The sequence below is a fragment of the Pipra filicauda genome, unplaced genomic scaffold (assembly GCF_003945595.2).
Source record: "Pipra filicauda isolate LSUMZ 115617 unplaced genomic scaffold, ASM394559v2 scaffold14_size4853619_pilon, whole genome shotgun sequence".
NCBI lineage: Eukaryota > Metazoa > Chordata > Aves > Passeriformes > Pipridae > Pipra > Pipra filicauda.
The window spans coordinates 2,668,377-2,777,629 of NW_024103985.1; the positions used below are offsets into that span (position 1 = coordinate 2,668,377).

Consider the following 109,253-nt stretch of genomic DNA (forward strand, 5'->3'; position numbering starts at 1 on the left):
GCAGAATCACGTTATCCACCATTTACCTAATTATTTCCAAGTTATTTGTAATGCTTTGACTAGGACAAAAATAACTTCCTACCAGTACTAGACAGGCACCATTTCCTCTGCATATATTGATGAAACAGTACTAGTAGAGACAGATAAAAAAGGACATAAAGTAAATTTCGTAGGCAGCTGTTGTAGATTGTTGTGCAGCGTTGAATTTACAGCAGCTATATTTTTCCCTCTTAAATGGAGTTAAAAGTCTCACCATGGTTAAATAATTGGCAGCTTGGATGCCAGTTGTTTGTCAAGCAATAGGAAAACAGCCCAGCTCTTTGATAAAATAGACTGGGCAGCTTGTTTCGCTGCTGCTTTGCAGATTTATTCTCTTTGGGAAGGTTGTTGCTTTAATGACTTCTTAAAATATTTTCTATCCCTTTGAGCAAGTCTTTTTCTCTCTTTTCCTTACTCTCTTTTGTGGTATGTAGTGAGATGGAGCATTTAGCTACAGGAAAATTTAGATTAAACTGCATTTTTATACAGTCTTCATTGTTTACCAAGGTTTGTTTGCATTCAGCACTCTCTCATGGGGAGTTGTATTCTCCGGAATTTAAAAAGTAACAGTGTTTTTCTTACGTTATTATTTCTCTTTCCAACCAGAATGGACACTTTTACCATACTAAGGGGGCATGAACTGCCTTACCAGAATAATTCCTTTGTATGATTTCACATTTAAAAAACTATGCAGCTTTTTTTGGTCAGTCTTCACAGGCACTGGCTGTGTTGTAACTGCTTGGAAATCCAGCACAGAGCTTGTGATACAGTGAGTACAATTCCTGGGATACCAGGAGGATGTGTGACCAGTATCAGGAAAGTGTCTTAAAAACTTCAAACTGGAAAATTTTCAAATTTCTATTTTCCAGGTATGGATTTGCAGCACAACTCCTGGAAGAGACATCTCTGTGTACCCGTTATAGGACCCTGCCAAGCATCTGGGACCACAGCTCTGGGATTTGCAGCCACCTCCATCCATGGAAACCGTAGGTACTCAATTCCTTGCAATGTTTCCTGTACCAAGGAGCCTAAAAAGGCCTTGTATCACTGGGCTGTATTGCCAGAATTTTGTTTTTGGTGGGAAACACATGAGATTGCCACAACAGGGAGTTAAAAACTGGGAGCACTTCAGCTGGAAGAAAGCAGGCTCCGAGTAGCCCTGAGGAAGGGAGGCACTGTGGTAGCTCTTGAGTTCTCAGCAACTAGTTTTAGTTTTTCAAATTTCTCAGTTGTGTGAAAACGATATAAAGTGAGATTGCTTTGCTTTAAATTCAGTCAAATAGAGAAATTCAGGCATCTCTCTATCTGTAGGTACTTGGACTTATTTCCTCCACATATGTGTAACAAACCCAGAAGACTTGGAATGTTAATGTTGGATTTCCAAAGCACTTTGGAATACACTTTGTAATGTGCTAGCCAGTCTTTCCTCCTTGTTTTGGGAGTTCCAGATTATAGTTTCGAAGATTAAAAAAAAAAATTACAAATTTACAGCAGAACTTTATTCTCTCTGTATTAATGCAGAGCAGCCTCTCAAAATTAAAAAATGCCAACAACACAAAGACAGTAGGGGCTGCCCAAAAGGTATCAGTTTTTTCCTCTGGAGATTCAGGTTCAACTGACATTCAAAAAGTACTTCCAACTTCAAGTTTTGAATGAGTAAATCATTTGCAGACACGAGTATTTGTAGGTGGTACAGACAGACATTCTCAGGGATGGATGGCTTTATGAAACAAAACTAATAGCACAAAGGCATTGCTGCAGCAAAGGTTGTGTGTAGCCTTAGGTTCTGCATTTTTCTTTGTTAAATGGAAGTGAAATAGGTGAGTGTTAGGTGCTCATATACATCTGTGCTGCAATCCCTGGTACCAGTTTCCTTCAGTGTTTCTCAGTGCAGAATTCCAATTCCTCAGCTTTGCTCAATGTGCCCATCCAGGTACAATCTTCATAGTTCAAGAGATGAATTCATAACAACTTTTATAAAGATGCTCTAATTTGAATTAATTAGATGTGTTTGACAGCTTCCTACTTGTCTGTTCAGTCAGCTGGTGGGTAACCCCTTGGGAATAAAAAAGTTAAAATCATTTGGCCATCTCAGTATATACTTCTTGGTTTTCTTCAGCTGAAGAGACTTGGTTTCCTATTAATGGTTTGGCTTTCAACAGTTTGGCTCTGTTGAGATGGATCTATGGTCTCTTGGCATTGATCATGATTTCACATCTATTGTCACTTGTAACTCTTTGTATCACAACATTTTTTTTGACCAATATTTTTGGAACATACACGTTCTCTCTTGTGAACTTCATGCATTAGAGACAAAGTTATATTCTTCGTTTTTCAATAGGACAAAAAAAGATAGCATTTGGAATTAATGTTTTTTTTGGATTTAAGGCAATGACTGTTATCTTTTGTGAAGACATTTGATTGGGAGATCCTATTTAATTAAATTTCTACTTAATTCAATTGCATTTATCATCTATTCCTCTTCTCTCATCGCTACCCAGCAAGTAATTATATGAAGCAAAGCAGTAAAAGACCTGTGGATTGAGGTTAGTAAACTGCTAAAGCATTTTCTTTACTGATTTTCCTTTTGCTTCATGATCTGAAAGCATAAAATACAGCATGGAACTGATCTAACATTGTTAATTTTAAGATGACAATAACTTGGCTATAATATTATGAAAATTTGTTTGAAATTCTGATAAATGCAGCTCTTAAAAGTTGAAAGCTCAGTGTTTTATTTTTTTTTTCCGGTTGTGATTAAATACAAACATGTTCTGAATATCTTGTTTTGCTTTCAGGCAGATCCTTCTAGCACCAAAAATGTAGTTCTCTGAAGTGTTACATAAAAAAGGAAAGGCTTTATTGGAGCATTTGGTTGGAAACTAAAACCTGCCTGCACGCTTAATGAGGTTTCAGTCTTTCTGGTGGCAGCTGGTGTGGTATTGCTGTTGTTACTCTGTTTGAACCATGGAAGGATTCTTGATAAATCTTGATGCAGAGCATGTCTTTGCTTTTTGCCTTAATTTTCCCTGCTCTGGATTACACAGGAGGTGAATATACCCCTAAGTGTAATCTTAAAGCAAGTCGTGACTGTTTATAACAAATCCACTTTTACCTTCCAGTGAACTTGAAACTTCCACGGTATTAATTTAATATCTTTAATTTGAATGAAGATGATAATCTCTTGGCAACAATTAATCCTGAGCATGTAGCATGACAAACCTTATAAAAAGCTCTGCCAGACCATTTTCAAAGTGCTGGTGATAATCTGCCATCTCTGGACAGCTGCCACGCTCTCCTCGGGAGACGTGCTAGGACTTGTTTTTTCTGATAAGGACAAAATGGCTCCACATGCAATGGATCCGAGCTGACAAACTCATTTTTCTCTTTAGGCTGAGTATTAAACTGATGATCTCAACATAGGGAGTGTGCTGACTTCTTGTTGATATTTGGCAGTGTTAGTACAGCTGCCTGCTCGGGGAAGAGAAATCCCAGTGTGCAAGACTGGAGGAGGGCAGGTTCTGACTTCCCCAGACAGCACAGAGTGGTAGATGTGGTACCTTACTGCACTTAAACTGGCATTATTTGAGCATCTCAGATTTTTCTTGTCCTGTTTGCTGTAAAGTAAATTCTAAGGATGTATTCTTCCAGGGAGAATTCCCATACATGCTCATATTTCCTCTGTTAAAAAGTAGGAGGATTTGGGGTTTCTCATTAAAATGCAATCCAAGGATGTGAATCAGCAACATTCTTTATTAGGATAGCTGTGGTGATTGTGGCACTCTGTTAAATCACTGCTCTGGCTTGTTATAACAGCTTTATTTCTCCAGAAATGCTAAAGCTTGAAAAAAAAATACCCTTAACTAATCAAGAAACAGGTCAGAGGGTTTGGTATAACAAGGAAGGAAACAAAATCCGTAATCTTAGCTCTTCCTTTCTGAAACTTTCATAGTCTAATTCATTCCAAAGAAAAATTCATCTCATAAGGACTGATGAAAAGATGAGTGTTCTTCCACCTTGAGTAGAGTAACCAAGAGATGATATTTAAACTTTAAATATTAGATATTAATTAGATATTTAAACTATTGAGACATTCAAAAGTACACTTCCACAGGACTTTGAGTGTCCTAGTTTATGCACAATGAAGGTTATAAATCACCAAGTGAAATGATTAAAAGATTTTTATCAAAATCATAAATTGCTTTAAAAAAGTGGTGGGATAGGTGGAGCCTGTGTCACAGTGGCATTACTGCAGTCCTTTCTCAGTAAGCTCTCAATGCTGCAAAAGAAATTGTGACCTTGACCTTACCTAGAAACCTGCTCCCAGTGGATACTCAACACACTGAAAAGACAGCTCTTCCAGAGGTATATTTGTTGCTGGAAACCTCTTATTGCCTTGGATTCTTATGGTAAACTATGTGGGATTTAAGTGTAATGCTGTAATAATGACGGACAGAGGAATAAAGGTTTTTTTAGATGCCCCAATCTATTGTTTTATATTCCCAGAACAAAACACTTAATGCATTTGCACAATAAGAAGGCACCAGTTTACTCAGTTGAATCAGGTATTGTGAAAGCCTTTGAGTTTTTAAGTTAATAGTTTTCTCAAAATTGCCATTGCAGAGAACAGATGATCATTATCCTTTTGTGTCCCTTATCTGTTTGGGCTCACACTGTCCCTGTGAGTTGTGCTGCAGTTTATCAGTGGGGAGATTTTTCCAGCTCGTCTGTGTTCTCTCTGTCAGGGCCCTCAGTGCAGTAATAGACCTTAATGGTCCTGAGCAGCCTCCTGTGGGACCTTCATCCACTGACCCCAGCTGCTGTTCCTGGGCCTGGGAGTAGCTACTCCTGTTTGCAAACACCCCAAGAACTGCCCATCCTAATCAGGGTGGAAATGATGGGTTTGCCTCTGCTTGCACGTTGCAGGGGAAGCCGTCCCCTGTGTCTCTGGACTAACTTTGCAGAGGTATCTTAAGTGCAAAGGAGAATGCTCTCTGTCTTACCACAACAGGCAATAGAAATTGCCTGGAAAAAAGACAGTAAACTAAAGTAGCTTTTATTGAACTCCTTCCCCTTCATAAAATATACATTTAAAATATGGTAATATCCTATGTAAGCTGGGAAATCTCTTAGCTGAACACTGGCAGCTCCGTGATCCAATTAAAACACTCCCTGAACACATCCCATTGCCAAAAACCTCTAATGCTTTAAACCTTTGTGCATCACGTAACAATTTGTCTTCAGTTGCATCCTCTGTTTGTACTTCTTGAATGGGTATAAGCTTGCCTGATGTTTTTTAATCAGGAAATGGTATAAATTGACAGCCTCAAGCTGTCATTGCACACACAAACAGTGAGACGTGGATCTATTAATTCTGCCGAAGGAGCGCGTTAAATTCCCGCTGTTCGTAATCTCCCCTTGGAACCAATACTGGCTAATGACTTTAATGGTATTGCACTTGGCAAAAATTAAACACATCTTTCATCCTCTCCTAACGCTATACCTGTTTCAAAGCACTGTAGGTAAGCAGGCAAAGTGGACAAAGAGTGATACTATCTGTTGAATTTCAGAGAATGCTGCAAAAATGAGTGAGCTGTGCTGGCAGATCTGATGGCGTTTGCCCGGAGTTTCTTCCCTGGCAAAGAGACTTTCACTCACTTCTGACAACCTAATGATTTTGATGACACCGTGATAGTTTTTCGAGCTTGGGTGCAATAAGTGGTGTTGAAAAGCTGTTGTTCACATACTGTGACAGGGAGAATTTGCTGGATTGTTAGGGCCAGTGCAACTTTGCCAACAAAATGAAGCCTTACATCTTCAGAGGCAGAAGCAATTCTGTGTTTCCTTCCCAGGATAATGACTACTTTACATGGAGCTGTGGATAACAGGCAGCGTGCAATCAGACTTGCTTTACAGAAGTGGTTGAACTGCTGGCCTTCAGAGTCATTGAACTTGCTTCCACTTTTGAAAACCTTCCCAGCCCGAGGCAGAGGTTATGATTTAGGAAAGCTGGGGGTATGCTTTCTGTAACATCTAAGCAGGTAGGTCCTTTTCTGTGGAGGGCAAATCGGTTGGATGCCGTTTTGTAAGCAGGGGTTTGGTTTAATTGCCTGTGTCTCTATTTGAAGCAAGGAGCAGTTCACTCTTGCTACGGATAAGTGGGTGACACCTCACAGAGAGACAGAAATAGAAGCAGCTATTGAGGACGTGCATGGGTGAGAGACCTCTGCTCTCTGCACTGGCTGCTTGCCATGAGGCAGGGGAGCGCTTAGATTCCCCAGATGCCCAGTTCCAATTTGCTCTCTTGCTGCTTCAGTGTGCTGAAATGTCCCTGAAAGTTAGGTTTTATGTCTTGCTAATCTCTCAATATTTTCCTGGGACAATGCAGAAGAACACTAATGTGGTGGTCTTATTCAAACCACAAGCAAACACAAGATATCAACTATTCAATAAAGAAAGACTATTCTTTGCCCTTATGCTTTAAGAATATGCACATGGTAAATATTATTATTTATCTTTAAAGAACAGTTATGTTCTGGAAAATCTCCTTCCATAAGTGTCCTGTCTACATGAGAAGAGAGAATAGAATATATTCTAAATATCAGTTGAAGTAGTATACAGTTAAACATGGCAAGAATAGATTCAAATGGGTGTTACATATTGCATGTGGAGACTTTTTCAGGTTCAGGCAAACACAGCTGCCATCATTTGGGAAGTCAGACCATAGGTAAAATTCAACCAAGTAGGGTGATGTCCAGTTTCAACTCAGTTCAACATTATTGCACTAATGGGCACTCTTTTTTTTTTTTTTTAAATTCTAAAAGCGAGGTCAGTATCTAGCAATAGAAGACAAAATTCTGTATTTCCTGGTGTTCGGCTCAGACTTACTGATGTGCTTTCTCCTTTGGGAATGAAGAAGGGGGACCAGGATTACGATTCAGAGTGTTCACAGGTTTGAGAACCAAGCTGTGAGAAATTACCAACTCGGCGCTTTCCCTCCTTTGCCAGTGGTCTGTAGCTGTGCCTGAAGGTGCTGCACTTGGCTGCTGTTCCTCATGCTTTGAAGTTACCTCTGCCCATTTCACCTGGCTGGAGAGCTCAAGAACATCTTGTGAAATCTGAAAAAAGCAACAAGTTTGGGCAGCCATCAATTGATTTGATCCTCTCAGGGAAATATGTTCTTGGCCCTTTAAAAGGCTGGTGGCCAAGTTTCTCCGTACAGTCTCTAATCTGCTGTTCTGTTTGAGTGAATCTCTGCTGGATGAAAGCAGATAGTTCCCACAGCCTTCTAAGTGCTTTTTTCCTTGTGGTATGTGCCTTCTGCTGGACTAGTGACTGACTCACTGATGACTGGTCCAGCTTGTTGCATTTGAAGTTGTACCCCGTGCTGAATTCTTGTGTTTCTAATGCTGAATACCTCAAAGCTCAGTCCTAACTCTGAACCTGACAGCCCATTCAAAATGCATTTTTTCAAGGTCTCTCATCATCTGAACACTGCAACTTTCAAGACCAAAGTTTTACAGCTTTTAGCCCTTTGCTAGTAATGAGTTTTACACCTTAATAAAAGCTTCAGCAAAGTAGGATCTATCTGCAATTTCTGTTAAGTCACTGAAGAGTCTCTGATTTCATTCAGGCATTGTCAGCAGTACAAAAGCAGCTTCTCAACAGTCTTCTATAAATTAACTGTTGCCTTAAGAAACAGCTTCCCATTACTTGTTCTTGTATAGTTACTTTTCTAGCCCTATCACATAGTTTGAGTTCAGCCTTGTTCACTCTGTCATAAAAAGCTGTCTATTGCCTCCACAGAAATTAGCAGTGGGGAGGTTTTGCAGAACCTCCCTGAAAATGCCTGATCTTTGCAGAATGGGCTGTTTCTAAAAAGCCTTCCAAATCCTCCTGTTGTTTATACCACAGAGGCCAGGACTGAGAATGATCTGGCAATAAAAAAAAAAAAATGACATGTCAATCACACTTCCTTTTCTCCACCTTCTTAGAGGGTTATTTCCGTGTTCAGCACGTAGCTGAACCCTCTGAAAAGCATTCCAGCTGATCACTGGCTGTGTCAAATGATGCTGCCTTCTGGGGAGAGGTGGCTGCTTGCAGGACACAGCTGGAATTTGAGTTGCGTGGGTGGGTTTGTTAGATGTGGCTTCAGGAGAAGAGGGAAATGTTCCATATCTACCAGTCAAAGCCATATGAAAATAAAGGTTAAGAAGCGCCCTTTGGGGACAGGGCCACTCACTGCCCTCCCACAGGGCTGGGAGGAGGGGATGGGCTGTGAAAAGATGCCCTGTGCAAGGTCTTACCTCTGTTTGCTGCACTGCTCGAGCACTTCTGCTGCTGCACACTGGCACTGAGCTCCTACATGACTGATGGGACAAATAACTTCAGGACTGCTTTGAGAAAGCAGTGCTGACAACCAAAAGATTCAGGGGACTTTAATTCTTTTAAGAGAGGAGGGAGAGGTGTGGGTTAAATCTTCAAGTACTTAGGCCTGGTTTGAACCTGTGACTGTAACCACAGCTACCTGGAACCCTGGTTTTATGAAGAGAATGAAACACTGACATTGCAATGTAAAAATGTTCCTTTCAAAAAAGTCAGCAGCCTGTAAATGCAGAGGAAGTGAGCCCCATGAACAGCAAATCAAATTGAGTGGGTTTTATTCTGCCAACTGTTGATGTCCTGAAATAATAAGAAAAAATGCTGTAAACAGTGCTGTATTGAATCACTGAATCACCAAATCTAACTCTCCTTTTAATTGGACTGTCTGGAGGATGAGCCTCTGCAGTGTCTAGAAGTGCCCATGAAAACTCAACAGGGAGAAAAGGAATATATTAAAGCAGCTAATTTGTAGCATGGTGCCAGTCTGCCCTTTCCATTCTCCCTGTCAACGGGAATCATAACAAGCTAATTCCTTGCTGTAAAACGTGCTTTGTTATTTTGACTTGTGAAGATATTGGCCCCCTGCACGGAGTGGGAAACAGGGAGAGGGGCTGGTGCTAAAAGAGAAAATAATCATCTCATTCCCTTGGAGCAGCACCGAAAGTTTTTCTGCAGAAATGCTCAGAGGGCAAAAGCTCTTTGCTGCCACAGGAAAAGCAAAGGGATTTTCCTTTTCTATTTAATATTTTAAATCACATTGCATAGAGTTTTAGTAAGAAAACTTGGTGAGAAAGAGGAGCTCCAAATTTCAGAATCTTCTGTTGTCTTTATCCACCCATATTCATAGCAAAAATGCAGGAACTGTATTGAAGAGGGACCCAGGCTCACACCAGCTACCCGAGGACTGGAGAGGTCTGTGAGTGCTTCCCACTCCTGCAGGCTGTCCTGCCTTGTTGGCTTGCAGTAAATTACCAGTAAAGGCACAAAGAAGGATTGTTTGGAGGTGTTCTGTTGCTCCTGTGTTTGGCTGCTACAAAATTTAGAATTATTTCCGGTTTTGAGTTCAAGCAAAAAGAAAAATAACAAAGCAATCCTTCCACAACCAAAATAGAACCCGAACCCCTGGCAGCACACAGCTCTGCTGTCCCCAAATGCTGCTGGTCAGAGAGATCTGCAAGTGCCTTTAAAAGTCTGTTATAGCTTAAGTTTTAATGTTTATTCATTACAGTTTTTATTTGGGCACAATTTAGCCTAGCATTGTAAATCTTATTAGCTGCTGGCTTTAATTGTCAGGAATTGTACAAAGATGTTGCTATTTTGCTAATTAAAGTCTCTCCAAGTGCACAGCATCAGGCCTTGGGCTCTTCTGCTAATTGCACTGAGCTTTCTACCTGTTAGTTTATTTGGATAAATATTATCAAAAGGCTTTGATAATTAACAACTATTCATGAAAAGTGCTTGTAATCTGTCACTACCCTCTCAGATTGCATGTTTCCGGACCAAGAGGCTGAAGTTTTATTCCCTAAAACAGCATATTAACATGCCAAGCAGGACAACTGAAAGAGAGAAGAATGAAGGTGAAGATTTTGGTGCTCTAGAAGTAAGTCAGAACCTTGGTTTTGTCAGAGCACTGGGCTGGCACTGGGTGGGAGCACGTTCAGATCTCAGCTCTCCAGCAGTCTCCTGATGTTGTACAGATCGCTTCGGTTCTGTGCAAGAAAAATTGAGGTAATTTTAGTTCTTTGCTTTGTTCAGTGGTGTGGAACCATGGGCTTAAGGGCAGTGTGTTGTTTCTGAGACCTTTGAGCATAGCTCAGAGGTGACAAGAAAGAAAAGCTTAAACTGAGCCCAAGGGGGAGAGCAGAGCGTGATGCTCAGGTGTAATGGATGGTTGCAGATTACTGCTCTTGACTCTGAGCCCATAGATTGGTTTTACTGTGCAATGAGGCTAAATATTCTGGAGGCCACACTGCAATGCAGGTAGCAATCCTGCACTGAGGGGTCTGTACCCCTGCTCTGTGAGCACAATGTTCTGTGTGCACAGTGTTTGATAAATGCACTTCCCATAGTGCTCAGATGGACTGAGCTTTCCTCGTGCCAGAGATGCTGTACGAGACTTCTCTAAGTTTTTAAACAGTATTTTTCCCCCCTTCTCTAGATATTAGAGCTTATGCAATTTTCAGCTGTATCCTACCATTAAAACTGGCTTTGGAGTTAATTTTAAATAGATTAAATTCTTGACTGTTGAAATCCGAATGGTAAATGCACATAATCTAGTATAGCAGTTTTCTTTGGCTCTGCACCTTAAACACCTTCGCACAGATAAGGAAATAGTTTGTACTTTTGTTTAAGAAAACAAACTCGGTGATGATGGATGAAGAAACTATTCCTGCCTGGTTCCTTCTGATGTGTTTGCCTTTTCTTCTTCCCAGCAGCAAGAGCGCTGAAGGCTTTCCTGACTGATGGGTTCATTCAGGACGTCTTGGAGGTAGGTAGGGAAGATAACTATTGACTTAACAGATGATGGTGGTTGATGTGAACCAAAAAGATGAATGCATAGCTAAAAATGACATCTCAGATCTTGAAACATGATGCTTTCTGGGGCTGTAAATAGTGTCTGTTTAATACCAAAAAAAAAAAGTGAAGCTGAACCTTAGTAATCATTCTTTCTTCAGCAGCAATAGGTCTGTGCCGGGATATTTTTATAATCCTACCTATTGATCTTCTGAAGAGCTGTTGTGTTTGAAATAATTATTTCAAAGAAAGATGGAAGAAAAAGCAAAATCATCTTTGCACAAGAGCTTTTTTCATCACCTAAATATATTCACTGTAGAAACATCTCCCTCAAAAGAGGTGAAGATCATTCCCAGCATCCCGGGCTGCTGTTTTTCTGCTCCATCTGCCAGAAGTTTTGCAGCTGGTACAATTCATTAATTCTGTTCAATCTGTGTTCTCTCAAACCAGCAATGAATTTGATAATCAGCGTGCTGGGTTTTAAACATACGGTTTTCTTTCTACTCTGAGCTACTCGCTGAGTATTAACGTGCAACACAGCAGCTTTTTCCAGGGCTTTCTCTGGAGAGACAGAGCAGCATATGGATGCTGTGATGGAATCTCCATCTCCTTGGTAGGAAACTGCTTAGTGCTGGTAGTGGAGCCTGTTAACATCCAGAGAGCTGATGCTGGGAGGGACTGGCCCAGCAGTAATAAAAGGAGATGGTGCTGTGCTTGAGACTTGTTGAGCAATGAATTTGAGTGGCCCAGCTCAGTTCTTGGCTACTTGGCTTGAATTTTGTTGATCAAACAGCACTAAGAGGGAGCCAGTTCTAAAATCATCTCAAAGGGAAAACCCCACACTTGGCCAAGATGGCCCAGGGCATCAGAGCAGACTGGGAAAGAGATTGAGAGGAGGGAAGAATTTGGAACAGGGAACAGGGACAGGGGTGCAGGGATGAGGAAAAGTTACAGGGGCAGTGGGAATGATCAGTGATAGGGAAACCTGAGAAGCCCAAAGAGAGAAAAGCACATGCCAGGGAAAAGCCTATATAAAGTTGCATAGATGCAAGTGTGGATAGGTATAAACAGGGAAATACAGGCATTTAGGACCATCTCCATAGCACTTTATACCATTGTTACAACCTCCAAAAGCATACTGCCTACCTGTTCTTCTAAAAATTACCATTTTCTGGCAAAAGCTCCTTATACATAATTCATGTAAGTACAGGATTCTGTGCTTATTTTACTCTTGCAAATCTTCCCGGAGTACTCCAGGGAGATCCGTTTATCAGGTCCAAAGCAAAGCTTTGTTTTTCCCCTCTCCTCCTTGGCAAAAAGCTCTCAGTGGGTGCTGCTGCTCAGAACCTGACGTGCTCAGGACCCCACAGTGCCACGTTCCCGTCAGCTTCCCGTGAGCGACAAACGGCTGCACCTTCATCTCTGCACGTGTGCGAGATCAGCAGCTGATTTGGTGACCCCCAGGGCTCCTTTCAATGTGTCTCTGTAGAACTGAGGCAATACACACAGTTTTTTCTGGGAGAGAGATAACAGATGGGCGACTGAATGGAGAAATCCACCCACTCCTTTGACTGCCCTGTGCTAATGTTGCTGTAGCTGCTGCTGAACTGAGAGCTGCTGAACTGAGAGCAGTTCCTGTCTTGGGACAGGAGCTGATCCCAAGATCTTCAGCAGACCAGGGCTTCCCTCAGGGTTAGGGTTGTCTGGGTGAGCAGTGGGGACAGCAGAGATGCCCCTGTCGGTGAACAGCCATGCTGCTGCCTCCGTGTCATCCTTCCACCCTCCTCTGCCCCATCCTCATTTGCCCACAGCACCATGCACTCCCCAGGGAAGCAGTCTGGAGTGTGGTCAAACTGGAGGGAAATCCTTGCCTCAGTTCACTGCAGGCACCTCAGGAATGCTTGCCTTACACAAAAAGCCAACAGGGCACCTCATCCACAGTGCTCCACACAGCCCTGATCCATGCTCCGTGTTCTGCCCTCCATTGCTGCAGAAGGAGCCTGCTATGCACAGAAAATTTTATTACATTTATTTTCCCTATGTCCTCTTCACATACTCACATTATTTGGTGTGAAAAATGGAAAAACAAAGATGTTCCTTTACATAATTTTATTCTTTCTTCTGCTAAACGTGGATTAGCTTTTTCCGATGGTTATTGTTAAAAGTCATGCTACTGATACTCATGCTACTCTTACTGTCAATATAGTTAAAAAATGACTGTGTGTTAGTTCAGAAGCCAGTCTTACTGAGTTCAATCTGCAGCCAGCAGGTGCCATTCTGTTGCTTTCATTAGCATTTCAGCAGCCAGTTAAACCCATGTGCTGTTGGTGATGGCCTTGTTCCTACAGAACTGAGGGAGGATTCAGGAAATCTGGATTCAGTCCTGAGGTTCCACTTCAATATATTTCCTAAGTACCTTGGGCAAAGTGACCTCTTTGACCTGTCCCTGTTTGCAAAAAGGTGAGTTGGGACTCCTGTCCCGTGGCCTCAGCTCAACGGACTGTGATGGGTTGACCCTGGCCAGCAGCAGAGTGAATTCTTTCTGTTGCTGGCTGTTGAGCTGTGTGTCATGTTTCCACTTTAAAATCCCAGATAATTAGTTAAATATACCCAAGGAAACCCTAATTCCTACAAGCTCACTGAATAATTGGTACATTCTCTCAAAATTAGCTAGATTGGAGCATTTTCTGTTCAGCCTTTGCCAATACCCTCTGGAAGTGGTGGAAATCTGTTTTGCTGAAGACAAGGACCTCTGAGACAGGTAAAACATTACCTTTATGCTCCTGGGGCATAAAGGTAATGCCTCAACACACTGGCAGTATCTGCTCAGGAGAGAAGGGAGCTGGGGATGGAATATGAGAAGTTTTTGATCACATAATTGACTTCTTTCTCCTCCCCTCCCCCCCATGCACTGAAACACCTGTAAAAGTGCCTTACCTTCTGCTAAAAATAAATACAGCAGCAGTCTCTAACACCCAATTATCTCAGACTGGCAGGAACAGTTATGATTAAGGTTTAAGGCAACCTTCAAACAGGCATCTGAGAATATGTCCAAACTGCAAACTTCGGCAGATGTAGGGCAGAAGGGAATGTGGATGACAGTCATTGACTGGAGAGGTGCACGGGATAATAAAAGAGGTGTTAGTAGGTGGGAGATAAAAACACAGGGATGTGGGAAGAGCACAGCCTGTGAAGTAGCTGTTGATGGAAGAAGAAAAGTGGGAAACTGTGCTTGAGTGGAGCTGTTTGGAGGAGTGGTCCAAGGCCACCAGCACTCGGGCAGGAGAGCTGGCACTGCTGGCTGTGAGAGTGGGTTTGCCTTCTCTTGCGAAGGGAGAGCAAGGAGCAGGGTGCTTTATGGAGAAAAATCAGTTTTCCAAATGTGTTTTTGTTCTTTTCTAGAGCAAAACCAAAACCTTTCTTGTAGTCCCTGTGCTGTGCTGCCCTGGCTGCACCAGGGCTGGGCTGGGCTCCATCCTGGGACAGAGCACTGTACTGTACCTGCCAGGGCTGGGTCCCACAGTGAAGCTTGAGCTGCTTGGTGTAATTAATATACATTTGATCAGGGAAGGGCTGGCAGGGTGGTAAAAGTTTTCTTCTGACAGGCAATAAACCTACCCTGAGCAGAGCTGGGGCTCCTAAACCTCCATGTCCCCCTTGCTGCCATCCCTACCCACAGCAGCCCCCATGGATAGTCTGCCAAGGCACAAATGGTTTGGTTTTGTCAAAAATGCCCCAGGCAGCCCTTGCAGTGCTGCAGCAGAAGTGTCTTTGATGCCTCCACACTGTGTGCTGGGCTCTGAACCGAAGCCTGGGCTTTCCCTCAGCTGCTCTGCGTGCCCACTTTCTAGTGGTCCCTTCCACAAAATGCCCTGAAACTCTGAGTTCTGTCTGAATCCAAGAGCTAAGAACTCTAGAAATTTAGTATTCCTCCAAACACTTCCCAGGTTCTGGCTGAGCAGGTGGAAAGACAAAACCAGTGCCCCTCTCAGTGCTTGCAGTGACCTGGCACATTCCTGGCTGCTGGAGGCAACCTGAGCAGCTCCAGGGCCTGTTCATGACACTTCCTTTTCTTGTGAAGGAAATGACATTTGACTCTTTCTCAGGAACAAAACACCCTCCAGAACTCGAAGGATTCACTGCAATTGCCAACAGGCTTTCCTGAGCACGGAAATGCTCGGAGAGGGGCAGCCAGGGAGCGGCGTGGCTGCGGTGCCTGCCAGGCTCAGAGCTGGTGCTCCCCCCTGACATCCATCACAACACACGTGTGGAGGCCCAGAGGGAGACACTGAGCCAGGGCAGGGAGGGAGCAAAGCTCCCAGCCCCTTTTCTGCAGGTATTTTGCAGCAGGAACAGTTGGGTTTCTTTGTGCATTGTGAGATTTCGGATGTCTAGGAGGGACTTGGGCGAGGGATGGTGATGCTTGTAGGGGATTCTGCTGCTTGTGTCAGCAGTCAGAGCTGAGTTAAGGGACTTGATGTGGCAAGGGGATGAGGACACAGAGTCACTGTGCAATCTAGCCCAGTCTGTGAGGGCAGAGAGGGGGACTTTGGTCGTGCCTAATGGACTGTCCTTCAGAAATGCAGTGTTTGCCTTTGGGAATGATGCACTCACCCGGCTGAGCCCGGAGTGCTTGAAGTGAATTAGGCTGTATAATTTCAGGTTGCCTTTGAGCCAAAAGAAAGTTTTTGGAGATTTATTCTTTATTTATTGATGTGTTTTCTTTTGCTTCAGAGAAAGAAAAGGAAATTTCCCGCAAGAGGAAAAAAAAAAAACAAACCGCTTTCCATCTTGTCTGTAAAAAGTGCCTCAGGATTTTTATAAATTCCTTGATGGAGATTGCCAACAAAGTTAATTGGAAGACTGGACAAAAACCCAGATTGTTTTTTTGCTTTATGTGAATTCTTGCCTGTGCTTTGCCTAAGAGCACTCAGTGCCTGCGATATTGAATCTGTCCATGTGCAGAATGAAAATGGATTGCAAAAAAAAAGCAAACAAAACCCAACCTAGAATTGCTCAAAATAATTCTTGCATTATACCTCGTTGGCTTAAGGCTGACAGTACCTCAGATGCACAAAGACACAGCCCTTCTTCCTCAATAAAGCAAATTGGAGCAGTAAGTGAAGCTTTTGTTGTGCCCTCTGAACGTGCCTAGTGTTTTATGCTTCCCTTTGGCTAATTGGGGTGGCCTTTCCTGGTGCTGGGGATCTGTTCTGCACCAGCAGAGGGAATCCCTGGGGCCTTTCAGAGCCTCCCGTGCCTGTTTGTGTCTGCATCTCCTCACAGCGGAGCGGTGAATTTATGGAACACCTCTGCTGGGAGACCACTGGCTTTTCTTCTGGTCCGGCTCTCGCAGCGGTGGAAGAAGCAATGATCCATGCTGAGAACAAACAGGAGGGAACAGGTTTCAACATGCTTTACTGCACGGGAATTACAGTGTCACGGCAGCTATTATCACTCACCGGGGGCACAGAGGCTGCTCCGCGCGGGAGCGCCACCAAGGTGAGACCCGCTCCGTTATTTTCAATAAGAGGTGTGCAGAGCATAAACAGGTCGGTATCTCCAACCTGAGCAGCAAAACGGTGCTGGATTAACTGCTGTGTAATGCCCTGCTTTATCTCCAGCAGCTCTGGGTGTGTGCCCCTGTAACAGCTCTCCCCACGTTTAACAAGTGTCCCGACCCGCTCCCGCTGCGGGTACGGCCCTAAATGAGCATCGCTCCTCGGGCTCCTCTCTTGGCTCTCAGCACAAGGCTTGGTGCAATTGATGTCCTCCTTTTGTCAAGCAGCTTCCACACCAATAAGCAAAAAAAACTCCTGTCTCCTGCCCGATTAAGGTTTTTAGGCTCAGGATTCTCTCTTAGTAGCTGTGTTCTGTATCCCCTACGGGATGGTCTGGTCTCAGTCAAGCCCTTTCACAGCTGTTTTTGTACCGGTGAATACAATCATATCCAGGTTGTTTTGGGGCTGGGTGCTACCGTTATATCCCAGTCACATACCTGAATGGCAGCCAAGGTTCTCTGCCTGGTAAAGAAAATATATAGCGGCAAGTTTTATGGCTTTACTGAGAGTACAGACAGAATGCAAGGTGGAAAGTCTTTCTTAAGGCACGTTCCTTTTCATCAGAATGCACTGCATTTTAAAATAAAAAGGTTATCCATTTTCCATACGTGCTGGAAAGCACAGAGAATCATAGAATCATAGTATATGCTGATTTGGAAAGGAACCACCAGGATCATTGAGTCCAGCTCCTGGACCTGCTCAGGACACCCCAAGAATCCCACCATGTGCCTAAGGATGTTGTCCAAATACTTCTTGAAATCAGACAAGCCTGGTGCTGTGACCACTTCCCTGGGGAGCCTGTTCCAGAGGCTTCACCTTCCAGAGAGGGTGTGTTTTCTAGCACAAGGGACTCTTTCTCACGTGCTGCTGTGAGTGTCACTGCCTGGGCTCACAGCTCACTGGCTCAGACACCAGTTCAGCAGCCAGACCCTGCTAATGCTCCCAGCACACCCCGAGGTGCTTCTGCTCCCCCCCGACAGCAGCAGTGCTGCTGGCAGGTCCTGGGTGGGAGCCTGGCACCCCTCTGATGCATTTAGAGTGAGAGGGAAAAGAGGAGCAGGACACTTGAGGGGGGAGAGCTCAGTGTCACAGTCCAGCAGCGACAGGATTAATGCTCAGCTGCTTTTTGTCTTGCATGAAATACCCAAGAGATGGGGAGTGAAGGGAGCCGAGTGGTGACTGAGTGAGTGCCTGGTACTGGGGTAGTGAAGTCAGTCGTGTCAGTGGTTTTTGAGCACGACTGGAGCCACCAGCCAGGGAAGAAATGTGGATCTGGTTCTGCCCCTAGAGATGCTGCCCTGAGCCCTGCACTGATGTGCAGGGGGAGAGGGAGCCAGGGGGACTGGCACAGCCTGCCAACACAGCACCTTTAGAGCGTGGGGACACTCCTGCCCAGGGGCTGGATGCCTCATGGTGAGTGAACCAACCTGGATCCTGCACGGTCTTGTTGAGAGCAGACAACAGTGTCCTCTGTTATGGATCTGCTCCTTTACCACTGGGCTCATGGATCTGAGACAGCTTGGCCTGGACTGGACACGCCACGTGAGCTGAAGTCCCTCATTTGACATTAGCACGGTTGGTTTTTGGAATAACTTCTGCCAGGCCTTTATCATCCACTGCTGATTGCTGGTATTCACCTCCCTTAGACCCAAGCGAGGTGCAAGAGCCTGGTAATCCTTTTCTCTCAGCACATTAGTGTAAAGCCTCATGAATCTCTATTAAATTTGAGAGAGAACATGAAGATAGTTTGCAGCTGCCTTGTTGACTTTATATTTCCTCTCATTGCAGCGCCTCGCCACGAAGCTGAGAATTAAATGGCTAATAAGGCATCTGCTCCAAGCAGGAGTCTCAAGATTGTGACAAAAACAGCTTACATCAGGGTTGGGGTTATTGGTTTTTCTTGCCATCATATAATCATGTTATTAAAATCTCTAGGGATACCTGATTAGAGGTAGTGACTGTCAAAGGCAGCTCAGCTGGCAGAGCAGATAAGTAGGAGGTATGTCCTGGTCTTAGCTGGGTGCTGCAGCTCTGCCTGGAGATGATGGGGTTCCTCTGAGCCCCAAGTGCCTGTGCATGGGGGCTTGGGTGGGATGGGTCTGTCTCAGGAGGAGAGCTGAACAGGCATCTTGGAGAGCAGAAGATGCACTGTGTTGGGTTGGGTGCATATAACTAATACAATTTTTTTTTATTTTCAAAAAATCTATTAAAAAATATATTGTCAGACCTGTCATTTGCATGTTAACTTGAACTCCAAGTTCACACTAATTCAGTTAATTAAAGCTATATCTTGATGGAATGTGTTTTATCCATTGTGACTCTGGTCTTCAGTGCTGTGATTAGCAATCCTTGAAGATAAATTATATTTTCAGTTGTGCGGGGCATTGCTTCTGTTGCTTCCAGTTAGAAAGTGTTGCTTATTGCAGAGTCTCTGAGACTGGTACAGTGATGGGCCTAGGAAAAATAAAATCTGGTTTTTAATGATGAAATACTGAATATTTGGTTAATGGAAATTTGTTGTAGGCCATTTTTAAAGATGAGATGCAGGTTCTGATGCATTGAACTGCCATTACAGGCTGAATGGAGCTCGACCCATGGCTTCCAGAAATAGAGACACTTTGGCTTTCCATGTTAAAAAAATAAACATTAGCAGTGGAATAGTGATCATCCCGTGTGTGAAGCAGAGCTGATTCTGCGTTGTGGGTGGCCTTGTACAAAAACCTGTCTGCTGGGGACTTCTGAACTTGGATGTTCCTTGTGGTGTTCAGTTCTTTCTTCCCAGTGTCTGGGCTGTGGTACCCAGAGCAGAGGTGTCCCTGCAGCTCCTGCTGCTGCAGAGGGCACGCAGACCAAAGTACTTCACGGTCATTCTGGTGATTAAACCTTCATTAAAGTTCACCTTTACCATCTTCAGCTCCTACGTGTTTCAGTACAGTTATAATTAACTTTTAAATGAAGACTTATCTCTAATAAGCAACTGTGTTTGCTGGGTCTTTGGCTGCGTTGAAATCAAACTGAAGCATATGGATGTTTTTATTCTTTGCTTTCCCACCTCCTCAGGCTTAACGGGCAGGCTCATCTCAAGTGTAATGTCACCAATTTCAGGGATTAATTAGCCCCACATTTTGTGGCATAGTTAAAATACCATAAAGAAAAAAAACTCTTGCAAGAGATTTTCTGCTCTGTTCTAAACCTCTAGAGCTGTGTGAATGAGGGAGGCACATTTGTACCAGCAAAGACAATTTTGACAGTTCCTGATGGATTGGTGTGATTTGGCACCTCTTTCCGTTGTGGTTTTTTTTTTCTTCCCTGCAGATGAAAATTTGCTGTTAAAATTGGAATTTGCTGTGTTAGAAATCATTCCAGTGCACCACCTTAGCCCCTGCTTTTGAACTTCTCACATGAACAGCAAGAGGAGGAGGCTCGTGGTGACTGATTTTGGGGAGGACTTGCCTGTATTCTGGGTCCTGCAGAAGGGGTCAATCCCTTCTGTTCTGTAGGTTCCTATTCCTCCCTCTCCCCTCCAGTAGTGACCACAGATGCCTTCAGGCTGATTTAAGTGCTGTCAGACCTTGTGTGGACTATACAGAAAAATTTTATCCCTATAAAACTCTGAGGATGCAAAGAGCAGTGTGCCTTCCTCATTCGGCTGCTCAAACTCTCCTGTCTCTGCTTGTTGCAGGCTGAAACTCTTCCTTTGGGTTTTCTTCCCTGTCTTCTTGAAAGGGGAGAGCTACTAAAGCTTATAGGATTGTTTCCAGGATGCAGGACATTGTAGGATCATTTCCAGGCCGCTTCAGAGCAGGGCCTTCAGGTGAGTTTGTTTGGCATCAGCACCAGGCTGGTGTGCAGGGCTGGTCCTCCCTCATCCTCACTTGAGACAGTCCTGCTGCAACCTGACCCTCAAATGCTGCTCATGCAAATCGTCCTTTGCATAACTAATGGCTGTTTATTGATGCTAATCTCACCCAAATAAATCATTGGTTATTAAAACCCCATTGTCTTCTCCTGACCTTGGACTTATTCTTGAAGTCTAACTTAAAAGAAAAGGACATTACATTGAAAGAGTCCTTGAGTGACTGTTGTCTTGGCTACAGAGAGTTTTCCCAGTGAGCTGCCAGTACAGTGCAAGCTGCTTTTGCTGGTTTTTTACTCTGGATCTCCCAGTTTTAACCATGTGAACATGTATCCATGTTTCTCACACTGCTGCTAACTGCACCACACCAGGGGTTGCCTCTCTCTTAGTCAAGAGTCTTTCTGCTGTGTTTGTGTCCCTGGTGATGGAGGCAGGCCCCGCATGTTCAAGACAGGTAGTCACTTCACTTCCATTTTAAACATCTAATTCTACCTTCAACAAGGTTGGTCTTCACCCTTTCCCCTTTGCTCCCATCAAGTTAGTGTTAAACACCTTCCACGTCTTGTCCCTTTTGGTTTTAACATGCTCAGATTAACAATGACCATGTTCAGTGGGTAGGAAAGAATATATATATTCCACTTGACTTTGCTAGTGCTGTTCAGGTCAATGGGAAGAAATTTCTCTGGTGATAAAGGGAAAGGCCATTTAAAAATAAAGCTGTGACAGCCTGTGCTGATAACACATGAACTGAAAGGATGAGTTCATTTGGGGAATGTTACCTCCCTTCCTGAAATACTTCACTGCCCGTTTCTAGTCACAGCAGGTTTGTGTTTGGCCCCAGCCACTCTCAAAGAACAGGATGGTGTTGGTGGCCCAGATGAGGAGCCATGGAGAGGCTGATGGCTGATCAGGCTTTAAAGCTCAAGAGAACCCAGTTTCCAGCTCTGCCACCCATCCCTGGCTGATACCTCAGTTTGGGGGAGTCTTTCTTGTGGTTTGCAGGCAATGGCCCCAGGCAGGGAGCCCCTGGCTTGGGGGAACATGAGGCTCCCACAGCTGATCCTGCTGTGTGGGCAACCAGGCCACGTCTGGGGCTGCAAAGGACACCTGTGATGGGGCACAGAGCTGAGCTGCTTTGCCCTGGTAAGGATAAGCTGAGCTGCTTTGCCCTGCTTGTTCTTCTATTGTCATAAAGACAGATGACAAATGATCTCCTCTCAGACTTTGGGATCTCCTCCTTGCTGCCCATTGTAGACATTTCTCCTTCTTCTTCCCCTCCCCACCCTTACATTTTTATGGGGGTAGGATGTTAAATTATGGAGTGGGAAATCATGAGGTGGATAGACCTGGGGCAACAATTCCAGGACCCATGAAGGGCTGGAAGTAGTGCAGTGCTGTCTGCTGGTCTGATGAGAACAGCATCGATCCTGACAGCATCAGGTGAGGGGAGAGAATGGAGTGGGGCATGAAATCCATGTCAGGGAAGGCCAAGGGCCAGGGATGGGGCTGGCTTGAACTGGGACAAAATGCTCTCTGACTGTCTGGGGGGGGTAAAATCAGGATCCCTCTGCTGTGCTGCATCCCTGTCATCTGCCCTCAGATGTGCTGGGGAAGGGAGGCACGATTCCACCCTCCTCCGTATCGCAGGAACAATGATAAAATGCACGTCAGGAGCACTTCCCGGCGGCGCCGGGCTCGGGAGAGCAGCGGGATGCTGCAGTCTGCTGTCGTGCCGGGGTACTGGCCGGGGTACTGACCGGCTCACTGCTCCCCCTGCACCGAGGTTGGTTTGCTCAGGCTCTGCAAGGTGGCGGCTGCTGGAGCTCAGGGGTTTTGCGGCAGCTTGTAAAGGTCAAGAGGAAACCTCTCAGCTCTGTGTCTGGTTTCCTTGTCAATACCTGGGCTGACAGGGCTGCCCTGCAGCACAGGGGCCACTGTGCCCCTCCCAGGGTGATGCCCTGGCTGTGTGTGGGATCAGCTTTGCTTTTCAACACGGCAGAGACCAAACCCCTTCGTTAAGAGCTACAAAACCCAGCTCTTAAAGCCCACACAGGCACCCAAAATCCCTACAAAGCCCATAGGGCAATGGACTAGAAGAACTTCCAACACAACTGACGATTAAGCTCCACTTTGACCTCACTACCAGTGCTCCAGTTTATCACAGTAATTTCCCACAGCTCCACACCTGTTGCTCTCGCTGGGAGCAGAGATGTCACAGTACCTGGAGAATGCTCAGGAAAACTGAGGATACAAGAAGATACTTCAGCCTAGGATCAGCCAAGGGTCCTGGAGTGGTCACACAATTAAATGAGACTTGTACCTTAAGCACCTGAAAGTCTTATCAAACAGAACCTGCTCATGAAGGATTTGCAATTTATGTTAAAGTCCCTGAATTTAGCCCTTAAACTTTTGGGTATTGGCCTGATGTGCCCACTCTGAGGATGTCTCAACAACATGTCACATACCAGCTTTACTTACTGCATTACAATAGCATTCAACGGGATTTAAATTAGCTCCAGCACTCTAATCGTGTTGCTTTTATAACAGCAGCGAGATAACTCCCAGGCATTGGTTATGTAGCCTCTGAGGGAAAGAGATTTCAGATGTGTTCAGCAGAAATGCACCGTGTGAGCCATGGTTATAATTTCATTAACAGGATGCTACTCAGCTCCTACTGGGAGTCGGAGGAGATTAGCATTATAATGGGGATCAGGCGCCTCTCCTTGTGTTCGCACCACTCTCCAGCCTGCAGGAGGATGAGCTGTCGGAAGATGTGAATCCTCAGACCTCCAGCCCAGTATTTGACCCCAACCTGAGGCTTCTCCGAACAGGCTGAGCTCTGCCTGGGGGAGGCAGTGCTGCCATCGGCTGGGGGTTGGGACATTTGCTGGTGTCCTTTGCGGCGGGACCTGCCGGGTCTGGCATCCCGTGCTCAGGGAAGGGCTGTTCCCATCCTCAGGAACCTCCTCTGACAGCAAGGCCTGACCCACAGTGATGCTGAGGCAGCCGGGGCTCGTTTCAGAGGGGTGGTGGGATGCTGCGTGGGAGGGGAGGAGCCCAGTACCAGTGGGATGTGCCTGCCACCCCTCACTTCCCTGGCACTGCCCCATGGCAGGATTTTGCTCTGCAATGCCCAAGGCACAGTCCTTGCAGGAGAAACCTTCACTAGGCACTCAGACATGCCCCAGCTGGATTGGGGCACCTTACAGAGGCAAGAAGCCTCGATTTACTGTCCAGGCACCTCCAGGACCCTGGAAACCTTCAGGTCATGTCCAGCCACCCCTTCCCCAAGCATGGGGACTGGCTGCAGTGTCCGGCTCTGGGGACGGGCAGGTGGGTATCCACCAGTGGAAGCCTTGGATGCTTGCCAAGGAGACACACAAATACTGACATTTAACTCCCTGCCTGCTCTGCAGACAGGGAAATGCAGCCCCAGCACGCCAAAGCTGTACAAGGCTGACATTTCCAAGAGCCCTGAACACCCTTTGCTCAGATTATTGTGCTGTCCCTGGCTGTGAACTCTGTGCCAAGCACTCACAGTGGGCATCCTGTGGGAAACCCAAACTTTGCATTAGTGTCCACAGTCCAGCCAGTGCCAGCAGCCAGGTCCCAACCCTGCCACCAGCCCGGGGATACTGGGAACAGCAGTGGGAAGAACAGGCATAGATATCTCCTCAAACAGAACTGCACCAGCACTGGCACAGCAATTTCTACGGGTGCATTTAACCTTTTGTGTCACAGCAGTGACAGGCATGGACCACACAACCACAGGCAGGAGGCAGGAGCTTTCCAGGAGCTTTCAAGCAGTTCCTGAGCATTTTTAGAGGAGATCCCCAGTCCTGGTGCAGACTGTGCCTGTCTGCACACACATAACCCCCGTGGGAGCAGCAGGACCCCAGGAGGGGACAGGGACACTCGAGAGTGGCAGCAGGCCCAAAACACGAAGCTCTCTGTGCCACTTTTCCTATTGCTTTTCTACAAGTTTAAACAAAGTTTCTCTGGGATTTCTTCTGGAACTTCACTGTATCTCCATTGCTATGGCACCATCTCAAGTCCTTTCATGTGCAGAAGGCCCCGAGGCAGTTGGTTTTGCTGAGCAGATTTCTCACCTTATCACTTACTCCCATGGTTCATTTTCCTCAGCTCCTCTTATGCATTTCAGCTCAAAACATAAGATTTAACTCAACCTGTCAGTGCCAGGATCAGACCCAGCAGGTTCACCCCAGCTGGGGACTCTCACTGAGGGATATTCCCCCAGGAAGGAGCTGGCCCAGCCCTGCACCAACTAGAACACCAGGGCTGAGATGTGCCTGGAGGCATTTTCTCTCTTCCAGCAGTGCTGGGCATGATGTGGTGGTTGAATTCTCCAATGCAGGGAGAATATGTCCCAGAGAGGATCAGGTTTTGGCCCTGTGAGCTGCTCAACCACACATATGAGCAGGAGCTTCATATTTTTGAATAATGAAACTGTACATTTGTGGTAGAAAACTCCAAGTAGTTCACAAACTTTTTTATTATTATTATTTTTAATTAACAGATCAAAGCATGTTAAAAATCAGAAGGGGAAAAAAATAGTGCCCTTTAACATCTACATAAAGGTGTCAGCAGTTTTGTTTGAGTGCAGTGTGGGTCTCCTAACACTCTGCAGGTGTAAGACTCTTCTCAAGCCACAGCTGCTCGTTTGAATAGGTGGGGGATATAGATTTGTAAGGTCTGGCATGTCTGATTGCTTAATAGGTAGAAGCTGGGGCTGGGAGGCAGCTTGAGAAGGGCAGTGGAGCCCAGCTGCTCGGGGGCAGAGGGAAAAGCCCCTAAGAATTCCCAAGAAATGGCTGAAAGCAGGCTGTGTGCCTGGTGCTCTTGCCTCTTGCTTGGGGATGTGGGAGAGCATGTCTGAAGAAGATGGTTCAGGTAAGACTAAACTTGTGTGTTGTGTAATTTCTACAGTTGTATTGAGCGTGAAGGTGAGATAGCAAAGAGAAAAAAATGATCTGGGAGTGCAGTTAGTCAGGGACCAAAAAATGAAGTGGCTCTGCTTTCTCAGTGTGGACTTTTTCTTTTCTAGTTATGTAGAGTCATCCTTTAGAGAAAACTCTAAAGACAATGGCTGATGTTCAAAAAAAGAAAAGATCTTTTTTGCAAAAGAAGTTCCTCAAGTATCTGATTCTCTCAGATAAGAGAAAACCTTTGAACTAGCTTAGTTCAGGCAGCTTGCTGGGTTTCAGTGCTGTTGTTTTTTGTTGTCACTGGGTTCTTTCTGGGGTTGGTCACTGGCTGCTGTGGTGGTGACACACCTGACTGCTGCTCCTTCACTGGAGCACTCCAGAGCAGTGAAACCTCTTCCCCTGCAGAGGTTTGTGGTGCTTGAAGGGAGGTGTATCTTGCTTGGGAACTAAGCAGAATTGTGCCTGGGCTGGGGTGACAGTGCCACAGCTCTGCTCAAGCAAAGGGACGCCCAGGTGCTGAGAAGTTGCAGAAACCTCAATATTTCACCACAACCTCCTCGTTCAGTTCTGATAAACAATAAAAAAATCCTATCAGGGCAGCTTTTCTGTGGCTGGGTACCCAGGGCACTGCTGCTGTGGGCTCTGCCTGGGTGTGTAACACGCTGCCTCCCTGACACCGCTCCGGAGCAGCCAGAGCCGTGTCCCATCCCCAGCCTGGTATTTGCTGGGGTGTTTTTGGCTGCCTTAGGGTTGCAGGCTGCTGGGAGGTGCTGAGGGGGGAAGCCTGGTGCTGGTCTTTGTGCTGCAGGCTCCGGGAGAGCCCTGCTGGGAGCTGCAGAACAGCGGGAAGCCTCTTCAGGCTATTCCCTGTGCAGAGCTGAACAAGGGCTGAGTGATGCTTTTGCTGTGTTTCTGTGCAATTTATGTACATAAATGTTCTATAAAGCAGTGGGATTGCTTCCCTTCTCTTGGTTACCGGTGCCAATAAAATGAGATTTCTCTGTGCTACCTTTGGAAGAAATTCCAGTGCTTATATGGCAGCAAAACTTTTCTGTCCCCTTGATTGTGGCTGTAAAGGTCCTGAGGGCTGTGAGGAAAAGGAAAAGTTTTATGGGAGGGGGAGAGGAAGCAGGAAAACACCCAACAAGAGCAGCAGTGGAAAAAGCACTGCAGTTATGGGTGGAGAGCAGGACCTTGGCAGGGACAAGCTGCCCTGGGAGGGGGGATGTTCCTGTGCCCCTGGCTGAGTAGCTCTGGCCGTGGGGATGTGGAGGCTGATGGGGTGCAGTGCCCTGACATCCCAATGTGGCTTTCTGGGTGAGCAATGGAAGGTGCTGTAAATCTGTGGCATTGTAAATCTGCGAGCAAGGAGCTGTTCTTTGGCTCCTGACTCTCATAAAGTGCACACAGCTGCCTTGGGGCCTCACTTGTGGAGTTTAAACACTGCCAGGCTCTCAAGAGGCACTGCAGTGAGCTGGTTTGGAGAGTCTCTCCTTTTTATGGCTTCCACAAGCATTGGAGCTGCATCTCCCTCTCCTTCTGGTCACTGTCTGAGGGGAGGCTCTGGTTTTCCTTTGGCTCCATCTCCCCACCAAGAACAGCCCCAACCTTGGGCGTGTCCACAGCCACGAGCTCAGTGCTGGGACTAACACCAAATAACCAGGATGCACCTGAGCAGATCAGAGGTGTGCAGGGCATCATTCCCTGTCCCCAAGCCACAGAAGCTGGGGGGGGCTGGGGGGGGTATCATCTGATGAAATTCATACTGCTAGCATTTGGGAAGGCACAAAACCTCTGCTCCAAGTGCCTGTGAGTGACTGGCTATAAGCCATCCCCACTCCTATCACTGGGACAGGAGTCCACAGTCCCTTTCCTCCACAACACTGCCCATCCTGCCTTCTGGTCATGGGCTGGCTAAAGGCACAACACTAATGCTGGGGTGCAACAATGCTCCTGATCCTAGTTACTTGTGTGAGCTTTTTCCAAGTGTTTCACTTGCTGTGCAGCTGGAACAGGCTGATGAGACTAAGCCAAGCCCCTGGGAGCTCCTTGGCTCAGGTGGGCACCAGGAAACCTGCAGATCAGCTGGTCTGGTGTATCCAGACAACCCATCTTTGCTGGGGAGTGATTTAAGAGGGACAAGGGGAATATGATGGTCCGTGGTTAGTATTTGGGTAGCCTGGGGTTTTTGGTGCTGGAGAGCTCAGTTTACCAGCCCAGCACTGCCTAAGGAGCCCAGCACTCGTGCTGGGGTGAGTTCCCAGTATGGGCTAATCACAGTGACTGGGGGGTGTGGTAACTGCTGCTGATGTATAAAACAGCACTTCAGCTGCTCCTCTAAAGCCTCCCCAGGGCTCCAGTGAGCCTCCTGCTTCTTATTTTGCTACACAATGGAAATATCCTTGCTTTTTAGTTGGCTGCAGTCAGTCGCTTGTGTTTATGGTCCATTTGGGAAGGTGAGTGCCTTCTCCCAGCTCTCCTCCTTAACTTCTCTTCAATCTCTCTGCTGATGGCACATTCAGCAGCTCTTCCCACTGCCCATCGGCAATTACTGATGAAATTATATATCTGTTACTACAACCTTTCGAAATAAATGGCTCTATTGTAACTGTTAAATCTTCATGGCTGTCCTTTAAAAATCAGAGTGAAGGAAAAGTGTTTTGTTTTGGCAAGACAATTTAAAAGGAGGTGGAAACGTAATTTATTATCTTAATTTTTCTACTTATTGTAGATGGTGGGTTGTTTGGGGTTTTTCTGCTAGTTTCTGCAAATAAAACACTATCTTATTCCCTGTAGATATACTGCTGTGCTTTTCTCCCTCTAAGGGACCACTTGCCTCTCTTGACACCAAAGGGGTCTTTTCTACCTTTAAAGTCTCTGCAGCAGCCCCTGTGATCCTCAGCTCTTGAAGCAAATATCAGAGCAAAACAGGCAGGACATGGCAAAGTTTGAGAATACTTTTATATGTTCTGAAGTATCTGTCCTTAGGCATGTCTCTGGAGCAGGAGATGTGATGCTGTGATGAATTTCAAATCAGCCCTCCCCAGGTCTCCTATTTTTCAAATAGGTTTTATTTTTTGAAGCCTAAGGAAATAGTCTAATTATTTTTTTTTCCATGGGAAAAGCTTGTCAGAGGGATACAATAGCTTTTGCACATTTAGCATCTGTGTGCAGAGCAAAGGATGTGAGAGGTATATGTTAGGAGACTTTATTTAGTCAAAAACTGGTGCCTAAGATGTTCCTGATCCTGTAAGAAACATATAAAGTTCAGTGAAACACCATGGCCACCAGCAAATACCGATTTGCACTAATTGTATTCTGATTTCTACTTCTTGGGTGTTTCCCCCTCCCCTTTCCCTCAGTTAAGCACAGCATCTGAGAGCACAGGGCTGGTGTTCTGGGTGAAGCACCAGCCCTGTGCTCCTTTTGGAGTCACCCAGGTCTCATGGGAAGGGGGCCCTGGGCTGGCTGTATATGTCAGGCTTCCTTTGGCAAATCTTCTTGGTTGCTTTTTTTATTATTATTATTTATTCCTTCTACTTTTCTCCCACCTCTGTTGCCCATCTCTACCTGTCCCTTAACTGTAGCTGCCCCTGATGCAGGAGCAACCAGAGGGCTCCTGGCTGGTGACCTCTGATGCCACGCAGGGTCATGGCAGAACGGGCTCATCCCAAATGTCCTGCCTTGCCCCAGCAGATCCCCCCAGGGGCATGTCCCTGCCCCAGTCCCACCAGCCCTGTGCCCACTGCCCTCTGAGCATCGTTCCAGGAGGGACAGGACAGAGCCCTGTCACTGCTATTGTCTGGTGACTACAAAGTGCCACTAATAGAAGGAGCTACAAACAGGTGAGCTCCTGTGCTGAGCCAGCATACTTGCACAAATTAAATTACATGTAGGACTAAGCCTAATTGTACCAGACAGCAATTAGTATGGCTTCATCATCTGGAGACAGCTCGTCCTGGGCAGGGAAAGTTGCTCCTGTCCCCTGGGAGAAGACTTGTGTTCACTGAGAGCTCCTGAGGGGTGGCTCTGGTGGGATGAGGGGCTGCATCTGGGACAATGTGCTTTGCTGTGGGGCAGGAGGTGGGTATTGAGGTGCTCTGCAGCAGCACACCCCTCACAGAGCCCCCACAGCCCCGTCCATGCACACACTGACTGCTCCCACACACAGGCACAGCTGAGCAGAGCGTGAGCATCCCCTGGTGTGGGTCAGGAGCAGGGGATTTCTTGGAAGCCACTGGATCTGGGATCCTGGACCTTTGCTGTAGCAGCCTCCTTCCTTCCTGCAGACACACGACCACAATAACTGAACATTTCATGCTCTGTCCTGTGTCTTCCTCAGGGAGCCTCTGAGAGACACACAGTTCTGCTGCCAGATTGGGGTGTCCTGGGGGCTGCTGGATGTACCCAATCTCACATGGCATCTCCGGGCCAAGGTGCCACCTGCTCACCCACCTCCACGTAGCTGCCCCTTCTCAGGACAAAGCAGGGACAATAATGAGCAGAGCAGGACAGTTTTGAGCCTCCTGCCCACTGGATTCTCTTCTGACTGCTCAGATGAGATGAGTTCAGGTCTGAATCACTCAGCAGAGAGGCTTTAGAACCCCCAAATTCAATTGACTGAGGATTTGCAGGCACTAGACCTTAGTCTCCTCGTTCAAGCTTTAATAACATTGGGAATTAGTGATAAAGTATTGGATGATTTAAAAATAATAAAACGTTTCTCTGGTGAAGCTTTAAAAAAAAAGGCTTTTGATTGTGCTTTGATTAATCACAGAGAGAGGCTGTGTATAAACCATCCCTTTGGACACCTCACTGCTATCAGCAACATAATGAAAGTTTGGTTTATGTAACAGCTTGTAATGTATATGATGCACTTTAGTCTGCACTGTGGACACAGAGATGAGCTGTGCTGTGATTGCCAGGAGCTGTGGTAATCTGTTATTCTGAGGGGGTAAATAAGAGCTTTTCTGTAAAACAGGGTGACTTTTCAGTAAGACCTTTAATAGAGCAGTGAGATTTTGTGCCATATATACCTGGGCATCATTGCAAACAGGGAGATTTACTGGTACCTTCAAGCCAGAAGGTTCATGAGCAATTTATTTCTAAAGCACTGTGCTAACACATATGTTTCTTCTTTGGAAAACCATTCAGGGTTTTGGTTTGTTGTTTTTTTTTTTTTTACTCTTGTCCAGGTCTGATGCTGTTCTGCCTGCTGCAGCTTCAGCTTCTAATGCAACATGACATCACTGGCTGCTTAGGATCCACAGAGTAGAGAGGAGTCATTAAAGTTGAATCCTGAGAAATAATTAAGTTCCCAGTGTTACTCCACAAATTATGCTACTGTTTGTTTCACATGACTCTGACATACAGAAGCATAATCCTCCCAGTCCAAATGGGGCTTTCATTCCTTGCATTCATCAATCCAGAGGAGGGCAAAGTAAGAGAAGGATGTTCCTCCTGGGACCAGGCCTTGACTTTCCAGTAGTGAAGCCTTCCCCTTCCAGCTTCCTCCTCCAACAGAAGCTCCTTACTTTCCACCTTGATGTAAACTGTCGTGGATGAGAACAGTTGCAAAGGCAAAATGAGTTTTGCCACCAAGAGCAGGTTTCCTAGTAAGGATCTGCCCTATTTAACTGATGTTCTTCCTTCAGGATTCAAGCAGGGAGGACTCATCAGGCAGAGGAAACTTTCCTTTGGTCGTTGCTTTGCTGAGAAGGTCCAGAGGAAGCTGTGGAGCACAAAGCCTTGCAGGTAATGGTTCATCTGGATTGAATGCACTGAAATAGCTGTGCTTGAGAGGTGCAGGGTTTTCCTGTTGGGGCATTAGCAGGGAGGCTGAGCAGCACTGACAGCTGTCCTTAGGTTGTGCTTAGCTCTGCTAAGGGCCACTTTAGTTCTGTAGGTGATGTATTTCAAATAGATGAATTGTTTATAGCAAGAGAAAGCCCTGAATTTGCAATGCTGGCTCCAAAATGTCCCTGGGTTTTGCTGATGTTTTTAAAACAGGTTCTGTGGTTGCCAGCTGGGCTTTGTAACCAGCTGGGCTGGGGAAAACTCCTGGACATGTAATTTGTTAAGTGTTCAGCTCTGAATCCAAAGCTGTGGCTCAAACATGTCTTAAAGGTTGTTTGCTTACTGAAGAAAAAGTTGAATTTGAAAATTTGGGCTCATAAATCCCATTATGTAGGGGAAGCAGCTTGGGCTGATCTCTGTGAGTGCAGCAATGGTTTCAGGCTAATGGCTGATTTTCCTCACCTTTTGAACTTGTTCATAAAGATCTTAAGGCAAGAAGATCAAGGTCAGATGAGGAGCACAAGAAATAAAATGTAAAACAAGATTAGGAAGACCATGAGGAGACTGTTCCTCCTGTACCCACCATGCCCCCAGCTGGTCCTGAGAGCCTCTTAGTCTGGTGGTGGGGGCCCTTCCAGGCAATGGGGTTAAATACTTCACTATTTTTACAGTTTTCCATACGTTTCTCACATTTTCTATTTTAATCTCCTTTCTGCTTGTCCCATCTTCATGAGTGATTTCTTTCCTGCCCCTTTTCTGATGATGTTTTCCCAAAAAGCTGGGTAGGGTCAATCTGAAGTCCTTTCCCATAAAACATCTGAATGCTTTCTGTTGCTGGGTTGTGGAACACCAAGTTCCAAGTGGAACACTTCTCTAGAAGAGAGATTCGTAGAACTGGACAGTGAAGGACACCAGGATTTATCCAGAGTTCAAACCCAGGGCTCTTAGCACCTTAAACAGCCATTGCCCTCCAAGAGTAGCAGTCAGGGATGAGAGGGGAAAACTGAACTCAGTGGGGAGCAGGGTATAGTCAAAACCCATTTATCAGGGATTTCACAGAACTGGAAGGATGTATATAAGAAGGGTTGGGCAGAGGAAGAATTTAGGGGTAAAGCAGGAAGAGCAGAGCAAGGACCAAAGTTCAGGGGTGTGCTGTTTGCAGGTGAGGGCTGTTATCCCATCACCCCTGGCTCTGGGATGGAAAGCATTGCAGTAGGAGCTTTACTGACCTTGCCAGCAAAATCCCCCAGTTGTCTGAGCCAGGTGTCTGGAAAGGTTGTCAATCAACATGTCAATGCTGAAAGAAGATATATGGCTACATTTAATTGAAGAGATGCTCTGCCATTACTACAGTGAGTATCTGTCTCTGCAGGGTACAGTGTACGTGTGCATATAACAGATTGCTGGCTTTTGATGTAGGCCACAGAATTTGCTGCCTTCCTGGTTGACAGAAAGCACAAACAGGTATTAAAGCCTTATAAAAGCAGGTCAGAGGGCTTGTGGTTTTCCCTGGCCAAAGGACAGTCTGTTGCGTCTAAGTAGTGTTAAAATTACTACTGTTTTCCACTGGAAAATTCCATCAAGTGCTACTTTATAGTTTTTAAAGTTGGTTGGTTTTGCTGGACTTTTTTTTTAATAAAGTGACTATGTTCTACTTCTCATGAATTAACCTCTGAACTTCTTGTCATTGCTTAAACAAGAAATCAACATCTTTTCATGTCCTGTTATTAAAAAGCAATGGGAACAAGGATGGGAATGCTGCTAGTGAAGAGAAAATTACACTTTAGTTTGCTTTAACATGGCAGTCTGGCCCGTCTTTCTGCCTGGCTTGTTATTACAAGATCTTGATGGAGGCTCTGCTATATTGGGGCCACTGCAGAAAAGCTAAGCCTGGAGAACACGAGCTCCTTTTGTATTGTTTTATAATTCATAGATATTAAAGCCTCAGACACTGCTCTGTGAGAAGCACGTGATGCAGCAGGGAGGCAGAAGTGGCCAGAGTTGTGCTAGATGGTGTGTGCATGTGTCTGCTCACTGGCAATGTGGCCTTGAGCTGAGCTTTTGGGTGTTGTAGCCATCACTGATGTCACTGCAGTGCCAGGGCAGTCCAGCAGCAGCCTGGGATGACCTCGTGTTAGGTGCCTTCCTCTTGGAACAAAGCTTACCCAGGAGAAGATGGAAAATGAGGCGTGTCTGCAAGCAAGGGAGAGGAAGGAAAGTACAAAATACTATCACCCAACTTCTTGGAGTGCAGTTGTAATGGAAAAAAATATACTGGGATGGAGGGGTGGTGTTCTGATCTTATAGGGTGTATATAAGAGCCAAAGGGGGGATGGCATGGCTGCCTTGGGTTTTCTTAGAAGGAAAAATTCCCAGGCAGAAGGAGCAGCATAGAAGGAAGTGTGAGGTTGTTGTTTAAGAGCCCAGCAAAGGAAGGGAGAGGTGGATTTCACGGCCAGGTGGAGGAAGGAGCTGATTTCTTGGTGCTAAATGACCAATAAAAGACAAAGCTGGGCTGCCTGTGAAAATCTTTGAAATAAAAAGAGCACTTTATGTTTGATCTGATAAAATTCCACAGAGAGAACTGCCCAAGAGGAGTGCTGAGAGATGGTCAGCATGTTAGGTTTGGAAAAACATCTCTGAAACAGAATTTGCTGCAGATACCTGCAGGAATGTGGTTGGCAGGGGGATAAAAGGTGTTTCCAGCAGAGAAGAGGGCTGGGGAGAACTGCAGCTGTGGGGGAAGCCAGGAGGGCTGTGTTTTTCAGGTGTTACCTGAGAGAAATCTGCAAGGTTTAGACCTGAGAGTGAGTTAGAGAGGACTAAGCTTTGTTGTTAGTGAACTCCAGTGGGATGACAGTCCTGTCTCAGCCTGTGGAGCTGGCAGATGGACATCCACGAGATGCTAGAGGTCCTTTGTGCCAGTGTGTGATTAAACAGAGAAGAAGAGCCCTGTGGCCAAGAGCACTGTGAGCATCTCTGCAGCATCTCTCTGCTCCAGAGCCCTGGCCTGCAGGAAAATACTGATTCCCCTGCTCCTTCCAAGTTTGGTTTCCATCCTTTATTTTTAAGCTATGAAAAAATGTCCATAGGTTGATATTTTTTTTTTCCAATCAGAGAACAAGGAAGCAAAAAAGTGGTATCCTCCCAGGCCATCTGCAAACGCCCTGATCCACTTTGGGTTTAATCCTGGAAAAGAAAAATTTCTAAACTTCCCATGAGTAATACTTAACATATGTGTAACTAGGTGTCTACTACTGATCTTGGAAAAATAATTGCCTTTTTTCATTATTATTGGTCACTCATCAGTCCTAAGAGTAGGCAAACAAATAAATAGTTTCTGGATGATCTTAATTACAAGTGAGCAAATTATATTCCAGCAACCAATTTTGTGGAGGGTTTGTGTTTTGTTTTTTTTTTTTTCCCCGTGGCTACCAAAGCTTCTAGAAAACAGGAGGATAATATCACAAATGTTCTCAATCTCAGACTTTGCAGCATAAACTGATTCACCACTTGGGCTCAGTGAGAAGTCCGTGGAGCACGGATCCCCCTGGGAATGTCGTGTGTGCTGTCGGAGCGGCTGCTCCTGGCCAGGGGCCACGGCAGCCCGAGCCCCCCTCCTCTGCAGCACTGCAATTTCTGTCTCCCTGCATGATAGGGAAGAAAAATTTCATTTCTAAACTCGCCAAAACACGAGCATCTGCAGCGATACAACAGGGCAGGAGAAGTTGTGGAGTGTCTACTGATAAGAACTGCTGCATGTTTAATGCAAGGGGTAGTCTCAGCAGAGCTGTGTAATTGGGAAATTAAATCTTCTGGATGTTGTCACACATGCTAATTGTGCTAAAGACACCGAGAAAAAAAAAAATCTTCATCTTGCACTTAGCATGTATAGTTAGAAGATAATGACATTTTAAATTCATGCTCACCATCCTGGTGCACAAAGGTGAAAATCATTTCAGGTCGTGCATTTGGCTGGAATGTATGCGGAACGAAAATAAATTGTGTATTTGTTTACAGGGTTTTTTTCCCCAAACGCTGACAATTACAGGCAGATCAGGGATATGTGAACTTGCAAATCAGCTTCACCAGCATTTCTTGTTTAGCATAGAAGTTTTGTGCTAAAACAGACCATAGGTATCACCATAAATAGCTATCTGCTCCTTCCGATTTGCTTGCTCTTACTTGGAGCTGCTCACAGTTATCTCTGTTCTGTTGTTGTGCAAAGCAAGTATTTTTGGCTAAAACGTGTTGAAATGCTGTTTTAACTGAGTCATTCATTTGCAATAAATGAAGCATAAAGAATGCATTTTGGAAGCTACACTTAATAGAATTAAAATCATCACTCTGCTCCTTCCTTACATAAATTCTATTCAGCAACTTGCCTGGGTAATGAATGGCAAGAAAACTCCATCTACCCTTGCTTGATTCTCGTGACATGAGCACAGAGTTAAACCTGTGCCACTGAAGTGGGTTTTTTATTGACTGAAAAGGGAAGAGAGAAAAAATATTCATAGTTCAGTTTGTTCTAACCAGGTTCTTCTTATTGCCCAGCTCTGCTCTCTGTAGCTGTAAGGAGCTGATGGCATCCATACAATCTGCCTTGTTATTTTGGGCACAGCTTCCACCTTCCCAGGCAGAGCTGCTCTTTTATTACATTCATTTGGTTAGAGTGAAGTCAGTGTGATTACTCATATGCTTAAATTTGAATATATATCCTATATATATATATACACACATAAACATAGAGTTTAGAGTTTCTCTGATATTTCTTTGGGTCTTAATGATCAAGTAGTGTTTTGTTGGAGGAGGAAGTCTCATGCTATAAAATTAAACTATGAAAGAATCTCTCCCAGCTGTTTGTACATGGCATGGTTGTAGATTCTTTTGGTTTTGTCATTTGTGACTGGTTTTGACTAATGGATAGAAATCTATCTTGTCTCTTGTAAGTGCTTATAAATACGTTGGAAATTACTTTGAACGTTGTAAGGGTATGAACAAAGCATCTACTCATCCAGTGTAAATAACCATTCACATTGCAGGTCCTTGTGGGGCAAGACTGGCTCTGAGGTGCCAGCACAGCACAGGTGCTAATAACTGATATCTGGGCAGATGGTGAAACAGGGCAGGTATTTACAACTGCAGAGGTCAGAGGATGGGAAATCCAGTGGGATTTGGCCACTTAAAACTGAGGTTTCTGTGGGATGAGTTGTTTGTTTTCTTTGAAAATCTCAGCCTGGTTTGCAACACTGTTCAGTTCCTACTGTGCACGTGGCTCTGCTCCAGTCCCAGTCAGAGGAAGGATCACAGCCCTGGAAGTGAGCCCACACCAAAGCAGTTGGGATGTGAGCAGGGATGCTCAGCTGAGGTGCTTCACTGAGCAGAACCAGGGAGGCTGCCCATCCAACCAGGGATGTTACCAGGAGAGAGGGTACTGGCCATGGCTTGGGGCCATCTCTCCATCTGTTCCACCAAAAGCCAGTCTACCCCCTCAGGGTGAAAGCCCTTCCTGCTCTGCTGGAGGCAGGAGGCTGTGTAAGGGACAGCTGATGGGAAGCCCCTCAGTGGGAGGGTGGGGTTGGCAGCTTGGGTCGAGTCTGCTGCAGTGAAATGTTTTACAAATACCCCAAACTCTGCAATTACAGCCTGTACCTGTGTGTAATACATGCATGTGAGAAACAGCTGTGGGGAAAGTATTCTCTTGCAATATGCAAATTTAGTATATTCCACATTTGGTGAAAATGGGTATTTAATGCCACAGGAAGGAATCTGAAAGGATAAAAGCACATTTGACATGGAGTAGCATCTTCCATTTGCCCTGCTGTCAATCTGCTTAAAACACCTGCTCTGACAGAAACTGTGGAGATTTTTGTCCCCGATGTGCTGCTGTGAGAGGATGACCTATGAGGGGAACATAAAATGGTACCATGTGCCCTAAAATCTTGACCCCTTGAAGTTAAGAGCAAAACTCTTTCAGCTGGAGTGGGCTCAAATCTTTATCTTTGCTCCAACAGCTCACAAGCTGCCCACGATGAACCTTTATCCTTCATTGACCACTTCTGAAAAATGGGATTAAAGGTCAGTGTGGAGCGTGCAGCATCTTCCAGAAATGCAAGGAAGGCAGCTGAGGTAACCTTGTTGCTACAGGATGATGTGGCCAGCATGGGAGAGGGGGCACTGTGGATGTGGGGTAGGACCAAGCCCTGGAGCTCCAGGCTGCCCAGCACAGGGACAAGGCTGGCATGCAAACTGTGCCATGCAGAGGGGAAACTGTGTGTGCTGAGCAGTTCTCAGAGAGCCCAGAATCCCTAGAAAGCATTTCCAGGTGCTGCTGAAGCATTTGCCATTAATAACCCCAAGCCCATGGCATGTCAGTGAACTTGGGCTGGCAGTTTTCACCCTGTCACCACAGAAGCTGCTCACCCTGAGGGCTGCAGAGTTGTCCCAAACTCTGTGATTTTGAGACACTGCTGCACACTCCTTCCAGCCCTCTGTGCCTGTGTCCCCTCTGCCTTCCTCAGAGAGTGGCTCTGATCTGCCCCCAGTCATGTCAACTGTCAGGAGAAATGATCCCTAATAAGAAGAGGTTCTGGAACTGCTTAGCAGGAAATTACTACGTGTGGTGTTGCTAAGCAATGTCAGGCTGGCCTGACTGCCCAGAATAACGCTTCTCTGTTGGAAAACCCGGAAAAGGTTGTGGGGTGGTGGGTGGCTGCTGCTTTCTGCTCAGAGCAGTGGAGTCTGGAATGCAGCAAATAACAGTCCCTGTCTCATAGGGGCTGGTGTGACACTTATTGAAAGTGAGAAGGAGCTCTCCCTCGAGGGCAGCGGCAGCTGCGGGATGGACGGGACAGGGCAGGAGCAGCAGGAGAGGCACAGAGGTGGAGTTGAGTCCTGCAGAGTGGAGAGGGGTGTACAGAGAGGGGGAACCACTCCCCAGAGAGAGGGGCTTACATCTGGGCACAGCAAGAGTGTGCCCTTTGGAAACCCCCTCTCTGCACCTGTGGAACCAGAGGCTGGGCTGTGCTGGTCTGTTTAAGAAGCTGAACTTCACTTTTGTATGGAGCAAAGCTCTCAGCATAACAGCTCTTGAGCTACAACAAGTACCTCTAGTTGGTGAGGCTCTGAGCCCTGTAATCCAGTGGTTTTCCCTCTAATTTCTCTGGTGTTGGAGCAGTAAATTCAGTCCAGCTCACAGGGACACAGGGTAGTGCAAAATTGCTTGCGGGAAGTGAGGTCTCTCTGTTAATTCCCTTTAACCAACTTCTTTTGGACAAAGATTTCTTCTTTCTTCCTCCACTGCTTTGCTCTAGTCCTGTCTGATATTAAATATCTCCAGAAGTAGCTATGGTTCATTGCCAAATTCATCTATTTGTGCAGAAGATGTCATATCAATGTCTATTACAATTTTGCCCCAGTATCACCTAGAAGCAACTTTTCATCTCTGCCAATTCATTATTTCCACTACTTATTTATCATAAAACAGAAACTGCAAATGTATTTTAAAAACCAAAACGAAAACAGAAAAAAAAAACAAACGAACAAAAAACCAAAACAAACCCACACTTCTTTAAAGATCGTTTGCAAAGCTGTTGAGTGTATTAACGTGCCAATAGGAACTGGAGAAGGCAGATGCTGAGTAGGAAGTACATGTTCCTCCTGAACTGGCAGGAGCTGGAGCTGTCAGGGTCTCCCCTACCATCTGGCCTGTCGGAGCATGTGGCAGATTCACAGCTCTCCGGGGAGGACGCGCTGCAGAGGCCATAGGATCCCATTATGCTGTTTATGGGGACAAGCCAGACATTTGTCTCGCTGAGACGGGATGTCAGTCGAGGATGCTGACACGTGAACCACACGTTCATTTCCACAGCTCCTCAAAAAACTCGGAGGTGCGGCTGGTACGCAAAGAAATGTTGATGCTTAAAAAGAACCGTGTCGGAACCTCGATGCATTTCAGCCAGACGCAGATACCAGAGCGGGAGGGCACCGAGCCCTCCCCACGGGGAGCAGGGCCGGGGTCGGTGCCGGTTCTCGGTGCGGGCGCTCAGCACAGCGCTGTGCCGAACCCCCCCGCACCGCCGGAGCCCTGACACCGCCTCCCTCATTAGCATCCCTTCCTCCTCCTCCTCCTCCGCTGCCCGGCCGCAGAGGGGTGCATGGCAGCAGCGACGGAGCCGCGGCCGCCCCCGGCAGCAGCAGCCGCCGAGCCGCGCTCCGCTCCGCGCCAGCGCCCGCAGCAACTTTGCCGCTCCGCGGGGTGCGGGAGCGGGGCGATGTGACCGCGCACCCGGCAGCGGAGCACCCCCGGCAGCGCGGAGCGGAGCAGCGAGGAGCGGAGTCCCCCCTGCTTCCCTCCCCGGCGGGGCGGAGCGGAGCCCCCGCCGCCCCCCCGCCTCCATCCTCGGCGGAGCAGCGCGGATCGGAGCGGAGCCACTCCGCCTCCCTCCTTCTCTCTCTCCCTCCCTCCCTCCCTCCCCGGCGGCGGCCGCAGCCCGGGGCGGGAGCGCGGATGCGGCGCGGAGCCCGGCGGAGCCCAGCGCGGGGCCGGGGCCGGGCGGCGCGGAGCGCGGGGGGATGCTGAGCCCCGCCGCCCGGCACCGCGCCCGCCGCCGGGAGATGCTCCTCGTGCTCGCCCTGTGGCTGGCGTGGCAAGAAGCGCCCGCGGCGCCGACCCCCGCGGCGGAGGACATCACCCGGGGAGTTGTGAGTAACCCGCGGAACCCCCCGCTCCTCTCCGCTGCCCCTTCCCCCGGTACTCCCTCACCTCCGGGCATCGCCGGTCCCCGCGGCGCTGGGCCAGCGTCGGCGGCTGGAAGCGCTCCCCGGCGCGCCCCGGTGCCCCCCTTTGCCGCCGGTGCCCTCCACCCTGCTCCCGCTGATCGGGCCCCTTTACACCGGTGCCCCCTCCAGCCTTATCCACGTTGTGCCTCTCGTTGCACCTGGTGCCCTGCCGTGCTCACGGAAGGGTTCGTTTATCCCCCCCGCACTCAGTGGCCCCCACCCCGTGGTCTGCACCGAGCCCTTTGGAAGCCGGAGTCCCCCTCCGTTAAATTCACTGTGTCCCCTTGCACGCCCCGCACCCCCAGCACGGTGACCCAACTTTCCCCCAGCCCAGCATCGCGGGGTGACGGCCCCACCAGCTTTCGCACATGGATGGTGATTTCCCAGGCGCTGGGAAAGGGCCGGCCTGTCTCGAGGGCTCCCTGCCTGCCATGGAGCCGCACAAACTCCAGCGGCGAGCCGGGTGAAATGGCACGTTTGGAGTCAGAGCGATCCCTGGGGACTGGGACGCGCTCGGGGATGCGTTAGGGGCTGCTCTGTGCCGGCAGCAGGTGGAGGGTTGGCTTCATTGCGGTGGTCTGCACATTGCGGGCATCCTTGTGGTCCTGCTGCTCCGCTCACAGGTGCCTGCTCGGTTTGCAGGGAGGTGACAGGTTTTAGCAGCTGTTGAGAGCTCAGGTCATGTCCCAGCCAGGTCACGGTGCCAGCAGGTCTGTACAGCTTCACGCCATCTCCTCTGAAAGGGGAGAGATGGAGGCTTTTCTGCTGGAGGAGGAAAAGTTTCTTATATCTCATACCAGCCGTAGCTCAGAGAAGCCCCGCGACTACGTCAAAGCTGGGTGTCAGAAAGCCATCTGTGGCTGGGTGTGGGCGGGCAGTCCTGGGGCTGGACCCGCCAATTTGGAGAAATTCCCTGAAATTCAGCGAATTTCAAAATGCTGCCTGTGCAGTGCTGGGAGGGAGGGAGGGAGGGAGGGTTTGCAGCACGGCAGGGTTATCTAATGAGCAGGGCTCGCACAGAGCAGTGCGCCAGGACGCTGCTTCCCCCGCCGAGGCTCGGCCACCAACGCGTGCTCCGGCTCGCAGGCTCCGGCTCAGGCACCTGCCGGGAAGGACGGAGCGTGTCGTTCCCCATCAGTTCCTAGCAGAAGAAAAAATGTGGTGAATATGAGGTACATCTGCATCATTATGGTGCAATTACTTCCCCCTGTAACCAAATGTTAAAGCTGGAATTAATATTTCATGCAAACAGCACGCGAATTGATGTCTTCTGCCCCAATCAATTTGACTCAAACTTTGTCTTTGACCTGCTTTTATCCTTGCTGCCGTATCCACTCTGCACTCAGCTTTTACAGGGTAAATGTTAATACTCAAGGGGCCGATTAGTTACTGCTGACAACTTTCAGGCACTAAGGAACCCTTTTTGTCCTGGACTGGATTTGAGCAGTAGCTCCAAACCCAGCTGAAGAGCTGGGGCCATCTCAGAAAGCAGAAGGTACCAGGGATGGTGGTCACACAGCAGGAGTGAACTGCAGGAGAAGGGAATTACATCAAAAGAAGTCTTATTTAGGCTGGGAAGCCTAAATTTTGGGGTGTCAGATGAGTGTCTCTGTGCTATCTCCCCTCCAGTGGGTGTGCTTGCTGGGGGCAAATAATCTTTCCAGCTTGAGACAGCACTGGTGGGATTCCGAAGGGGTTGAATGTAAATCATGATTGTGCTTATGCCCTCTAATGAGCAGCAGGGAGCACAAGATGCCAAGTATTTTCAGAGGTGTTTGTCAGGAAACTACCACTGTGTGTGGGAAGTGAGAGCCTCGAGAAGAATTATTTGACATCCGCTTTATGAAGCAACTAAGAAATTAAAGATCTGTGAGGCATTTAAATCAAATATTTGAAAACTAGGAAGCATGAAACCATGGCAATAGGAAGCTCTGCTAACCTTGGAAAATTATATCCAGCAGTTCTCTGCAGTAAACAGAGCACAATATCAACAAGAGCTTTTACATCCCCCCTTGCACCTGAGAGGCTTTCAGTGCTGAGCAGGACCATGCCTCTGAGCTGTGTCCTCTGCTCCACTCCTGCTCTAAGTTTGTTTTAAATGAAACAGTGGTGCTGGGCCAAATTAAAGTTCAGCGAAATGAAAGAGGGCTATAACTCAAAGGCAGTGCTTGTTAGAGTGCTGCCCAAAGCAATATAACATGGAATGATTCTCCAGATTTCATTACTAGTGGAATATCCTGCCCAGTTTATAAATCTAACTTGATTATTAATGTTTTTATTGTTCTCCATTAGCTGCCCTAACAAAGAGGGCATAAAATAGCAGATGGAACAGAGCTTGACTTGAGTGATTCCACTGAATTTTTAGTACGCCACTTTTGAGATTTACAACTTCGCATTTCGCACTGCTGCCTTTACAGTAAACCCCAACCCCTCCTTCCACAGCATTCACAAATTGCATCTTTTTATGGCTGTTGAGCTTGGGCATCTCAGGGGTGCAGGCAGCAAAACCTCTCTATACCTTGGTAGTAACTGAGTAATGAGAGCTCTCACCTCAGTGGGCTTTGAACCACGTCTGGGGGGAGGTCTCCCTTCAAGTTGTACTTTTCAGAGGAGCCGGCGTGTGGAGTTTGAACAGCGAAGGTGTTGACCTGGAGACTGGCTGGTTTGGAACGGAGCCAGCTGTTAAACAGGCAGCTCCTGCCCATTCCTGCCTGCTGCAGGTGCACAGCTGTACAGCTGTGGCAGGGCAAAAGCTCTGGCTTGGGGATGGACTGATGCTCGGGGCTGAGGAAGCGTGGCTTGAGGGAGGCACTTTGCTCTGGGGCCTTGCTTTGCCCTGGCGCTGGGGTTGCAGGACAGGAGGTGGTGGTGGTGGCCTCACTGAGATCATCCCGTGTGGACATGGGCTCTGGTGTCACCACCCAGGGATGCAGGAGTGCCAGGAAAGTTTTAGTTTGGTTGCAAGAGCATGGGTGGGATAAAAAAAAAGACTGTGAGTGGCTTTTTCTTGACTTTGTGGCCAGGGGTGAGAGGGGAGATCTGTTCGTGCCCCCAGGGCGTTTCTCCAGCTGGGGATTGCTGAGCATTCCTGGGGGCTTGCGTATGACCAATGCCTCTCTCAGCCTCCTGCTCACAAAGCCCTGTCTGTGTTGTTCCCAGAGAAGTTGCTCCCAGGGGATGGAGGCATTTGCATTCATCGGTGGAGACCAGGGACCCGCGTCCCCCTCTGCCGCCGTCCCAAGCGGCTCTTTGTTCAGGGCAGGGCCCTCGCCTTTGTGGCAGCTTCTCATTTGAATGACAAGGATGCACTTGTGGGGAGAGCGGGGTGGCACAGAGCCCTACCAGGCTGTGCCCCCCCGGCTGGCTGCGGTGGGCTGGGGGATAGACAGAGGTTCCTCTGTGTGCTCACGTCAGGGAGAGGAGGGGCAGGAGTAGCAGCAGTTTCCTATGAGTCTGTGCCCCGTGTCTCACAGGTGCCAGATTTCAGACTAGAGCCCAGCCCATGACTGGGATATGGGTTCATCCTTGCTGTTTCTGGGGTGCTGCCCCGGGAAGGGTAGGAGTATCCTGCTGCTGCCGCTGCCAGATGCCCAGTGCAGCTGCACATCCTGCTCCCACCTGCCAGGAGTCTGCCAGGAACTCCCCTAAAGTGCTGCATTTAAGCACCCGGCGTCAGGCATGTCCCTGAGACATGGCTTAGCTCCTGTTTCAAGGCTTGGGATAATCAGCTTCTTAAAGTACAATCCTTGTAAGAATATAGGCTGTTCCCTCTATCAGGAGAAAGTACCAGGCTTCTTCTGTTTCTGCTAATGGGGAAATTAAAAATTGATAATTCCAGTTGGAGCTTCATTCATCCTCCTAAAATGGTGAGTCTTTAAGGACAAAATGCTCAATAGATTCCCTAAACAATAATGCATTCAGGCCAACAGCACTGAGGAGAGGAGCTTTGCTTGGCCCCCCTGCCACTAAAACACTTCATGCCTTCCCATATGGAGCAGGAACCATCCCAGGTCCATGAATTCCCTCCAAGAAAGCTAAGCTACCATATTAAAAAAAATGACAAAATGAAGTGCTGTTGGTTACATTTTGAGGTACCTCTTGAAGCCAAAGTACAATGCAAACTAAATTGACAAAAGGCTGGCTGGAAGCTTTCAAACAGCCGGGCTGCTGTGAAAGCATTTAATCTGGTATTAAAGCCCTGGCTGGTGTGAACTGCTCCTTCCCTTTCAGATTTGAGACTTCCACATACAGTAATGCAATTTACTCCTGGGCTTGGCTGCTATTGTGGGCCCAGCCGTGGGAATTACCCGGGCCAGTCACTCCAAATTACCCACTTTAATGAGGCTCTGCCTTCGAGAAGGGTTCAGAGCCAGTGGGTGAAACCCTGCTGTCACCAGGGACTGCCCCACGGTTGGTGCTGGGGATGGAGTATTGAGCTCCCACCTTGGCCTTGCTCTTCATCCTTGACACTGTGTTGGGTATAGAAGGAGCTCCTGGCTGGCAGGACCCCCTGTCTGGACCCTGCCATCCCTGGGGGCAGCATGCAGTGGAGCTGTATGTCCATACCCTCCTTTTGCCCCTGAAAACTCCTCAGAAGGGAGATCTCTGCCTGCGTGACTCAGCTTGCAGTGTTTCGTTATTCTCCCTCATTAAATCAGACGTGCAAAGAGGCAACACAAAACTCAACGTGTGCCCATCCCTGCCCGGCACCGGACGGGGCTCTCCTGGTTCAGGGCCTGGGGGTGGCTCACCAGTGAGACCATGTGGGTCATGGGGTGACATGGGTGATGTCATCATGAAACTGGGGGGTTTGGGTGTGTGTGACACCCTGTTTGTCCTGGCAGGTTCGGTGGTGCCGGCGGCGGCTCGCTCTGACTCATCGCCGGGGCCGCACACTAATTTCTCATTATTTACTCATTGGCAAAAGTGCTGCAGGAATGGGCTGTGTGGCTCCGGGAAAGGTCATGCTGCGGCTCAGGGAACCTTTATTTCTGGATGCTGTGGGGGCAGGCGTGTCCCCTGTGTGGGTCTGGGGTCCTGGCTGGCCCCGTGGAGGTCACAGCATGGGAGGGGAAAAGCCCTCACATCTCGGGTGATGGTGAACCTGGGCCACCACTTTGTCACTCTTTAAAGTATCTTGCTCAGAGTAGAGCAGCACTTGAAAGCTAAGGATTTGATTTCTAAATAACCTGAGATCTGACAGCAACAGTTCTCAAAATGCTTTCTTTAATCAAAATCACTTTAAATGGGTAGATTTGGGAGTTTCGCAATCACTTGCTGCTGCGCACGTGCAAGCTGCATCTTCTTTGTCCCAGATTTTTATGAGGATTGTCTCTGTTTTCTGGGTCAGAGAATTAGGAGATTTGATGTTATATTAAAAAAAAACCCACACCAAACCACACATGCAAAGTTAAATCCAGTGCAAAACAAAGCAGACGTGCGGGGGCGAGGGGAAGGAGCTGCTGAAGGACCGGAGAGTTTTAGATCAGCGTAACGAGAAACTGCCTTTGACCACGGGTTTGTTCCGAGGGAAGTCCTGACGTGGAGTAAATGCCGATGCTCACCGAGGAGTGTGGTCTTCAGCTGGGACTCTGGCTGTTTGATTAGCCACGATGATTTAATAGAAAGGAACCCAATTAAATCTGAGGAATTTCCTGCGTCAGAATACACCATGTGCACAGGAAAGTTGTTCTTCCAAGAAATCTGGAGATGATCTACAGCTCCTGGCGAGAACAGCCCAAACACGGTGACTTGGGAAGTGGAAGTATATTCAGGAGGTTTTTTTCATATTATTTTTACAAGAGGGAGTTTCTGCCCATTGACTGTCAGTGGTCAGGCGGAGTTCTTCATGCTGGCTGACATATTATTTCATCCTGACAATATTGATCTTTTGAGTGAACAAAAGCAATTTTACCTGTGTCACAGAGCCCTTGCTTGAAGGTGATGGACACGTTTGGATTACATCGTCTTGTCATTTAACAAACTCCAACAGGCACCTGCTGTGGTTCAGCTCCCAGTGCTGCCGCTACCTCCCGGTTCTGCTCTGCAATTCAGGTGTGTCCTACAGAGCCCACTGCACATGTCCTTCCTTAAGGATGCAGGACAAAAAGTTCCCTCATCCAAAATACAAGTGGGAGATAAGAGATCTGGACTGCTTCACCCACAGGTTTGTCTTCATTTGTCGTGCACCGTGTGGGGGCATTTAACCCGGGGCTCACGTCCCAAACCACCTGGCTCTGGATTTTTCTAGTTCCCACCAAATGCCCCTTGCTGGAGATGGCAGGCTATGAAGAGATCAAAAGGAAACTTCACAGGCTGTTGCCAGACTTTGGGGATTTCACTGTCCAAGGCTTTTCTGAGGAAGCAGATCTGAGGGCGGTGCTGGGATCAAGGGAGCAGCTGAACCCTGGAGGGCACCCAAATGGGATAAAAAGATGGAAAAGACCAGGAAGGGGTTTCTATGGGATCTCTTTTGAGAAGCAAGCCTGGAAACGCTCATCTGAGAAAGCATCCACTTGATTGGCAGCTGTAGACTTCCCAAAATACTGCGAGTTCTAGGCTGTAGTGCTTGTTCTCAGGCTTTGACTGTCTGCATTATCAGTCAACCCTTCATTAAGATTCGCTTTTCTCCGTGAGGTGTTGTCACGTGCAGAAGTGCTACTGCTGATACTGTGGCTGGAGTACGTCTCAGGAGATGATTTTCCTGTTTCCCTCTGTGGAAGCTGTGACTTCTGGTGCCCTGAGCTGCTGGGTGACTCTGCTGGGCTCCTCCACGGCCATAATTACCAAAAACTTGGATGGCTGTTGGGCTGAAGGGTGTAACACAAGAAAATGCTCCTTTTGTTTTACTATTGCTCCTGGGGAGTTTGATTACAGGACCCGAAGGAAAGCACAAGGCGCAAAATGATACTACGACTGCTAGAGACAGTCCCACCACGACTCCAGATCTAATTACCTGTAAGCTCTGGAGCTGATGAATTCAGCCTTTGGGAAAGGGTGTCAGGTCTCATTTATCACTGAGCAAGAGAAAAACAAAGCAGTCTCTCCTGTTTTTCTTGAGCCCACCACGTGCAATCTCCTCCGGAGATATTGCATCCACTCCACATTAGTTATGTCCTGGCTGGTGCTTGGTCGAGGCTGCACCTTTAACAAGGCTCGTTTTGGGGAGCATGGGGAGCTCCCCCCAGCCCACAGTCTTGTTCCCACCCTGTTGCTTGTGTTTACTTCATGGTTGCTGTTCCTTTCTCACGCTCATAGTGTCCCTCTGGCACGTCCACCACAGAAGGGCAATCAGTGATGCTGCTCAAGAAGTGTTTTTCTCCTTTGATAAATTCTCTGCATTAAATTGGCTTTTATTTTTCTTGTTTGTTCTCCATTTTGATGCTGCTTGGCAAGTTCCCCGTTGCTCTGTACCGAGCCATGCTGTCTCTACCTTTGCATCCTTCACATCAGAGATGCATTTTTGTTCAAAAGTGAGAGGAAATTGGATTCACAAAAGGGAAATTCCTCACAGACGTGCCTGTGAAATGGCAACGTGTTTTATATAAAGGCACAGCTAAAGAGAGGTAGGTGGTTTGGGACTTTTGCCACATTTATTTTTATGTTGCAGAAATGTATCCTCCAGGTCTGATCAACAAGACTCTGAAATGAGGAATAATCTTGCCTGGCCTCAGCTGGCACTGAAGTGTACAGCAATCCAGTCCTTCCTCCCAGGCGGGATGCATGTCATGTTTCATGACAGAATGACAGCCCTGACAGACAATCTGTTGCTGTTTTGGCATTTCTGATACACCTTGTGCTTTGGTACACACTCACTCAGTGTCCAGCAGGATCAAGATAATCTAGAGGAAATGAGCTGACACACTCCAGGGTCCCAATATGGGCAGTGAACAGGGCAACACTGATTTGAGTAGTCTTCTACCTGCTCACCTGGGTTAAAAAACTCAGCCAAGATGATACAAAAATTTTCTTTCTCTGCCTAAAGCCCACAGCATCAAGTGCATGATCACATGCCAGGCTCTGAGACACCAGACAGATGTGCTTGTTGACCAAGCAGCCTCACTGAAAGGTGGCCTGAGCTCCAAGCACCAGATCTGAGAGTCAAAGGCTTCCCTTTGTGAAGGGCATCCAGTCCAGGCTGGAGTGGGTGGCTTTTCTTTGCTTCTCCTTCACGTTTCTGTTACTAGGGAGTTACTTTCGCTGGTTTATCTCTTCCCAGCAAGGTCTTTCCCTGCATCAGGGTTTACCAGGAGCCCAACGCGCCCTTCAGGCAAAGCCCTTTCCCCAGAGGGAACAGCTCCTGAGGGTTCATGTTCCCTGCCTGGGATGAGGAGGCTGGAGGAAATGGGTGACACTGGGAGCCCCTCCGTTCCCCTCCCTGCAGCCCCTCGGTGTTGGCAAGAGCTATTCCAGAAAATCGCCTTTTCCAGCAAAAGGAGTTTATTTCTGCAATAACAAACGTCGTGGTGAGGCAGGGCTCCAGAGCCGAGGTCTCCGAGGAGATGCGCATCAGCCGCTTTCCTTCTGCGGACAAAACCCCGGGCGAGCCCCGGCCCCGGCTCCTGCCGGCGAGGGACGGGACCGGGCGGCGCCGCTCGGGGACCCCGGAGCGTCCCGTCGGTGTCGTGCCGGTGCCCTCTTGTGGAAACTGGGAAAATATCCGAGAAAAATATGTTGGTGCTGGGCTGGGAGCGGAGGTTGGAAACCCGCCCGGGGGAGTGGAGTGGAGCAGGGTGCCGGGTGTCCCCCGGGGCTGTGCTGTGCCCCCTCCAGCCCGAGAGCCTTTGCCGTTGCTGGAAATGGTATTATTGTCATTGAGGGAGATTGTATTAACTGAGCCTGGGGGCAGGGGCTCGCAGCTCTCAAATCCTGCCCCTTGGTGCACACCTTTGGGCACTGAATCCCTGTGTGGTGACAAATGTGCATGCTTTAAGTGATAATGCTCCCAAAGCACCTCTGGACCTCCTTGCTCTTGTTCTGCAGTAACTCCCATTTCCCTTGTAGCAAACCTTTATCAACAGTGGCACACACAAACTCTGAATTTCTTCTTGAACCAGCGTGCCATGGCCCTGAGCCTGCTGGGTGTTCCCTGTAGCCACAGAGCAGGCACAGACCACCCTCCTTGGGAAGACGTCACACTGCTTTAGTCACCTCCCAAAAATGTCAGCGGGTCAGCATGCCCAGGGGACTGCAGGGCCATCGTGCTGGCTCTCCCCTTCGCAGCCCACCACCCCTCTGTCACACACTGCAGCTCTGGCTGCAGAGGGTGATGAATAGCTGCTCTGGAGCAGCACCTTCTGACCCCACCACCCGCCTTGCTCTCTGTAATAGCTGGCAGAAATAGCACTGTGCTGTGTAGGAAATGCCAGCCTGGCACCATCAGTCTGTTTTCCATCCTCTGTTCTGGTTTCCCAGCCCTGTGGGACCCTGGTGAGCTGCGGGTCCGTCTCCCACATCCACCATGGGAGCAGCCCAGGCAGTGGATCTCGCCCTGCTGCTCGGGAGCCCCATTCCTGCGGCTTCCCTGAGTTCAAGTTCTTGCCTTCTCCATGTTTCCCTCCCATCTAATTTATTAATATCCTGAAAAAGCAGCCCCTTTTAAATTTCTAAAGAATTTTAACTATTAAAACCAACTTGTCTCCTCCTGCATTTCCCAGACTTGGCAGCTCTTCTCCCTTTAATGCTTTCCTGGAAAGCAGTGTCTATAAAAGCCCAGCTGTGTCGGGGAGGTCACGAGGGCCAGCCCAGGCAGGGGCTGTGCATCGTTGGAGGTGAAAGGGAGCTGCAGTTGTGGGAGGTTTGTGCCCAATTCATCCCGAGTCCATGGGGTGACTCGCTGTCCCTCCTGCATCCTGCCTGTCTGTGTGATCAGAGATACTCATTTTTGCTTGTCTATTTAGAGGAATAGATTCTTTGAGCAAGGATATCTGCTTTTATTTTTTTTGTTTGTTTTGTAGCTCTGGGATCATCTCTCAGCCTCTAGGTTATCTAGACCCGTACAGTGTCTGAACCCTGCCACTCCTGCATTCGTTTCCTTTTGTCAAGGAACAATATTGTATTTCTGATGTTCTGTACAGGGAATTCAGTCTTGGGAGCCAGACTTGTTCAGAGCCAGGCTTGAGCAGGGACAAGGAGCTGAGCTCACATGCTCAGAGAGGCTCGGATCTTATTCAGAGCCAAGAGATACAACTGCAGAAATTTAATTAATGTTGCAAACCCCTTCAAAGCAGAGTTTCTGGCAAAATTGCCATCTCCACTGTGCAGCAGGTAGGATGCCTGAGAGGCCTCCACAGGGATCTGTCACAGAATAACAAATGTTTCTTTACCTGGATAGTTGCAAGGACAACAGAGAAAATCAATATGATACGCTCCCCTTCTCCAGGGTAGCCTTGAACCCTAACGAGAAAACTAATTGGCAGCCAGGCCCCCAGCACATCACCAGCTGGGAGTGGGGTGATGTGCAGGCTTGGACGACCTGGGGAAGGGCACAGGGTCTGACCATCACCTGTGGGTGATGAAGTAGGGCTGGTGGGGAGCCCTGAGCAGGGGCTGGTGCAGAGGAGGGCATCTTAGTTTACAAATTGGCCATGGATTGTTTATAGTAAAAAAAAAAAAAAAAAAGTGATCCCTGCAGCCAGGACTGAGCCTGGAGAAATCATAGTAATAAAGACAGTGGCAGCTGGAGTAAAATATCACCCAGCTGGTTCCCTACAAGGATGAGAGGGCAGGAGGAAATTGCTCTTTTAAGATAATCCAAATACCTGCATTTTTCAAGGGCTTCCAGGTCTCCATCCCCATTGTCCTGGAAGAAGGAACTCATCCCTGGGGGGGGTCTATTCTGGGAGCAACAGCCTTTCTGCTGTGATTGTATTATCACACTCCAGAAAGCACATGCTCAAACCATCCAAGAAGGTGGTGAGCAGAACTGGCCCATCTGTGGGGACTCTGCAGAAACAGAGGTGTTCAGCTGAGGAATCACTGCTGGTTCTCAGCTTACCCTATTTTTGTGGGGCACGAGGGCCTATTGGCCAGGAAAAAGGATGATTCTGCTCCTAATCAAGAAGCATAAAGGAAATTAGTTGTTTCCACGGCATCAGAACAGCTGAGGGAAGCTCGGGTCTCCCAGGCCTGTGGCATGTGGCAGGGCGGGCGGTAACCTCAGCACGAGCAGCAACCAAAGCAGCTGCAAACAAATCCTTTAAGGACTCTCCTGACATAAATAAACATGGAAAATAAATGATGTCCCCAGCACTCTGCCCTCAGCTGATGAGAAACAAGCTGCATTAACAAAGTAGTTCAATAACCTGGAAGAGCTTCAGAAGAGACCTGCTTGGCAGCCCGAGGAGAAGGGGGAGCGCTGCCTGTGAGTGTGCAAACAAGGTTATGAAATGTGGCAGAGCACGAAATGATACAGTGAGAAAGTACTCACACCTTGAATTATGAGTGATGATGGTTTTCCTGCGAGGAAGAGCAGAAAGGAAAAGAGTTGTCTGTAGCTGGTGGTGGATATGCAAAGCAAGGGCAAAGGGTGCCAGGTTTGTGTCCTGAATTTTGGAGCTGCAGCCTGTGTTTTCAGTCACACAAGCAGTGATCATGTCTTCTGCAGGGGAATATGCTGTGAGTTAAGAGGAGGGCACATAAAGCCTCCTGGGGGGCTTGGTGATGTAAATGCCATCCCCAAAGGTGCAGCAGCAGGTGCCTTGGCAGAGGGGGTGTTGAAGGGGCTGCTCCTGCCATCATGAGTGGCTGACCTGGCTCTTTGTGGCACAGAAAACCTTGAACTTTACCCCCAGCCCACTCTGCTCCTTCCTGCTTCCCACTGCTCCGGCCCATCTCCTGCTTCCTCCTTTAATGAGAGGGGACGGGGCATTACCCGCTATTCAGCGCTCCCTGAAAGCTTCTCCCTGACGGCCGCCCCTGGATGGATCGGAGCGGTTACCGCTTCTTTTATTCACTGTTGCATTTCTCCGGCTCCTCTAGAAAATTCCCTTTGTTCATTAAACGACCTGTCTGTTTAGGGGCCCAGATGGCTGCTTTTCTCTCGGCTTTAGAAATCGCCTGCTTAATTTCCCTGGTGCCCTGCCAGCCCCGCTCCGGGGCGGGGGAAGGAGAGGGGGAAGGAGGGTGAGCACGGCGAGGCTGAGAGGCTCTTGCAGGGCTTCCCCGGCACCGTCCCTGCCCTCAGGGACAGCTCGGAGCAGACGGGCAGGACCGAAAACTGCCACAGTCTGGTGGAGCGATGGCTGGAGGACACTTCCCACCCGCTCAGGGTCTCCTGGTGATCCCGTTTCTCCCCCCTGCCCTACTAAAACAGCACCCAGGGAGGGGCTCAGTCCCAGCACTCGCATCTCTGACAGCCTTGTCCTATTTCCAGCCTCCTGCTAGTGCGTTTCCTTGTGATTTGAATTTAACTCTTAACGTTAACTCTTGATTTTGGTGTGCAGTGCTGGTGATGCCAGTGAGCTGTGCCTGCAGCAGGCACTGGCTGCCCAAGGCATCCCTGACCACCACCCGTGTGTGTCAGCAAAGGGCTGGGCACCCCAAAAACCCCCACACCATCGGAGTTCAGGACAAGAAAACCAGACCATTTGAAAGCAGCGCAGGTGGTTTAGGCAGGGGGAGAGTGCTGTGACCCTGGCTGGGTTTGGGGTGATGGGGGAGGCTTTGCAGGAACGTGCCCAGCTCTACTGTGGATTCATCAGCAGGAAAGCCAGGCTGGCTGAGAATTGCCTTGGCACTCGAGGGAAGGCGTGTTACAACCAGGCAAGGCATAAATATATTTGATATACTGACTTTTAACATGCAGCTCCATTCCAGAGGAAATGTTGTCTAGGAGGAGGCTGCTGTGCGAGAGCAGCACCCCATCAGGGCAGCCAAGAGCAGTGCCCTGCCACAGGGGCAGCTGTGGAGCTTTGCTCACTCGTGTGTCCTGTAGCCCTTTCTACTCTCCTGGTAAAGCCCCTGTCACAGGAGAGGTCCCTCCAGGAAGGCCAGCCTGAAAAATGGGTTTGGTGACAACCACCGCTTACCAGGGTTAGTCTTAATGGCAGAAGAAGGCTTCAGACCTGCTAAAAGAAACCACATCTTAGCTTCATCCCAGTTGTGTGTTCCTTTGCTGCAGTGGCCTCTCTGCTGAGGGGCTCGGGGTGGCTTTTCTGGAATCAACTGTTGCTTGTTTTCACTGCTTCATTTCACAGACTCCCAGTACCATGGGTTTAGAGATTCCAGGTGCATTTAGAGATTCCGTGGCATTTATGTGGGAAGATGAGCTTGGGCCTGAGCTGGTTGAGGGCTGTGCCTATGGGGGTCCAATATGCCACTGAGGTGCTGGATGCCATTTCTTACTGGAGGACGAGGTTCAGCAGGGATCTGATGTTCCTGAACCCCTCCAGTTCACCTCTGCCATGGCTGCCCTTCCTGAGGGTACCACCTCTCCTTCTCATTTCAGAAATAATGCAGAAAATTATCTTGTCTTCATGCAATCCTGATAAATTTAAAGCTCACCTTGGCAGGGTGGCCCAAGGTGCGAGTTCACTAGTCCATTTTGTGTCTCAGCATCCTCTGGTCACACCCAAGTTTGGATTAGCCTCCTTCATCTCTCACTCCACCCTTTTTGACTGATTCAGCTATCTGTGCCATTTTTCCTAAGAGAGGAGAGGAGGTCTCACTGACTGCCCCAAAAGGACCCTTGACAGTGACATTTCATTGCCAGGTGATGAGAGAGCTTAATTGAATTCCTTTGCCCTTATTCTAAGGCAATTGCAGAGTAAAAGCCTCTCGTGAGAGCGCTTGGCCGCAGCATGGGCGGGCTCTGACACGCCACTGGGCCATCTCCCTGCTGCTGGAGCTGCTAATTCAGGAGCCTGGGGGGCTGATGGCCTCATGGCAGCACTGGAACGTAATTGCTGCCATGTCTGAAATATGGTGGGATGTTATTTGCAATGTATTAAATTATGTTAAGTGCCTGAGTAAATGCTTATATAAGTATTCGTGTAAATCCATGCACATGCCCTGGTGTTAGCTCTCATCCATCCCCATCCCACCTCTGTGCTCACCAAGGGAGAAGTGTGGTTTTCACCTTCTCAGTGTCCATTTTTGCTGAGGAGCACCTTGGCCTTCATAAAACCAAACCCCATGGGATGGCCCAGCAGTGTCACACTGCCGGCTCTCAGAAGCTGGCAGGCAAAATTCAACCACTGCACGAACTAAACCTGCTTGCTTTCCTTCCCTCCTTCCTCCAAACATAAGGCTGGAGACTGGTGGCTTCCTGCTGCTCTGCTGTGTGTGGGAGGCAAGCGGCTTCCCCCGGGGGATGCTTCTGCTCAGTTCCATTTAGCACAGTGCTCCCTAAAGGATGCACAATGATGGGGTTTGCATTGGCTTTTCGTGGATTTTAAGTTCTTTACCTGCTCGGGTCTTTGGCTTCCCACCCGTTGTGACAGGCTTGCAGTAGCCTTCCACCTTTAGCAAAAGGCTTTGAAATCTTCTGATTTTATAGAAAAATGAGTGCTGTGGGTTACTTAAAAGGGATGTCAGAAGCCAGGTGGGTTTTGTTGGCATGGCTCGATTTGCTGTGCCCATCTGCAAGGCAGGGGCAGAGCCAGGGGTGCCTGGACCAGTGGCTAAGCCTGTGCTGGGCAAACCTGGCTGTTGCCATCCGGATGAGGGAGCTGACCTCAGCCCCAGCAGCAGAAGCCCTGTCAGGTCTGCAGTAACCAGCCGTCACCAGCCGTGTGATGTTCCCGGGAGGTGAGCGGCGGAACAGCTCACGGCTTCTTCCACTTGACAAATGTTTCCTGACACCGCCGGGGAGGTCATCGTATTTCCCCCAGAGCCATTTGTCTTCTTGTCCCCAGCCTGTTTGCATTCCAACCACATCCAGCCCTCCCTGGCTCTGCACAGCCCCAGGCTGTGCCTGGGAGATGCCACCTGTCCCAGGGTGCCGGGAGCGAGGGAGGGCTCAGTTCAGCTCTGGGCGGGCTGTGTTTGGCAGGAGGAGGTGTCCATAGGACTGCTGCTGCTGCCTGCACCCTCAGAAACAACAGGCTGTGTTGGAGCAGAGCCTAGGGAATGGGGGGATGTGAGAGAAAATCCCTGTTGGTGCATATCCAGGTCCTCTTGCTGCCATCGCTGGAAACCTCTACCTTATTTTCCAAGTTGCTCCATGGGTCCAGCATCCTGGGTGATGGATCTGGCAGCTCTGTAGGTGATGCAGCCATTGTTCAAGAGCTCTCCCTGCTGCTGTGGAGCCATGCTCCTGCTCCTGCCAGTGTTTCCTCTGCTCCTGGCAACTGCTGCCACTCTGAATAATTTACCAAATAACTGACTGGCTTAGAGGAGCTGCTGCTGCCCAGTGCCCCGTGCAGGGCTGGCTGGCACAGGTCCTACAGGGCAGGGCATGTACTAGGAAGCTTTTGCCTGCTGCTGATGGTAGGGCAGGAGGACAGGCAGCAAGCCAGGAGCTGGGAAGGTCAGCACCAGGGAATCAAAGTCACCCTGTGCCTGGGGAAGAAGCCAGGTCTGGGACCTGCTGCTGTTCCCGGGAAAGGTGGAAGCGCCCAGGCGGGATCCAGCATTGCTGGGGTTTTACAGGCACGAGCTGAAGACTTGGATGCCTGGTGTGGGTCCCCCATCCTAAGAAAAATCTTGGCTTTGAGTAAAGCATCCAGAGCTCCTTCATGGTGGCATGTAGAAGGAGAATTAGCTTTTGGAGCTCTTCTGGTGACCATCGTCTGCCCGTTCACGGGGCCTGAGGGAGGGTGGCAGCTGAAGAAATTTTCACAGAAGCAAATATCCAGATCCAATGAGCAGCTTCCTCACTAACACCAGCACAACATGGTCTTGCTCTCCTGGTGCCCCCTGCTCCAAGCCAGTGACCCACACTGGAAGGAGCATTCAGTGTGTGATGCCATATCTTTAGCAAACGATGGAAGCCACAGCCAGCCCCAGACAGTTTTGCCTGTGAATAAATATTTTTTGCCTCATTCTCTGTTAAAACTATAACTTCAACCATTTAAAACAAAAGAAAAACAAGGCAATAAACAAAGTCTCCAAAGGACTGAATAGCAAGACCTTGCAAACGAGATCAAGTAAGTCAGAGGAGCCTGGAATTTTAATGCTGGAGGAAATGCCAATTCCTGGATTTATTTCCCCTGGAAAGGGTGAATTTGCTTCCAGCCAGCATAGGGGCTGCTTTCCTGGGGAGTGGAACCTGTGGTGCTGGTACCCATGCAGAGGGCAGCAGGGAAAGGCAGGAGGTAACCAAAGCATCTGGGAAGAGGGAAGAAAGGGCTGGATCCAGCCCCGCTGCAGCAGAGGCAGCACAGGGTGGGTGCAGAGCCCGAAAGCACCGCTCCCACTTTCCCTGGGCTTCACCACTGAAGGAGCAGGGTGTGGTGATGACAAAAAGGCCAGTGGAGGTGGAAGTCTCACAAGACAGAGAAGCTCTGCAAGGGAGAGCATCACTGCTTGGGAAGCCATTGTGTGTTGGAAACCATTCTCTTTCTCGTTATTTCCCTCTCTCCTCGCTGTGCCCTGAGATGGTTGGGCTTCTTCCAAATCACTCCCATGCGGGTGGAGAGCTGGGGGGGGGGGGATGTATTTCACATTTCATAATCTGTGTGACTTGATTAATTCAGCCGTATGTTCAAACCTCATGAAATTGGCCAATTTTGCCGAGGTTTAAAATAGATTATATCCATCTCCTACCGTCAGTTTTGCAAATAACCACTTGGCGGCTTCTTAAAATGTTAAAGATAGGGAATAGGCTGCACACTGCCAAGGAGAAGTCATATTTAAAAGAGATAATATGTCTTCTGTGTGAGCTCAAATGAGGAAATGGATGTTTGTGAAGCTCTTTAAAGCATGGTTATGTCAAGAGCAAGAAGATCACATTTGTTTTTCATTTGTATGCAAGGTGAAGAAAGGACAAGCCATTTTTCCCTCCTCCTCTGAACTCTTACAATCTTCCACCGTAGAAATTGGTGATAATTGCTGCAAAATGGCCCAACTGGGTCAAGGTGTAATTTTGAACCTTGAGTATCTTTCACCTGGTGAGCAATTCAAATGATTTGACTTTGACACCTTGGCAACCCATCACTGGAACAAATAGAAATCTGGAGAGTGGATGGCAGCCACAGAGCAGCATCGATCCAGGCTGTGAGCAGCCCTGGGAAAGGCCAGCTGCTGCCTTTCCCCACAGCCAAGAGCCTTTTCCATCAATTCACCTCTGTTTTGGGTAATTGGCTTCTGCACATCAGGCTGGAAAGTGCTCTAGAAGCTGCTCTTTTCTCCCTCCCCTTCCTTCTTCCTGGAAGATTTTCTTAGCTTTGAACAAAGAAAGGGTAAGTTTTGAGTTGTGGGGTGAAGATGAGCTTGGAACAGCGGGATGAGGGTCCTCAGGCTGAACCAGTGCATGGAAGTGAGACACAGCTCAGCAGCTTTGTGACACTGCTGCCAGCACCAGCCACAGCCCTGGGGCTGGCAGAGCTTGCTGTGGAGTGGGATGAGATTTTGCCTTGTGTGTGTGAGTTCCTTCATGTCCCTGCTCACAACTGCTCCTCTGCCAACCACCTCCCTGGGACAGCAGAAACGCCTGTTTAATTACAGCAGCTTTGATTTTGACAGCACTAATTTCCCTCGCCGCCTTCTGAACCTTCAAGGTTCTCTGCCAGCAAAGATAAAGCCCCTTTGCAGAGGCTGTTTGCTCCTGGGAGGGTGCTGGTGCTCCCACACCAGATGAAAGCACGGGGAGGAGCGGAGGGTGATGGGGCCACAGTCATGGGACCGTGGCCTGACGATCTTGAGGATGCCAATAACAGGAGTTAACCCAGCCTGCACAAACCCCTCCTGGTCATGTGTAAATGGGGCTGGAGAGATGGGGGCTGTGGTTTGGGAAATGCCTGGCAAACAGCTGCCCCTTTGGCTTTTGGGGTTGAGACGGAGCCAGCAGGTAGGGACAGAGCCTGCCCAGCCCTGCCCACAGGATGCAGGATTGGGCCATTGCAGAACGGGTGGGCACAGGCAGTGCCAGGGCAATCCAGGGCACCCCCCTTACCAACATTAGCAAGTGCTCTGAGTTTTTCTGTGGGAGGGATTTGGAGGAAACTCACTGTCCAGGCAGTCATTCAGATGAAGTGTTGCCTGCACTTCCTTTGACACCATCAGCTGCAAATGTTTTGCCACCCTGTTGTAGCACCAATTTAGACTGTTTTCAGCACCTAAAACCACTCTCAGTTTAATGCCAGATGCAGTTTCATTTTAGGGCTACTGGCAAAACCTGATGTCACCTTGGAATATGTCTTAGGGACAGCTGAAGGCTGGCCTGTGCTCCTTCCACATCACACATGGAAAAGCAGCAAATGCAGTGTGACCCCCCCAGCAGGTGGATGCAGTCACCCCACCTTTGCAGTGCCACACAGCTGCCTCAGCAGCCACTCCTACACCTGACCTGAGCCAAAGACAGAGCAAAGGTGCCCCATGGGAAGGGTTGGTGGGAGCAGGGACCCAGGGAAGCTCCCCACGTCTCTCCCCTTCCATTGAGTAATGCAAAAATAATCAGTTTAAGGAGGTCTTGCCTCAGTGGTGGGGGAGCAAAAAGGTTCTGTGTGATGGCAATCAGGCTGATCCAGTTTGATGGCTTAAAAGCACTGATTCAGCAATCAGTAAAATATGCACATGTGTACTCTCTTCGGTAATTTATTCACAGGCATAAAAGTTAAGCACCTGCTTATTCCCATTGACCTCACTGGGTCTCAGGCACAAATGCTCATTGTAGCAGGACCAAGAGAGAGGGGGAAAAAACCAACCCAACTTCCATCTGCAGGTATCTGTTGTTTTAACCTCTACATTTTTAATGCATCTTCACTGGAGGAATAAATGGCAGTGAAAAAATGTAAGGTAAAAGCCTGGCTGCGTGGATACCTGTGGTGAAAGTCTTACTTCCACTGGGAAGGAGGCTGCATGAGTGGATTTCTTTTTAATTTCATTTTATTGGAAGGAGAAAGGGAGGCAGATATATGAAAAATTAAGGTGTTATGCTGCATATCTCGTGTAATTAGAGAAGCTGACAAACATAATTAGAAAAATTTGTCTGCTAAGCAAACACTGACTGTAGATGAGGGTAACTAGCAGTGTTTCCTCCAAGTACAGCTGGGAGGTGAGGGTCTCTCTTCAGCTCTCCTGGGTTTATTTTGCAGGGATGCTGGTGTTCAGCAGCTGCTATCAGACCTTCATTGCTCTGTATGTTTTGATGTGCTGGAACAACTTCTCCACCCTAAGTGTGGTGGTGTGGTGCCAAAGGACTTTGACAGGGGAGTGTTCTCGCCCAGCCCAATCTGTGTAGCTGGTTATGGGTCTCCAGGGCAGAGAGGACCGTGCAGCTGAAGGTTTCTCTTCTTTCTCTCTGTGCAGCTTTGAAACTGGTGTCACAAACTCCCTGGCAGTCTCTCCTGCCTTGGTGCAAACCAAAGACCTCTCTTGTATATTGATGATCACCTAGAGATGCTTTTCTTGCACAAGTTTCTCAGCTACAGCTCCTAAATGAGCGTGTGTAGCTTGGAGGAGCTGTATATTGCTGCCTTCTGGGTGCAGTACAGCCAGTAGGACATTAAAGTGTCAGATGCTGAGAGAGTTTCTAGTGGCCTCATTCCAGGATTGCTGCTTTTGGAGGAATTGGTGCCTTGTTGTGCATTAAATTATTTATAAGTAGTTCGGTTGGTGGCTGGATTTGAGAATTAAAACGTACACGTGAAAAAAGGTTTTCAATAATGAAATAAGGTAGCAAAAAGATAAAGCCATTATATGCATAATTAAAATGATACATAACTATATGTTCTTTATGTAGCTGCTTCAGCATCTCAACTAACTTATTAGGCTGAGTAATCAGCCCCTGAAGCCTCTCCCTGGCTGGGTTTGGCTCCTGCTCTTGCTAAAGATGTTTCAGAGCTGCCTGGAGCAGGGCCCTGGCTGGTCTCTTGGGGATAGTGGTCCCATCTTCCCCCTTCTACCCCACCTCCTGGGCATGGAGAGTGGGATATCATATGACAAGTTAGAAAAACAAAGTCTTCAAATTGCTTAATAGTCTGTTTTTATTGTATCCCTTCATTAGTTTCTTCCTGTTTCCAGGTTTCAGGGTGCTCACAGCCTTTTGAGGGTGCACTGAGGGGTTCAGACACACCCTTATGAGAAGCAGTAAATATTTTCTCCCTATGAACTAATCTATTTATTGCCATGGTGTAGAGCTCAGACACTGAACTGCAAGAGGCCAGACAGGGAATAATTTCCACAGGATAGGAAGCTCTCCCTGCAGGCATGTGGCTGATGGGCAATGGCTGTTGAGAGAAGCTGGACCAAAACTTCCTTAAACACTACTCTGGAGCATCCTGCATCTGTGACAGAAAATGCCATGTCCTGCTCCCGTGGGGCAGGTCTGCTGTGAGGGTGCTGGATGAGGGAGGGATCACGGCCCCACAGGTGCCCCAGGGAGTGTTGGCCACACTGGACCTGCTCTGTCCCTCTAATTAACCAAGGGGATGGGGAAGGGCAGTGTCAGAGGATGCTGCTTTGGTTTACCCTGGGGTAAACCTGGAGACTCCCGGTCAAAAAAGCCACAAAATGAGTTTGAATGAGAACATACTGAGCCAGCTCTTTAATTAAAAAAATGTGGTTTCACCACTTCTCTCGCTAGTCCCAGCTGGAGCCCTCACTGTGGTGAGTGTGCAAATGAAATGTCATCTCCTGCAAACTCTCTATTTTCCCTCGAAGTCCCAAGTCCTGCTGCAGCCAGACCCCACGTGGGGCTGCACTTCCAGCTTCCAGGACCTCAAGGAACATGAAAGACTTCTGAGCCTCCAGATTCAGAGAGAATAATTTAAGCTTTAACCTTTCCTTACAAGATGCAGTTCCAAGGGAGCCTTGCTGTAAAGTCCACCCTTATGTAACATTAAAATGCACTTACACGTTGGGGCTCTGGGGAGGGCTCCCATCCCTGCCTGCTTCCCACTTACCCACTGTCTCCTACTCCCCACTCATCTGCACATGTAGGAGGGAATTTTGGCTTTACCTCTGCTGTCCTTGTGTGACTGGACAGCTGGCATCTGCCTGGTGTGTGCCCAGGTCCTGCCTGTGCTGGCCAGGAGGGTGCTCAACCCTGCTTGTGTGGGGAATCAGTGGAGCCTCCAGCAACAGGGGGAGGCCTGAGCCACACACTCATGTGATTTTTCTTGCTGTTCAGGTCAAATATGTCTTGAAATTACTCTGCTTGTAGTTGTTTGATGGAAGTTTTCTTGTCCAACGAGCTTGCTTGCCTTCTCCTAATAGTTTTGCTGTGGTGGTGGATTTATTGTTGGGAATGTTGTCATCAGGCTGCTCAAGGTGTCAGGGATCATCTCCAAGGCGTTGGGCACAGGCAGGAGGATGAGGCAGTGGGTGCAAAGGCAGGGGAGCAAGGGGCCACCTGCCTGTTTGTCAGTACCTAACCCCTGGGGGGAATTGTGATGGTTTTGTGGGCAACATTGCCCTGGAGTGCTTGGCAAGGCAGGCAGGATGCAGATGCTGCACATGGGGCATGCTGGGGGGGTGTGAATAACTGCATGAGTGATGCTCCTGGCTGGCACAGCGTGCTGTGGAAAGCCCCCTGCCTCTTGCAATGTGCCTGCCCCCCAGCCTGGGGGTTGGAGGGCAGCAGGAGGTGGAGGGATTGTGCAGACTTGGCAGCATCCATGGGGGTGAGGCTTATCCCGGCACCAGTTCCTTCTTGAACCTGCCTTTGCTCTGGTAATCCCTGGAATGCAGGTCACTGCTGCAATTTTCTGTTTAGCCAGATCTTCACCGGGGTCTGTCTGCTCTCGGCTGACACTTGCCTCCTCTTACCAAGCAGTCTGTGATGTCTTTATCAGAGTGTGCAGTGCTTGCCTCTTGCCTTCTCCTTGCACTTCCTAACCCCCTTCACGTGCTGCTTTTCCACGTGCCAGGCTTTGGGTGTGACCTGGTGGTGCCTGCCCACCCTGGCATCCCACTGTGTGGGCCCCCAGGCTGAGTTATCAGCCCCTGGTGCCCTGAGAGCCAGGAAGCTGCTTTAATGCTGCTTATAGTACAAGATGATGGCATTCAATGTGCTCACTTATACACAGAGCAAACAAAAAGTCCATTAAAGTGGGCCCTGCTGGGGTTACTGTGGGCACCCGCCTGCTGCTGCCTTTGTGGTGGCGGCTTTTAGTCAGATTAAATTGTGTCAGAGCAACCCAAATAGATTTCCTTCTGTTCCTCCCTCTCCATCCATCCATCGAAGGACGCCTTCTGCTGACATGTTTGTACTCCCACGTGGTGTGAGCTGTGGCTGATGCTGGGTCTGACTGAGGGGGTGGGTAATGGAGAAGGAAAGGGACTCCTCAGACCTGGGTGGGGGAGAAATCCTGGCTCCTTTTGAGCTGTGGGAGTTTTGCACTGGTCTTAGAGGAGCTGAGATTTCACCCTTTCTTTGTCAGCCCCAAAACCTGCTAGCCCATGAAGCAGAGACTTTGTGGCAGTGGAAGTGCCAGATTTTGTTCAGTGGTGGCCCTCCAGAGAAAGGCACTTTGTATTTTTCTCTCAGTTCCATGGCTATAATCTTCTAACTTCTGTACTCCTCACCATGACAAGGACTTGGTCTTCAGCTGTCCCTCTGCAGGGGTGGGTGGGAAGGAGCCCTCAGCTCCATCCCTGCCCAGTGCAGTGCTCCTCCTCCAATTAATCTGATATATTTGGGCTCCTGTTTGATTCTTTATCTTCTCCACCCAATTATCTTTCCTTTTTTCCTGAGTTGGTTGCAGAGAAACTGTCTCCTGTGTGTTTTGTCCCAGTTTTCCTCTGGAGCTCTGGTGTAAGCTCCATACTGGTGCCTTGCCCTCTTTATTTGGGCAGTTTGTGGGGAGAAATGTGTCTTTCCACCTACAGACTCTGCAGTTGCAGGATGGTGCTGATTACATTTCTGAACAGGGTTCAGCAGGAGATGAAATCGTTCTTGTGGTATTTAGGGCAGGAGACAGCAGGTCTGGATGGTTGGCTTCCATATAGTTAACAAATGGGGCTTGATATATATGGCCAGAGAGAGCAGTGGCCCGTTCAACATGCCAGGGCATGTCTCTGCTCCTGATGAAGAGGTGTCCTGGTGTCACAGGGAGAGCAAGTCTGCTCCTGACGTGATACAAATGGTCACTTTGACATTTTCGATCAGACGTGTTGACAGACCTCGTGTCGTGATGCTGAAGAAGTAAAAATATATGGGGCTTTAAAAAAAAAAAAAAGGGCAAAACAAACCTGGCGTGATTAAATGTATCCAATTTACCAGATGGATTTCTGCTCTGCTGTGCAGGATGCTCTGTTCCAGGAGTTTCTCTGCATTTCATATTCTGCTTATGTAGGAATGCGAGACCTCTCCATTTAATGAGTTTGATTTGTATCAAAAGATAGTCTGCATCGTTCCTGCTGGAATAGATCTCTGGAAGGGACCAGGGGATGAATTTCTGCATAAATCTCGTGAGCATGGAGCAGTGGCTGCCCATAACTGGAGCCATCTGCCTTGTCCTGCCTTGGCAGCCCTCACAGAGGGGAAGTGTACTTTTAGCAAAGAGTCAGCAAGATAGAAACATCCATCTTCCTTTATTGCTTATGCTGTATGGGTTATGATGCAAAAGGCAAACAAACCAGGGGTGCTGGGGCAGCTGGATGGGATCCTTTCACCTGGCTGTCAGCATAGGCTGCACTGCTGGGAAGCTGAAACCCCTTAATCTCAATATCTGTCTGCACTGCAAATAGCTCTAACAGGTATGTAAAGTCTGGCTGTTTACACTTAAAAAGGTGAGGGATGCCTCCAGCTGTGTCAGGCTGTATCAGCACCACGGAGAGGCCACAGAAGATTGGGGATATTTTCCCATTAGAGCTTTTTCAAATATATAAGTTTTATAATCTTTTTACTTCATCGTTTTCTACCCAGTGGGGGAGAGATGATCCTTGTGCATAACTGTGCCTGTTGCAGCTGTGCTGGGAGGGGACGTGCAGAGACACAGGCTGGGGTTTGGTGGGGACAGCCTGTGCCTTTATCACCACCCTGGAGTGGCTTTTGCTGTGTAAAATCACAGGCACTGCCTTTAGTTTCCACATCCCATGTTTGTGTGATCAGGACTGCAGTGACTGAGGAGACACTGTTGTAATTAAGGTCAGGGTTGGATCCAGGGTGCTGCACATGGTTGGGGTCAGACAGGTGCCCATCATGCTGAGAAAGGCTCCTCTCTGCACAATGGATTTGGGGCACTGCTGCCCCCCACCTGTCTAAGAGCATGTGAAAAATAACAGAGTTTGGAGGTCTGCAGGCTGGTGAGGAGAAGCCAGTGGCAGCAGGGTGACCCTGTGGCCATGGGCATGTGGCACTGAGGCAGCTGGCAGGAACTGCAGGGTTGGTGCCCCAGGGATGCTGGTGCCCGTGGGGGACCAACCTCCCAGAGGGGTTGTTTGAAGGACTGTGGGTGCACATCAGGACAGTCTGTCCTTCAGTGCCTGCCTACCCAGCCCCCTGTCCTCTCAGATAGACATGAGTCACAACAACACTCTGTACCAGTGTTCTTCAAGGGAACATTCAAAGCCATGGAAATATTATTTATTGTCTGCAGCCTGTGCATAATGTGTCACCTCTGACCGAGTGGCTGCTGTGGCCAGTGCCATCAGTCACAACAGGCATCTCTGAGGCTTCTTGCTGCTAGCAATCAGAGCTGGGAAGGAGGACTCCTAATTAGGGATGTTGCTCACAGATGATGCTCAGCTCAGCCTGCTCCCCCCCACCAAGCCTCAGTTTGGGGGGACACTGTGCAGCATGAGGGCTTCCCTGAAGCCCCAGGCTTCAACCCCCCCCTTACATGACCCTGGAGATGATCTTGAACACCTAAAATGCCTGTGCTTAAAGAAGTGCCCTAACTGCAGGCTGCTGGGTCACTGTGTAGCCCATGGCTTCCCTCTTCCTCCAGTAAATGGTGCCAAGCTGCCCTGAGCACAGCTGGGTTTTGCTGTTTGCCCAGCCATGGGGGTCTGGTACATACATGGGTGGTGCTGTGTAATTCAGCATGGCTTGTAATACCTAAATAACAGTGTGTAAAGACAGGCAGATTTATTACTCCTTAAATTAGCATTTGGGGTGAGGGAAGTGCTGGTAAAAGCCAGCTCTGTGCTGCGAGGTTCAGCTTGTTTGCCAAAGTCAGGCACTGTATATTCGAGTCCCTCTGGGGAGGAGTGTAATCTGTGGGTTTGTTTGCTCTCTGTTTCTGTTCTGGTTGTTTTCTGCAAAGCTGCTTTGGTCCTGGGTCATGATTAACACCGGTTCTCACTGAGAGCAGAGTCATTTGGTAGCCACAGGAAAATGCCCTGGACTAGTCATAGCAGGTTAAATTATTCATTTTGGTTAGTTTGTTTTAATAATTAAAGATACTTTTTGTCATGTTTTGCAAATTGTCCAACACCCTGTGGTGATGCAGGGCTCTTTTTTCCATCTGCCACTGTTCCATGGGTGATTTCTTCCAGCCCATCCAGCCTGTGGGGTGTTCCTGAAGTACTTCTGCAAAGTTCCTGGGGTTTGTACCTGAGGGCTGGTCGCTTGAAAACTGTGATATTATTGCTTCCTTTGGTTTAATAGCCCTGCTCGTGAACAGAAGGCTCCTTTTTTTTCCTGTTCACCAGTTGCCCAGAGCATCAATAATTGTTCAAGACACTTGTAGAGCTAATAGAAAGAGCCTGTCAACAAGAAAAGCTCATTGTAATACCACTGCTTTAAAGAGACTGGGAGAAGCAGCAAAGCCAACCAGGTATTAAATGTGTTGTTCCTGTAGTCACATAGATCTAGGGACAGGAGACATAAGTAGGGCTTAATTCTCTCCCAAATGGATGTTCTATTTCACACCCCAGCACAGCTTCTGATTTATGGATTTCTTAACATCACAATCATTTCATTGCTAGGAACTAAGTGGGAAGATGCAGCTAAGTCCTGATCTAAAAGCTGCTGAGGCACATTTTCAGGGACTGCAGCTGCTGTTAGCGGCCCTTGGACCAGTCCTGGCACAGAGCATGGTGATAACAGCATTTGAATTCCCACTTTGCAGAGGACTGAAGAATTTCTGCCGTCTCTTGAAAGGGATATGGAGCCACTCTGCAAGCATATTTAAACAGGCAGCCTGTGTCCTGAGGTTATCTTGGAAACCAAGCCTGGTTAGTTGGAGCATGATGCTCTGAGGGGGAGGAAGGAAGCCACTCATCTGAGAGCTCATGAGTGGAAGAGAGATGTGCAGCTGAGCTGGTTCATCAAGGTGAAATGTTGTTGGCTGCTGTAAATGAGGAATCAGTCAAGCCATGCTGGAGGTTCAACTCTGAAGCCTGAGATGGAGGCTGAGAGAACAAAGACATGAATGGGCCAGTCGAGTCTGGGGTCCATCCTGGAGAAGACATGTCCCAACAAAGGAGCTGGCAAATGGAGTTAGCAAGGATTTGTTTTGATGTATGGCAGTCTGTTCAGTTCACTGCCAGATGTGGTTTGTTTGATGATTGAAAGTGAAGGAGTGGGAGCTCATATGGTGAGACCAGGAGAGAATATATCTTACAGATTAGCACCACTGTGCTCTCAGTGTGTCACTGACATTCCCCATGTACCGTGAGCAACGTGCTGTTCAGGTCTGATGAGCTGGACAGGCTCATTAAACAAAACCAGGACTTCTCATGTCCCCCCCCTTGGAGAACCTCACTGTGTATTCTCACTTTGGTAAAGAGCATGTTGTACTTTTTTGAAAAGAATTCATCATTTTCTTGCTCATCTTGGTCCCAATCCAGCTGGAAGATAGGAGTGTTTGGAAGTTCTCTGTGCAGTCTGCTTGGGTGATGTCAATAGCCCTATGTCAGATACTTGAGAGGCTTGGAGATTTTAATTAAAAGTCCAAACATCTGTGTGCTGACAGAGCTTCCCCACTGCGTGCAGGGCAGGCGTCCTTGTCCCAGTGTTTGAGAGGGCTCAGGGAGCCTCCTGATGCTGGAATCCCCTTGGACGTGGGCCACAGCAGCTGCCCTCCCTGCTGTATGGATGGGACATGGTGGAGGAATGTGGGGAGAGGAGGGTCAAGGCACGTTCAGTTCCCTCTGTCCATCCAGCAGATGTTTCCTGAGGAGCACTGTCCAGCTGGCTCTGCTCACAGCACCCCCCAGCAGCTTTGGACTCCAACGAGCCTTGCACAGAATCCTCCAGGAAAACACAGGTAGTCCCGTGTCCTGTGCCCAGAAAACCCTGAATTCACAAAGTCTTGGCTTTGGTTTACCTTCATGCAGAGAGGATGTGACTTCAGGGATGAGGCAACATCTCACTGTGATTTACTGTGCTGTGCTGAGCAGGGAAACCTCTTCCCTGGCTCAGTGTGGATGGCAGCTGGGTACGTGGGCAGAGGAGTTCTGGGCTTACAAATGCTGTAAGAATTGTATCTCGTGACACTTAATTTAACCTGTCACCAGGACATGGTGCTGTCAGGTGAGAGATTCCTGCACCCACCGCCAGCAGCCTCCAACTACACCTGTGTGGAAGGAGCAGAGTTGTTTTAAGAAACCATGCTAAGTGATGAGTTACATGGTTTAGAGCTATTTCTGTAGCAAAAGGATGCTGATTCAATCATTTACCTAACTGCCCATCACAGTTCAACAGACACCAGGAATTTCTTCTTTTCCCTCCTAGATAACTCGTTGATGACAAAGGATTCTTCACCACAACAGGCAGCATAGTGCAAAACTAGGACTGATTTAAAAACAAAAAACTGTTCCTGTTGAGACTGCTTTTTGATGGTCATGTGGAACTTCAATTACACACTTTTTTTTTTTTTTTTTTTTTTTTTTGCATCGTTCATTGCCTTAGAGTGGAAGTTTTCAGAACATGCTGGAAAACATCCAGCGATTGAAGGACTCCCTAAAGCCCTGGTGTATTAAATCTCCCCCAAGAAAAATACACATTTATGTTGAAAATGCAGAATAAACTGTATCTTGTTTATATGTTTTGTCTCTTTTTCGTCCTCTGAAAAGAAACCTAAAGCAGCTGTAGTAAACATTGTGCTGCACTGTGCTGCTCTGCTGCCTTCTATGGGTGGGAATTGGTTCTTTGATCTTCAGTTCAAAGGGGTTGAAAAGGCTGTTTCTGTGGTCTGCAGAGAATTTCCTTCTGCTTCTGCAACATCACTTGATTAACTCTGTGTTTCTGGGAAGGCTCTGGGTATCCATCCAACCAAAGAGATGCTTACATCTTGTGTAACATCCACTGCAGAGTGGATGAAGCTTGACTTCAGATCACCACAGCCTCTTCTGCGCCCACCTTGCCTGTGAGGACATCCTCCCCCAGCACCCAGGAGAGTGGTAACGTGAGCAGAGTCGTGCAAACAAGCATTTGAGGCAACATGCAAGACCTGACCATGTCTGACAGGGTGTGCCAAGTTGGCATCCAGTTGCTGGCTGGGAAGAGCTGTGCTGGAGCAGAGGTGCTCTCTCCACTGGGTCTTTAATGACCTGGATGTCCCAGATCCAGCGTCATCCCATGGTCTGATCTGTCCCTTGCCAGGTGACCCGCTCTCTTCAGAACTTGTAGGTGGTGGCCTTTTCCAAAGCCACTGCTGTTAACCTAATGGAACATTTAGCGAGGAGTAGGGAGAGGAAATCATTAGCTGCATTAACTTCCACCCTGGATTCCGTGCACAGCGTTCGCTCCAATTAAAGAGCTGTTTGCATTCAGGCAACTCCTCTGGCCTGAGCCAACGAAACCGGTTCAGCGGCGGCATCACCCAAAATCCTGGTTGTAATCCAAACTGCAGGTGTTTTTTCTCTTAATGAATTAATCAGCTGATTGCGTGCGTGCGATAGCTCGTTAGAGGGGTGCGTGGCAAGCTTTGGAAGGGAAGTGCTGGCTCCGTGGGGCCCGGGGGCTGATCCGTGGCGGAGCGTGCTCCTCCGAGGATTGCGGCACCATATGTGTTGCTCTAATTAACGGGTGTAGTTCCTGGGGTCTTTTGATCTCAGGAAAATGACTGTAAAAATTGTAATACTGTAAACCTTCGATAACTTGGGAGAAAAACCCTCAAACAGCCCAAAGCAATTTCCTTTAATCTGGCATGTGGTGTTGGTGATTTTTTTTTTTTTTTTTAAATTTCTTTTTTTTTATTATTATTATTTTAAAAGCTTCCACCCTGTTTAATGGTAGCTGTAGAGATAAAGCGAAGTGTAATTTAGAAATTAGTTCCGGATGTTTGAGTCGTAGCTTTATTTTAGTAATCTGGGTCATTAATTTTGTTGAATAGCATGTTTGGATTTTCTTCCCCTGCGTGTGTGAAGCACGGCTGAGCCCGGGGTGTAACGGGACTTCCAGCAGGAAAGGGAGCTTTCAAAGTTGTCTTGCCCCTCGGTGACCCCACCAAAACAAAGCCTGTTTTTCCATGGTCATCTGGCATAGAAGGCAAGGAGATGAGCCGTGGAGATGAGTGCTGGGGTGGTTTGTGCTCCTGCCACAGCCAGGGATGTGGGGAGAGGAGGGACCAGAGTGCTCCTGCTGGAAAGCCAAGGGCCAGGTTCAGGTCAGGGTGAGGGTTCAACCTCTCAACCGTGACAAGACCCTTTTTAAATGAATGAAACCTACTTGTTGCTTGACTAATGAGGAAAAGGTGCAGTTTGGTAAAGCTTTTCAGGGAGTATTAATGAAAGGGATCCTTTGAGTGGAAGAAAACCTGCTTCTGCCAAAGCCTTGGACTGCCCTAAAAATTTGGAAATTTGGACATACCAACATGCTCTCAGTGCATGTTGCACATCCAGAGAGTCTCTGGAGGTGTGTTAGTCACTGGCTGCAAAGAGGTGTCTGGAGCAGCACCAGTGGCCATGGCACAGACCAGGGAGAGCTGCCCATGGGTGTCACCACTGAGAGCCCCAGGGAGAGCACTGTGGGTGTCCCTTGCACCCCTGCCAACAGCGGCTGGAATTTAAACCCAATTTCTTCCTTTGGCAAGGACGGGATGGGGTGGAGCCAGCCTGGGAGTCTGGCAGGCTGGTGCAAAGCTCAGTGTCCTGTCTCGGGTACACTGAGGGTAAAGATCTCCACCCCTGAGCAAAGGGAATGTTACAGCCTCTGCAGCATTAAGGCTGTTTTCCCCCCGTGTGTTTATGCAACATCAAGAGAAAAAGAAAAACAACTCGATTTAAGCTTTAGAAACATGGTCATTTTAGCGCTACAAGAGCAGGCAGCAGTGTGGAGCTGGCTTGGGTAGAATTTTTCTGCTTATCCTGATTTCTGTTTTATTGTTTATCCTGTTTATCCTCTCCTTGTTATCCTGAACTAGTTTGTGTTCTTGTAAACGCCAACCTACGACCCTTAGAAAGAAATCATCAGGAAGAAAACTTGCTGACTGAGTCTTTTCTTTGCCTGTGGCAGTCGAATAAGCCCATCAGCTTATATAATATTAATATTTGTAAAAGCAAACCTACAGAGCTCATAAATCTTCCATAAAAGAGGGACAGTATCTACGTCTATTTTAAAATGAAGCAGGTAAGTAGGTTCTGGGACAAAAGGGTATTGATACAAAGGAAGTGGAGAGATGAAAGAAATGAAATTGCCATTTTAATCTGAAAATTGTCTCTGTATAAGTAATACCAGAGGCCTCACTGCTGCTGGAGCCAGTGTTTTTCTCTGGGTCATCATTTGGCCATGGAAAACCCCAGTCTCTGGCTATTCCCTGGTATTCCATTCAGGTGGGTTAAGGAGTAAAAAAAAAGTCTAAAACTGAAGCAGGTCTTGTTTGGTGAAGAGAGGACTGCATTACCATCTTTCTTAACTTTGTGCTTCTCCAAAGGAAAAAAATAAAACTGCAAAAAATCTGCAGGTTTGGACTCCGTTAAACATTTTTGAAGGCAAGAAGCAGGCATTTCCCCATTATGTATGGGAACCCAGATGAGGAAAAGAACAATACAGTCTATTTTTAGCCAACCAAGTGGGCAGTCTGTCTCCAACCACACACACTCCGTGGAGGAACAACACTGTGTCTCCACTAACCCAGTCCCTTTTTTAAAGGAAAACTGTGCTTTGGAGCAGTTGCTTTAAGATTTTCTTAATCTTTTACTGAGTACTGCTCATGGTGGGATGGGAAGGGCAAAATCAAACCATTTGGAGATCGTAGAGATTTATTTTTTTTCTGTTCCAGTTTTCTTCATCTCTTGGGTTGTGATGTCTGTGGATGGCTGGTCCCATGAGGCTGCAGGGGATGGGGCACGGGCAGCACCCAGGGTGTCCCCATTCCCGGTGCCACACGAGTTGAACATGTTGTGATGGCTTGTCCCCACTCCCAAGGACACAGCACAAGTCCCACCCTCCACAGTGGGGCAGGGGGGACCTCCAGCCCCACGCAGGGACAGTGTTTTGTCCATAAACATCCCAGCTGTGGTTTGTAGGGGCATGTGCTGCAGCTCAGAGCTCTGGCTGGCAGCTGTGTTTATCCAGCATGATGGAGAGGAGGGGCAGAGGAGTGGGTGGGTTTGGATGTCTCTGCCAGGCATGCAGTTCTTCCTTTTTGCTTTTTTTATTTCTTCTTTTTTTTTTTTTTTTCCTCCCTGGACCCAAGCCAATGGGAAACCTTTAATTCTGCATTGTTCAGAATACAGAACAATGGAGCTGGATCAGAAGATTCATTGTGTGGACTTGGCTTGGTCTGTCCAGCTCCCAGCCCTATCTTTGCTGACTCCAGCCCTGCAGAAGTCCACCATGTGTGCCCACTCTTGGCAGTGTCTGTGAAAAGAGTTGGCTGGATCCAGCCCAGCAGCCCCCCACGGTCAGAGTAAAGCAGAGGTGGGTGTGAACTGCTCGACAGAGTTCCCAGTGGAAGGAGACAGAACCAGTTGGTGGGAGCCCAGGAAATACCATTACATCCATTTTAGAGATGAGGAGCCACAAAGAGGTGATTCCCACAAAAACTGAGCTGGGATCCTGTGAGCCCCAGACCAATGGCATGATTCATGTAGTGCAGCCATGCTCATTCCCAGCTCCTCTTGGAGCTGGAAGATGGTCAGACACTGGCTTAATCTGAATTCTCTGATGAAGCATTTTTTTTGCTTTTTGAAATAGAGAGTTGTTGAAGCTGAATCTTCTCATGGGATTAGGTCAGTTCATTTAGTGCAGCACACTTTTAAGGAAAAGTTTTTATCGTGCCAGCTCAGGCAAGAAATATGTTCATAGAATTTTAGTATTCAGCTGAAATCACTGTTTCATTTAAACATTTTAAGCTAATGAGAATTGGCAAAAAAAAGCTTGTTTTGTTGAGAAAAGGTGGAAATAAGATGGGAACGTGTTGAAGTTATCTCAGTGGAAGGAGTTTTCATATTTTTTCATTTACGGAAGTTTATAAGTTTAGCTTTTGCATTATTAAGGACAAGAAAATACCTGAGAAGCTTTCACAAGGCACACAGGTAATTAGTCTGACAATTCCTGCTGGTGTTTCTCGTCTCCAAGTCAGCTGCATTTTCCCTCGTGAAATTTTTCTACCACAGCAAAGGTGGAACAGGAAAGTTCAATGTTATGGATCAGCTTTGCTTACAGGGAGAGAGGAAACCAGCCAGAACCCCTACACTGGACAAGAGATGAATGAGAGCAATTTCACAGAGGTTTATAAAAATTATGGAGAGCCTGAGCAAAGCAGGATAAACATGACGGTCTAGATGAAAAATCACATGCAGGGAAACCAGTGCTTGCAAGGTAGATCAGGCAAAGGACTTGTGATATCTGTCTGTTCGTTCCATCTTTTCTGTAGAGAGCTCCCGATTTGCTCTGGGGGGTCCACTTGTGTCTGTGCTTTCTCTGTCCCTTTGGGTTAAGAAGGAGAGAAGGCCCACGGGGCCTTTGCTGGGTGTTCCCTGTGCCGTTGCTTTCCCCAGCCTTTTGCTGCCGCCTCCATCTCCAGGAGGGGCTGAGGACAGCCCAGTTGTGCATATCTCTGGTGTGGCAGTGTCTCCACTGTCATTAGAGGATAAATGACACTGTCTCCATGGCCAGGGAAGAAACCAAATTAAACTCCACCATCCTCAGCGATTGATGGGCCGGCTGCCGACCTCCGTGTCACAGCCAATTTCTCACGAAGAATCAAGGGTGAATTGCATCTCTAATTTCTGTCACAAATGGTTTTTGCTATGCAAAGGGACAAACAGTAGCAGGGAGAAGAGGAGAGAGCGCTGGGCTGGCCTTCAGCCCGATGGCAGGAGGAGACTGTGATGATGCTGAGACGTTCCCAGGGAGGGGGTGGCTGATGGAGTTGCATCAAACACCAAGAAGTGGCCAGATAAGTGGCTGTTTCCTGGGCACACCATCCCCCTTAGAATAAGGCAACTGTGAAGGAGGGTGAGGAGGGAAGGGAATTGCTGGTGAGAAACCTGGCACAGCAGACTGTGCTCCCCCAACAGGGAGTCAGACCAAGCGTGGGGAGATCTGTCCTAGAGCTCTGCAAAGTGTGAATCTGTTCATCTGGGCTTGCCAGAGAGGGGCTGGGGATGCTGTGGCATTCAGGGTGGCCACTGCAGGTGACACCAAGGTATGAGACATTCAGAGTGTAGCAATAAGCAGGCACTGACTTCTGGCACTAATCTGACCACAATGCATTTGTGGCGTATTGACTGCGGTGGAAGTCTGGATCAATATCAGTCTTCAAGAGTCTCGACAGATCAATGTTTGATACAGATAAAGAAAATAGAGGGCAGGTGTTTATGGCATTCCCTGTGTGCGGTATGATTATTCCTTGCTCATCCTTCTGCTGAGGGAGGGGAGGGAGCGAGATGGAAGGTAAGAAAGGATTTAGAAAGATAATTCACAAGACATTTAAAAAGCAGTTGGAAGAAGGAGATTTGTGGCTTTTTTTTTTTTTTACATCAGTTTTAGGCTGAAAAGAGGAAGAGAAGAATCTTCATAAAAGTATATCGTCCTTTGAGAGACAAATTCCTATCAAAGAGTGGGTTTGGGTTTAATGAGGCGCCCATGGCAGGGGATCACTGGGACATGGCTGTGCTTGCCAAAGCTTTGGGAAAAAGAGATGTACAGGGGTTCCACTGGTCCTCGCTGCTTTCTGGTGGTAATGAGACCCATACCTGGCTCTGAATACTTTAGGGCAACTGGCAGGGAGATGATTAAAGCAGAGAATGTGGAAATGATGGAGAAGAAGGCTCAGTTTGGTGTCAGTGCTCGGGTCTTGGACAACTGTGTGGCTCAGAAGGGCTTGGAGACTTCATGGTTGGGTTTATTTTCAAACAAAATCCTGGTGTTGTGAAGGTTGGAGTAAAACAAGCCATCTCCATAGAATCATTTAAGTTGAAAAAGACTCTTAAGAGCCGTTTATTAGCAGAGACCACACGGTTCCGGGAAACTGGGAATAAACATGTAAACGTGAAAGTATTTCCAAGCAGAACAGAGAGGACCTTCAAAGCATCTTTTCCTGTGTCTATATTTCCTTCTTTTCCTTTTCTCATCCCCCCCTTCTCCTTGTTTCACAGGACTGGCTGACAAAATTTGGGTATCTGCCTCCTCCAGACCCTGTCACGGGGAAGCTGCAGACGCAGGAGATGCTCACCAAGGCCATCACTGCCATGCAGAGGTTCGGGGGGCTCCAGGCAACGGGGATCCTAGGTCAGTGGCTCATGATCCCTCCTCTCTTCAGTGCAAAGGGAGGCAGGGATGGCTCCTTGCAGGTCCATGGAGGAGAAGGGATTTGGCACCGTGTCGTGGAGCAGCAGCATCCCCAGGAAAAGCTCACGTGGGTGTAGCACACAGCCCAGTTTGCAGCTCTAAGAGTAATTACATGGCTCAGGTGCTCTGTTGCCTCGTGCTTTCAAGAACCTGAGGCAAGCAATTATTTCAACAGACCCACAGACCCTTGGGGTTCCCAGTGTGCTTAAAATAGCTCTTGGTGTGTTCCAAAAAAAAAAAAAAAAGAAAGAAAGAAAGAAAAAAAAAAGACAAGCAAAAAAAAAAAAGAAAGGTGTCCTGTTCAAAGCCTTACTTGCAGCATCAAATTGAATTGAACAAAAATCCTGATTTAAGCTTCCCAATTTGTGTATGTAGATATTTTGGGTTCTTTGCTGCTGGGGCACAGGCAGGGAAAGGAGGAAGATGGTGTTGCATCATCCCAGTGCTGCTTGTTCTTGCTCAGGAGTCAGGGGGTACCTGTGGAACTGGCAGGGCTCCCTGGGGCTCTCCTTGGATCTCACTCAGCCACAGAGGCTGTGCGTGCTCTGCAGTCACCCCCAGCCAGCCGAGAGCCCATCTCCTGCCCCAGCAGCTCCAGTGCCCAGCAGGAGCAGGGCGATGAGTGGCTTCCCTGTGGCAGGCACATCTGGCTGGGAGGGAGCAGTCCAAGGCCAGGCTGGAGCAGCTCGAGTTGCCCAGCGTGGCTGGGGTCATTCCTTTCAATGTCTTCATTGAGGGAAGGAGAAAGCCAGCATTATCCTAGCCCAGGGAAGGGAGCCTCTCTGCTCTCCTCCCCTCCCTGACACATGGCCGTGACCTCCTGCCGTGGGGGCAGCTTGCTTCCTCTGCTCAGGACAGGATTAAGGAGAAGCTGCTAATTAGCAGGCAGGTCTCCATCCATCCCAACATCCCGGAGCAGCGGATGCATCCCATCACTGGGACTTGCTCTCTCCACTCTTAATTGAGCACGTGCAATTGTTTCTGTTCCACCTCACCACAAGCTGCAGGAGACCCAGGAACAAGGATGGCCTTTTGAATGGACTTACATTTGCATTTTTGGAGGGGGTGTTGGAAACAGGCTGGGGGTGGCTGCCCTGGGCAGGTCACAGATGTGGGTTTGTTCATGAACACAGGGTTTAAGAGGTAAAGTCAGCAGGAAAAGGGGTGAATGAAACAATATGTCTGTGTTTCGGCTTTTGAGAATAGACACTTCAAGCTTTCATTCATTTTTAAAAATAAATAAGAAGGAATAAGAACATTCTCCAAATGAGCTCCTAGCTGAACAGAGAAGTTTATTTAGATATGAATGTTTCTCCTTGTCAGAGGAATAATGGGAAATTCAGCAAGAGAGAACAAAAGAGAATAATTTAAAATATACATTCTAAAATATCTTCAAAATTGGCCACAGGTGGTTTTTTACATAAGTTTTTGAGAGCTGTTAAAGTGTAGGGCAAGAGGTGACCTGCTGCATTTTCTCCTGAAATCAGTGAAACTGCCCACTGATCCCAACAGCAGAGCTGGTGCCTGACCCCCAGCCGGGGGCTGGCATCTCCCCTTCCCTCTGGCAGCCCCGGCTCAGGGGTGCTTTGAAGAGATGGGCTCCCAGCAGGAATTGTTGCCAGTGGTGGGACATAGTGGGCTCAGTGACCTGTGGGTGTCACCACGAGTGATGCTGGGGCCGGTGCTCCATCCTGGGCATGGATTCTGCTCCTCTGCTTCATTCTTACCACTTCACTTTCCATCTCTTTGCCCCCCCCGGGATTTCTTAGCCCCCCCTTCCCATGATTTCTTGTTTTTTGCCCAACCCTAGATGAAGCCACACTGGAGCTGATGAAGACCCCTCGCTGCTCTCTGCCCGACCTCGCCACTGCGGAGACCAGGAGGAAGCGATTCATCCAGGCTGTCACCAAGTGGGGCAAAAGGAACCTGTCCTGGAGGTAGGAATTCATCTACCCCTGCTGAAAGCTTGCAGGAAAGGACCAATTCCACACATAGACCTGTGCTAAATATGGCTTTAAGATGAGTTTCAGGGTGATGGTTAAAACGTGTCCCTGCGTGCTGCCAGGACCCCACAGACTATTTATCTGAACTCTTCTCCTGACAGTCCCAGCCTTGACTTCTTGGACCCACATGGCAGTGACTGTGAATTGTGCAGTTTTGGCTGGTGGATTAGCTGGAAGCTTTTTGCTGGGTTGCAATGATTGTTAGAGCAACTCTTTTCTTGAGTTCATCAGGACTTTGTGCTTTCTCAAGCAGCTGCCATGGCTGGAGCTTCTTCTCTTGCCTCACCTGAGCACAAGGGTTGGGAGCATTTTCTGGGTAATGGATTTGCTTTTTTTCTCCCAGTCTTTGCCACAGGGGAGTATTTCTCCCTCCATGTCAGGGAGTGACACGTGTGGGTCACTGAGCCTGTGACACGTGGAAGCTCAGGTCCAACTTTCAGAAATGCTGCAGGTCAGGGTTGGCTAGCAAACTGATCCCTGTCCCACCAGGATTTGTCCTTCTTGGGACTCATTTTTCCTCCCTCAAAGACCACGTGCTGCAGTGATTTTTCCTCTGAGAAAGGTCAGCACCATAGGATGCTCATAGTGTCCTAAAAACACATGTGGATGCTATGGAGAGTTCTCCCTTTTAATTATAAGCTTCTCTTTGATCCTGACATAGCCCTAGAGTGAGTTCTCTTCCCACTGCAGTAACAAATCTCATCTTGGCTGTCGCTGTTGACACGTGTTGAAACTGTGGCATTACCAGGGATTTGGTCCTTGTTCCAGCAGATCCCTTTGAGACCTTATTTTGAGAAAAGATAAACATAATTCAGCTTCAGTAAGAAACAGTTTTGGCTCACGGATGGATTCATGTAGTGAAGTGACCTGTTATAAAAACCCAGCCCTGTCTGGGTAAGAGGAATGAACTTCACGTTTCAGAGAGGGGAAAATCCTTTGGGTGAAACAAGAAAACCTGCCCTGATGTTCTGTGAGCTGCCAGAGCCAGGTCAGGGGCATGGCCTGTGCACAGCCTGATTCCAGCAGCTCCTGACAAACCTGAGTGTCATCCCATGGCAGGGCAGGTGTGGTGGCTGGGCAGCAGGGTCAGGGCAGGGGTTCTGCAGGTACCACCAGGACTCCAGCCATGCTGGCACAGTATGCACAGTGCCAGGCTGCAGCAAAGCATGGAGGTGAAATGGGGTCAGGCTGTTGTGGTGGATGCAGCCCTGGGAGATACCCCCCACCTCCCATGCCCTTGGAAATTGTGATGCTGCAGCAAAGATTGTCATAAAAAGGGGTTTAGGTCTGAGACAATATTATATGTAAGACAAAAAAAAAAAATCCATCTCCTGACAAAGTAATTTCTGCTTTTTATTCTTTGGTCCTTTCCAAAATCCTGGCTTTTGTCCAAGAAAGGGCTGTATTTTATAACTGTAGGTTGTATAAGCCAGCAGAAGACTAAAGCATTACAGAAGCTCCAATGTAGTATTTACATCCAGCACTTTAGATTAAACTGGCTCTTTGGAAACTGCCATGAAAATCGGCCAACGGAGACATATAATTTTACACTCTTGTCTTTTACACATTGATTGAAGATTTTGAAAGAGGAAAACAAAACTAAATTCTACCCTGCCACGGATTTAAAAGTTGAAGAAAAACCCGAACATTTGCAAGGCTGGAATAAATGGGTGAGCAAATCTATATGAAAGGAGGGTCACAGGACAGGCACCTGCACTGACGGAGAAGGCAGCATTTGGCAAAAAAAAAATGTTATAGGCATGCAGATTGCTCAGGTTTCTTCTTTTTACCCTTGAGTGCAGCCAGCCTGTGGGACTGGGAGGGCTCGGGGAGCTCAGGCTGCTCAGGGTACAGCCTCAGAGCATCCCAGCAGAGCATCAGACACAGCCTGTTTTCTGCGCCTCATCTCCGCGGAAAGTCTCCAGGATATTACAGCACGTAAATCTTCTTTTCACGGGGTTGGTTTTATTTTTTTCCTTTATTTTCCCGGCGCTGTCCCTGCCCGGGTTGCCGAGGCGCTCAGCAGCTGTGCTGTGGATGCCCTCTGCCGGCATCTGCGCCGGAGCCGCCCGCAGCCGCTTCCAACCCACCCACCCCCCCGGCGTTTGCAGCCTGGTTTTTCCTTTTGCTGATTTTGCTCTATTGCTTCTGGCTATGCCCTGCAGAAGGGGAGTTCACAGCCGGCACCTCCGTCTCCTCCCGGCGCTCGCTGTCTCCCCGCGGCGCTGGGAAGTGCAGCAGCAGGGCCGTGCCCCTTCTCTCCGCATGCTTTGAGCTCCCTGGGGCAGGGGAAGCTGTTGAAGCCAAGCCTTCTAAATTTCCTGGGGTTTTTTTCTTGCTGAAGTATCAGCCCAGTGCCGAATTGAGGTGACTTTCATCCGCCTTTAGTTAAGGATGAGTCCCTTGTGCCGCTTCATCAGAGCTGCAGCCTTTGAAACTGTGATGCTCAGGCCATGGGGTGCCAGAGCTGCAGCAGACACTGCTGGCAGAGGAGCAGTGATGCCTGTCAGTCACTGCCCACCATCGCTGTGAGGGTCCTGAGCCCACCCAAGGGGAGATGTGTCACTGCCTGAGCCCAGAGATGGATTTACTGAGGCACAGAGGGGTGGCAGCCAGGCAGGAATGCCTGGGTAAGGGTGTGCAACCCCCAGTGCTGAGGGGAGGACCCGATCCTCCTGCTTTCATCCTTTAATCAGTGGCATCCCACCACGGGGACCTCCCAGCCCAAGCCCAGCTGGTCACAGACTGCCTTGTCCCCCGTGTCTGGGCATGACAGATGCTTGAGGGGGACAGTGTCACCTCTCAGTGTGGAGCTGCTCTGGGGTTGTTATAGCATCCTCATTCCATCACAGGCAACTGGGGCCCTCATAGGAAAAGCCCTGAGCAGCTGGAGCAGAGAGGAGGCAGCTGCCAGGCTGGCATCCCTTGCCAGTGCAGGGCCCTGATGGCTGGGGGGTGACTGGCATTCTGTGCATGTTGCAGGCCAGGAGAAAGGCTATCACTCAAAAATGTTCAGCTTTTGCAAAGTGCTGGGAGAGGCCTGAGGGAGGGTGCAAACACACCCACTGCTTTCCCCGTGGCAATGGGGTGTTACAGCAGTGCCAGGGTAGCACCAAATCGGGGCTGCTGTGCCATGGGTGGCTCTGGGAAGCTGGAAAAGCACCTCTGCCATGGCAGCAAGTGCCCACCCCTTCAACTGTCCCCTCTTCCCTCCCTCTCCAAAAAAAATCAGAGTGGGTTTATCAGGCAGTCCTTAGCCTGCTGTGTTTGGTAGTTCTCAGCATTTATTGTATTTGTCTGTGGTTTCAGGGCTGGGAAGGTGCAGGAGTGTTTTCATTAACCAGCTATTGATTTCTCATCCATCACTCTTCCACTTTTGGAGGACAAAACCCAAAAAGGACCCCAGAAATCGAATTAAACGTTGGTGTGGGTGCCCCTCAATAGCAAGAGGAGGCAGATCAGTCCTTTCTGGTCTCTGCTTATTAACAATTCTGGACACAAAGTCCCTTTGGGGTGGGACAAGCAAAGGAGAGATTTGCAGAGGGATGTGACCGACCCTGAGGCTCGAGGCAGTGTTGGGGGGGTGGCTGCAGGGGACTGAGCAGCCCAGTGTTTGTCACCTTCCTGCTGCTTGGCAGGGGCTGTCTGGAGCAGAGATTTCTCTCCAATCACATCAGGGTTTTGCCCAAAATTGGAGCTCTGTAAGGGGAGTCTCAGGAGGTATTAACAGCCAAGGAGTGGTGCTCTCCACTGGGGACCTAAGCACCATTTACTACAAATAATAATAATAATAATCAAGGTAGGAGGAAGGTTATTAATCTGCATGATGTTAGAAATGTGCCTCCTTTTCAGTGGAACTGGGTAATGCAACGCTGACAAAAGTCCTATCAGCATAATAGTCTTTTTCTAATCTCATTGAAAACAATTAGCAGAGCTCCAGCAATCAAATCAGATGCTGAATTGAAAAAACCCTGATGGGATTCTCCTGAAAAATGATGGTGATAATGAATAAAGGATGGGGGACTTTTCACTTACACCTGCAGCATGTTAATAAAATGTGGGTCAGCTCAGAGGTGCAGGACCTTTTATAAGAAGCAAAATAGGTATTGATACTGTTTCTGCCTTAATCTAATGTTTCTGGAGTCAGGGCTTGGGATGAATATCAATAATGTTTGTCTCTTTAGACAGGGCTTTTTATCCCCCATCCTTTTACAGCAGAGGTCTGATTTATTATCCTCATTCTACAGCTGGAATAAGAAGGAAAGGAAAGCTCACATGGCTTGCGAAGGAAAGAGCAGATAGTGTCTCTGAATGTGAGTCTGTGCCCTAGGCACCGTGATCTTGGAGAAAGGTCATAATTCCTGGGCTAAACATGGTGTGTTTTACACATATAATGACTTATTCAGCAGAAATTAAAGCAGCGAAGGGTTTACCTAAATCCAGAGGAATGTTGTCGAAGACGAAGACACCCAGTTAAAGAATATCTGGAAACCAGGTGACCTTTCTGTACTGTAGAGGATTACATCCAGCCACAGTCTCTTCTATAAATTATAAATTGCCTGAAAATTGTATTTTCTAATCCCATGCTCATACTGTTTGTACCTCTGCTGCCTTCTTTACAAATGTGTTTTCTTTAAAGTCCTAGATTATCTGATGTTTCATGTATGTTAACTCATTTAGAGTAGTTGATAAGGTCTTTCTTTGCCCAAAGAGTTTAGGGATAGCAAAGGCAAAGATATGAATGACTTTTGCTCATTTGGCTGTGATGTGTTTTGCCTGATTCACCCATCCCATTCCCACCATGTCTAGGACGAGCTTCCCAAGCTCTTCAGAGAAACTGTTAGTGAGATTTCTGCTTGTTCCCATGAGTCTCTTTTTGTTCTGTCCTAGATTTAACCCTGACCAGTTTTGCCCAGGCTTGGGCTGCCTGTCTCTGAGGGCACGGGATATATGCAAATATTTGTGAAAGGAAGAGCTCCCAACCTCAGCCAGCAAGTCATTCCTACTCCCCATCTCTGATCCATGGTGTCTCCTGGCACCCAAATCACTACCTGTAGGAAGAGCTTGAGCAATGTGACATCCCTTTCTGACACCTGTAATTACCTCTTGAAGTGTAGTCAGGTCATTAGTGCACACTGGTGCTGGGGAGTGGTGTGGAGCTGTGTGATGCTCTCCCAGCTGTATTATGTGGGAGGGCAAGCAAGGTGATCATAATTGTTGCTTCAGCCTTTAAAAATCTCTCAAGCCATGAATATTTCATGAACACTTTGGTTGGTGTGCTGGTGCACAAGAAATAAAGTATCTGTTATTACTGGGGCAGAGCTGGCCAGAAATTTTCCAGCAGAATTGGTTTCTGTCAATAATTACTCAGTCAACAGTACATTTGCTTGGAAAGTGTGTATATTTTTGTCAAAATTGTCAATGAAAGATTATCTAAACATATTCCTTTAGAAGCCAGCGTGCCTTGTTTCATCTTTGTCTTTTCATCTCCTCTATTAAATCAACAATATTAGGAATTCTTTTTCAAAGTTGGCTTACACAGGAAACACTGACTTTTTTCCATTCCAGCCCAGCCCAAGAGGGAGGGTGGAACTGCAGCTGAAGGACGGATTCCAGCACACAGGTTGTCCCACCTGGCTTCTCTCCCAGGGCAAGGCAGAGCTGGGGACCACGGGAGGCAGTGCTGATACAGAGAGACAGGAATAGCCCTGAGATGAATGCAGAAGTGTTGCAAGCTCCTGCTCATCAATGCTTTTTTCTACCAAGAAGCAAGTCAAGAGCTTCTCCACTGCAGTGCTCCATCAGGTCGCCCGTCTCCTTCAGGCAATAGGCTCGAGGCATCCTGAATTTACATAAAATGCATCCTTTCCTCCTCCTCCTTGTTATGGATTGCAGTCTGTGAGATTGCTGGCAGTGTACTGGTTTCAAAGTATATTTTATAACTCCAGCAGACATGCTGGGAAATATATGGAGGCAGCAAATCCGTCCTGGATTTCTGTGTGTGTGCAATAAGAATGAGCAATGACCTGCTGGGTGTTTTTTCAAGAAAACTGATGGGCCTGTGTGTGAAGCAAAGGCTTCAGACGTCCACAGCATTTGTATATTTGGGTTGCACGTGGACGAATAAGTGGTGAGAAAATAATTATCAATAGGTCTGAAAGGGAGCTTGGGAAAAAAAAATGGGCAAGCTCTGGAAAGGCAGTCATGATGTTAGCATTTCCAAGGCTGGACAAGGGTTGTAGTCCTGGGGTCCTGAGCATTAACAAGAGTTTGTGCACGAAGTGTGGCTCTGAGGCTGACTGCCCCCTGGCACAGCAGGGTTGGGAGGTATCAGGATTCAGATGTTGGCTGTATTTCACACTCTGGTGGGCAAGACTGGCTTGGTATTTCTGGAAGACCCAAACTCAGTCTCTGAAATCTCACAGCCCTGGAACCGATGTGATTCCGAGGTTTAAGGACACACCTGTGAAGGGTGTTAGGGCACTTCAGGGGAGCACCAAGAGCTCTGAAGGCCTCGCTGAGGTTCTGTGATGCACCAGCCAGCTGCACAGCCAATTCCTGTGGCCCGTGGAGCTCTTTGGTGCTACTGACCTGTCCTCTTCTTTGCCCTCGTTATTTCAGAGTTCGCACCTTCCCGAAAGAATCCCACCTGGGCCACGACACGGTCCGAGCCCTGATGTACTATGCCCTGAAGGTCTGGAGCGACATCACCCCGCTGAACTTCCACGAGGTGGCAGGAAACAATGCTGACATCCAGATAGACTTCTCCAAGGCAGACCACAATGACGGCTATCCCTTCGACGGGCCTGGTGGGACGGTGGCACACGCTTTCTTCCCTGGAGACCACCACACAGCAGGAGACACTCATTTCGACGACGACGAGTATTGGACCTTCCGATCATCAGGTAGGTCAGGGTGGGAGAGCTGCAGCCAGACACAAGGGCTCCCAGTTTCCATCTTCTGCTCTGGGGGTTAGAGTGGTTTAGCCTCCGCTACACCTTGACCCCAGGATTCAGGATCCCACCACCTTCTTCTGATCCCCCTCTCAGCCCTGCTAGCAAAATCACCCCAGGCAGAGTTGAGGGTATTCTATGTTCCTGCAAGCCTCAATGGCATCTCCGTGGTTCTCCCCATCATGCCAGCAGTTGCAGAGCTCCCCATTGCCCACCCCCAGTTCCCATCTCTCCTGGGCCTGGAAGGCTGCAGGTTGGGTGTGTGGCTGCTTGGTGCTCTTGAATGGTGACTGAATTCTCTGACTTTGATATCTTTTGAGTGGCTTCGCTGCCACACATCCCAGTTTTCTGTTTTTTAAAGTATATTATTGTAAGGTGACCTGCTTGGAAAGGGCTCTGTGTTCTGCAGGTAAAAAGCTCCCTGTGATGTGAGCACTGGGTTTTTCCTGCCGTCTCCTGTACATTACCTTACATCATGATGGTTACCAGTTACAGTTTTATTCCTTTTTATTTTTTATTTCATCTCCTCTGGTTAGAGCAGAGTTTTAATAAGCAGAGGGACTTTCAGAAGCGAGTGTTCCTAAGCTGCAAAGCCATCTGTGGGGATCAGATCCCCAACCTTTGTGGCACGTTTTGACAGAGTCACCAGCTGCTAATTTACTTGTCACGCCACCTCCTTTGCCAGCCTCCCCGGGGGGATCCTGCTGCCTCAGCTTAATGACTTTGTTTAGACCTAATCGTCTTCTCTGAAAGCAGCTAATACCTTCTTCCTCCCCCCCCTCTCTCCTCCTGCCCACCAGTTGACCTCGGTCCATCCCCCTGAGTGTTCACCAGACCTGCTGGAGGAGGTCTTGAGGTGAAGGCTAAAGGTCTGGACAGGCTGATCCTTCAGGATTACACCTGCTCCTTGGTTCATGCTGCTGTGCCTTTGGTTTATTGGCCCTTAGAGGGAAGGGAAAAAAGCAGCAGCTGTGCTCTGTGGACACACAGGGCAGGGGGAAGCGCTGCAGTCAGCAGCTTGCCACAGCAGATGTGTTAGGGATGGGGTCAGGGTGGTGCCCCTTGTGTAGCTGGTGGTTGGGACACTCATTGTGAAACAAATCCATGCGAAGGAGTGAGCTCAGAGCCAGCATTCCTGCAGGGAGTGTCCCTCCAAGCACCGCCGAGGGATGAGGGGATGAGCCCGACGGCGAGAAAGCTGCCCTCTATTTTGAAAGTCTTGGAGCTATCTGAGCTTCATCTTTTATTTATTTTGTTCTCCCTAGTGATTCAAAAACAACAACTTGGTAGGTGATATAAAAATATCCCCAAGGTTGTCGGTTTGGCATTAAAATGTCAGAGAGCATATGTCTTTTTCTCCCCTAGTGCTGGGGAAAACAGCACAGGTTATAAAAATCCCAGCTCTTCACAGACACTGTAAATAATAGTCATGAAGGAAAAGGCAAAATTCAGCAAAAAATATCCCCCCTCCAACACCCCAGGACTGGTGGAGAGCACTAAGGACTGTGCAGGATTAGCCATGGCTGCTTCTGAGCAACATCTCCTTTAGCTCCAACCACACTCAGGGAACATGACACTCCCCTGAGCTCCACTGCCTGTTTATAACAATACTTGAAATCATGATCTTTGTAAGAACCCCGCTTCAAATCATTGCTGCCCTCTGGTACTGCTCTGCAGGGCATTGCTGTGCAGTGAAGGGCAGAAATTGCACAGGCACTTGGCCCAGCAGTGGTCTGGGGACTTGGTCTGGGGCTGGGCAGTGGGAGGGCACCGAGCAGGATCAGTCCCATACAGCTCCTGGGAGCATCTCCTCCTTTGCTTTGGCAGCAGTGGTGTATGTTTGGAAGCAGGTATTAATCCCTCCTGACCTGAGTGTGTGAGGCACTGGAGAGGATGGGATGGGTGTGTCTGTGCGTGTGGTGTGAGGCACTAGGGCTTGGATTGCAAATAAGGAATCTTGGGGAAAAGAATATAGTGGACACAGCCCAGACAGAGGGGAAAAAGTCATCCAAGGAGGAGGTATCGATGTCCAGCAAAGTCTCTCTGATGCCCAGTATGGTGTGTGAGGATCAAAGTGTCTGCTCAACGGAGCAGATGCCAGAGCTGCAGCCCCGCCAGCACAAAGTGTGGAACAGGAGAAGATGGGTAAATCCTCTAAAAACGAGCTGGACATGGTCACCTGCCCCTGTCAGGGCAGCAGTCACACGAGCAGGTTGGTGGCTGACGAGCAGGTGAACACCCTTGTGTTTGTGTGCATGCAGGAAGGTGTGAGTGGGGCCTTTGGCCAGGGCAGCAGCACACGGTGCCAGGCAGGGAAAGCCCCGCAGAGCGCTGCGGGCAGGCGGGCTCTGCCGGCACTCACCGGCTCCCTGGCACACGGCTCGGCTCATCCTCACAGGCTTCCATGAGCTCCTGGCTAGTGGCTGCAGAAATCTGGTATTTGGGCAACAGCAGGGCTGTGTCAGCAGCTGCACAGGCAGGCGTGAGGTACAGGGGGTGATGCTGTGGCCCCGCTGTGCCGGTCAGCCGGGAGGGCAGATGGTTGTGACCTGGGTGCTCTCTCAGCCGTTTCTCTGGCTCTTCCTCAGGTGCCAACAGTGATCTGGGTATAAGAGGCTGGTGTAGGCTGATGTCTGGCTTGTTTTCTATTTTTGTATGATACACTTCGGTCTCCAGCTGGAGAAAAAAAACTTCACCTGCTCCAAAGCTTTTCTTTCCCGTTCATCCAACATATACCTGCACTTTTTCCCACAGCCCACTCAAATCCCCCAAATACAATTGTCATGCAGTGACTTTTATTTCAATTGGGTCTTTATCTCCAGACGCCCACGGGATGGACCTGTTTGCTGTAGCTGTCCATGAGTTTGGCCATGCCATTGGCTTGACCCACATCTCTGCCATAGAGTCTATCATGAGACCCTACTACCAAGGTCCAGTGGGGGACCCTCTGAAGTATGACCTGCCTTACGAGGACAAAGTCAGAATCTGGCAACTCTATGGTAAGTTTGTGTCCCTCACCCGGCTACAGCTCGTGTCTGCTGTGGGAGGACACACTGGAGTAGCTGTTTTCTGGAGCGAGTGGAGCTGGTGGGGAGGATGGTGTTCCCCACTACCCCTTCTTGTCTTTCCGCACAGGAGTCAGGGAATCCGTGTCCCCCACAGCCAAGCCTGAAGTGAGCAAAGCAGATGACCATCCCATCCTGCCAGAGCTGCCAGAGAACCGCTCCACTGTCCCGTAAGTCAGATTTGTTCCTTTCCTGCACAGGATGTGTGGTAGCGAAGCTCTGCTTCGTCAGCCTGATCACTCTGGCTTTGGTATTTCTCTCTGGACCTCTGGATGATTCCCTGAGTCTCAAAATTTTACTCAGACTAAGGGAAATTTGTCCCCATCACCCTCAGGTAAATTCATCCTTGCTGAAATTTTAATCAAACTTCCTCAGCAGTATCCTGAATTGCCCAAGCATAACTGACCTTAATCTTTCCATGGTGAGCAACTCCCCGATGTACCTGTGGGGGTGAATATTGGAACAAGTGGAGCGATAGCCTGACTCCAACACAGGTTTGCCTTGGCAAAGGACTGCTTACACTGATGTCATCATTAAGTTCTGGATCTAGCTCATTAATAAACGTTGGAGTTACCAAATTGCTTTACTGCCAGGACAGCAGGACAGTTAAGAGAAGAAGGAACACGGAACAAAAAGACGGGAGGTGATGGTCACACACATTTTTGCCAGATACCAGGAGTGCCCCAAGTAAGAGTGGCAGAGATGGAGCAGGTCACCTTCACCTCCTGGTTCTTTTTTTTTTTTTTTTTTGGGATGTGCTGAATGCCATTAATTATCTTTCTCCCTGTGTAGCTTCTAACAGCGCTTGTCCACAGGGCTCTCTGTGGCTGTGTTTTGACCTAGAAAGGTGAGAGCCTTTCTCCCTGCTGCTGACTCCTGACCATTGTCTCACACCAGCTGCAGGAGGAGCAGAAAACTTGTTTGTGCCAATCCCCTTGGTCCTGCCCCATGTGCTGGGAGGGTGGGTGGGGTTCACCTCCACATCTGTCATTTTGTGGCCAAAGAGGGCAGTGAAGCTGGTGCTGGCAGCCTGCACAACTTTTCTATCAGCAGATTAGATTTATGCTTCCCTGTCACCCACAGCAGCTTTTCCATGTGTGTTCCCAGCATTCTCTCCTTGTTCCTCCATCAATCATCATTTGTTACATGGGCTTTGTGGCTCTCTGTCCTTCATATTCTCTGCCTTCCCCACCCACCTTGTTAAAGCAGCTCAGTATCTCAGCTGCCACTTGCTGGGTGCCTTTCACCAAATGTTTTTCAGCAGGTATCTTTCCCTAGGTATCTTGTGGCACCATTGCTCCTCCAGGTCCCTCTGTTTTGGCTCAGCTGCTTTCTGCTTTGTAGCTCTGTCACCTCTCACTGGCATTTTGGAGCTCAGCCTTGGAGCAGCCACATCCTGAGCTGCTGGAGCGAGATGCTGCTTGGCTGCTATCCACGTGTCCTGCTGCCCTGGGGCAGCCACACTGTGCCACAGGGGACTGGGAGGCCAGCTCAGCCCTCACCAGCTACACTGCCTGGTAGATGCAGAGCGTGTCCTCGCTCGACTCCCAACCTCTGGTGCCCAGGGGTGTGTGCCACAAGCTGTCTTCAGGCTGAGGGTTGCCTGAACTCGCCTCGGAAATCCCCGGGCACGTGGCTGGGTTTGAGCATCAGGAATGTCAGGCAGGCACAGCCTGTAGTCTTCTGCCAGGGGCTCCAGAGCAGGGGTGACACAGTCCGTGGGATGGGAGGCATAGGGGGGACACAGCCCCTCACTGTCCACCCGGGCTGTTCTCACCTGGGTGCCTTTCCACAGGCTCCGGCGGGATGTGCCCAACAGATGCAACACACACTTCGATGCCGTGGCCCAGATCCGGGGAGAGGCTTTCTTCTTCAAAGGTGAGCACCTGCCTCCAGCACAGCAGCTGCCAGGGCTCTGTGCCTGTGTCACCCTGTGGTGGCAGTGCTGTGACAGCACCAAAGTGCAGCCAGTGTGGGATGGGCAGTGAGGATGAGCTGCTTTGGGGTTTGCAGTCCCTGGGGCTGCAGACCCAGGGAGGCACCTCCCACACCCGGGGGCTGAGAGGGAGGAGGAGGAGAAGGGATGGGGGAGCAAATGATGGAGCAGAAAATCAAGCATTTCTTTTATCCAAAAAGAAGAAAAAGAAGGGAAAAGCCAGTGAAACTAAAACACAATTGATTTTAAAATTATTAAAATTGACGTTGTTTAACCCAGAGCACAGTGAACCTGTGGGATCTGTGGCCAAGAGCAGTTCCGTGGCACAAGCAGGGGGCTTCTGATGGGTGGTTAGGGAGGAGAGACCACTGGGCAAACCCACCTGCCCAAGTCCCCACGGTGTGCAGCTGGTGTGGTCCTCATGAGGGATGTGTGTCCTAACTCCAGACAGAGCAGGTGCGTGTCCATGTGCCAATCCTGGGATTTAACACTTCCCTCTGAAGCAGCCGGACTGGTGACAATCCAGCACAGGAATTTGTACTCTCATCCATCCCACTGGACTGCCCAGGTGAAGAACTAAAATCTGACGTCTGCACTATCAAAGTCAAAATCGAGGCTGAACCAGGGATGAGCAGAACAGCAACAATACTCCACTGTTTTTCTGAGATACTTCCAACCTTCCTTTCCTTCCAAGCTTCACCTTCCCTAATGCTGCTTGCTGTGAATCACTCAAAGACAGCATGTGTGCAGTTGCAAACCATCTGGTTTCGTGCCAGCAAACACTTGCTGTCAGGGTGTCCCCAGGGTGCCCGGCTGTTGACAAGGATCCCATTGGTGCCTCCTCAGCTATACAGAGCCTGTGTAGGCTGGACTCTGTGGGGTTTCTTTCTCATCTTTCCGAGATGTAAAAATGCCCACTGGGCACTTTTTTCCATCCCTGGCCACCCCAAAGCCATCCAGCAGGGAAGCAGAAGCCCCAGGGATGAGCAGCAGCGTCCAGGCTTGTGTAACCCATGTGGGTATCACAGTGTGAGCCTTGGGTCACACACGGTAACGGGGCTCCAGAGATCTCGGTGCTGCCTGTGCTCTGTGGGGAGCACAATACAGAGGCTGTTCCACAATGTTCTTTGTTCAGATGCCAGCTCCAAAAGGCCTCAGTGAAGAAGGGAAAATCAGAGACATGGACTGGTGTTGGGATAAATGGCTGTCTGTCTTTCAGAGCGGAAAAAATGATGAAGCAGAGATAAATCCATCTCGGTGTCTATTTTGGATATATTTATTCTGGGCCGAAATGCAAATGTAAAGAGCACAGGGTCGGTGGGTGCCAGCTGCACATCTGCCTGCAGAGCCCAGCACCTCCTTCAGAGCCCCCATCGCTGCCCCCGACCACCCTGGGCACCAGGGAGCGGGGATGTCACCTCTGGGGCAGGATTTTAATGACCTCTAGTGCTGAGCTCCCTCCATCGATGGACATTTTGTTCTGAGCTGGTCCAGCTGGTTCCCTGGCTGGAGAGCAGCAGGACTGGAGCTCCTCAGAGCTCCCAGGATTGTCATATTGAAGGCAATGCTGGGTTCTCCACACTTCAGAATCGCTGCTGGCTTTGATGTAGGGGCCTCACTACAGACTCCTGAAGTTTTAAACACCGTTGACCTGCATGTGTGTCTGCACAGTGTGTGCAGCAGTCTTGCCAGAGGCATCCAAAATCTGGACAGTGTGGTGCACAGCTGGGATCAGAATTACCTGGGATTAAAGAAAGCAATTGCCTGAACCCACCATCCACATACTGGGACAGCAGGACTTGCACTTGGCTTTTATCGTGCTTAGTTTGCCAGCTCAGAGAGGGGTTTAAATGGAGCTTTTTAAACAAACATGAGGTTGGGGGGTTGTTTTTTGAATTGTTTCTGCATGCTAATGGCAGCAATTCCCCTGTGGAACTCGCTTTGGCTGATGATCATCCATGCAACAGCAGCACTTCCTCGAGCAGGCCAGGCAGTCACATTCAGAATTCCTTGCTACTTAACTGCTTTATTTCCTTCCTTTTTCCTGATAGCTTATCAAAAACCCAACCAAAGCAGCCAACGACTCAGGCTATGCCTGACTTTGGAGGTAGATTTAAGGTTTGTTTGCTGCAGCTGCTCACCTGCTGAGCCCATCGCTTGCAGAGGGTTGAATGTCAAAAGCACCGGGGCTTCCCTTCGTGTCTCTGATGAGCCCAGGGCACTTCAACATTTAAATACTGGTCTGCTAAGGAAGGAATTGTGTTGAGCTCTATTTCTTGCTAAAAAAGAGTGAAAATCTGGCTGAAAATCTAGTGCCTTGCTAATTAGAGATGCAGAGATCATCTTTATTTAATTCCATATGTTTCAATCAATGTAAAATGGCCACCAAATTTGAATCCTTGGGTTTTTTTACGTTCTTAAAAAGAATCTGTAATTATGGCAATTCCTACCACATTGGGATGTATTATTCATTTGTGTGTTTCAGTCAGATAGAGCAAATAGGCAAACTGGAGTAGAAGAACAAGAATATGATATAAATCCATATAATTAGAATAAAACTCCCTCTCTGCAGATGTTTAAGTGTTAGGGTTTTGCCTCCTGCATTATTAGGCTAAGATCCAATTTCCATAAAATTTTAAAAGCCAGTGTCACAATCTGCCAGCTCTGGAGAAAGGGCTGAGTGTCATGAATACAAATCTGAAAATGCCTCTTTGGTTTCTGTTGCTTATCTCCCCTTGGGAATCCATGCAAGAGCAGATGTAAATAACATGCAATAATTTCTAACAGGCAATAACAAATATGAGACAAAGTCGAGAGTTGCCTCTTAGACATCTTACTCCAGCTCACATCACTTCGTGGAGCTCTCCAAGGAAAACACAGCATGGAGAGTGCTGCAAAAACTCAGGCTGAGAATCCCAAAGCCAGTGCAGAGTTGCTCTTTGAGTTGCCCCTAAAAAGCATTAAGACTCCTCGGGAAATCCCACATAAGGTTCTGTTAGCAGGAAAAGGTTTGTCATCCTTCCCACAGAGGAACCCAAATTACCTAAAATATTCCAGAAATACCCCATATATTCCAGAAATACTCCTTCCAAGCTGGGGCAGTGCTGCTGCAGGTGCTAAAGTGTGTTTGTTGGCACCACCAGCATATTCATCCCGGGAGCTCCGCAGGACTGCGGTCCCTGCTTATCCTGCACCTCTAGATGGTACCAAAGTCCTTAATTGTGCCTCCTTCCCAACCTCAACCCTTCCAGATTTATTCATATGGTTTCCTCCCCCTCTATTTTCTTACTCCCTTTCTTCATTTAAAAAACCCCTCTCAATATTTTTCATCGTAACATCCTAGACGTTTCCAAATACGAAAGCAGCTGGGCATTTGTGTGCAGGAAGCTGAGGCTGCTCTGGGACAGGAGGAACAGGGATGTTTTTTTGGAGACAGGTTGTTGGTACCTGGCGCAGCCTCAGCTGCTGCCTGCTCCCACCTGCTCCCAGGAGGTCCCGTGCAGAGAGGGAGGGAGGAGATGAAAGTCTCCTCTTGCCTGCCCTGGCTCAGTGGCACAGCTTCACACCATGGCCAGGAGCGTAACAACTCCAGTGCAATGTCCAGAGGATTATTTTAATCCAAAAAAAAAGGGGATTTCTTCTAATGGCTGCCAGAAATAGAAAGCAGTCACAGCTGCTGCTGCAGAGCAGGACAGCTCTAATTCCCGGCTCCCATCTCACACGCTTTGCTTCCTGCCACTGCCGCCCGCCCGCCGCTCATCCCCCGGCGACGGTGGGTTGGGTGTGGTTCAGTAATGTCCAGTCTGTCCCTCCAGGCAAGTACTTCTGGAGACTGACTCGCAATAAGCACTTGGTCTCCCTCCAGCCGGCTCAGATCCACCGTTTCTGGCGGGGTTTGCCGCTCAACCTGGACAGCCTGGACGCGGTCTACGAGAGAACCAGCGACCACAAGATCGTCTTCTTCAAAGGTGAGAGCAAACACAGTGCTGGAGGGAGCATGTGTGGCCCCTCGGTGTAGAGCCTGGTGCCAGGGTACCTTGGCAGCGTTTTGACCTCTCCCGCAGGCAGGAGACACCAGTGCCAGCCACTGAGCATCTCCCAGGGCAGGTCTGAGATCTGTTGTCCATGAGCAAGGCAGGAGAAAGCAGCTGGCAAGGAGGGCAGGCAAAAGGTAGTAGTCACGTTCCCCAGAAAATGAGGGAAATGTCATCGAAGATCAAGTTCTGCCAAATGTAACTGAAATCTGAGCTTTTCAAGAATGAAACACAAGCAGAAACCACCCCCCCCACACTCCACAGATGCTGTGTCCCTCCTTCGGGCTTTTCTCTTTTTAATATTTGTTGCTGAGAAGAGAAGTCATAGAGGGGACAAAAATGAAACTGAAGAGCTTGGTTTTGCTTATTATATTTCTGTTACTACATTTGTTCTTAAAATAAGTGGTGTCATCCTCTCTTTTTGTTCAAAAAATCTCACTTGTTTCTTTCAGAAGAGCTGGAGGAACAGATTAGCTCTTGGTTCCTATACAAACATCTAAATCCCCCAACCATCCACTCATGCTGGTTAGATGCCACCCATGCCCTCAATGTCACCCAGGCTCCTGGCAGGCACTGACTCTTGTTTCAGAAAGGTTGTGCACTTGAAGTGCTAAATACATCCCAGCCCTCCATGCTTCCTGGCTGGAAATTGCTTTTTGCCTCTGGACCGTTCTACTCCAAATGTGGTGTAATTCTCAGTTTCAGAAGTGCTGAACCAAGCCCTTCCAGAAGCAATAATTTGGTTTCAGTTCCTCCAGCCAGGCTGGAGGGATGGCTTATGCCCTGTGCAAGCCCCTATGTTTGCAGAAGTCTTTCCAAGCGCAGGCAAAGCCCTCTCAGACCGCTGGCATGCTGAGCTCTGCAGAGATGTGCCAAGCCCTGCATCTCCCCACGGAGCAGCACATGAAGGCTCTGTGTGTGTGTGTCCAGCTGCCTCAGGCAGCCTGCCCCACTCTGCTTTCCCAGAGGGAATGGGGCCAACTGGAGCATGGCAGCCCCTATGCCTGGCACCAGACACTCCCAGTCTGGTCTGCAGACCACAGCAGCACTTGCTTCCTTCCCTTCCTCCCTGCCCTGCCTGCTGGGGACAGACAGACAGACAGCAGCTCAGGTCCAGGGGCTCCTCCTGGCTGGAATTCCAGATGTGCCACAGTTGGTGTCTTGCCCCTGCAAGGCAGAGCAGTCCGTGGTCACCGCACGCTCTGCGTGTGTTAGTCCTGCCCACCTCCTACCATGAACTCAGGATTTTCCATCCAGCTATAAAACACTGTCTCATTCTCTCCCTCCGGCGCTGTTTCACTGATCCCTGGACAGAAACCAAAGCACACAAATTACCTTGGCCTCTAAGGTCCTGCTGCTGACACACGGGCATGCATTTAAGGGCCTCTTCAGATATTCTAGAAAACCGAGGGAGGAAAAAGTCTGATCCTTAAAATAGGTTGTGTAATACCTAAAAGGACATTGCAGGTTCCCAAAGAGATGTTGTAAAAAAGACTTCCCCAGTGGTTAGAGGATTATGAAGGACATCTGGGTTCATTTCCTTGTTCTGACACAGACCCGGGCCCAGTCATGTCATGCTTCATTTTTACTGGGGAAAAAAAAAAACATATTGATGGTTCTCTACTGCCCAAGGTAGGGCTGAAGAGGTGGCTGTGTAGACACTTGAAGAGCAGTGAGCTGCTCAGCTGGGATTTGTCCAGCCTTCGTACCTCCTCATTACATCCCTTAAAACCCACAGGTCCTTCAGCCTGTCTGGCACTCTTCCAGAGAGGAACTACATTTGGCTTCTCAGGAGCTCAATATCAGGCAGAAGGTGCCTGTTTTGCTCACTAAAAGTGCATGGAACTTTGATTCTTGCAGTTGGATATCAGGCAGAAATCCAGGGGGCAGAAAACCAAATGCCTCCACCAAATGCATAAAAGTGACAACTGTAGTAACTCTCTGGACATGTTCATGTCCTGGGACCATCATGCTTTCAGAAGCAGAGCAGGGCTATGTCCATGGAAAGCCTGACACTAAAAAGCAACTATCCAAAGCTAGAGGTTCCCCAGTGGGCTGAACCCTTCCCATAGCCATCCTTAAATGCCAAGAGCTCAGTCCTGAGGCTTGTCACCACAGCAGATAATGAAACATCAGCTCGTCTGTGAGGCAGTGCTGGTTTTGGCCATGAAACAAATGTGATTTTGCTCTGTGCTTCTTTCCTTTCCACAGGAGACAGATACTGGGTCTTCAAGGACAATAACGTGGAGGAGGGATACCCACGGCCCATTTCAGACTTCGGTCTGCCACTGGGAGGAATCGACGCCGCCTTCTCCTGGGCCCACAATGACAAGACTTATTTCTTTAAGGACAATCTCTACTGGCGCTACGACGACCACGAGCGGAGGATGGATCCCGGGTACCCTTCAGAGACCATCCTGTGGAAGGGAATACCAAGCCCTTTAGATGATGCCATGAGGTGGTCAGATGGTGAGTCCACGTGCCAGTTCAAAAAAACACAAGAAAGAAAACAGTGCTGTGTTGAGCTGTAGCCCTTTCTACCCTCCTGCCGACATAATTGCTGAGCCCCTGATGGGATGGCAGTTCCCAGTGTCTGGCAGATGAAGAGGGAGGTGTGCTTCCAGCCAGAGCTCCCCACACTGCTCACTAAAAGACTTTGTAATTCAAACAGGCAACAAAAATATCCTGGGGGGCTAATAATTTCATTTTATTAAAAGAACACAGTTGATGCTGCTTTGCAGTGATTTTTATCCTGGTATGGGCTGATTTGCTCCTCACTGGTTTTGTTGTTGTTGGATTTTTAGCTGGTTATGTGAGGATGCAGATAGAAAATACTTTCAAAGGGATGTTTTCCCTAGAGTTACAACTTATTTTCTGGGGATGAGATTTCTCAGTGGTTTCTTCCTGCTGAAAAGACCACAAAAATTTTGTCACGGGAGACGTTTACAACCAGCCATTCACTCACAACAAAGTGGCACTTCCAGGGTTTATTTACTGGCAACCTAACGGTGTAATAGCAGTCATTAAACCAGGCAGAGGGGAAAAGCTGAATTCTCAAAGCTATTGAGAGTGATAAGCCATTCCCGTAGGCAGGAGTCCTCCTGAGCATGGGACCTTCTTAGAGAGTTCCCAGCCTCCCAGTTCAGAGCAGAAAAAATGCACTTGAGAGCTGAAGGTTCCCAGGGACCTGCCAGGCTCAGGTTATTTTTCTGAGCCCAGGGATGGCAGCACATACCCCAGGTCATTAACAGGTAGGTGAGGTCTCCAGCCTTACCATGCCCTGTTACAAGACAGTCCACTGATGGCCATGGAGAGGTGTGTATGGTGTGCCCAGCTGGGGATTCACAGGGCCTTGACCCCACACACCCACAGTACCAGGAGGTGCATCTGCTCTAGGACCCACCACAGAAGAGACAAAATCTCACCATCCACCTCCAGCTGTCTGGTGGCTCCTGTCTGCTGTGAGAGATCCCAGCCAGGCACAGCATCGTCTTCTGGAGCATCCCTCCTGCAGCAAGAGGGAGTACTGGCAACAAGCAGTGGTGTCTCATGTGCCTCCACTCCCCGGGGCTCAGCTGGGGTGGGAATGCTCCTCTGCTGCTCCAAGTGACCCTGAGGTTAGCTCAGCACGGTGCCAATAACACCAAAGTCATGGGTTTGATCCCTGTATGGGCCATTTATTTAAGAGCTGGACTCAATGACCCTTGTGGGTCTCCTCCAACTCAGAACATTCTGTGATTCTGACTCAAGTGCTCCAGTGGGAGGGCGCCCATCGCCGCTCACCTTGCCTTTGGCTTTTGGTCTCTTTGCAGGTGCAAGTTACTTCTTCAGGGGCAAGGAGTACTGGAAGGTGCTGGACAGCGAGCTGGAGGCCCAGCCCGGTTACCCCCAGTCCATCGCCAGAGACTGGCTGGTGTGCAGTGACATGCAGGCCGACGCCCCGCAGGCAGCCGGGAGCAGCAGGACTGGGGCTCGCTCCAGGCCGGGGCAGCACGACGAGAGCCGCTCCGAGAACGGCTACGAGGTCTGCTCCTGCACCTCGGGCACGCCGCCCCTGAGGGCCCTGCCCGTGCTCAGACTGACAGCCAGCCTGGGGCTGACAGCTCTCTGGACAGCAGCACTGCTCTGTGCAGCCCTATGACAGCTCACCCCACCGGCGGGACAACACCATGGTGCTCCAGGATACAATTCCATGATGCTCACTGTTGCAAGCAGAAAAAAAAAAAACCAACACATTCCTAGGAACATGCCAGTGAAGGGTTTGAATTCTCCATGAGAAATGAACAGTGGGTTTTGGTTGGTTGTTTGTTCTGGTTTTTTTCCTTTTTAGTTTTAAGGTCTAATAACAGATTTTGAGTTCTGCACCTCCTTATTCCCCCATCCTGTTAAAGATGAGAGCAGCCTAACGTTGAATTTAGAAATGTTCCATAGAGATGTGTTGCTCTGGATGTTCAAACACAGCAGACGAGGGAGGGGAGAGCTGCTGGGATGGAGTGGGGACAGAAGAGGTGCTGCTGAGGCAGCGACATCCCGGCGGACAGGCGGCGAGGCTGCGGGCGGGAGGTGGTGGTTATGTGCTGACACGGTGTTCACATCCCATTGGATGTACTGGGCAGAGGGAAACTGTGGCTCCCCTAAGATTAACAGCAAGGCGATCGTTTCACTGTCAAACCTGCTGTGGTCACTGGTGTCTGGGTAACCTCTATCAGTGTCTACAGGTCAGAAACACCTTTGCCTTCCAGAAGGCAGCGCCGCTTCTCTTTGTATCCGACTCGTTGGAATTTACAATTTCTCTAATAAACCTTGGCTGCCTACACGGAGATCTCCCAGTCCTGTGCCAGACCAAGCCTGCCACCTGCAGTGAGGTGCTGGCTGCTGAGGCTCTGAGCAGCCTCACCTCTAGATGAGCAGCAACCTTGCTGCGTGCAGCTAAATGAGATGCAATCGCACCCCTTACCCCAGGCTGACTCGTGCACACGAACTCCTGCTCTTGGAATTCCTCTGTCAGGTTGGATTATGTTTGGGAGGGATCAAGATGTATTGCATTCATTTGTGACTCTTCCATACCTGGCTGTGCTGAAAAGGATGAGCTGGAGGGGGGAGGGATGCTGCACAGTCAGCTTCAAACTCCTCTTGATGCCTCTGCTGGGAGTTTGGAGTGGCAGAAGCAAGGTCAAGCACTGCATTGGGATGTTCCTGTTTGGGTTTCTTCTTCAATGCTAATCAATTTTTCTGCTGTATAATTTTGGTATCAGAGTCCTTGAAAATGGTGAGCGAGAACTTGTGCTAAGAGCTGTGACAGAGATGTCAGAGAGGTCAGGGCCCTTCAGACTGCTTTTGTCAGGGAGTGCTAAAGGAGTGTCATGGGCAGCAGGTGTTGGGACACACTGTTCTTCTCTGCCCTGCTTCTGGAAAGCTCCTGCAGAAATGTCTCTGGCTGCCCTGCCAGGTCCTGGGGGAGATCTGGCAGCAGGCACTGTCACTGTAGGACCCAAGGCTGCCCAGAGCCCCTGGTGCCAGCCAGGGCTTTTGCCATGGGGCCAGGTGTAACACAAAGCCCCCTGGGGCACAATGGGAAAGGCAGAAGTGTACAGTTGCCTCCTGAGAGAAAAAAGGGGTCACCTTGAGTTTCCCTCTCTGCTATTTGCATTTTTAAATAGTCCCAAGCATTCACAAGGTGCAGCTATTTTCAGGATGATGTGCTACAGTGTGATTTTAGGGGTCATCAGTCAATGGAAACATCCCATTAAACCATTAAATATCCTTTAAGAAAAATACAAACCAGAAAACCTCAGGCATAGCAGCTCCCTCTGCTGAGTAAAGCTGCCTCTGGTGTTCCCACTGTACCGGTCCTGCTCTGGTCTGAGCAGCTCCCCACCCCACCTCTGCCTGCTGGGCCAAGCACAGGCTGCTAGAGCTGTGGGAGATGGGCAGCTCCTTCAATTCACACCACTTTTCTTCCTCTCAAGTCATGAAGACACGGCTTTTAGTCCTTCAGTCCTAAGGATTAAAGTGGAGTGACACTGCATAAATATCAGCATGTTACAGGTTCCTCTTGGAGATGCAGCCAGGTAGGGGCACAGCATCCCAGGGAACACACCCTCTCTTTTTTATTCTCTCTTTTTTTTCCTTTGTATGTGTGTGGTTTTTTGTTGTTGTTGATGTTGGCTTTGGTTTTTATTTGTTTGGGGGATTTTGTTTGGGTTTGTTTGGTTGGTTGGTTTTGTTTGGTTGTTGGTTTTGTTTGTTTGTCTGGGTTTGTTGTTCTGCAAAAGAACTATCCAGAAGCTGCACATGAGGGATCAGAGGAGGCAGGGATGTGGCTAACACTGCTCCCATGCCTTCTCCAGCCAAACCAAGGAGCCTGTTGTGGTGACAAGGACCAGTGGCTCTGCAGCTGAGGTGATGCAGTCACTAATAGGTCCTCAAGTTAAATAAAGTTTATTTAGTGTGGGGGACTGTGATTTAGAAATAAAGCCTGTGGAAAGGCTTTCAGTGCACCCTTCTCTCCTTCAAATCATGCATTTTGATGATCAGAAATGGAGTAGGAATCGAGGGAGGCACTGCTGCTGCTGGACAGCCCTCAGGGAGGATGGAGGAATAAAGTGGGCAGCACCTAAGAAGCCGCTTTCAAATGACAAAGCCATGGTAACGCCTGGATTTTTAAAAAAATTAATGACATGTCATCTCAGATGACCTGGGATTTAAAAACTTGAAAAACACAATAAAGCTATTGAGAAGAGCTGATTCAAACCATAAGACAGGCATGTGTGCTGTAAAAAGGTTCCTGCCTCCCATAGCACCCTTACAGCTGAGAGGAAGAATCTCAGCCCTTACCCCAGAGGGCTTTTGTAAAATGGAACTTTCTTCCTTATTAAGAGTGACATTCCTCTTCTCAACCCCCAATTTAATCCAAAAATGCCCTTTCACAGCTGTGGGCCAGGAGAGCAGGTGGTGGGGAGCAGCTCAGGTGGAGCTGCCCTGGATGATGACCTATATCAGAAGGTGGGCACATCCTCCTGAAGCCTTGCTGCAGGTCCTAGATGTGGGGCTCTCTTTTGCTTCTCAGATGCCTGTTTGGGACAGGACAAATACCAGAGCTGCTTCCAGCCTTGCAACCTTGATTTTTTCCATCCCCTCTGCCAGGTGAGCGTGGTGTACGAGCTGGGACTGAGCCCAACGCTGCCGTAAGCAGCAGAAGCAAGCCCAAGGGATGTTTTGTCCAGGAGAAAGGGTCTTGTCCTGGATCTCTGTGTCCCAGCAGTTCCTGGTAAGATGGTGCTGTAGATTGCTTTACTTGTTTCTCTGAAATTCCTGGACAGGGGGAGCTGACTGGCCTCATGGGGCTTGAACAGGCAAGGGGAGGGATGTAGGACAGCCAAAAACAGGGACTGTGTAACTGAGTAATAGTCTATAAGAAGACCAGCTTGGGCTAAGAATAGGAGAGGGTAGGAAAGCTGGATGGTATGCAGAGGATTTCTGTAGGCATGTGCTAGGGCTGTAAATGGGGCAGCACAGGGGCTGTCTCTAGAGTGTCAGCAGTACAAGTGACTGCTGACCTTGTAGCACTAACAAAGCTACTCTAAGAGCTGCCAGAGCACTTCCCTGTCCTCCACCCAAACTTTTGGTCCCTGGTTTAAAAAAACCCCTCTGGGATTTATGATTCTGTCAGCAGTGAAACCCTGACTCAGCACTAGGTTGCCCAGCTCCAATGGACTTATAGCTCAGTGGTGTGGAAGGGTCTGGGGGTTTTGTTTTGTTTGGGTTTTTTTTGTTGTTGTTGAGTGTTTTTTGTTTGTTTGGGGTTTTCTGTTTATTTAAGGGCTTTGAGCTTGACTGCACACCCAAACCAGTCAAACAAAGTGAGATCCAGGCCTGACTTCCACTGGGGCAGTGATCAGTCTGCTATCTTGCAACAAGCACAGTTTGGCAGGGGCAGAGCTGCACTGGCAACAGGACCGCTCTGCTGCAGTGAGGACAAGATGTCACAAGCTTCCCAAGGAACTGTGTCAAGATTTATGGGCTATGCTGCTCAGGCAGCTTGTCTTTGGGCTTCATGTGAGGAAACACAGATCCTGGGCAGAGGCATTATCATCCCAGATCTGCCAATCCAAACTGAGCCAATGTGGAAACCTTGGGAGCAAGAGGGTTTCTTGCTCCAGACCAAACATGTGGTCTGTTCTTCTCTATCAGAATAAGAGGAGGGTTTGGGGGGCAGCACAAGTGGCTCGTGGAATCCTGTTTATATGCAGAGTCCCTCCACTAAATTCCAAAGGGTAGAAATGTTCTATTTTGCTTCCCACCCAAGCTGTACTGCAGAAATAGCCAAGCCAGGATGGCCCCTGGCATGTTCTCCCTGTGGAGTAGGGCAGTGTCATGGTTTGAGATCTTGGTGGTCACAGGGCAACTCAGTGACAGCATCTTCTTCCTCTTTCCAGCCTGAGAAATTGATGGTTATTCTGGATTTGAAGCTGGGTTTGTCTGGGGAACAGAAAATTGTGATGTTGGCCCATCTTCATGTGACAGCTGCCTGTCATCAGCTCTCTTAAAGTACCATGGCCATCTCATGTCCTGCAACTCCTCTGCTCCTGGGGACTCGCCCTCCTACTCCACGTTTATTTGGGTGACAACTCCCCACTGCACACCCGCCCCAGCCCCTGTGTGCCAGCAAGGCAGCACTGCTATGGGCTGGGTTTGCTTGTTTCCATAGTTGCCAGGTAATGGAATAGCTGTGGCCAATGAGGGCTTGCTGTGACAGAGCTGTGCTCCCGCCTTGGAACCTGTCTCTGAGCAGAGCTCACAGGGAGGGGTTCCCACGCCAGCGTGGAACTCTGCTCCACTTATTTGCATCGTGGTGCTTGAGCTTATCTGGAATGTCATCATTCCTAACTGCTCTAATTTCCTGAGCATGTAGAAGCAAAGGGCTCAGTGTTTTACAGCAATTATCTGCCTTCACCCTCCCTTTTACTACTGCTGTGTTCATCTTCCTTTTTCCTCGTCTGCTGCCATGAAGTTCTCCCTTCCCACTGGGAAAACGCACAGGTTGAGCTGGAGTTGGTTGTCTCTTAGTAAAGAAGATCCTGGAGCTCTGCAGGCAGCAGTGATTAGAGCTTCTGGTGTCTCTGTATGGATGACCACCACCCATCAGAGGGCAGCATGACCTCAGCCAGGGTCACGTTTGGTCAACCTCCAATAGTCTGACCTGGGAATACGCAGTTGAGAGAAAGCAGGTGTGGAATGACCTGGGAACATCTGTGGAAGGGAGATCTGTGTGATGGGATTTGACAGGTGTCTGTGGTGCTGCTTTAAAATATCTGTCCAGATGTGTCTGCTGGGCAGCAGCAGAGTTCCCAGGTGAGGAGACCATGAGGACAAGTGGAGCAATTTGGCTGGAACTCTGGATGTTCAAGTGTGGTTTTATCCTGTGGTACCCCTGCAAACGAGTGAATTCCTGCTTTTCCCAGCTCTGTGCCTCAGAGGAGTGCAGAAGTTTGACTTCCCAGAGAGGAGAGAGTATTTCCAGTACTCAGCAAAAGGGGGCATGGCACTCCCACACCCAGTCTCCCTCATATTCTCCCTTCTGTCACAGGGGGATATAAGAGGGGGACCATGAGTTCCTGTCACATGAGTGCAGCTTGCAGTAGGTCTTATCCAAAATCAGGACATGGATCCTATTCTAGTCTCATTAGAAACAATGCCTTGTGTAGGCTGCTGAGTCTTCTACTGGAAGAGAGGGAGCAGCTCATTAGGAATGCACTTCCTTCATCTCTGTTGGCTGTGGAAGGCTTTCATGGTCATGTACCATCAGAACAAACAAGTGAGATCAGAAACCCTCTAAGCAAAAGCCATGCTTGGGTGAGCAGAGCTTTGCAGGGCCCATGCTAATCCTGCTTTACAAAGCACGTATCAGACACTTGGCACCTCCTGCATTTATAGGAATGAAGGAAGTCATGTCCTTATTGGCCTCCATCTCCTTCGGGGGTATGGATGGGCCCTAGCTCTCAAAAGCTTTTCTCCCTGTGAGCCTGCCAGGGGAGCAAGCTCATGGCTGCCCTCAGGAGCCTGTCTAAATAGTTCTGGCAGCATGATGTAGAGGAGCCTGGCTGTTATTCTTACCCCTTGGGTCACTCGAGGTAGCAGTGACGTAATGGAAGAACTTTGCTCCGCGTGCTCTGTCGCGGCAGCTCGTCTGTCGGCTGCCCCGCTGAGATCTGCACCAGAGCTGGTGTTGTGTTTGTCATGCAGAGGGGGATGGCCCCAGCGTTGCTCCACTGGCAGAGGCTGTTGTTTCTCATTAGGAAAGTGAAACATGTTCCTCTGGGCGCTGCCAAAGGCGATCTGTCCACCCCGCTGGGAGCCAGCGCAGGTGTCCTTGCCTCCCACGTTACCGTGAGCGCAGGGCTTTGTGCTTTGCCCTGCTCTACCAGTCCCTTTGGCATGGGCAGGATGGAGTGGCTATAGCTATGTGAGCTGGCACCTCTGCAGATCCTGAGCAAAGCCATTCAGGGGTAAAGTCTCTCCTTGCTTGAGTATCTGAAGACTGGTACGGGCTGACTTGGTAAGTGCTTGCCAGGAGATGTTGATCCTTCAGCAATTCCTGTCTTCTTGGGTCCTACCAGGAGGCTGCCAAGAGAAATGGTCTTGACAAATACCTGAAGGGGCTGCTTTACCAGCTCGGAAGAAGTATCCCAAAGCACGGGAAGTGCTCTAATGCCATCCTGAGCCTTGCAAACACAATTGAGGCGTTGAGTTTTAATCTGACCCTGCTCCCTACGCGCTTGCCCGTGTCTCTATGGGTGAACAAACAAACACCAGCCAGCAGGCTCTGCCGACAGGCAGAGCTGTGTGTGTTCCTGCCCACGCTATCTCAGGTTTGTTTGGGCTGGGCTGGGCAGGTGTGCCCAGGGGAGCTCTGGGGCTGTACCTGTGCAGCAGATAGCAGAGAGAAGGTGCCCTATTGTTCTCAGCCTGGAGTCAGGGCTCTCACCTCGCTTGAACCCAGCTCTGGGCTGTGTTGGCAGAGATGGATGTGAAGAGCTCTGGTAAATGTTAAGCAATAATTCAAACACGTATCTGTGAATATCCATCCTAGCACCGAACTTCTGAAATGGGTATTTTGGGTGGCTCTTCCCAGCACTGCAGAAGAGCAGCTTGTGCTGCTGCTGTGTCTGGCTGAGCCCATTGTTATGGGCAGAGCAGCAAAGACAGTGCTGATATTGGATTTTCTCCTTCACTTCTTGCCTTTTGAAGCCATGATTGCAGGGCAGATTTAATTTGGCTTTTTTTCATGCCAGAACAAATGCCTAGGTGCAGTATTTGGTATTATTTAGTACTTAGCAAAACATGCTAGATTAAGGCAGTGAGAGAAACGTTGGAAGTTAATGCTAATCTTGCCTTTTATATTGATTACAAATTATGTCACTAGGGACTCATATTCCAAACAGGAGACAAGCAGCCCCTTGTGATTGCTGGTGAAATCCAGTGCCAGAAGGGAGAGGAGAGCAGCAGCCAGCTGGGGAGACAGTGCCCTCACAAGTGCTCCTCGGCTTGTCCCAGTGCAAGTGCAGGTCCCTGCTCAATAACCTCTGTGGTGGGGGTTTGACTCCAGGCCTGTCTTCTGAATCCTTTCCTCTGTGCTCCCAAGCTTTGCTTCTTGGGCTGGGAGCCAGGGAATCAGGCTTATCAACCACCAGACTGTTTGTTTTTCCAGCGGGTGTGTAAATTGTGCCGTTGTTATCAGTGAAACCAGGTCCACTCACGGCCTTCTGGGCTGCAGGCGGTGCAGGGCTCTGATCTCCTGCTCCTGTGCTTTTTGAGGGTGGGGGAGTTGCTTGAATTTCCACAGCATCAAACACAAGGTGAGCAGCGCTGTGTGTTTGGATTTGTAGCAGATGCGAAGGTGGTGGGACACACAACTGCATGGTCATGCAGCCAGGGCTGCCAGTGGTCCTGCCCTTACTCTGAAAAAAGGACAGGAAAATGCTGTTGTTTTGAAGAATGCTGTTTGTCTGGTTAAAGGTGTGCTGTGGTCAAGTGGGATGTAACAATGCTGAAGCAGTTTTGAAGAAGGTCCAGGTCTGGACCACCAGGATTTTTGCTCAGATCTGGAGCAAAAGATCTGTATCTTTTGGTGGTTGGTTCAGTTCTGCTCACAGTCCCATAAACAGAGGATTTACCCGTGGGAGACTCTGCCCTGTGCTGCTCTTCATGATCAAAAATCATCCTTGATCTACACTCTGATAAGATTCCAGGAACCAACTCATCCTGCCTTGATAAAACTGCCTGTTCTGGTGCTCCATCCCTGCACACCTGGGCACAGCCCTGGAGCAGCCTCTGCCTCTCCTGTGTGCTGGATTTGGCTCATACCCAGCTCTGTCCCTGTTGCTTCTCCCATCCTAGCAAAACCAAACACAATCTGCTCGTGTGTGTGCTGCAAGAGCCCTGCCAGGAACAAAGAGAAGTCCAAATATTTGTATTGGGTTGTTACTCTTTCCATTCAAGCAGTAAACGATAAACTTCAGCAGAGTCTTTTGGTGCCCAGTGTGGGATTTCCACTGTACTGGCTCCAGCTTCACAAACTCACCGAGATGAAACACCTACAATTAACAGCTGGGTTTTAACTTGAGCGATTGGAACATAGCCTTAAAAACCAACCAAACAAAAAACCTGAGACAAATCATCAGGCCATCCCTGTGTCAAATGAGAAGTATCTGGTCTTTCTGTGCAGTTTCATGCAGAACAGCATTTTCACTCTGAACTCTGGAGCTCTGCTAGTGATTTCTGTCCCAGTGCCTGGGACACAAGCTGTCAGTCTGCACACAAATATTTCAGAGCTGCCTTCCTTTGGAAAGTTCCAAGCTTAAAGCCATGTGGAGGCCTGAGTTTCTTTGGGACTGAAGCATTTGGGAAGCTGCTGTGCTTTGCTGCTTGGTAAATCCAGGAACAGATTGGTGAGACAGCCCCAGGCATGAGCTAGCTCAGGAAACAAGCTAGTTTGGTATCACTGAACCTGTTCAAAACTCAGGGTAAAGGAAGGAAAGGCATAAACCAGCCTTATGGGATTCCATATGCCAAGATCAGTAGCAAAGCATTACAAGGAATGCAACCATCCAATGCTCTGGCTACAGCGATGTTCTGTAGGTTAAAATCTGTCCTAACACACAAGGTAAGCAGCACTCAGGGCAATAACTGAGATTTGCCCCCCTGCTCTATCATACTAAAATAGATGTTGTACCAGGTAGTCATGAGTTGGATGTCTGCAGTTCAAAAAAAACTAGTCCCAAGGAAACCCACACTGCTCTGTCTGTGGGGTCTGCTTGGCTCTGTGCAGCTGGGGGTGTTGGTTCAGGAGCAGGATCCATGGTGGAGGAAAAAATAGCAAGATGTTTCTGCCCTGGGGCTCAGTTCAGAGCAATAGGTATGATGTGCTGATGGCACTTTGGCTATAAAATAAACTGGGAGTATCTCTGGGATTTTTTTTTTTTTTTGGTAGGATATGCAAGATGTTTTCATCAATTCTTGCAAAAAAATTATCCAATCTGTGGCAAGGCTTAATCTCTAGCTAGATGGACTTTCTCAGTAGCACAGGCCTAGAGATCTCAATGTGCTCTTTGTGGATTCTACCTTTTTTCTTCTTTCCCCCATCCCCCTTGGTCTTTTTGTCTGTATTACTTGAGATCTTCCACAATTCCCAGAAAGTCACAGGCTTTCCTGGGATCAGTCTGGACTGGATAACTACCTATGCTTGACAAATTCTGATTGCTTTCTCAAGTTAATTAGATATTCCCTATTAGTTCTACCATGAGTTTTCTGACTCAGAAGTTTCTTATCAGGAATTGATTAGCCCTGAAACTTAAAGGATTGACTCTTCAGGCTTAAATACTGCCTATAATTACCTTCCCTTTGTGCTGTACTTTGGTTGGTATTTCTAGTGTTTCATTTTACACAGCAGACAGTACTAATATTATAACATCAAGTTAAATCACATCTACTTTGGGTAACTGAAAAGCTATTAAAAATGTCAAGAGCTTCAGAAAAAAAACACTAATGTCAGAGGTGGAACTCTTTCTGGCTTCCTTTTTTATCCTATTCATCAGACACAGCAGAGACAAGAGGCACTGTTTGAGTCTGCTTCAGCTGCTCTCTGTATTTCCAGAAAGGATCCATTTTGGCCTCTTTAAGCTCTTTAAGCTCCCTCCTTCTTACTTAGGTCACTTCTGAGATCACTGAAGAGCTGAGGAACCTCCCAGTAGCCTGCTTCTCTAAGGGCTCTGTCCTGTTTTGCTTCTGGGCTCAGGCTGACACTTGACAGTCATGCCTATTGGGGCTGTAATAATGTATATATTAAAATGTATATATTCCAGGCAGAGAGTAGAAGGTGGGTAGGCACTATATTGTCCACATTAGAAATGCTTAAATTCAATTTATTAGCATAGCCTGACCCTAATCTTCACTGAGTGACACCTTTGAACAGTGGGTAGCAAAGGGCTAAATCCTTTACTGCCCCTGAGTCTTCAGCACTGGCAGTTGGTAGAGGTCAAGGACACAGATAACTCTGCTAAACATATTTCTTTTTCAAGATAAATGAAATACAGGTCTAAAACAAACCCTGTGCCAAGGCTATGTATGCATCATTGTCTATTTAAAAACAGTTGATTGATAACAGTTCTTGCAGTCAGCACAGGGAGTTCTGTTGGAAATTTTCTGGAAAATACATGTACACAAACCTGTTACAGTGAAGTGTATGATAAGAGGATTTACTCTTCAATGAAGTTAGAGGGCAAACAGCAAAGAGGCCTTGATTTTTCTGGCTAACAAGGAGAAGGAAAAAAAACCCCAGATGTTATGTAAGGCAGCAATGTATAAGCTGGTCACTTTGTGTAGTTACAGAATAGGTTTAACGCTGCCTTTATTCATCGCTCATTGTGAATCTGGAACATTTTCATTACTCATGTTCTCCTGAAATTTTTCATCTCCCCTCCCCTGCTAGAGGCAATTAAGGCAGGAATTCTGGCAGCCTTTTTCTGCCAGCCCAGTGGTTTTTCATTGCTGCTTGCAACCTGTGGCGCTCCAGTGAGGGGGCATTTGTGTTGGAACAACCCAACACTGGCAGGGCTGCCCTTAACAGCTCCAGGGCTCTGCGAGAGGAGAGCCACGAGTGGCAGGCTGGAATGTGGAACATGGTGTGCTGCTCAGGAGCTGCCAGCAGGGATGCTGGGTAACTGCTGGGATGACCAGTGATGCCTCCACCTGGCCCAAGCCAGGCTGATGGCCAGGGACAGGCAGGACATTTCCTGTGTGAGGCAGAGCATGTGCCTCCTGGATCATGAGGGAACTGGTTGAACGATTAACAGGGAGGACACTTGATCCCCCGTGTAACAGCAGATCCTCTGTGATTCAGATAAGAGCACGCTCATGTTGTCAAAATGGTGTAATTTGCTCCAGGGCCTGTTTGTGCATGGTCTTTCTAACTGAATCCAACCACAAGAATTTCTCTGATCAAATTAGACAGGTTGGTTGGCCGTGGGTGGGTCTGTGGGTGGCAGTTCTCATCCTCAGTGACAGTGCTGACTTGCAGTGCCTGATAATGTTTGTCTTTTCATTGTTCCTGGCATATTTTTCTTATATATACATATATATATATATTTATTTAAGTGGGGCATCCTCTTCAGATATGGGGCACCTTCCCCTGAAGCTCTCTGTCAGAAAAACTAAACCTCCCATCCTCAAAGACCTGTTCCTCTCAGCTCTCTGTCACCTGGGATGATCAGAAGGAATATGCAAGCATGGGAGGGAATGAGTGTGCATCTTGCTATGGCTGCTGCTGCTCGGGTCCAATGGCTTTTTCTTGTGTCAGAGTCACAGGGACAGCTCTTCTGTGCCTTACACAGCACACTGTGCTCACTCAGGTATCAGCAGGTTTCTTTTTTATCATGGCCTCAATTTCTTGTCCTGTGACACGTTAAATGGATGTCACAATGATTACACATGTCTTTCAAGCTGATTCTCCTCCTAAGCATGTTGGCTGGCATTACCCAGCTCCTCTCCTGGTGCGAGTCAATGTAATTAGAATTGTTTCATCTGGCTGAGTGAGGCTCCAGGCTCCTATAGGGGTGTTACAGTAAATTGAGAATGGTTGAGTAAGGTCTTAAAACACACAGCCTGAGGATGATGAGGGGCTTGGAGTTTTTCATGAAGTATACTACATTAGTTTAAAAGATTAAGACTGTTGACAGAAAAATCTGATTCTCAGTGTAAACCCTGAGATCTGAAGGAAGTTGTGCCAAGCACAAATCCTAGTCTTATAAACCACAGGATGTCATTAAAAATAAACAAGTTTTCTTAAAACAAATAGTTCCAGTGTTCCTCTCTTTCCCCTAGCTGCCATTTAAACTCTATTCTTTTGCTGGCTTTTCTCCTCTTTATCCATCATATATAGCTTCTGAAGGAGAAAATCTTGAGCATACAGTCAGTATTGTTGGAATGATATGCTATTTAAACCAAACTGGTTGTGATGTTTTGAAAGCAGAAATGTATTGCATTGCTCCCTAGACTTAGGTCTATAGTATTATATCTCCAAGAGAACTCAAATAGGCCATTAGGGTCCCAGAGATGGGAAGAGTCAGGCTGAGAATGAATGCCAAATTAAAAAT

The 109,253-nt window shown here is 48.5% G+C and overlaps 1 protein-coding gene across 1 annotated transcript; it reads left to right on the forward strand.

Moving 5' to 3' along the window:
* The first annotated feature begins 39,289 nt into the window (after nucleotides 1-39,289).
* Nucleotides 39,290-97,423, forward strand: MMP17 (matrix metallopeptidase 17). The gene is made up of 10 exons (XM_027733160.2): nucleotides 39,290-39,797; nucleotides 74,418-74,550; nucleotides 76,421-76,547; nucleotides 83,235-83,518; nucleotides 86,389-86,565; nucleotides 86,702-86,801; nucleotides 88,427-88,509; nucleotides 92,383-92,535; nucleotides 94,813-95,070; nucleotides 96,414-97,423. Exons 1-10 carry the CDS (start codon nucleotides 39,669-39,671, stop codon nucleotides 96,740-96,742), a joined length of 1,773 nt encoding a protein of 590 aa, XP_027588961.1. The 5' UTR covers nucleotides 39,290-39,668; the 3' UTR covers nucleotides 96,743-97,423.
* The last annotated feature ends 11,830 nt before the right edge of the window (nucleotides 97,424-109,253 follow it).

Excerpts from the sequence above, each read along its gene's own strand:
- MMP17 (XM_027733160.2), top strand. The coding sequence starts at position 39,669 with ATGCTGAGCCCCGCCGCCCGGCACCGCGCCCGCCGCCGGGAGATGCTC. Across the intron at positions 74,551-76,420 it reads CCAGGCAACGGGGATCCTAG|ATGAAGCCACACTGGAGCTG; the intron begins GTCAGTGGCTCA and ends GCCCAACCCTAG. Across the intron at positions 83,519-86,388 it reads TTGGACCTTCCGATCATCAG|ACGCCCACGGGATGGACCTG; the intron begins GTAGGTCAGGGT and ends CTTTATCTCCAG.